At 41.8% G+C, this 125113-nt stretch overlaps 2 protein-coding genes and 3 long non-coding RNA genes across 5 annotated transcripts; 2 read left to right on the top strand and 3 right to left on the bottom strand.

Annotated features, from left to right (window-relative positions):
* The first annotated feature begins 9872 nt into the window (after positions 1-9872).
* Il22ra2 (interleukin 22 receptor subunit alpha 2) lies at positions 9873-22019 on the top strand. Its single transcript, XM_005065729.3, has 5 exons — positions 9873-10088; positions 12359-12494; positions 14696-14874; positions 19794-19963; positions 21289-22019. Exons 1-5 carry the CDS (start codon positions 9947-9949, stop codon positions 21436-21438), a joined length of 777 nt encoding a protein of 258 aa, XP_005065786.2. The 5' UTR covers positions 9873-9946; the 3' UTR covers positions 21439-22019.
* Positions 22020-33984: 11965 nt separating this feature from the next.
* Positions 33985-52173, bottom strand: LOC121132844. The gene is made up of 4 exons (XR_005869508.1): positions 51830-52173; positions 50680-50856; positions 39096-39325; positions 33985-37273 (listed from the first exon to the last, which is right to left on the bottom strand). It is a non-coding gene; the product is annotated as an uncharacterized LOC121132844 (long non-coding RNA).
* Positions 52174-53707: 1534 nt separating this feature from the next.
* Positions 53708-109943, bottom strand: LOC106022990. Its single transcript, XR_005869490.1, has 9 exons — positions 109854-109943; positions 109536-109726; positions 84865-84949; positions 76827-77368; positions 60006-60140; positions 59520-59751; positions 58257-58446; positions 57703-57867; positions 53708-55145 (listed from the first exon to the last, which is right to left on the bottom strand). It is a non-coding gene; the product is annotated as an uncharacterized LOC106022990 (long non-coding RNA).
* On the top strand, positions 77001-110921 carry Il20ra (interleukin 20 receptor subunit alpha). Its single transcript, XM_013126943.3, has 7 exons — positions 77001-77119; positions 94025-94160; positions 101434-101612; positions 102828-103003; positions 103636-103780; positions 107392-107531; positions 109733-110921. Exons 1-7 carry the CDS (start codon positions 77026-77028, stop codon positions 110495-110497), a joined length of 1635 nt encoding a protein of 544 aa, XP_012982397.2. The 5' UTR covers positions 77001-77025; the 3' UTR covers positions 110498-110921.
* On the bottom strand, positions 105138-109509 carry LOC121132837. Its single transcript, XR_005869491.1, has 3 exons — positions 109401-109509; positions 107371-107555; positions 105138-105319 (listed from the first exon to the last, which is right to left on the bottom strand). It is a non-coding gene; the product is annotated as an uncharacterized LOC121132837 (long non-coding RNA).
* Positions 110922-125113: the final 14192 nt, after the last annotated feature.

The raw sequence follows: 125113 nt of genomic DNA, 5'->3' as shown, positions 1-125113 counted from the left end.
GTGTCGTACAGTTAGAGAATACTTAAGAAATGAGTACCAACAACTGCTTTACAGGAATTATTGAAATCACTAAGACAGTAGAAATGCAACCCCTGGCTAGAAAGATTGCTGCATGGGTGTGGTGCAGGACATGCATGACTCCCTGAGTTCAGATCTGGGGTGGGTAGGGGAGAGCTTGAGGTAGGAGGATAGACGAAGAGCTGAGAACAGCATGGACCTTGGAGCAAAGCACTGGCGACACTGCAGGAGCCTGGAGGTCAGCATGTGCCCTGGTGTGCTCATAGGGACCACAGGTAGCCATTGGGACCCTTCCGCCAGTGATAAGGGAACTGGTTCTTTGGTGGAGGGGAACCGGCTTCCCAAGTTCCTGAGAAATGCCTGCTTTTGTCTAACCAGCAGAACTGGGGGAATGAAACTTCCTTTGGACTTGACAGCGGCCAAGTGCTCACACTCATGAGCTGACAGGGACGATCTCGCTCAGTTGGAATACCACAAACACACCCTGTGCAGTGATGGCGCCTGAAGTGGGCAACAAAGACAGCGAGGGCCGAGAGGGAGCAGGACGGCTACTTGGGGCGAGCGGATGGGAAGCCGCTGTTAGGGCACTACTTAAAGCAAGCAGGATAAGATGATTACGAGCGAGCGTGAGCAGCTCAGGGATACAACATTCAAGAGAGAGGGAGGGACTGTGCCTGGCATATTAAAGAAATGTCAAAAAGGTAGCAGTCAGCTCCTGCAGGGTCCAATAAGTGACTGTGAAACGTTTGGTTTTCATTCTGATAGAGATGGGAAGGTTTGCACCTTCTGAGGGTGATGCCCTAATCTCGTGCTTAAAAGGAACACTCCACGTGGTGCATAGGACAGCCGCAGTAACAGGAAGGCTAGCCAGGAGGCCATGGCCACAACCCTGCCAAAACATCATGAGAGCAGGGACCCAAGTGATTATGATGGAGGAAGGGACAACCAGTCACTCAGATTCCAGTGAAAGCTCTTTCCAGGGTCACCAAGCACTTGAAATGACCTAATGGTTGGTGATACCACATAGGGTTTAAGAACAAGCAAAATAGGCTCCCTAAACGTGACCTGAATGAAGATGGTGACAACAACCATGCTAATGTGGATATTAGAATGCACATAAAGCCTCAACCCTAGACAGAGACTAAGCATGACTGAGATGCAGAGAAATTGTCTACTCCAGGGAAGAGCGTGTCAATGGTTCATTCAATACTAAATGGTCAGCTGTGAAAACATACCTAAAAAACAAAACAAAAAACAAAGCAGTCAAAACAGAATCAATATCCTCTCTTGCCCAGAAAACAAAAAGCATTAAAAGAAAACCAGAAAATGTTAATTTCATGAAGTCTTATTAAGTTTTATGAATGGAGATCTTCAAATGTTATACAAACCAATTATTCCAGAATTCAGACCTGCTTGAAGGTCATATAGGCATTCCTTGCGTAAGTTATGAGGGTCTAGTGAGGGAGAAAGAGCACCAGGTGTCCCACTTTGTCACTATAGGCATCCACAGATCTGGTGTTCGAATTATGATGACAGAATGAGGGAAGGGTCTGGCACAGCAATAAGAGACAAACTCCATCTGACCCACCATGGATGAGCGCACCAAGGTCGCCCTGAGCATCAGTATTTAAACATCACTCTGAAGGAGAACAAGGGATACGTGTATGGCCATCTGCTTCCAGGATGAGGCCACAAAAAACTATCTTGGCTCCATCATTGCGGAATCTGCTGTCTAATTCACTTTTGCCTATTTGTGCCTAGGGAACAGTACCTGCATCTAACAGTCTAAAAAAAATGTTCTCTGAGTGTTGTATTCTTCTTTGACATTTTTTATCCCTTTACAGGATAAATACTCCAAATGAAGTATGACATTGGCAATTTATAATCACCCAGGAACTGTGAATTCAGCCAGACCTGATTTTATTCCTCATTCTAGGACTGTTTCCTACAGAACTTTGACAGAGTACTCGCAGCCTCTCCACAGCTCAGGTTTTCATCTGGAATATCAAGATAGTGAGAGTAATCTCCTGGGCTAAGAGAGTTCTAAATGAATTAACACACAGAAAACACTTAACACGGTGTCCCATTGACTATTATGTGTTCCTATTGTCTTTCCACAACCCTCTCTATTTTGAAACAGCTCTCAGATATCATGCCATTTTAATCTGTCATACTTCAATATGTACCTCTAAAAAAGAACAAAAATGATAAAACCTTATATCACATCTAAAAATAATGTTTTTCTTTAGAAGAATTGTTGATCTTCTGGAAGCCTCAGAATGAGGGGATGAAGAGGCTCAAGTCTGTCTTACCCAGGGCCTTGTGCAACTTCTCCAGACACAGAACAATGGGGACACCCGTTGTCATAGTCAAGTAGACTCTCCCTCCTGAGCTGTCGAGGGTAGGAAGGGGAGGACAGAAAATGTGTCTAAAGCTAGAATCTCATCAGTGAAGTAAGGCGAGCAGAGGACCTCCATTAGCCAATCAATGTTCTTTGTACACAAGACAACTTCAAATTTCATTCGCAACAACCCTGTACATATTATTGGGCTGCCAAGTTAATGTAGGGAAATTTAACTCATCTTTTTGCCTACCTAATGAATTGTTAGCCATGTTGGTTTTATATGGGTTGTGATATTACTCACTGGGAGAGCTCATTGAATAGTGACGAGACAGATTTGGTTTCTGAAATGTGACATGACAAAAGCTCAGGTTATTGAGAGAATTTAGTGCTTAGATACATTTTTCCCCTGTGTTTTGGATGCTAAGGATCGAAGCCAGGATGGAGAGCATGCTAGGCTAATACTCTGCCACTAAACTGTAGTTCTAGCTAGAATTGGGTTCTTATGTAACTCTCTCTTTCCCTTCCTCCTAACTTCTTATTTGTTCTACAAAGTCAGGAGCTCCATAGAAACCATAATCTCACTGTCTGATGCTCAGTGTAATACTCTGAACTGAAGTATTTCCCTTTTCTCCTTAAACTAGAACGTGGAGCCATTTAATTGCTTTGAAATATGATTCGCTGACGAAGAAGACATTAAATATTGCATGTATTCAAATTCAGATGATCACCTACCATTCAAAAATCAGGACTGGTGTAAAGTTTAAAATCCAGTGGGTAACATCAGCAAGTAAGTGAAGGATGATGCCAGGGAAATTGGAAGACAAGCTACACTGAAACCATGGAAAGAGGAAATAGCTTAGCGTATGCTTCATGATTTTTCTTCAAAGAGGTAAATACACTGGCAGCTTCACTCAGAGGAGGGGGGGCTAGATTCAGAAGTCTGGCAAGCATAGGGAGGTGACAGACCTGGAGTTATCATCACACATCTCCATATAGTGTTTTTATAAAATATGCATTGCAGCTGTCCTCAAATAGCCCTGCTGTGGCTCAGCAGAACACTATCCTGTAGTCCTCCCCCAACTGCCTAGGGCTCTGCTCTAGTTCTAGCTCATCCCTGTGCTGGAGAATAGGTGAAGGCACCTTCCAGCTGCCTTCTGAAACCTTTTCCTTCTCATTTAAGATAGAGAGAAAGAGACAGAGGAGACATGGACACAAAGTCACAGCCCAACCTTACTAGTGCTGTCTGTAACCCTGACCCCTCTAGAACTCAGCATCAGAAACTTTAAGGGTAGTTTCTGTCTTATTTACTGCCAGAACAATTACTGCTGTAAGGCAGCACGTATTTGCCAAGTATGAATGAATGAGTGGATGAATGCATGTATGAATGAGTGAATGAATGAATGAATGAATGAATACTACTCAGCAGCCATCACCAATGGAGCTCTTCTAAGAATTTGAATGAGTCTGCCTGTGTACTATTGGGTTTCCAACCTGGCACAAAAGGCTGGGGTGCCTGTTTAACATATCAAAGTGGACCAAGGCTGTCAGGTTCTCTCAGCATCCCTTAGTCCCTACCGGTTACAGGGTCTTCCTGGCTGGCACACCCTGCCCCCAGACCCTGAACTCTCCATCCCAAAGGGCTGGGCTGCCCTTTCCTATAATCCAACCATTTTGGTGATTACTCTCCTTGTATCTTTGCCCTCCTGGCTGCTGCACTTGATTCCCTCTTACCCCTCTCCCTTCCCCCTACCTCCTCCTCGAATGGCCCAGGGTCATGTTCACTCTGGACTCTCCCGATGTTTCTACCTTTGGCTATGCTCGCCCACAGATCTATAATAAACTTCCTCCTCCGGCACACCTAGGAGCAGTCATGTGTGTTGCTTTCCTTTTTATTTATTTCTTTTCATTAATTTGTGCTCGGAATGAGCTTTCTTCTGGGAAACTCTGCCCACCTGAAGCAAGCTGCTGATCCGACTTCTCGGAGATATTTATTTATGCGTCATTTGTTTCTGCTGGCTTCTGCCACTCACAAAACCTGATTCCAAATTCCAGAGTCTGATTCTTCGGCTGCTGCCTCCCCCTACCTGCTTTCTAACTGCTTCTCTGGCCTCGGGCCTGTCGCCCACACACGAGCATCTCCCCTTCCTCCTACATCTCTCTTCCCCTTCTTGCTGGATAAGTGTCACCACAAGCTGCCTGCTTCGTTTCCTGTTACTACAAAAGCCACACAGGTGTGCCAGGAAACTCCTCACATCCCCACTGGGCTCCCATCACGAGGACAAGAGATGCCTTTCTTCTGTGATTTGGAAAGCTTTTCTGACAAGTTTTCCATTCCACTTAGGGATGTCCTTGATGGGAATTACTGTCACCATGACACTTTAGCCACCTCAGCTATCTCTGGCGCCGGCTTGCTACACCTGTCTGGGTCTCTCTGCTACTGGGTCTCCTTCGCCCCTGATCTCTGCTAGCCTTCCCTAGCCTTCCCTAGCCTGCCTGCAGTCCCACTAAGCTACCTGTCAACTCCTGCCTGCAGTCCCACTAAGCTACCTGTCAACTCCTGCCTGCAGTCCCACTAAGCTACCTGTCAACTCCTGCCTGCAGTCCCACTAAGCTACCTGTCAACTCCTGCCTGCAGTCCCACTAAGCTACCTGTCAACTCCTGCCTGCAGTCCCACTAAGCTACCTGTCAACTCCTGCCTGCAGTCCCACAGCTTCAGTTCTCAGGCCCCTCTTGGAACTTACAGGGTCACCCCTCCCGGGCACACAAGGTTCCACTCTGTGACTCTGTCCCTCTCTTCCTTCACGGCCTCAGTACAGAACAGTGACTAAAAGTTGGCACACTTGTTTCTCACAGAGTGTAACAACTTCTGCTTCCACACAAGCAAATACTCCCAAAGTCTCTTATCTCTAAGGTTCTACAACTTCCTTCCCACTCTTAAAAATATTTGATCTCTGATTTTTTTGTACTCTGCTCAAACAAGCAAACAAACAGAAAGCAAACTCTTAAGACTGCTGTAAACTCTGTTTCAGGATTTATAAATTCATTGGATATGGTTTAAAATCTGTAACAGAAATTGGCTTTAAACTTACAACAAAAGGCTTATATTAAAAACTATATGTAGGAACTTTAATTTGCCACAGCATACTGTGTATGTGATTCAACTCTGGCTTAGAATGTATTGTATTTGTAACTTAGATCTGACTCTTGTTTAGAAAAAAATAGATGTTTTTACATAGTAACCAGGTGGCTCCCCTTCATCTTGGCTTTGCCATTATCAAGATGTGGGCAGCACATGACTGACAGCCATCTTTACTGAGGTTAAAAAGATACATGCAACATGACACCACCATTTTAAGATGGTATAAAACAATAATTATAAAACTTCTCAGTCCTACTGAGCCCTTACTTTGTCTCCGTATCTGCTTTTAGACTAAGGAAGCAAGCAACAACAAGTCTTTAAATATTTTTGATTGGTCTGGATTTCTTTGTATGATGATAAAATTTTAAGGTTATAAAAGTCTACTCAGATTAACAAAAGCTGGTTTAATACTTAGGTCCTTGCTAACTGTTCAACTCTAGGCTTCTAGAAAGTTTAGATAAATAACAACATGTGTTCCATAAATAAGATTTATTTGATAAATAAGATTTTTAAATTAGCAATATTTGTCTAGTTTCTTTGTCTTTGGTGACTTTGTTAAGCTACTAACTTGTTTTTTATTTTATTTATTTATTTGTTTTTTTGTTTTACGAGACAGGGTTTCTCTGTATTGTTTTGGAGGCTGTTGGTCCAGCCCGGCCTCGAACTCACAGAGATCCGCCTGCGTCTGCCTCCCGAGTGCTGGGATTAAAGGCGTGTGCCACCACCACCCGGCAAGCTACTAACTTGTAAACTGTTCATTTAGTGACAAGCATTATTTGTCCTCTTATGTGTTTTCCAAGCCAGTAAAGAAGATATGCTTAATAGCTAGATGGTCCTCAGACTCCTCATAGACCTGCTAAATATGCCATTAAGGTCACCAAGTAAGACAAATGGGACTTGACAATGAAGAACCTACCGGGATTGTGGTAACACTAACCACTGGGAGAAACTGCCTCGTGCCTTGCCTGCCATTGATGGGGGAATGTCCTTCTGTATACATTTCTCTTATTGGTTGATGAATAAAACACTGATTGGCCAGTAGCCAGGCAGAAGTATAGGCAGAGGAGGGAATTCTGGGGAGAAGAAGGCAGAGAGAAACTGCCAGAGAGATGCCATGTAGCAACTGTGAAGATGGGATGCTGGGGAATCTCTGGAAAGATAAGGCCATGTAGAAATACATAGATTAATAGTTATGGATTAATAATTAAGAGAGAGCTAGTCATTAAGAAGCCGGAGCCATTGACCAAACAATTATATAAGCCTCTGTGTGTTTATTTGGGGCTAATGGGCTGTGGGACTTGGAGGGACAGAAACTCCGTCTATATGCCACCAACATTCTGCACAAACTGGACATTTTTGGGTTGATTGCCCTACTTTGCCTGATCAAAGTAAGGTCAGCTTTCCCAAGTTCCTCTACAGGAAAAAAAAAATCTCTGAGACCTGGGTCTGGATAGACAAAGGCCTTTGCTGTCCTGTGTGACAACCAAAGTGTCTGGTTGGAACCTGCACCTCGCTCTTGCATGGTCCAGAGAGCCCTGTCCCTGCCCCCTCCAAACCCTCCCTGTTCTGGAAAGGCCCCAAAAGCTCAGTTCCAAATTCCTGGTGGCTACTGCAGCTGCCTCCCCTTAAGTTGCCAGCTGACCAAGTTCTCACCCGAGTTCTCAGCTTTTGAACCCACTTGAACACAAACCCAGCTTGTGGCAGGCATGTCATCACCCCTCACCTACAACCCATAAAATCGCCCCTCTTTCACTTGGGGGTACAACTTCTTTAGCCTTGACCTCTGGGACCAGAGAACCTGTCTGGGAGTTGCTCTGCTCAAACATACCTGTAGTTATACTTTTTCAGTTAGGCTTGATTTGACTTACTACCAGATTGGCGGAGAAACTTATTTTAATGGGGTGGGGCAGAAACCCATTACAAAGATCAACTACTTCTGCCCCCCAAAACCTTGGGAGCCTAGGGATCTCTGTTGTTTTAGTTGGTACATAGACCATTTAGATTATACTTCCAGCTACAATTTATCGTTCTCAGATCTCTGATGATACTGAATAACTGTAGCTTCATCAGTTTGACATCAGCGAGCACCCAGCTCCCTCCCCAAAGCTTCAGCTGCCTTTTCAATGCTCTTCATAATTATAAAAAGCAGGCCTTGCTTACCCAGAGCTTCTAGGCCTCCAGCTGAGAAAGACAGACAGGTTATCTTGCTACCACACTCTGAACTGAGGGAAGTTCAGAAAACAGGTTTCAAAGTAACTTTTTACTATTCCTTTCTTTAAAGGAACTTGTTACAGTGACTACTTTCAATTATCAACCACCCATGTTTCATGGTAGATAATTGAATTTTAAAAAGTTTCAAGTTTATGCAAGTTTTAAAGGTGTAAGAAAGTGATTTAAAGTATATAAGAAATGAAAATGTTCTTTCCCTAGATATGCTATTGTTAAATGAAGACATCAAGAGTTCAGAGTTTTAACATTAATCAGTGGAGTTCTGATAAGCTATTAATCTAGCTCTGGTAAACACTGACCACTATTATCATAGTCACAAGCTCAAGATTTTAAGTTTCCTTTGGTCATCTTCTAAGAATAGACTTAAGTGTTTCTTGTGCTAAAAACATCTGTTGAGCCTGCATACCTTCATGTTTTTAACCCAAATCATTTTTGTGTCCTAAGCTTCTACTAGGACTCAAAGTCTACTGTCCTTTCTACAATGCGGATTTCAATACAGATTACAATAAGTGGTGGTACTAACATATCTAAAACTTTCTGTGTCCACTTGCAAACTTCACAGAACAATTCTTGTAAGCCTCAGGGAATCTATTTGGATCCATCTCTCACAGGTCAAATGGACTCCCCTAAACTCCTTAGCTTTGCCTTCTCTCCCTAATATCCCAGAAGATTTCAAACCAACTATAGAACGCTGCAGCAACTTGCTATCCCCTGGTGGTCCAGCATCACAAACTGCTCCAAAATCCTGCCTGCATTTCCCTAGCCCCAGGAAGGTCCCACAAAGCATGGACAACAGTGAAACAGCCTGCTCTTTCCAGTTTTGGCCAGCATTCTGGTTTTCCTGCCCAACCTTCCCCCCCCACCCCCAACCGGCCCCAACAACAGGAAATGTCAACAGGAAGTACCCATAAAGAAGACTGCATCGCCCTTTATTTACTCATCAACAAAAGCCTAAATGTTAGGTTTCTAACCTGGGACACAGGACTGGGGTGCCTGCTTACGATATAAAGTGGACCTGGCTGCCAGGTTCTCCCTCAGTCCGTACAGGGCCCTCCTGGCTGGCATGGCCTGACCCCTGCTCTGAACTCTCCATCCCAGAGGGTTGAGCTGCCCTTCCCTATGTAATCCAACCATTTTGTTACCCACTATCTTGGTTACCTGGGCCTGCTGGCTGCTGCACCTGATCCCCTTCTCTCCTGCCCCCCTCTCCTCACATGGCTCAGGGTCATGTCCACTCTGGACTCTCCCAGAAGTCCCTGTCTCTGGCTATGCTCTCTTGGGTATCTGTGATAAGCCTCCTTCCCCACACCTAGCAGCAGTCAGATCCTTCCTTCTTGTTTCTGTTTTTTCCATTCATATACAATGAAAAAGAAGCCAGAGCGCATTTCCTCTTTTGACCTCCAGTGTCTTAAAAGCAGAAAAAAACCCAAACAAACAAAAAGATATGACTTTGTTGTGCTTATATACATAATTTTTAATGCCTTTAAAAAACACAGGGGAAATTTTTTGGTAGAGCAATATAATGAAGCTTTGGCAATGAGCAGATGAGCTGGTTCAATCTGATTTCACAGGAGCTAGGAACCAGATTTGACTCAGCTTATACTAATGGTCTTCCACAGTCACTCTCTTCCGGCATCATTTGGTTTGGCAACTTTGAAGATCTTCCTTGAGATTAATTGCTGGAAACTGTGAGGTGGAAATAGGAAAGGAGAGACATTTATTGAAAGGGATTCCATTTGAAAGGGACTCGAGGCCACCTTGGAGAAGAAAAAACTAAGTATATATAGCATGGGGCTCTGTGGGCAGTTGGTGTCAAGGGGCCTGGGGCATAAATACCAGGGAGAATAACTGAGAAGCTATCCATAAAGAGTTGCCTACAACTCTCTGAACAGCTGCCAGGGGCTGGGGCAGATACAACTGCCAAGCATATTACTCTGAAATCCTCCCGGTCCCCAGAAACCTTCTTGCCTCGTAGAGCCAAATTCCCTCAAGATTCATTCAACTCACCTTGCATAATTCCTGTCCCACCCTGCCCTTTGGCACACCTGCAACCTTGGGCATGATGTGTAATTTTGTTGTGCCTGTATACGTACCTGAAAATGCGGTGATATATTTGTTTGTTAAGAGATTCCTACTAGTGGTAAAATAATGCAACAAAATTAATTTCTTTTAAGGAAACATTTGCCATTGGTTGAACCCACGGAAGTGACGGTCCATGTGTGAATTTTTACAGTTCCCTCTTCTCAGCAGTCTCCACACTGAAAGGAACATTGGCTGCCAGACAGGCACACTTGCGACCATGATGCAGAAGCTTTACCTTCTAGGTTTCCTCACGTCCTTCCTGATCAGTGCAACAGGTAAGTACTTTATTACTTCTTTTTAATTGGCTAGCTTTGAGTCTGATCAAAACAAGATTAGGAATGGCTTGGATGATTTTCTGAACTCTGTTAGGTCACCAAATGGTCCCAGCAGACCCCGGGGGCAGTTGCTCTCTGTATCCTGAATGAGTAGCTCTACAGGTACTTGAGTTCAAGACAGAGACTGGCCCCTTCATTGTAGCATTGTAGAAAGCAGTTTGTAATCTCAAACTCTCTCTCTTGTTGCATCTCTTGAGATATAATATATACACATATATATATAATTATTATTATTATTAGCACAAAACAGAAGACTCTAAGCCACATGGTCAGAACCGAGATTTCACCTGCCATTTGTTAAACTAGAAAAACAGGCATTTTACCTAATACCGGAAACAAGACTTTAGCCATCTGTGGAATGAAGATTGGAGGTTACTATAGAGACTTAGAGTTAGTGTATATGCTGAGTGCTTAGAGAAGCTTCCCTGACAGAACAGAGACCACAAGCAAATAGTGTTTACAGAGAATTCTTCAAGAACAATCTATCAAGACAAATTGCTCAGAAAGGCCCCTGGAGTCCCAAGGTCAATAGATGGGGACTCCCACTTAAGTGGCTTAAGTAAGTGCCCACAACTACACAGTTGTTCTATGACTGTGCATTAAAGTGACCCCAGCCTCTACCTGACAGAAATATGGGAACTAGAGTAGGTTATTCCTCTTGTCCATGGTAGCAAGGACTCATTCAGCAGGAATTCAAGGGCTAGCAAAATGACCCTGCTTCCTTTCTTTGGCACCCCTATAACCTTGGCACAATGTGTAACTTTGTTGTGCATGTATCCATACCTGTAAATGCAGTAATAATAGTATCTCTCTTACATGGTTGTCTGGGGGTAACTTGAAAAGAGTGAGCATATTTCTGATGCGTATTTCTATCTGTTCACTAATAAGCATCAAGAAGGAAGAAATTTAAGGAGGCAAAGGTTTATTATTATCTAATTACTCTGCCTCTCCCATCAGCTTCTCTGGTCCAGGGCTTTTTCAGTAGTAAGAAGTAGGCTGTTGAGTTAGCCTGGGCACAAAATCAGCTTTTACACCTGCTCCTGGGCAGATTCGTTCACTTCTCTAGACCATAAGAGGAAGACTTCAGTGGTACCTTTAGCATGGTGGATCTGGGCGTGTTCAATGAGCAGATGATGGAAAAGCCCCTCCGTGCTTTGTGCAGTGTGAGTTGTTTCTGAGAAGGAGTGGTGACAGTGAAGCTGTTAGAAAAATCCAAGACAAGTCCAAAGACACATGAGTCGGAGGGCAAGGAGCCAACCATCCTCAGGTTAGCAAGCCAAGTCTGGGTGGGTCTTCAAGAAACTCTGCCTGCCATCTCCTGATAATGTTTATGTGCTAAGTAGGATTAAGCAGGTAGTGATTTGGGTGCACAAACTAAGTCACGGGAACGGGCCTTTTCCAAGTCCATAGCAACATTCATGCATGGCAGGAGGCCTTCAAAACATATACCAAAACCAAAACAAACAAAAAACAATGTCAACACCATCCAGTGGGTAAGAAAAAAAAATACCCAAGGAAACCATCCTTCTCTCCCTTGCCAGAAACTTTGGACCCTGATAAATCTTGTTATAGATCTCTTGCCTCTGTAAATGCAGGTAAAGAAAGGTCACCCTTGTCAGATAATTTGAAGAAGAAAACCCAAATAATCCTGCCAAGTCTTGCCCTCTCCTGCCTGACTTTGTGCACGCACCAGAGCCCACAGTGAGTTTTGGGTAATTCCCCCACTAGGGTGTGTCGGTGAATCTGAGCAACTCTTCTTGAGTACTCGTAGCAAGTAGACAGGCAATGGTTCTTTCACCACAGCCATTATATCCTATCGCTATTTGGGATTTAAACTAGAGACTATCTTCTTTTCATGTGTTTTAATTCCTTTACCCATTGGAAAGTGCTAGGGGGATGGTATTGTTACCTTTCTTTTTCTAGTATGAAACACATCCTTTTGCGATTTTACTTTAGACTTGAGTGTAGCTCAGTGGCAGAGAACATGTCCTGAGTTCATTCACTAGACCTGAAGAAGGAAGGGGACTTTCACCATGCATCCAAGTCATCACACTGAAGAGTTAAAAATGTTGATTTTAGCTCTGTCACCACTGCCTTCCCTTAGAGTGACTCCCCAGAGGCTCCTGATGCAGAGAATACATGAAGCCCTTCTGTAGCTCACAACAGTAGTGATCACAGTATGTTCAATGCTGTCCTTCTTGCCACTTTAGACACTCAACCCACCCATGGATCTCTGAAGCCTCCGAAGGTCCAATTTCAGTCCAGAAACTTCCACAACATTTTGCGCTGGCAGCCAGGAAGTGCCCTCACCGGCAATGGCAGTGTCTACTTTGTGCAGTACAAAATGTAAGTAGATTTAGTCGGCAGGGAAGGGCATGGAGTAATACATTCTGGAATACAACGGAGTGTGAGGAGCTGAAGACCTTTGGGTTTTGCTTTATTTGACTTTTTGAGGCCTTCCAGGAGGGTTGAGAAGAAGCAGGGGTAGGGACAGAAGGTTGTCCGGTGACACAAAGGGATAACGATGTGTGCAGTCTTTAAAACAGGTACTTCAGCTCTAGGGAGCTCAGGAAGCAGCCCTTGAGTTCCATACATTTCCAGCACATGATGGCTTTCAGTTTGTCATACGAATGTTGGCAGCAACTTGCTCAGCCCAGAGCAAATGCTCAATTAAGACAAAGCTACTGGTGGTTGAACTTGAGGCAAACATGGAAGTGTGTAAAACATATTTTTAACTGGTAAGTTTGTGTGTGGGTAGGTTTACGATCTAGCATAGTATTAATGACTCTGTGAGCATGTCCACACACTAGGACACGCAGCAGCATGCTCCTCTCATCGGATCTTCATTCTTGTTTCGTGGGATCAATGCCAAAACTCAGATGCTATCAACTCCATTCCTTTGTCAAGGCTGAGTGATAGTCCTGACTGGAGAGTGGCAGGTGTCCAACCTATACATTCCATAGGGGTTTTGACACTCTCCTCCTTCTAAGTAGTTTGGGAACTTGGCTAAGTAAAAGGTAGGAGCAGTTGCAGCTCAGCTGTCATGGGTCTAGAGTAGAAATCCAGGAAAGCAGGTATAGGTATGAGCCAGAATAACACCTCTTTTTATTTATTCATTTAACTGTTTATTTGTTAATTAGAATAATACCGCTTAGTCCATGAATCTATCCTTGTTCCTTCAGCTGATATGGGGGTGTCCTTGCTCAGACTTTTCTATGAATTAATTCCTGAAAAGAATATCCCAGAGGTTTTCTTTAATTTCCCCCTGTAAAATGTAGCAATCTTTTCAGCAAAGCTTTCTCTGTTTCCAAACTAGGTTTGGACCCAGCTGGAGAAGCTTGTGGCCTGTAGGAAATAGGTACTAGTGATCTACTCTCATGTCCCCCGTAAGCACTACAGATGACTCTAAAATAGCCTGTCTATGGCCAAAGCAATAAGAGGATTTGAAACTGTTCTACCATGAAGGAAAGATTCAACTTGAGGCTCCACAGAACTTTAAACTGTAACTCTTTAAGTTTACATAAAATTCAGACCTTGGAATACTTGGGACGATTCCCCTCCCTATACTATTTCAACAGCACAAGACATGTGTATAATTCTGAGAACTTTAATTTGTTTGTGTGGCTCATAATTAATTGAAATCTGCACTATTTCGAATTGAGCAAACATAAAATCTTATAGCAAAGGAAACAGGAAAACTCAGTCACAGCAAATGTGTTCCCCTAACAAAGACAATGTGTCATCAATAAATGATGGTCCAAACCCATCAAATTTCGCAGCGTTTGTGTTGTGGCTTCTGTTTTAATCCTGACACCATGAAGCTGCTGTTGCTAAGTAGACTATAGAGTATAAGGACCAGCAATATTGCTCATTATACGGCTACAAAGTAAGTTCTCCAACCAGAGACCTTCATCTACAGCCTCTGCTTGCCACATTCTATGCTCTTACTCAAATTTGTGAGTGGCAGGGAAGGAAGGTGGCAGAATTATCTCTTTGGTTGTCACACGCCCATGGGCTCAGGTTAGCCTTTTGCCTCACGCCATCTTCTCAGTGTTCTTTCTCCCAGTTCTTAGTACCAGCGCTCCCTAAGGTGCCCCCATTGTAACTTCAATTGTCAATAAAGAGTTGAGCCTTGTGTGGTCATTCGGTCAGCATCACTTGAGACGGCAGGTGGTAGCAACTTCTCAGAATAGGCCTTATAAGCCAAGGGCAAGCTGACGAGAAGCGTAAGGGGGAAGCATCACAGAGCTGAGGCTTCAGAAGATGTAAGGATGCTCATGGGTCACTTAAAACGGAAGCTGGTCCACACACCAGAAGAAGACACACTGGCACACAGAAACGGAAGTAAACCCTCGTGTTAGTGAGACAGAAGGCTTCAGAGCTCAATGTATCCTTCAGCAAGCTAACGCCCTGGTTAGCATGAAAGAGCTTCTATGCATTCTTGATAGCATAAGGTATCAGTCTGTAGAAAGATGAACACTCTGGAACAACTCGGGTCCTGAGACGGGAGAGAAGAAACTCACATGTTTGTGTTTCCCCTTCTTCAGGTACGGACAGAGAGAATGGAAAAATAAAACGGACTGCTGGGGAACCACAGAGCTCTTTTGTGACCTGACCAATGAAACCTTAGACCTGTACGAGCCATACTATGGGAGGGTGATGACAGCCTGGGCGGGGAGCTACTCTGCCTGGAGCAGGACACCCCGCTTCACCCCGTGGTGGGAAAGTGAGTTTCAGCCAGTCGCTTGCCTTTTCTTTTCTGCCTTTGAATGACCTCTGGGTGCTTGGCCAGGTCCTGTGCTGTGCTGAGATCCATGCTGTCATCTTGATGGAGTCCTCAGGACTACACAAGGCACTGGCTTTTATCATGCTTATTCCACAGCCCTGGAAATCTGGGGCAGAGGTTCAGTCAAAGCTCCAGTACCCTGCTTACATGAAAACATTTCATCTATTAACAACAGTTATTTCTCTCTTTATCCCAAAGCTTTGTGACTTTACATACCCTGTCCCTCTTACTTACAGGTCATGTAAACAGTACTTTCCCCAATATTTGTAGTTTAAAAAAAAGATTTATAGATTTATTTATTTATTTAATGTATGAGTGCTTCACCTGCTTGTACAACTTTATGCCAGAAGAGGGCGTCAGATCCCACTATAGATGGTTGTGAGCCACCGTGTGCTTGCTGGGAATAGAACTCAGGATCCCTAGCAGAGCCATCTCTCCAGCCCCATAAAAATACTCTTAGTTCTAAGTACTAATGCTGTAAGCCCAGCAGACATTTGCCAGCCTTGCTACCAGTATTTGTGAGATCATGTTCCAAGACCTGAACTTTCTTCTGGCTAACATCTGTAATGGTTTGGCTTTCCTGGTCTGAAGAGTTTAGGGACTCATCTGTCTACCTCTTCTAAGTGATGTAATGCCCAGTTAGATTTAAATTAGTGACTTGAGTTCAAAATTCTAGATACACCGGAACTCAGAAGAAAAGTTATTTATTTGCTTATTTATTATCTCGAGTTTTTACTTAGATGAACAGAAGAAATTAATGAACCATCTGTGCTCTGTAGCATCCTTTCTGGGCACGTCTTGAAACTCGAGCCCAATACACTCCATTGACAGTTCACTAACTGAGGTAAAGGAGGAGACTGCATGGCTGACTGGTTTTTAACATTGGGTCATTTGTTATATTTAAGCCTAGAAATGGGATCAAGTTCAAATATTTATCAAAGTCTGATCCATCAGATAAGAACAGCCATGGAGACTGGCTCAGAACAGTGGAGACTTCGGCTGTCCTACTTAAGTAAGGATGGTGTCAAGCTAACAAGGGGTTAGGTTATTTCTATAAGACCCCTTCTCACAAAAGAAAAAGCCTCAAGGGGCCTGTTCTTTCAAAGACCCCAGGTAGAAAAGAAACGCAGCATCTAAAACAGTTAAGTTGGAGTACCTGGAGCCCTGGGCAGGAGTCCCATCCCATCCTCTGACTGCTCATTTTCATCCTGGCCCTCTTCTCCCCCAGCTCTTGAGGGTGTGCAAATATCCTGTTTTGAAAAACAGGTTTCTAGGATCTGAGGACAGTATGTTCCTAGAGCCTGTTATGCCAGCTAATGAGCCACCTGTATGCATTGACACTCCTAAGACCTGCTCTGAGAAGCATCTTGTCACAGTTCACTGAGCTCAGACTCCTGATGCCTATCCAGAAACAACATAGTTAATAAGGAAGATGGTTATGTTAACATTGTTATCTGGTGCTTTGTAAGACTTCACTTATACAGTAACAGGATTGTATGGACTTTGGAAATGGGCTATAGTCGCATGAAAAATCAAAATGCCCCCTACATAAACTGATGATGCAACAACCACTCCGTGATGTGGTTCAGGGGAAGGCTCTTATTGTAGATATGAGAGATTGAAGAGCCAGGGGCATCTGGAAGGGTCCAGAGCAGGTGGAGAGAAAGAAGTAGACTGCACATGGCCAGCAAGGACCATGGGAAAAGCAGGAGTTGGGGTGGGAGGGAGAAAGAGAGGTGCAAATAAAGAAGAGTATGAAGAAAGGAAGGAGGAAGACAGGGAGAGTATAACAAAAAGTTATACACTAGAAAATGTGTAACAGGTATTTGTGACACCCAGGGAGCCTGAGGCAAGCATGAGCTTTGGCATGCTAATAGGCCACACAGATAACCAGTTGTCCCTTCTGCTTTTTGGCATTTGGGGAAATAGGGTTTCCTTTGGACCTGACATCTCCTTTGTTCACAGAGCAAATATTTACAATGTGCTTACAACACTTTTGTCTAGTCCAGAGGGAATATAGCAAGCAGAGCAAACAGACAAGTTTCTTCCCAGAGTTTTCTAGATAGTATGGAAGTCACATATTAATACAATAACCACGCCCCCACAAAATGGCACTCGTGGCAGATGCTGTGGAACCGAAATGAGTTCTATGAGATCCTAGCCAAGGAGAGACCTGGTCAGGGGAGTCAGGGAAAGTGACTCTGGAAAAGGACACTAGAGCCGATCTCAAGATGAAGAGGTGTCAAACAGCAGCGGGGAGGACATCCCAAGGAAAAGGCAATTGCAAAGGCCTTCTTCCAAGAGGAAGCAGGACATGTGTTAGGGACTGAAAGGCAGCTGGCACAGTGAAGCCAGACATGCGGTGCTGCAGACTGAAAGGAAGCCAGCGGTGAGCATTTTCTCTCAAGGTGTTATGACTTCCTCCAGAAGAAGAAATGCATTTTAAAACTTGTGCTTCTATGACACTGGGCGTTAAACCCAACACAGTGTATAGCACACGCACAATAGCAGTGTCCCAAGTCTCACAAGATGTCACTTTGATGGCATCCTCAGATTTCCCAGGAGACCGCAATATCAGGCTTGTGCTTTGTAAAGATCGGGTGGGCTATGTTGGCAGAAATAGATTATAAAGAGCACATACAGTATGCAGGAAAGGGAAGCGGTAGGCTGCTGTAACAGCCTACAGGATATGGGCCATGGCTTGAATTAGAATCATGAGAAGGACTGTAGAAAACATGGCATTGGATGAGCATAGTGAGAGGCTGGATATACCGGAGACAGACAGGAGCATGTTACAGATGGCCACCTCTATGTCTGTCTCTGGTACAGTTACTTAGATGGACCAGAGATTATTTTTTGATGTGATTTCATGAGAAAGGAGCAGTTTTGTGGCACGCTGGATAATTAATAATATGAGTTCAGTTTTTACTGTGTTGAATTTAAGATGCTTGGAGTCACCCACAGGAAATAGCTGTACATATCTAGTATTAAAAGCTAAGGACTACTTCTGTTAAACATGCAAATCCGTGAGTCATTTGCAAATACTGCAGTGGACATTGATAGTTTGGATAGAAAAAGTATACTGAGTGATAGGCAACTGTTTTGTGAGAGTAAGCATTACTGGTGACCAAAAGATGCCCAGCAGGGAGAATGTCAGATTTGTCAAATAGCCAAAAAGACAGGGTGAGAGCGAATGACAATCTGGTATGTCACAAACACCCTAGGGAGACAATGTTTCTAGGCCAGGAGTGTCAGGGCTGGGGAATCTAGCTGACGTAGACCATGGAAGTCCCTGCTTTCAATCCCTGCACAGTAAAAGCAAGAGGAGAGGAGAGTTGCCAGGGAGTTCTAGTAATGTCAACAGGTATTTCTAAGTCTGCGCACTCTCCCACAGAAGGTTAAGAACACTGGTGTTTAAAATTAGCAATAGCGGTAAACAATAAGAATCCAAGATGATGAATTGAGACATTCAGAAAACAGGCCTTGGATGCTCAGGATCACAAAGCTATTTCTGTAATCACTGCTTGGACCACAAGGGACAAACACTATATAAATATTCTAGTGAGGAAAAAATGCACAATAGTATTTTATAAACACAGAGTCACACTAAGGAAAGGGTATTTGGAGATGCCAAACATGATAATAATGTTACATTTTTGTCTAGGAAAAATTAAACACATATCACAATGTCTTACGAAACTAAACAGGACTACTCTCCACATATGCACAAGATAGCAAGAAGTCTCTCTGGTCAGGAGAATTTGGAGCATGAACTGCATAAGCAAGATTAAATCTCTGAACTCTTAAAGGGGTGGAGCCTAAACCCAGGGAAATTCCTTCTTCTGTAAACAATCAAATAAAAATTCAAGGTGGTTGAAAACTTATTTTACTTTTGGTCCCAAATTAGGTAGCCAGAGTGTATGTGTGTGTGGGGGGGGGGTATTAAAAACTTAGCTCTCCCAAACACATAGAAGTTTGAGTAGAAAAAATGATAACACAGTGAACTTACAAAATATAGAAATCTCTGAAACATTGTGTGTATCAGCTTCAGTCACCTACAACTGAAGAATAAACTCACAGACTGGAAGCAAGTTTGAAAAAAAATCCAATATGTTATCCTGAAGAAAAATATTTAAAATAAGAGAAGGTAAGATACATGGCAAAAAGAATAAGGAAATTTAGCATAAGAATAAGGAATACTGAATCAAAATTCTTGGAGAAAAAGTACATACAGGGCTCTGTATCTATGTGGGTAGAACATGTGTCTGTCTGTCTATCTAGCTATCTGTCTATGGTAACTTTCAAGAATTATTAAAAGATGTGAATCTATAAAGTGGAAATTGCAAAAAATTCCAAGCAAGAAAATCCCTACTGCAAAATTTTAGTGAATCTGGAATCAGTTAAAATAGCAATGCTAGTCTCTTTCTTTATTGATAATAATCTAGTTATTGGCAACAAAATGCATGAGCCAAAATTTCTTTTCTTACCTAGCCATTCCCATAATATGCAACATAATCCTGTTGAGTTAATTTAACAGATCCAAGCCTTCGGATAGTTTTAAAGCTGCTTTGAAATCTTACCACTTTAAGGAACCGGATAATCACTTTCTTGTTCCAAGATCTTACTCCATGTAACTTTTATACTTAATTTTCTAACGAAATAATAGTGTTAGCAAAATGATTGGCAATACTGAAACAGATAGAATCTTACCAGTCTTTTGAAAATGGAAGGAAAACTATCTTTGTAATGATTTTTGACAATTTCTGAACACAACAGTGATTTGTCATGACGCATAACGTCAATTTACAACATTTGACTGTTTTGGATGCTTTATCAAAATTGCTCATTCTTTCCTTCAGCAAAGCTGGACCCTCCATTTGTGACTACAATCCAAGTTAACACATCATTGCTGGTGCTTCTCCGTGCCCCAGAGTTGCCATATAGAAATCAAACTGGAAAAAATACATCTATGGAAAATTACTATGACTTGGTATACCGAGTTTTCATAACTGACAATTCACTAGGAAAGGTGAGTTCAGATGAAAAGATGTTAGTTTGTTTCCTTAACTAACATTTTATCATACACTACGACCTGTCTCTTTGATGTTATGTCTCAGGATCTTTCCCTGGATTTTTATTCTTTCATCTTCGATGAGGAGCAGTCAGTGCCTGAATCAGCATCCGAATGTACGTGTGCTTGCATTCTTGTGTATGGTGTGTGTGTAGGATATATGTAACCTTTCAGATACTCAGCTGGCTTCCTTAAACTTCCCCACATATCTAAAAGTTCATATTTCATCCCATTTGTCTGTTGTTGATGTTTATCTCTATTAGATTTGTACTCCTATTTATTTCAGGAACTTTTGAATCACATTATTATTAGCAGTCTTTGGGGGGTTTGTTTGTTTTGCATCTCTGGTCTCAGTTTCCCCTCCCTCCTCTTCTGCCAGTCTCTGCTCCTTTCCTGGCTCTCACTCTTGTTTAGAAGTCTTGCTGTGGCGGTTTATATTAGAAAGTCCACTGCCAGCACCTTTATCTAGGTCTTATGGTGAACAGAGTGTCCCTTTTCTGTATCCATCTAAGTCAGGGCTAATTTAGTTGGAAACAAACAAACAAAAAACCCTCAAACTGGTTCAAATACAAAAGAAGAGGGCTCGTTCAGCAAGAGACAAGAGGCCATCCATGACAGACAGAATCAGGAAAATGAAATGGGAGGGGAGGTCTGCCCATTCCTCCTCAGTCTTGACTCTCTCTTTACTCATCTCCTCCCCTAGCCCTCCCCTCTCCTCCCCTTTCCTGCCCTCTCTTGGGCCAAGTTTGCCTCCTTCATCACCTCCTGCAAGTTCATGTCAGTTCCTAACTCAGGGCTCACATAGGTGAATACGTGGGAGCCATGACTCCCTCCATCCTTAGCCTTGAAGAAATCGTGTAGCCTGATTATTTAACAAGTGGCTTTACCCAGTCACGGCTCAGGGCTTTGGGGAAGAAGACTTTATGGGAAGATCTACAGTGATCACATACAACTCACTGATTTTCCCATTCCACATAGATGTATACTCTCTCAGCCTAGACACACGGGGGAAGGCCTAGGCCCTGCTCCAAATGATGTGACAGACTTTGAAGATCCCCCATGGAAGGCCTCACCCATCCTGGGGAGCAAAAGGGGGATGGAATAGGGGATTATTGGGTGCAGAGGAGGAAAGGAGGGAGAGGGAACTGGGATTGACATGTAAAACAAGCTTGTTTCTAATTTAAATTTAAAAAATAGACAAAAACTCACTGATTTTAACAAAGAAAAAGTAAATCAATGACTCACTAGAAACCTTTTATTATCTGATTTCTCCCCCTGTGTAGGAGCAAACGGCCTATGAAGGGACTCAGAGAACTGTTCAAATTGAAGGTCTGACAGCTCGTTCTGGTTACTGCGTAGTGGCTGAAATATATCAGCCCATGTTAGGCAGAAAAAGCCCGAGAAGTGAGCAGAGATGTGTGCAGATTCCATGAGCTGGTCTGAGGCACCCTGCAGTGTGGAACCCAAAGGCATACTGAGGATGGAATGGCTCCTGCCTGCAACAGCTTGCTGACCTTCTGTTTCTATTTTCTCAGAGCAATGTCTATCAACACCTTCCAAGGGTTTATTTGTCAATACTTTCTTTTCTGTTTCAGTTATAAAGTAAATTTGAACAGATTCAAAAATCAGAATTTAAAGAAGAGGTAAAGAATAAAGAGCTTGTGATGGCACCCGTCTTTAATCCCAGCATTGGAGAGGCAGAGGCAGGCAGATCTCTGACTTTGAGACCAGCCTGGTCTACGTAGAGAATTCCAAGATAGCCAGGGCTACATAGTGAGACCCTGCCTCAATAAAATAATATGGTAAGATAAAGATCTTCTTTAAAACACAGAAGTTTATTTCTGAATACAACAACCCTAACAATAATTTTTTTATTTCTGTTAAAACCACAAAATAAGAATCAAGGAATATCAGGCATTTAATAAAATTTTGGAATACTTTTAAATCATTATAAACAAGCAATCCTGCATCAATATTTTGCTTTGCTTTTGTCAGAGATACACTGATTTAATATTTTATGTGAATGAATATATTTCTGTATGTCTCTATTTTTATTTCTTAAGATATATTTCTACTTAGTGAACCAACACTTTAAAAATAATCTTTCATGACTCTGAATTAATCTCTAGATTAAGATTTTCAACAATAGCATGTAGATATTGAAGGAAGTCTCCATAATACAATTTCCCCCCACTTAACACATAATCTTAGTAAAATTACCCTTTCCGGTTTTGTTTTTAATATTGCCTTAGAGTTTACCTGTATTGTCAAAATGAAGCATATATTAATCAGCAGCAAGGACAGAAGAAACTTACAGGTCACACTGATAACTCAGCCATTCAGGCAAAGGGTTCCCTTTCTGTTAGAATGACCTTTTGGTTGAGGATAGTTGGAGTCCGTGTAGGAAACTTGGCTTGAAGTTAAAGGCACACCACAGATGCTTAAATTGTGTCTGAGATTTTAAAGAACACCAAACCCCTGTGAACTCTACTGCCTATCCTAAGCAAAGATCAGGTGGCCCAAGGCTCAGAAAGCGGCCAACTTTGCCTGGGTTAAATCTTTCTGTAGCTCACTGAACTTAAGTTATCTGCTAACGAAGAGACATGTATGAGAGAACACTTGCAATATCTTAATGAAATAAAGATGCTCCAAAGTATAATGTCCAAAATACAATCAGTGATAAATGGTCAAATATCGTTCAAAATGTGGGAGAAGTATATAAAGCAAGATCTGGAGTGTTGGCCCTGCTATTCTGTATGTTCAGAAAGCATTGATTTTTCTTACTCCTATTTTGATCTGGAGTGATGGCCCTGCTATTCTGTATGTTCAGAAAGCATTGATTTTTCTTACTCCTATTTTGAATTATTCAATTTTTATTTCTTTTTGTAGATTAGTAGTTTTTTATGCTTTTGTACTTTGGGAAGGGTGATGACTTGGGAAGGATGACCCCATGATTGGGGCTCAGGAGCATGAACATGGTGGCAGAATTTAGGTTGTGAGCTCAGTTTTCTGAAGCCTCATAACACAAAAAACAATTGTTAGCACATGAATGCTGACAGATAACACAGAGTTTTGCTTTGATTTTGTTTTGCTTTGGGTTTGCCTTCATAACTGAGCACAGCCATGCTTACATGAGTATGAAATGCTTTGAGAATCATTACAATTTTCACATCTTTGATTCTGTTAAGAACATACTGTCACATTATTTCAATAAATCTTACTTTGAGCATTGAAGTACTTGTTGTTTACCATGTGTCTGTCTGATGAAATCCTACTTAGTTATCTTGGGTTTACAGTAACTACAGCTAGAAAGGAGCTCTTTGAGCAAGCCTCCTGACACTCACTGAGCATGTCCTGACATACCCTCTATCCTGTATCTGAAACCATATCGTACCCAAGGCTGATAATCCTGAAATCAACTCTATTTGATTGATTCAGACATTTGTCCTTTGTTCATGCCCATCCCACATTTTAGCAGGAAGCCCAGGACTCCTGCATGACATCCCCAGAGTCTAGCTCACATGCTATCTCCCTTTCCCTATCCCTGTTTGTCATCTTCTCAGCGGGACCATCCCACCCCCATCCTTGACATATACACAGGGTAATTACCCGGTGGGACTTGTCTTGGGTAGGACAGTCGGGGTTCTTTTTAACTCTTAGTATTGGAAGTGGGGGATAGAGTCTGTTGTCACTGCTGAAATTCAGTGCTGTTGGGATTGGATGAGCCTGAAACTGCCAAATGGTCCTAGCTTGTGGAGAAAGTCTAGAAAAGAAGGATGTCCCCAAGAACAGCAGAGCAGACTGGGTAGAGAGGATCTTTGATAACATGATCCAACTGAGTTGCCAACCCTTCCAGCTCTAAGTGGACAAATAAATCACTCGCCCCCCCCATGCTTTAATTGCACTTGAATTTCTGTCCTTTTCAATCAGAAGATCCATAAATGAGAGAACAACAAACATGTGTGTGCTATAGATTATGTACTAGGTTTACCAAAGTAACCTTTGTCCATTGTTCTTTACACGTTGCATTTTAGAAGACCATACTGGAAAGGGGCTCTTTCTGCAGTTGATACACTGGAAAGCCCCACAGGAGGGTTTGTGTTTATTCTGGTCAGGGCTCTACAGAGATGGCTCCAACCAAGGACTCGTGTTTTCCCCAAATTCTCATTTGGCTATACCACTTGATCCAAATTTCATCTTTTTTTGGCTCCAAGTAGAAGCAAGACTTCATTTCTACCCATTAGAATAGCGAGTCAAGGGCCATGTGACAGTCTCCAGAGGTCATGATGCTGTGTAAATACTATCCAAAGATAAATAGTTCTCTTTCGTTCTGTGAATATAATAAACTTCAGGAACAAAATGTCTTTTTTAATTGGAAAGAAGGTCTTGCTCTATAAAAGTCCAGGTTTAGCTTCAAATTTATGATCCTCTTTCTTCAGCCTCCCATGGACTTGCAGGCACAAACAAACAAGCCTTTTTTTCTCAATATTACAAATGTAGATGAGAAAGGGTTTTGCCATTTTAATACATGGTCAGAACAGTGTTAGCAAACAAGCTTCTATGGATCTCATCTATAGTGTCCTCAGGGCTTGGTCAAATACATACCTTGCATGTGGTCTCTGTTTGTCTCTCTGTCTCTGTATGTCTGTCTGTGTCTGTGTCTATCTGCTTCTCTCCCTCAGGGCTTGTAGTCTCTGTCTGCTTCTCTGTCTCTGTCTGTCTGTCTGTCTGTCTGTCTGCCTGTCTCTCTCTCTCTCTCTCTCTCTCTCTCTCTCTCTCTCTCTCTCTCTCTCTCTCTCTCTCTGTGTGTGTGTGTGTGTGTGTGTGTCTTTCTATATCCCCAGCAATCTCCTCTCACACTTTTAAGAATAAGACTTTGTCAAGAAGAATCTGTCTACAGACTCTAAGAGACCACAGATCAAAGACCTCAACATAAAACCAGATATACTAAATCTGACCAAAGAAAAAGCAGGGGATAGCCTTGAACTCATTCGCATAGGAAAAAAGAATTTCTGAATAGACACCATTAGCACAGGCACTAAGATCAACCATTAATGAATGTGACCTCTGACTCTTACAACTTCTCCACCCTTTTATCCTAGACAGTTATTGAGCCTTGGGGAGGAGGTGTGACATAGTTGTCCCACTTGTGGCTAAGCACCCACAGTCATTTGTTATCTGCACTTTGATGAGTTGTGAGTGCCCACAGTAACCACCATCAGTTGCACAAAGAGATTTATCTGATGGTGTCTGACATTCATTAATTGTGGTCTCTTAGAGTCTGTAGAACATCTGAGTCATAAGAAGTCAGATGTTATTATAATATGTTTGCCTTTATATATTATTTGGTCTTTGTTCTGTACATGTACTGTTTGATTATTATGTGCCAACAGGAATTTCTTTTCTGGTCTAATCTATAAGTTTGTGTGTTCCTTTATGTTGATAGACATCTCCTTCTTTAGGTCAGGAAATTTTCTTTTGTGATTTTGTTGCAAATATTTTCTGTGCCTTTGACCCAGGTTTCTTCTTTCTCTATTCCTGTTATTGTTAGATTTGGTCTCATCACAGTGTCCCAGATTTTGTGCAAGTTTTGTGTCAGGATTTCTTTGGATTTAGCATCTTCTTTGACTGAGGTATCCATGTCTTTCTATTGTTGTCTTCAGTGTCTAAGATTCTCTCTTCATCTCCTGTATCCTGGTGGTGAGGCTTGCCTCTGAGGGTTCTGTTCAACACCCTCAATTTTTCATTTCAAGATTTCTCTGTTAGGGATTTTCTTTATTGATTCTGTTTTCACTTTCAAGCCTTGAATTATTTTATTCGTTGCCTTTTATGGTTTGTTTGCATTTTCATAGATTTCTCTAGGGGATTTGTTCTTTTCCTCTTTAAGGACCTCTGTCATATTCATAAGGGCTGTTTTAAGGTCTTTTCCTTGCACTTTAGTTGTTTTGTGATACTCAGGGTTTGCTGTGGAATGGTTGCTGGGTTGTAGTGGAGACATGTTGTCCTGGCTGTTGTTGACTTTGTTTTTATTTTGGTATCTAGGCATCTGGGAAGATTATAGTTCTAAGTGCTGATATCTGGTCTTGTCTTTGTTGGGTGGGTATTTTGTTCTGCTTCTGTTGTCCTCTCTGGTTCTTAGGAGAGTGTGGTGGCTGTGTGTCCCCTGGTAGGGAATTCTTGGATCCTGATAGTTGTGGCCATTGAGAGTTCCAGGTAAAATGTGTTTCTAGGTGTAGAGTTATGAATAGGGATGTGCTGAGGTGGAGGTGTTGAGTGGGGTCCACAGGAGGGAGGAAAGCAGGCTGTTTCTCCAGCATCTACTTCATCCCCTGGTACAGGGGCAGTGAGGAGAGGCCTCGGTAGGTGGTCTACTACAGAGCTGAGGGTGAGACTCGGGATTGGACTTATGGATAGAGAAGCGAAGATGTGCATTTGGCCTAACTGCTTCCCTGGCTGGAGTAACATGTAGATTTGCAGAGATTGCCTGCTGGAGTTGGGGGACTGGGATAGAGCAAGAAGCTGGGGAGGGAGGTTAGGAAGAGGAATATCTGTGTGATCTCCTGGAGATGGGGACGAGAGGTGGAGGGAGACTGCAGTAGGCTCTCTGGTGCAGAAATGGAGATGAGACTGGGAGGTTGGATTTGGAGGACAGGAGGGATGTAAAGATCTCAAGTAGCCTACCTGCTTCCCTGGCAATGATATTCTGCAGACTTTCAGGTCACACAAAAAGCATGATATATATTGGGGTTTTTTGTTGTTGCTTTTTTTCCATTTTTTGAGAAAAGGTTTCTCTGTGTAGCTTTGGAACCAGTCCTGGAAGTAGCTCTTGTAGACAAGACTGGTCTCGAACTCACAGAGATCTACTTGCATGTCTCTCAAGTGCTGGGATTAAAGATGTGCACTACCACCACCCGGCTTGGTTTATATTGTTTTAAAATTTGGTTATGAGAGTACATTTGCTGAGGCTGCAGAGTAAGACACTTGATTCAATGGCGTCTTGTTTCTAGCATCCAGGTGTGTGAAGCATAGCCACCCTCATTAGCTTATTCACTTGCATCACTTCTTAGCAATGCTGACAAGGCTGCTCTTCTGACAAAAGGCATCCCCAAGAGATGCTCCAACACATATCTAGCAGGAAGAGGGATGAAATTCCTCCCATCCTCTTGCCTGGCTCAAGTGTCTCTACAGTATAAGGAATGCAGCCTCGTTCTGCCAGACATCTCTCCCCACCTGGCAAGTAGAGGGCCAAGTATGCTTTGACCCTAACACCACTTGGTCTGTCTGTTTCTATAAAGAGAAGAAACCTTTACTGAAAGAATTCGCAGATATCGTGGTTCTCCTCCCGCCAAATTATCTGAGGGGAATTCCAAGAGAAAGCATGTGGCATAGCAGGATGCAGGTGTCCCACTACCTCATGGGGACTCAGCAGCTGGAAGTCATCAACTTGTCACACCACTACAAAGAAACATCTGGTGAGAGCTCTCGGGAGAGCCTAGAATTCGGGATCCATGGGAGAAATCGGTGCTGTCTCTGGATTTGTGAACATGTGTACTTACACGTGCAGATGACAAGCTTCTTACGAAAAACTACGAACTCAGAAACTAGCCAAAATGACTCAGGATGGAAGCAAAAAGGGATAATGGTGTTCTCATAAGACCAGTGGGACAGCTGGGTTCCAGCTGTCCTAAAGGAAATGTAGTTAGCACTGGGGCTGATGAAACCAGAGGGCTCCAGAAAGAGTTATCCTCTAGGGAAGGCCTGGGACTTTCGGTGTGATTCTGAGATGCCTGATTCTTCAAGTCCTTGCTCCTAGGTCTTCACACTCCCATGGTACCCTTCCTTATAAAACAAAATCTAATCATTTAGCAGAGAGTATGCCACATAAAGATTGGGTCATAACAGGACAGTATGTACATTTATCCTATACTTGTCACTACTATGTATCTATCTCTGACATCTGTCCTCTGAGGGCAGCACACACTTCTTCCAAGAAGAACCCACTGGAATAATGGTTCTTCTTCCACCAAGCTATATGAGGGAACCAGAGAATGAATCTAGCACAATAGGAAGACCATCGTGCCAGCCTTACCTTCTTCACATACACTGAGCATGCCATAGATGTGCCACACCATGAACAAAGGTGTGCAGAAAGCTGTGAGCTAATAAACAGACCCCCACCCCTCAATAGCTCCTTCATCAACCCAGGGCTTCTATGTAAATCCTCTAGTCTCAGTTAAGACCTAAGATAGCCGGGCGTTGGTGGCACACGCCTTTAATCCCAGCACTCGGGAGGCAAAGGCAAGCGGATCTCTGTGAGTTCAAGGCTAGGCTGGACCGACAGCCTCCAAAACAATACAGAGAAACCCTGTCTCCTAAATACCAAAAAAAAAAAAATACCTAAGATAACTGTATCCTAATCTAAAAGCTGGACTCTCACATCCTGGGAGACTGTGGTCCCAAACCACCCAGATAATTGATTCCAGTTTTTTTCATTTTTGGCAACAGAAGGAAATGGATGCTTGTTGTCTGAAGTGGCTAAACGTTGAGATCATTTGCTGTGCAGCAGTAGAAACACTATCAGCTGTGTGGGGTGGATGAACTCTAAAGATGACAAGGAAATCACCCCACTGTGCCTTACAAATGACTTTGGATGCCTGCCAGAATGTCATGCGTGGCAGTAAACAAGGGGATAAATAGCACCAACTCAGCTAAAAGAAGCTTTGGTTTTCAGCAAATGTGGTCCAGGACTTGACTGGAGGAAGCCCAGAAGAACATAAGAAAATCTAGGAGGTAAGAGGAAAGGCAAATGAAAAGAAAATTATTCCGGCACTTTTTCTCTTTTCTTTCTTTTTATTCATTCATTTATTTGTTTATTCATTTATTTATCTATTTTGAGACAATTTCATGTTTCCCAGGCTGACCTTCAACTCCTTAGAATGACCTTGAACTTCTGACTCTCTTGTCACCACCTCCTGAGTGCTGGGATTATAGGTAGACACCACAAAGCCCTGAGTTTTGCAGTGCTTGGGGGTGGAACCTAAGGTTTTCTTTCTTTTTTTTTTCAGGCTAGAAACAATCTTGTTTCACATGTCAATCCCAGCTCCCTCTCCCTTCCCTCCTCCCCTGCCCTCCCCACCAGGTCCTCCAGTCCCCCACCCAATCTCCATTCCCATCTCCAGGGAGGGTGAGACCCTCCATGGTGGATCTCCAGTAACTGTCATTTCATCCAGGGCAGGGCCTAGGCCCTCCCCCCAAGGGTCCCATCTGAGAGACCCTCCCATATTGTGGCATGGGCACTCAAATTCTATTTGTACGCCAGGGATAAATACTACCCAAGGCCCCATAGATTACCTAGGCCTCCTCACTGACACCCACATTCAGGGAGTCTGGGTCAGTCCTATGCTTCCCACACACCCATCAATCTGGAATCCAAGAGCTCCCACTTGTTCAGGTCAGTGTTTCTGTGGGTTAAACCAGCCCAGTCTTAGCTCCTTTGCCCATCAGTTCTCCCTTTCTGACACTGGATTCCAGGAGTTCAGTTCAGTGTTTGTCTGTGGGTATCTGCCTATGTTTTCATCATTCGCTGGATGAAGGTTCTGTTTCCTAGACTCTTTGGCAGTGGGATTATATGCTGGCACTCCCCTGATTCATGTCTAAAATCCATAAATGAGTGAGTACATACCATGTTTCTCTTTTTTGTGACTGGGTTACCTCACTCAGGATTTTCAAGATTCCATTGTTTTTTTCCCGCTGAATAGTACTCCATTGTGTAAATGTACCACATTTTCTCTATCCATTCTTCAGTTGAGGGGCATCTAGGTTGCTTCCAGGCTCTGGCTATTACAAATAATGCTGCTATGAACATATTGGAACAGACATTCTTGTTGTATGAATGTGCATCATTTGGGTATATGCCTAAGAGTGGAATTGCTGGGTCATGTGGTAGACTGATTCCCATTTTCCTGAGGAATCTCCATACTGATTGCCAAAGTGGCTGTACAAATCGGCACTCCCACCAGCAGTGTAGGAGTGTTTCCCTTTCTCCACATCCTCTCCAGCATAAACTGTCATTGGAGTTTTTGATTTTAGCCATTCTGACAGGAGTGAGATGGTATCTCAGAGTTGTTTTGATTTGCATTTCCTGGATGTTGAGTACTTTCTCAAGTGTGTCTCAGCCATTTTAGTCTCCTCTACTGAGAATTCTCTATTTAGTTCTGTACCCCATTTTTTAATTGGCTTCTTTGGTATTTTGGAGACTTGCTTCTTGAGTTCTTTGTAAATTTTGAAGATGAGCCCTCTGCCAGATGTGGGGCTAGTGAATATTTTTTCCCAATCTGTGGGTTGCCTTTTTGTCTTGCTGTCTGCATCCTTTGCCTTGCAGAAGCTTCTCAGTTTCAGGAGGTCCCATTTATTAGTTGTCGATCTTAGTGTCTGTGCTACTGGAGTTATGTTCTGGAAGCTGTCTCCTGTACCAATTTGTTCAAGGATACCTCACACTTTCTCTTCTAAGAGGTTCAATGTGGCTGGATTTATGTTGAGGTCTTTGATCCATTTGGACTTAAGTTTTATGCATGGCAATAGACATGGATCTATCCGCATTCTTCTACATGCCAGCATCCAGTTATGCCACCATCATTTGCTGAAGATGCTTTCTTTTTTCCATTGCATATTTTTTGCTTCTTTGTCAAAATTCAAATGTTCATACATGTATGGGTTAATATCAGGGTGTTCAATTCGATTCCATTGGTCTAACTATCTATTTTTCTGCCAATACCAAGCTGTTTTCAGGACTTCAGCTCTATAGTAGAGTTTGAAGTCAGGGATGGTGATGCTTCCAGATGTTGCTTTGTTGAATAAGGTTGTTTTGGCTATCCTGGTTCTTTTGTTTTTCCATAAAAGGTTTATTATTGTTCTTTCAAGGTCTGTGAAGAATTGTGCTGGGATCCTAATGGGGATTGTGTTAAATCTGTATATTGTTTTAGGTAAGATTGCCATTTTTACTATGTTGATCCTACCTATCCAAGAGCATGGGAGATCTTTCCACCTTCTAGTGTCTTCTTTAATTTCTTTCTTTAAAGATTCAAAGTTCTTGCTATCCAAGTCTTTCACTTGTTTGGTTAGCATTACCCCAAGGTATTTTAAGTTGTTTGTGGCTATTGTAAAGCGCAAGGTTTCTCTGATTTCTTTCTCAGACTTTTTATCATCTGTATATGGTAGGGCTACTGATTTTCTTGAGTTGACCTTGTAGCCTGCCACCTTGCTGAAAGTATTTATCAGCTGCAGGAGTTCCCTGGTAGAGTTTTGTGGGTCACTTACGTAAACCATCATATCATCTGCAAATATTGAAAGTTTGACCCCTTCCTTTCCAATTTGTATCCCCTTGATCTCCTTTTGTTTTCGTATTGCTGTAGCTAGAACTTCAAGTACTATATTGAAGTGGTATAGAGAGATTAGACAGCCTTGTCTTGTTCCTGATCTTAGAGGAATTGCATTGAGTTTCTGTCCATTTAGTGTGATGTTGGCTGTTGTTTTGCTGTATATAGCTTTTATTATGTTGAGGTAAGTTCCTGTTATCCCAGATCTCTCCAAGACTTTTATCATGAAGGAGTGTTAGATTTTGTCAAAGGCTTTTTCAGCATCCAATGAGATGATCATGTGATTTTTGTTTCTCAGCTTGCTTATATGGTGGATTACATTGATGAATTTCGTATGTTGATCCAACCCTGCATGCCTGGGATGAAGCCTACTTGATCATGGTGGATGAGTTTTCTGATGTGTTCTTGGATCTAATTTGCCAGTATTTTATTGAGTATTTTTGTATCAATGTTCATGAGGGATATTGGTCTGAAGTTCTCTTTCTTAGTTGTGTCTTTGTGTGGCTTGGGTATTAAGGTTATTGAAGCCTAGTAGAAAGAGTTTGGCAAAGACCCTTCTGCTTCTATTGCATGGAATATTTTGAGAAGAATTTGTATAAGCTGTTCTTTGAATTTCTGGTAGAATTCTGCACTGAGGCCATCTGGACCTGGGCTTTTTTTTTTGTTGGGAGACTTTTGATGACTGCTTCTATTTCCTTAGGAGTTATAGGTCTATTTAAATTGCTTACCTGTTCTTGATTTAATTTTGGCAAATGACATCTATCCAGAAAATTGTCCATTTCCTCTGGATTCTCAAATTGTGTGGAGTACAGGTTTTCAAAGTATGACCTGATGATTCTCTGGATTTCCTCAGTGTCTGCGGTTATGTCCCCCTTTTCATTTCTGACTTTGTTAATTTGCATGTTCATACTCTGTTGTTTGGTAAGTTTGGATAAAGGTTTGTCTATCTTGTTGATTTTCTCAAAGAACCAACTCTTTGTTACATTGATTTTTTTGTATTGTTTTTCTAGTCTCTGCTAATATCTAACAAATTAGATTTTCAAATAAAATCAATCAAAAGAAATGAAGGAGGGCACTTCAGACTCATCACAGAAGAAATCCACCAGGACGAAGTTTCAATTTTGAACATCTATGTCCCAAATACAAAGGAACCCATATTCATAAAAGAAACATTACTAAAACTCAAATCACATATAAAGCCCCACACACTTATAGTGGAAGACTTCAACACCCCACTCTCACCTCTAGACAGGACTACCAGACAGAAACTTACAAAGAAGCAAAGGAACTAATAGAAGTTATAACCCAATTGGGATTAACAGACATCTATAGAACATTCCTCCCAAATAAAAAAGAATATACCTTCTTCTCAGCACCACATGGACCCTTCTCAAAAATCGACCACATACTTGGCAACATATCAAATCTCAACAGGTACAAAAAACTGGAATGAGTCCATGCACCTTATCAGACCACCATGTGTTAAAACTAGAATTCAACAACAACACAAATTGCAGAAACCCTACAAACTCATGGAAGCTGAATAATGTACAATTGCACCATTCCTGGGTCAATAAAGAAATTAAAGTCTTCCTAGAATTCAGTGAGAATGAGGACACAGCATACCCAAACTTATAGGACATGAAGAAGAAACTGGAGAGTAGTTACACTAGAGAATTAACAGCACAACTGAAAGCTCTAGAACACAAAGAAGCAAATTCACCCAGGATGAGTAGATGCCAGGAAATAATCAAATTGAGGGCTGAAATCAATAAAGCAGGAACCTAAGGTTCTTAAACACTCTATCAACTGAGCTGCATTTCCAGTCTGGAACGCAAGCCTCTTTACTGCCGTAGGTGCTTATACCACCATTCATTACAGAGTTGGGTAGGAAATAAGGTAAATAGAAGAACTTTTGATTCCAATGGCATTATGGTTGTTATTTAGCCTCATCTGGAGGATTTCGATTTTTTTATTGTGGTAAAATAAATATAACATAAAACTTATCATCATAACCATTTTAGGTATACAATACACACACACACACACACACACACACACACACACACACACTTCTATGCCACTATTGACACCTCCCATCTCCCAATCTTTCCCACATACTCTGAAATTCTAGCCCTCCAGGACAGAAACGCTGGGTTTCCTCAGTTCCACCAAGCTTCCTTTGGCCTCCATCACTGGGTTTTCTGAGGTTAGCTACCTTAGATCCTTTCTTTTAAAAAATGTGTTCAAAACTTTTCCTTCTTTAACTGGCTTAAAATAAAAAAAGCCTCCTGTAATGTTCCCAGTGTTCATCTTCATTTTAAAAGCATATGAACTTTTTAAGGGTGGAAAATTATCTATTGCATAGACATGCTACACTCTGAATAATTAACTCTTCACATGAGCCAAAGGTCCTTTAGAAATGACATTGAGTGTGTGGTTCCCATGACACTCAGACAGACAAGGCCCTGGACAAGCCATCACCTTCCATGGTCTATGTATTAAGAACTCAGAATTCTTAAAGAGTGTGTCTTCCTTTTCTGAATAATGATAATAACGTTTTTAGAAAAAAGATGACAATTTTATAATGCAAAGGCCATATGCTCCTGTTTAACAGAATTTATTTCTTTAAAACCATTGACCTTAAAAGTGCCGTTACAGGAAAATATAAGTTCCACACACTCTCATCATGCTAAGCATAGAACATAGTTTGATCCATTTTGTTGTCACTGTTTGCTTTTGTATGCTTTAATTCTTTTTTTACATTTTACAGAGGAATTTTACATTCCAATCCATGCACAGGAAGGTTCTAGTCCATTGATGTAACGTAACATGATTTTCCTTTTCATCTAGAAAATTAGATCATATAAACATTTAGGGAGGGAGACTTTCACGTATTTTAGTATTTGCTGAAACTTAAAGAGGAAATCAGACAGATCTCCCTAGAAGCAAAGACAGAAGACAATGGAGGAAACGAACACTGGCTTGTGTAGTCAGTAAGTGTATGGCATCAACTACAGACCTTGTTTGCAGGGGCTGGGCTGTATGCACTTAGTGAACTGGAGAGAAGGGAGGGACAGAAAGAAACACAGCCTTTGAGGAGGGACCAACAAAGTCTTAGAATCAAGTGGAACACCAAAGCAGAGCAGGATAATTTAATTCATTCCTCAACTCTGAGAACAATGCCATAGTAAAATCTTTAGGCTATAACTGCTTATTCCCTGGTTCCCGAGAAATTTTGGCATAGCATCATTCTTTGGGACACCTATCAGAAATGGACAAGACTGTCTGAAAAGTGTAATCCATTTAAAATGGTGCTTCTGACATTCGTCTATGTTCACAAAACTTTTCAGGTTTCAGTCGTTTTTTTGTTGTTGTTGTTGGGTTTTTTTGTTGTTGTTTTTAAGAGAATTCTTTTATTTTTGACATGCAAGAAATTCTAGTTTCTTGCCTTGACCAAAAAAATTTTTGTTTGCAGCTAGCTGTTGAAGGTAGACCAACCCAAGACTTTCTCAGAGGCCATGATGAAAGGACAAAGGGAGCTTTAGTTCTGTGTCCTGGTCCAGGAGTAGACTTGGTAAGGCTGCTTAGGGCTGGACCCAGTGCCTCCTCAAAGGAGTCAAAGTTGCAATTTCTGGGGACCCAACGTTCTCCCTGAGCCGTGGTTATCAATCCTTAGGCAGTTGTGTCCAAGGTATCCAATGTTCTCTTTGCCAACATTGCCTGACTTAGCTCTCTGCTGACCTTGGCCATCCCCCATTCCACTTTTGAATAGTATGATGCTGTACTTCTTACTAAACTAGTTTGGCATAAGTCACTAGCTTATGCAAGACCACCTAATCCCAGCTATTGCTTTTGTCATCCCTGGTCCTCCTACTTGACACCTTACTGTCTGGGATCTTTATTCCTCTTGGTCCAGCTAAGGATTCGACTCAATGAGTAGAATTCTTACCTAGCACACAAGACTCTTACCTGGATTCAGTTACTAGCATCACATGAGTCTAGCTGTGTTTATAATCTCAGGGCTTGGGATATAGAAACAGGAGGATCATGAATTCAAACTAATCCCTGGCCACAGTTCAAAGGCATCTTGGGCTACATGAGACCTGTCTCAAAAAACGTACTACCTATAATACAGTTTTACTGATACCTAGGGAATTTTTCAGAGCCTGCATAACCAGACACATCTTGGAAAGTCCCTGAGTGTTTCTCCCAAGGCTTTGGTTTTGGGGCGTCTGGATGTGGATGGAAGGGGGAAGAAATGCAGAAGAGGTGAACAGGAGCCTCTTGAGAAATGACACCTTTTTTTACTGTGCTACTAACCATGTTATGTTTCTCAGAATTTGATGAACTTGAAAAACCCGAGGCACTTTCTCAAGGCAGTATTCAAAGAAGAACTAAATATATTTATTTACAAGGAAAGGTGAAATTTTGAACATAAATCCAAACTAAAATGAGGCAGTATCTTATATTTAATAATTTGGCAAAACCTAGAAGGTTTGCTAGGACATGTTTCTGTGTGTGACACTGTAGGAAAGGAGGCACACATATTACCCCAAACAGGATTGTTGGGAGCGCCTCAGATACCTTGATCTTTTGGAGCCAAACCTGTACTTTCTGAAGTCTAAAGATTTACACAATTGGCCTTTAGCCTTAACAAAGGAACCTTCTGGGGGTACTCAGAAGAGAAACAGCATAGGTAGAACATAGGAACGCCATGACCCAGAAAGCTTGTCCAAACTCAGCCAGCCCTAACCATCACCTAGACAACGGCCATTAGCCCACCCATTCCTCTCCCCCCTGAACTTTGTACCTTACCAATATCCTGCTCTATGTGCTTAAACAATACCCTGCTACATGCACACATGGTGCACAAAGCAACCCTCTCTGCCTCCCGAGTGCTGGGATTAAAGGTGTGTGCCACTAACGCCTGGCTACATATGTTTGTTTTACTATATGTAAGATACATAGTGTGTAACAACATACTAAGAAGACTGAAAACAAGAAAAATTAGAAGCTACCTAAAATGTAAAAATAAAAGAGATTGAAAATTATAGCATATTTATTGTCACATACTGCACAGTTATTACAGAACAGAATATAGTGACATGAGACATCATTGGTTATATCCTCTCAAAATCATGCTCATCATTTTCAGGCTGAGGCTAGCCTGCCTGAAGTTTCATTGAAGCTAGGCAAACTTATATATTTTGGTTTTCACCAAACAGAAGTGGATGGAATTGGCATAGATAATCTGCCAGTTCATCCTCTGAAAGACAATTATACATTCCTGATTTTTCTGTTTCTAAAGCCATGGGACTGCCTGGTCACAATGTCTTCAGTCATATGGGTCCTGAATGATTTCATGGGACAGAACCTGCTGACCAGTTCTGTGCTGGTAAGAAATAAATGTCTGTTAGATTTAAGCCAGAGATTTTGTATTCTCTTGACAGCTCAGTACTTGCCCTAAGTAATACATAAAGGAAGTGTGGCACCACCATAACCCAACATTAGTGCAGTGGTTCTCAACCTTCCTAATGCTGCAACCCTTTAATAGAGTTCCTCATATTGTGATGGACCCCCAACCATGAAATTATTTTCATTTCTACTTCACAACTGTAGTTTTGCTATTGCTAAGAATCGAAATATAAATATCCGTGTTTTCCGATGGTCTTAGGTGAAAGGGTCGTACGACTCCTCGAGGGGTCACAACCCACAGGTTAAGAACCACTGCTCAAGAGTGTGGCATTCATACAGTGAGTGTGATGAGAAGAGACTCCCAAAGAAGGATTGTCCAGACCAGGTAGCTTGTGAATGGCTGGGGAGAGGGGCTGTCTTGACTATGTTCATTGATGTGGAAAGACCCAGGGTGACACAAGTCTCTATCTAGGTCCTGGGAGGCAAAAAAAAAAAAAAAGAAAAAAAGAAAAGGAGAAAGTAAGTTGAGTTTATGCACACAAATGTTCATTCTTTCTCTCTCTGCCTCTAACTGGGTGGAATAGCTGATCCAAGTTCCTGCCATCTTGATCTCATCACAGTGATGGAAAATACCCTGGACTTATGACTGGAACAAATGCCTTTCCCTTAATCTTGTTAGAGAGTCTATCACAGTAGTGGGAAACGAAAGTGAGAGATCAACAGTGATGGAGACTAAAAGATTTCACACTAAAAGCCTGATGCCCCTGTTGTCACTTTTGGTGAAAGTGTCATCTACATGAACTAAAAACCTAGGCCTCTTCTGCTACTTCAATGGAAGCCACTGGAATTCATGAGAATACTGAGATGTAGTGGCTGTCTTGATATTTGTAGAAAATTTCCCTTCAAAGAATGAAGACAAGACAAGGCAAGCTTGCTAGCAGGGATGAGCAAAAATAGAAAGCCAGAGGATGAGACAGGTAATGTTTGGAAGGACAACTGATAACATGTCCCAAGCTCAAAAAGAGAAACCCGTTGCACACAGGCTTTCCCTGGGGCCTGTTGATACTCCTTAGCCAAGGTGAGGAACCCTTGGGCAAGATCTGTCTTTCTACACAGCCTCATCTTTTTTTAGGTGACCTCAAGGGACCTGCCATTCAAAGAAGAAGTCTGTCAAAAGAAAAACATGTAAGTGAGGAGACGTCCTACTAAAGATCTGGGTACAGAAAAAGAGCTCCGAGAGTCCTCATTGGCTTAGATAACTGACAGGAAGCATAGCCGTACCGACAGAATAGGGGATGCTACAAAATGCCTCATCTGCCGAACACTATTGCTTTCACAAGATACAATTAAGATTGTTTATACTTAACAAAAGGTTAGAACAGTACATAAAATTACCTGGGTGGAGGAGAGAGGGAGAGGGAGACAGAGAGGCGGAGGGTCTTTTCCTACTCTGAGAGCCTTATGAATCTGTCTGCATAGAGCTGCTTGCTGCTGAACATGGATTGCTCCTACAGGCACAAGTTTCCTGGTAAGACACCATGCTAACAGTATCCTGGACACATGGCTGCAGGATGGCTGCTGCCTTTCATACACAGGTGTTACACAGTGGAGTTGGGAAGGTGCAAACTCAGCTGCACAGAGAGAGATGAAAATGAAGGGGAGATGTAAGAGATTGGGAGGAGAGGGGTGCCAGGGCCACGACTCTCAGAGACAAGGCTGGTCACCTGACCAGAGGGGTACAATGAAAACCTTGTAATGATTAGCTTCCATTTTTCTTTGTTTCATTCACTATAAAGTCTGGTACCTAGAGATGGGTATAAAACAGATCTCTAGGATGTCAATCTGCTGCCTTCTCAGTGTTTCTGAATTAGGCACAACCAAAAGATTCAATTCAGGGACTCTGTTCATTAGCTTTTGTAGTGGCAGGCAACATAGACCCTGGCATTCCAGTTATGGGAATAAGGGGACTGGATACCAGTTAAGTTTCGGTTCTTTTCTGAGAAACAGAGTTGTATGATGAAACATGAAGGCAAATGAAACATTCAGGAAGCCCACGGAGCTGTCCACACAGAAGCATAATGGGCTATGGAAGCTGAACCAAATACAGATTCATTCACTCCCCTGGGAAGTCACTGTGCCCTCCAAAGCATGCCAGCATGTCAGGTGTTTTCGAGCTGCTTATGACTGTTGGCTGATGGAGGACTAAGACCAGAAGCCCAGGCTGCTGAGTCAAAACAGCGAGGCAGGGGTGACAAAATGCCAGACAAATGCAATTTAGGGAGGACAAGTTGACTTACAATTTGAAGGTACAGGAGTGGAGACACTTGCATTCAGGACTCGGTGCTTCCCGCATGTAGAGTGGCTCTCCTTACTTTGATTAACCCAATCTGGAAACTCCCTCATAGACTTGCCCAAAGGTTTGTCTCCAGGTAACAAGCTGACTGTAGCAATCCTCACAATTACACTGGACTCAATCCCTACTGCATAGGCACTTGGTCACGAGCCCACTGAGGAAACATTGATGTGCCTGGGAAAAAGACCATATGAGTCCCATTTTCAGAGTGAACCCCCTTGCTCATGGATCAAAATAGCCTGTACTCCATTTGTGCCACAGAATTACAAACCCAGGGAACCAGGATATACCACAAGCAAAAGAACTTGTTTGAAAACAGGAATGGCCCTTTTGGCACTCAATGAAGGGCGGACCCAGGGTGTGTTTTGACAAGGGACAGGGGAGGGGATTTTTGAAAAATCAAGAAGATAGGGAGTGTAATCCTGAGTCACTTGCTTTAACACTTTGGGGTTGGTTGGTAGGAGTTGCAGATAGAAGGCTGCAGGGTAGGACTGTTCTATGGCAACTGGTTGCATGCGCTCTCATAACCAGTCAATTCTGGAAAGACAGGGAGGTGCTTAGTCATGCACATTCAGCCAATTTACATTTTAAAATGACAGTGTGAGTGTCAAGATGGGGTCCATTTGGCTTTAAATAAGTTCCAAAGGACGTGGTTGCGTCTAGTCGTGAAATGGTCCTCCTGCTTCACGGCTTGAAAGAACAAAGCACACCCATTCGTGATGGGATGCTCACATCATGTGATCTTGTAAGATCCCACATGCAGGCATCCATCATGTGATCATGTAAGATCCCACATGCAGGTGTCCATCCTGTGATCATGTAAGATCCCACATGCAGGCGTCCGTTAGTAAGTCAGTTGCATTTTCCAGACTAGACTAATTATTTACTGGCAAAGGTAGGTAAGGGTCTTCACTACTATCAAGGCTTGCCACAGACTTCCTGTCTGGTGTCATGCCTACCGTTGCCTTCTTTCTTCTAATTTTCAAATATACACCTGGAGTAACCTTTCTAAAACTTAAACTCAAACAGGGCTAAAACCTAATCCTTAATTCACTCAGTTGCAAGTCTTTAATACACATCCAATATATACCAAATGCGCCAGTTCTAAACCACAATGCTTACACAGAGAGAAAAATAGAAGACCTTTATTTATCCTTTGGTTCTGAAAAAACAGGTGTTTGCCTCCCAAAGTAATTTACAAGGCTCTAATTTCATAGTGAGAATTCAAAATTTGTCATCAGTCAGTCACTCTTTGGATAATGCTATTCATTTTTTTTTACCAAAGTACAAATACAGTTTACTCATAAATAGGATGAAAAATTCCCTTCTAGGGCAGGTGGACAATAAAACCTCAGCCCCAAACTGGTTCAGTATTGTGTATACAAATATTATGGGTTCCTTGCCTGAAAAGAAAGTGAAGATATGAAGTGGTTTTACATTAAGTTTGTAAAAATTATCACTTCAAATCCCTTACTTTTACTTGAGTTTTTAAATTCAACTAATGCATTTTTTTCTGACTCTGTTTATGAACCTGGCAGCTTTTAACAGTTACTCTTAAGAAAGCTTCTATATTTTTCTTACTTTAAATATATAGGAACTTGGGGGTTTTAGAATTCATGTTTTTTCAATGCTTCGCCAAAGAACAGAAGAGTCATTAGGAACTGTAGGGACATGAGATCTTTAATCTTCTTGGAAGCTACTAAGTTAACTGGTTAGTACTTCATAGATGCCAGCAGAAGACAAAAGACTCCTGAGTCTGACAAAGGTCTTTTGAAAGCATCAGGGAAATGCCATCTTGCAGCAGTTCATTGTGTAATACATTTAGGTCAGGACCCAAATACCGTGTGTTAAATACTTCTAATGTGTTATCCTGAATGATATCCAGGAACAACGACCAAAAAGCAGTAGGTAAAACCAAGGACATTTGTATTTGAAAACGGGAGAGTTTAACTAATAACAATGTATTGACTTTAGGTCATCAATTATGACGCTTGTTCTGCTAACATCTGATGCTTTTACTGTGGGAAGCTACATGTGCAGTATATGTGAAGGCTTTGTAGTACCTTCACAGTGATCTTGGCTAATTTGAAACTTTTCTGAATTAGTTTGTTTAAGAAGAGTCCATTTAACATTAAATGAGACACAGAACATATTTCACTTACATTAGAAAATCAGAGCCAACTGGCTGAAGATTGGGAAGGTGGGGACAGGAATGATTGAACTGTCTGCTGACCCCTGGTTCTTTCCCTCTAGTGGGACAGAAATATGTGTGATTAAGCTGCAGTAACATCTGCCCACAGGTGACAATTTCAGACACCTCTTCCGTGGCAATAATTAGAAGAAACTTACATCAAACACTCTGAGAATGAACAGCAGCTAACCACCGAAAGCAGAGCTGAAACTACTTGGAAAGTGAAACGCCTTTGTGTCTAGAGGGAAGAGGTCGCCTTGGTGGCTGGATTCTCAGGGGATTTCTCAGTGAAGTATCATTATCAACACTTGGGCTCTGGTTTACCACAGGCCATGGCTCTTCAGGAGCCTCTTTTCTTTATAGCAGCCCCCCCTCCCCATCTCTCTGAGAGACAAGAAAGGGAGCTGAGGACCATCGCCAGTGGTGTGGATCCTCAGCTCCCTTTACACCTGACTTCCCACCCTGTTCACAGCCACAGGAGAAGGATCCGGGAAGAAACAGGCTACAACACAGGAGACCGGGCCTGACTCCAGAATCCAATTCTTCCTGCAATTATTTGTATTTCTAACAAGTCCAGAGGTGAATGGCTGAAACCCCAGTTGAGTCCCACTTTAAGATCTATGGTATGGGTTCAAATGATCACAGGAGCAACTTTCTGCTTTCATTATTTGTTAAGTCCATTTGTCTTGGAATCATGATAAGAATCACCTAGAAATTTGGCCCACTCTGCAGCTCAGCCATCCCCACTTGAGATTCTCAGTGTCTCTGATGTTTATTACCACTTCATTGTACCAACATTCAGTGATGCATTGAATGTCGGTTTTGAGCAATGTTGGTATTGGTGATGTGGACACTGAGCAAGTCACGAAGGAACGATTGTGGACATTCAAAGACAATCCTGTGGGTTCCAGGAGAAAGGGAAACAGTTGAAGTAGAGCGTGAGAAAGAACCAACAGGATACTTGCTCAGTTATGTGCAAAGTGTTGCTGAAGCCATCTCAACCACTGTCAAGGGCTTTGTTAACCCACCACTAATCCCATGGATGGGAAACAAAGGACTCAACAAAATACACACAGCTGATGTGTTTCCATGTCAAGGGACAATGTTGAACGATCACCAAATGGAACTTTAAGGTCACTAAGCATTTTTAACATTAGTGTTCTCAAACACTTAATATATGTGTGAAGAAGTTCTTTGTTTATTTATTCAGCTGTTTTTGTTTCCTCTTGGGTGTGTGGTAATGTTCAAAGACAAAGCCAGTATAATGGGTACTTAGAACATGTCTTTATCAACTTAAATATCAAGAGGAAGTTCTCAAAAGAGCAGTAATATTTATTTGGGACTAGAATGATTCAGCAATGGGAATACATCAGCCATAGTCAGCTGTGAAAACATTCACAGGTTGGGGTAACCGGAAGCGGTGCTAGGAACCATGAGGAATATGTATGATATTTTGAAACAACCACCTTTGGCCCCAAGGACTAATGACCTTGCAAAAGCTGTGTGTGTGTGTGTGTGTGTGTGTGTGTGTGTGTGTGTGTGTGTGTGTGTGTGTGTGTGTGTGTGTGCGCGCGCGCGCGCACGCGCGTGCGTGTGTGTGAAGGTTGTGCTCCTGACAGAATTATTTGAGAGTTACTACTAGGAAATCATGAATGAGAATTCCTACCATGTGACCTCTCTGCTTTGTTTATTTTTTGTTGTTATCTGTGTAAGACACTCCATTTTCATTACGACTTTCACAGCTTCTAGCTCCTCTTATGGACAAGAATACCAACATATACAGGCTCTCCCTGGATTACCAGTATCCCAGTAGTCTCTAGTCTTCTCTTACTTCTCTCTCAAAAATATCCTGGTTTGAATGGTAATAACATCACCTTTTTATAAACCTAATATTCTACGTGTCCATAAAGATCAAATTGTAGCCACTAGGTCTTCCCTCCTTATTTTAATCTCTTTGAAATGCCTCCACAGATAGACTCAGAGGTTCTGTGGGTGACTCTCCATTAAACTGGCATGACAATTAACCAACAGAGAAAGTATTTCTGTTCTACAGCCTCCTCCTGTGTGTGGGCCTCGGGAAATACCAGTTGAATTCAATTAAGCAGAAACTAATGCAACTCTCACTGGAAGCAATCAGAGGTTAGTTTGGCCTAGATCTTCCTTTTATGGATTGAGAGACAAAAAGACCCTATCCAGAGATGGCAGTCCAAGGTAAAAATGTAATTTCAAAATGCTACAACTAAGAAGAAATGACCAAGCATCCAGGAAAAGAGCACAGATCTGAGTCTTCCTAATGTCCAGATACCCAGGTTCCTGGACCCTCATTTTTCCCTGGAGGCAGTCCTCCCTTCTTCCCCACAAGGGGCTGCTCCACAGACTGGAGCCTCAAGGATAAGGCTGTTAGAAAACTGGAAAGAGAGGCAGCTAGAGAGCAGATGCTCCTGCCTTATAAATTAGGAGAAGATTATGCATGGCCAGCTGTACCATATAAATGCCCAGTTTTTATACCACACCATGATCCTCTGTGTTTATCATATGGTCCAGCAGCTGGTCAATTCTGCCCCCGACTCCCATATATCTATTCCAATCAAGCATTGGCTGGGGATTTATTTGTGCATACTTTTCAGCCTCAGTCAGGAACACTGCTTGCAGTCTTAACTTGCAATGTGGTAGAGAATTAAGCCAGCAAGTCCTTTGTCTCACGATAGGATCCTCCCTCACCTGAACATAATGGTGACTGCATGGCCAAATTGGGGGAGGGGCAGGGAGGAAGAGAAGGAGGGAGAGAGAGAGACAGAGAGAGAGACAGAGAGAGAGAGAGAGAGAGAGAGAGAGAGAGAGAGAGAGAGAGAGAGAGAGAGAGAAGTTCAAAGCCTTTATGTATTGACAGAGACACTTAGTTTGCCTTGTCTAACTAAGAAAAAAGACAGGCGACTTCCCTGTGTTTTAAAAGTCTTGAGCTAAACCTGAGGCTGTGCAAGAGACTAAGTGTATCTCCTTTGTTTATTGTTTTCAAGAAGGAAATCTGCTTCTTAAATTTATTGGCTCTCATTCGCCTTAACTGTCAATTTTCCTTCATTTGCAGGGGACCTGAGTATATGGCGCATCTCTGTGATTCAGTCAAAGGAGATGCTCTCCCTCTTCTCATACTGTCCATCAAGAAAACCAAAACAAAACAAAAAAAACCTCAAGACTGACCCAAGAATCAAAGTGAAAAATACTATTGATTCAAAATAAACTTAGAAGGAAGGAAGCACTTATTTTTCTGATTTCTGGAAAGTAAGGGGATTTTGAAGCATAAAACAATGGAAGGGGTTATACTGACAAAAAATAATTTCAATATTCTGTAGCATACATAATATCATGAACAAAAAGTTAATATTCTTACTATTCTAAGACCTCTCACAAATCAATAAAAATATCAGAGCAATGTATAAGCAGAGAAGACATAGACAATTCTCAAAAGAGGAAATTGAGATTGCCATTAATTTTTATTATTCAAGTCAGTAATAATGTTCAAATCTTAACGAAAATATCATTGTAGGTCTCAACTAGAAAAATATTAAATGGTCATATTCAGTTTGGCAAAGATGAAGTAAGATCAATAAATTAGGGAAACCAATTTGCAAAGCAAATTGGCTTTAAAATGTTCACATCTTTTGACTGAGTAATAGTATTTCTGGGCTTAGTTGTTTCAAAGGCAAAAAGATTTTAATGCAGATAGAAAAGAATGAAAATATTTTCTTATTATTATCATTGTGTTATTATTAATATTAACAAAATACACAGATGTGGAATCACTGAAATGTTCTTCAACTAAAGTATATAGGTATGTCCATCAAGTTATATTCTTATCAAAAATTAATCTTAGAGCTGGAAAGATAGCTCAGTAGCTAAGAGGACTGGCTACGGTTTCGAGGACCCAGGTTCCATTCCCACCACCTATGTGGTAGCTTACCATCATCTAGAACTCTAGTCCCAAGAATCTGCTGCCCTTTTCTGACCTCTGCAGTACACACACGCAGCACACAAACATACGTGTAGGCATAACACCCATACACACAAAATAACAATAAAATGAAAACTTAAAATATATGTTCTTATAAGAACTTGCCATGACAGGAGTGAATGCCCATTGCTCGGCAGCTTTTCCAAGGACATGTCATCTGTGGGTGTGTTATCTGGTAAAGCTGTCAGCTGTGCCAGGTATGTGGTGATTCCTTTATGGATCTTAACTATTATTTTCATTCTCAACTGACTTCTGAAATAACCATGTTAATGTGGCTTAGTTTTCTGTGTTTCACTGGAGAGGAAGGCCAGACTCCCTGAATTCATGTTCAAGGGCATTCATCTGAGCTGTGGTTTAAACACAGATGGACCAAGCTTCACAATCACCCTCTTCCCAATGCATCACACTGTCAAAGGTTGGAGGGTTCAAGACTGGCTGCCACACTCAGCAAAATGCCTCTTTAAGAAGCTGTTGCCATATATACTATAGTTTTAAAATTAATACTTTTATGAAATTCTTGAGTGTGTGGGCCTCTGACTCTTGTGCCTGCTCTTAGGGCTCTTTTGTTTTTGCTCAGACAATGCTGTTCACTCTCTGCATACCTCTTCAATATTGTACTTGAAGTTCTAGGTAGAGCAATAAACAAAAGGAGATCAAAGAGATACAAATTGGAAAAGAAGAAGTCAAACTTTCACTATTTGCAGTATGATATGATAGTTTACATAAGTGACTCGAAAAACTCTACACAGGAACTCTTACAGCTGATAAACACCTTCAGCAAAGTGGCAGGATACAAGATTAACTAAAAAAAAAATCAGTAGCCTGACTATATCAGAAGACAAAAGGGCTGAAAAAGAAATCAGAGAAACATCCCTTTACAATTGCCACAAACAACATAAAATACCTTGGGGTAACGCTAACCAAACAAGAACTTTGAGTCTTTAAAGAAAGAAATTAAAGAAGATACCAGAAAATGGAAAGATCACCCATGCTCTTGGATAGGTGCTCCACAGCCTTCCCAAATAGGGCCACTAGCTGGGGAATAGCTATTCAAGCATCTGACTATGGGCAGATATTTTGGATTCAAATTTATCAGGGACCTTACAGAGACCATTAGAAAATGGAGAAGGAGCCTTCATAAATGGGATAAACACTCTTACTGGAGACACACAAGAGAAACCTTTCACCTTGCTCTGAGAACACAGCAAGAAAGTGCTACCCAGGAACATGGATTCCCAGCACATTCAAAACTTGTCCAGTCCCTAGAGCTGTGGGAAAAAATCTGTAGTTTAGAGCCACCGAGGTGTTGGTATTTTGTTTCTTAAGTCCACACTACCACAAATCCTTTTACATAGGACAAACCAGCCTTGTTCTGGATATTTTTCTCACCATTTCCTATAGAATTGCAAACTTTTTCAAACTCTCAGCCATAATATAAAAAATGGTATTTTCAGAGGGTTTTATATTAACTTTTGTATGTTCAATCAAGATAGACTGTCACTTCTATCAGGGACCTCATCATCCACATGATAGCATTTTCTTCTAAGAACATTGCACGTTTTGATTGGGCATTGCCCTGAAACCACTGGCCTACATCATAGAAAATGGAGGTAACCTCCTGCTGTGTTACCTGTAGCATGCCCCGCTGAAAGGACTCACAACGCTGTTTAGTGAAGTCTTCACTACATAAATTATATTTAGTTGTTTTTATTTTTCCTATTTTCTCCCATAGAATTCTAGCATCATAAGATTTAACTGTGCCTTCGTTGCTATTTTCAACAAAGAGAAAGGTTGAAAGACAATAATTTTGTAACAAGATGGTTAAAGCACTCACTGTCCCTTGGCCAAGTTGTCCTGGTCAATGATTCCTTTTCTAGATTCTCAGTCACTTCTGAAAACAAATGTTTTGTTGGTGGTGGTGGGAGCTGCTGCCAGGTCCTTGGAACATTACGTTTTTTGTTTTTGTTTTTGTTTTTTTTTGTTTTTTGTTTTTTATTTAAGCTGTGGAACAAGCCTGTTCACTTCAACTTTAACAGGAAGTGGACATGTTAAGATCTTTGTGCCATTTCTCATTTCTCAAAAAGAACTATCATTCTGATAGTATTTACTTGCCAGTTTAAAAAACAGAAGGATAAAGTAGAACCAGGACTTCTTTTCTCTATTTTTGTTTTTTTATGCTAAGAAATTTTCTTATACCTGAAGGTAATTATACCTGTAAACTACAGATTGGCAAATCCAAACCTGGACCCTGAATCATCACTGAGTGCAGGCTGTAAATGTGTCCCAGCTGTTAACTACACAGGCTACAAAGAGCGGGATCTCAAAATGGCTCATCAAGTGACTTACAAATATCAATCATGCAAGAAGAATTAGGTTTTTTTCCTATGACACTATAGTGCTAAATCTACCCTCTTTATTAGATTCTAGTACCTTTATCTTTCCTTTGTTTAGTTTTTAGTCAGACCCCAGTTACATGTTAGGATGGAAGTATGCATGTTAGTGTTGGTAAATAAAGGAAGAGTCTAGTATCCAGAGGAGTTGTATAAGACTGTAAAGTGAATTTGAAAATACTTAAGAGTTAAAGGAAAATACTGTTAAGCAAGACACATTATTTTGAAAGGAGGAGGTTTAAAATGCAAAGGCATTTGAGCTAATTCCTTCATTTTTTAAAGGTATTTTATTATCTCACTTTAACTTGTAGTTATTCTGTAAACACATCTATAAACATGGTAATTTGAGATCATGGGTCTCGAATCTGAAGCATCTTATTGAATGGAAAACTATAAACACAGCCACGGTTTGTTTCCTCAAACACTTTGATATAGGAGCCCCCAAATAGTCAGCCAAATGGCTTTTAAATAGTGATGACAAGAGAAAAATTATCTTGTTTGGTATAGTAGGGCACCAATGTGATCAGATTTTGTAAGGCTTTAGATCTTGCTGGTGAAAACTGTAAAGGGGTCGTCCCTTATTGCCACTCTCTTCAGCTGAGACCTACTTCTCCAGCAGAAGTAGTTGTAAGTACAATCACTTGACTTTTACAAGGCGGCTTGTCATCAACCCAGAATACAGATGGTGCAAATATCTTTTCCCACGTCCATCCACACTAGGAGACAACCTTTGTCCCAAACTGCCTCACCCCCCAGGCCAGGCCTGGGGAAGCAGGCATGATCGGGAAACGAGGCTCTTTCCAAGAACATTGTCCTGGTAGTATTACATCAAGAAATAGGATCTATTTGAAGAAGCAAATGGCAACTATTTGGGAGTTTGTTGTTTTGAGGTGGTAAGTTTAGTTTTGGTTACTGGTTTTAGTCACAGTGGGTCATTTGAAGAATTGATGACATTTAGCTTTAGAAACTGAGCAAGTGATCTCCTAATATTACCTAATATTTGCCCTCTGATGCAATGGTCAGTAGCCATGTGGGCATGTTTGGTGATTTATGCTTAGGAACCCATATTTTCATAAAGAAGCTTGTCTGTACATACACATGCATACACAATGCTCCCACTGGCCTCATCTCAGTGGATTTCAGAGGTATTTACATTTTCTGCAGTTGGAGTTTAAGGAATGAAGTCACTAGTTGAATAGGAAATACAGCTTGAGTGCAGCCTTCAAAGATGCATACACAATGCTCCCACTGGCCTCATCTCAGTGGATTTCAGAGGTATTTACATTTTCTGCAGTTGGAGTTTAAGGAATGAAGTCACTAGTTGAATAGGAAATACAGCTTGAGTGCAGCCTTCAAAGATGCATACACAATGCTCCCACTGGCTTCATCTCAGTGGATTTCAGAGGTATTTACATTTTCTGCAGTTGGAGTTTAAGGAATGAAGTCACTAGCTGAATAGGAAATACAGCTTGAGTGCAGCCTTCAAAGATGGAAGAGGAAAAAGTCAAGACCTAGTTAATGCCTCCAAGAAACGCATGGCGATGGCCACCCTAGACACCCTTCCGTTCAGTCCCCAAGGTAGGATGGCTGGATCCTTGTTCTCTCAGTCTAGGAAATACCATTACAGCCATCCTAATCTTTTTTATGTCTGATTTGTGCTTTACAATCATTATTGTATTGTGAATTAAACTTCAGGAAAAAACTCCACTTTCCATCAGCTAGAATCTTCTTTAACCTGAAATTTTCACATTTCTATCAACTTGAAGTAGAAGCTTGCATAAAACAGAACATTTCCTGACAACTATTAATAAAAACGCATTTGTTGGAAAGGTACAAGTTAGTTTTAAGAAGTTTAGAACAAACTATGCTTCCTTAGGCAGAAGCCAAGATGGGCAAAGCCCTACACCAAGCCCCTGGACTATGTTGATCTTGGGTACTTGCTCAGAGTCTCATATCTGAAGCGACTCTAAACATATCCAAGTGGCTCACATTCTCAGGCATGCACAGCCCAAATGGGAAGATCTGTTGATCACACATTGGCTGTGTGCCTATGCTCTAACAGCTCAAATGAGAGGAATATTGAGCATCCAAAAACCACAAAATTTTAGAGCCTCATGACGGACATGTGGTGGTTTTAATTGGAATGGCCTCCTTAGGTTCTTATATTTGATTGCTTGGTCTTCAGAGAGTGACTCTACTTGATAGGGATTAGGAGGTGTGACCTTTTTGGGGTATGTGTGGCTTTGTTGGAGGAAGTGTGTCACTGGAGGTGGGCCTTGGGGTTTCAGATGCTCAAGCCAGGCCCAATGTCTCTCTCTTCCTTCTGCCTGTAAATCCAGATGTAGAATTTTTAGCTTCTTCTCCAGCACTACATCTGCCTGCATGTTGCCATGCTACCCACCATTCTGATAATGAACTAAACCTCTGAAGCTGTAAGGCAGCCTCAATTAAATGTTTTCCGTTATAAGAGTTGCTGTGGTCACTGTGTCTCTTCTCAGCCACAGAACACTAAAAAGATAGGGATATTATCTGACTGACATGTGACAATAACTTTCGTATTTCTAATTTACTTGTGATCATCCTAAAGATGAAAATCCAGGCCATGAGAAAATGAGTTACTACCTGTAATTATTAGATTCAAGTTGTTGAAACACCATTCTAAACACTAAAGTGATCTTCTACTTCACTTAATATAATTCTAGTATTAGCTGTGTTTGTGTGTATTTTTATTTTAGAGTAATCCTCTAAATGTGGCATGTGTAGTGGCAATCCTAGCCATCGCATAGGTTTAATGAAAAAATCCATTTCCTCAAATGTACACTTAGCCACACAGCACATGGATCTTTATGAAGATGTTAGTGAGTATTTTGTAGATTAAAACCATATTGTCTTTAAGCTAAAATGACATTTGTCTAAAGGTTTCAAAGAAATAACATACTCCTAGCTCCGAACAGGAAATTTGTGGCTTGATGCTGTATTGAAGAGCTCAGCATTACTTCTTTGGAGAACACAGCACATGACTGACCCCCTGTGGTCATATTTTCAAGGTGCCCACCATTTTCCACTGCAAGCCAGCCTTGCAGCATCTGTAGCAGAGGTCCTCTTAGTGTGAGATCTGGATACATCATAATAGAAAATGAGACATTATGTTTACACATCGAAACAATAAACTAGTAAGCTCAATTTTGCCTTGATTCAAAACTTATAGACTTGGTCTTAATGACTTGCACAAGTCTTTGCCTATAACATACTATATATGCAGAAATATGTATGTATGTATGCATGTTGCAATATTCACAATTCATCTATTATGTCTGGAACATTTGGCAAGCACTTCACTTATGGCTCATTTGATCATTGTAATAACTATATTGTCTTTATAATTTGATAGGTGAGAAATGAACGTCAAAGATTAATAAATGATTTTGAAAGAAGAATTAAAATCTTCTCCCCTCTCCAGATCCATTCATTTTGAACGCATCCCTTGAAGGCTTCCAGGACTATTCTCTAAACATTTATTTATGTTTAGTTTATGTCTGTGTTTGCTTACCTGTATGAACATGCACTGTGTTCGTGCCTGGTCTTACACAGACCAGAAGAAGGCATCAGACACCCTAGAACTGTAATTACAGATGTTTGTAAGCTACCATGATAGTTATGGGAACAAAACCTGGTCCTTTGAAAGAGCAGCAAGTGATCCCAATCACTGAAACATCTCTCCAGCCTACCAAGACTACTTCAACAATGAGGCATCACCTCCTTAAGACTTTAATACTTAGCATATATTTCTTTATGTTATTTGTATAAGTATAAAACACCAGCTGTTGGTGAGATGGGAGGAGTGTTAACATTTAGCTATTAAACAAAAAATCTTTTTGGGAACAGTGTTTGTAGTCATGGTGGGAGACGAGAATGACGAGAATGGTGATGGCTTGTTACATGCTAGGGACATCTCAAAATGTGCTATGTGTTCTAACTGGCTAAGTCTAGCTGCCTCACCTCTGTGGCTCATGATGGTTATATGTTTCCATAAGAGAGAAAACTGAGACTTAAAGTAAGTTGCTTCTTTGGGTTGAATTATATCTTACCAAGATTCATGTAGTGAAGTCCTGAGTCTCGGTACCTCAGTGCATATCTTTTCTTTGATAAAAAGTCATTGCAAATATCATTAGTTAAGATCAGGTGTCTGCTGCTGTGAAGAGATGCCATGACCACAGCAGCTCATAGAGAAAAACATTTAATTAGGGTGGCTTACAGAGATTTAGTCCATCATCATCATGGCAAGACATGGCATCATGCAGGCAGACATGGTGCTGGAGAAGTAGCCTAGGGTGGTGGAGAGGTACAATTAACAATGAACATTTTTTAACTATTATGTTATTTTTTTATTTAGGTTAGAAACAATCTTGTTTCACATGTCAATCCCAGCTCCCTCTCCCTCCTCTCCTCCCCTGCCCTCCCCACCAGGTCCCCCAGTCCCCAATCTCCACTCTGATCCCCGGGGAAGGTGAGGCCCTCCATGGTGGATCTCCAGTGACTCTCATTTCATCCAGGGCAGGGCCTAGGCCCTCCCCCAAGAGTCCCATCTGAGAGAGCCTCCCATGTTGTGGCATGGACACTCAAAGTCTATTTGTATGCCAGGGGTAAATACTACCCAAGGCCCCATAGATTACCTAGGCCTCCTCACTAACACCCAAACAATTAACATTTTAAGAGGGTAAGAGAACAGCATTTCTATAATTACACATTTACTCTTTTTGATTTTAATATCTCTATTTCTCTTTTTTCGTTTTTTAAATTATTTCTTACGTTCCAATCCCAGTTCCCTCTCCCTCCTTTCCTCTCACTCCCTCCACTCCCCCCTCCTCCCATCTGCTTCTTGGAGAGGGTAAAGCCTCCCATAGAAGTCTATTAAGTCTGTCCTATCATCTAGTTGAGGCAGGATCAAGGCACCTCTCCACCCCCACACCCCTGCGTCTAGGCTGGGCAAGGTATCTCTCCATGTAGAATGGGCTCCGCTAAGTCAGTTTGTGCATTAGTGTTAGGCCAGTGGCCTCATATATTACCCCAGTCACACCATCGTTCTTAGGGGGCTAGAGAGACGACATGGCAGTAAGCATGCTTGTCGTTCTTGTAAAGGACACAGGTTTAGTTTCTAGCACCCACATCAGGCAACTCATGATTGCCAGTAAAAGAAGATCCATTGCCATCTTCTGGTCAGTGAGAACACCTGCAAGAATATGGTATACAGAAACTCATGTAGAGACAAAAATACATACGTAGGTGATAAATGAGCTGTTCAGAGACATCTTGATTTGGCCACAGATTGTAATCTGCTAACCTTTGCTTTAATCCTGATGAAGACACGTCAGGGAGAGAAATGAGATGAGCCATGTGGTCAAGTACTGCTAACCTCACCTGTTGCTGGGTGACAATATTCCTGGGAAGACCGGAGCAAACATAACATCTACTAACCCTAAGTAAGGAACCAGACCCTATACAAGAGCAGCAAGTTACTGAACCAGCTGTCTTGTTTATATGTATGTATGTATATATATATATATATATACAATATTTTTAAAGAAAGAAAGGGAAGAAACCCCACTGCAGAACTAATGGAAAAATCCAACCTGAGAATTAAAAGGAGAGGTGGTACACTGTGATCTGGAATGATCTAAGCCCTCTTCCCTCTCATTATTATTTGATGTTTAGACAAGGCCTGGCTATTTACAAAAGCTTTATAATAATTTATTAATCTGATGTGCTTTATGGCCAAGGGCTTTAGAGTACTCACAAAGATTAATTACAGTAGAGCTTAGCAAAAGGTAGAGGCTCAGTTCATGGTTCATTAAACTCTTAGTGTGAAGGGATTTGCCCAGCTCCCAGATGGAAAATGAGCAGAACTGTTGTGGGAGAGGCACCCTGGAGAGGCCACCCAAAACCCAGGAAAAGAACTGAACTTCGAGTAAATGGATCTACATTTCTTTATAACAATATTATAACTGAAAGCTTTTGATTTAGTAGTACTTAAAGATGGCTTTATGGGACTGGAGAGATGGCTCAATATTCAAGAATGACTGCTGTTCTTCCAGATGACCCAAGTTTGATTTTTAGCACCCATGAGAAGTAGCTCACAGTTGCCTGTAATTCCAGCTCCAGGAGATCCAACACATTCTTCTGACCTCTTTAGGAACATGCATACAGGTGTCATACACACAGGGATAAAGATACATAAGTAAAAATAAAGAAAATTTTAGTTTAAATTATAGCATGCCAGTTAAAACCTATTCCTTATAACTCTACAGTCTCAGAAATCTTTTCTCTCTCCTCTAGGGCATGAACTTGAACCCCTTTTTAATTAAAAAAGAATCCATCACTCTGAAAAACATCTCCATCTCCTAAAAATATTTTTTACTGTTTAGCCAACAAGTTAAACAGTGATGATGAAGGTAGATTTATGAACCTAGCTTCCAAAAGGAAAGTAATTAATAAAAATCTTCAGTTATCACTGTAAGAAAAAAGTATAACTACATATACCTTTAACATCTATCACAAATTATGATAAAGAAGTAGGCTAGGAATTCCAAAGTGTGTTAGCACCTGAAAAGACATTATAAAATCCCCCTGAACAAAGCAGCTAGGACCATTAGGAAAGCGATATTAAAATGGACAGAAGGAAATCTCTGCAGGTCAATTCGGACTGGTCCATGTGTTTTACAAAGCTGTGAAATCACACAGCATTCTGTCACATTCTACTTTTACTCATCTCCACCAAAACTACATCTTTACCTGGTCACCCCTTCCCTGAAAGAGAAGACTGGAAATAGTACGAGCTCACGAGAATCAAAGCAAATGAAAATTAAAGGAATTTTTTCACAGCGACTTCATAGGACAGAAAGGATGAAATTCAAACAGTTCTGTCATTACATAACTGGTCCTGAAAGAGCCTGTAGTGAATTTCTACTGCCAAATCTCATGGTATGTACAAAAACTTCACCAGAGCACTGGGTATGTAGATCGGTTAGGATATGTTTACTTAGCATGTGACACTCTCTCCATTCCATCAACAAACTCTGGTCATAGTGGTGCATACCTGCAATCCTAGCACTAGGAAGTGGAGGCAGGAGGATCAGGATTCAAGGTCATTCTTTGTCTCACAAGAAGCCATCTTCACCATGCTGTGTGAAATCATAGTGACCGACAACTCTCAATGACTTTGTCCTTGTGAACTTACCTATCTGTGGCTGATGGTGACATCTTAATCACTGACCACTATTTCTTCTGCCATGCTACATGTAAAGGAAGATTTTGCTGCTCTCCATTGATACACGAGAATAAACTTGGTGAGCCAGTGTTCTGTCTTTCCCAAAACTGCTTTCCAAGAAATACCAGTTCTATGCGAGTCTATAATAATAAAAAAAGAAGATTCATTTTCAAATAAACTTAAGTAAACCGCCATGATTCTTGCCTTGGTGATTCATATTGGGCTGGATTTTAAATTTGTTGAGTGGTCTGTTGGTAAAGAAATTTATTTGTTTATAGGTTTTAGGGGGCTATTTTGTTTATATATAACATTTGTTAACATCCCATGGAATTAGTTTTATAGAGACCTTCTACAAATAAACTCAGAGGAAGAGAAATCAGTTGAAAGTATTTTTTTAATATTTCAAATCCATAGCTATGTGTCAAAGCCAAACTTCAGAACAACAGAACCACTGACACAATGCTGTATACCAATCTGTTCGCTATTTCAGAGCCCTGCCCCAGAATATTAATACTGTTTTCCTCCTCTGTAGCCTAGCTAAAGTCACCCATGTGACAGTTAGTTAGTATTGATTGTCAACAGGATTCAGAGGCGCTTAGGAGACAGCACATCTGCAAGGGATTATCTAGGTTAGACTAACCTGTGGGTTTTTTGTTTGTTTGTTTTGGTTTATTGAGGCAGAGTTTCTCTGTTTGCTTTGGAGGCTGTCCTGGAATTCTCTTTGAAGACCAGGCTGGCCTTGAACTCACAGAGATCCGCCTGCCTCTGCCTCCCAAGTGCTGAGATTAAAGGCGTGTGCCATCACCACCCCACTCAGATGTTTTAAAAGACTTTGTTGAAGTTCTTTAACCATAAGCGAAGATTGGACTTGTGACCTTACAAGTTAGCAGTACATAAGAATAAGACAAGTCTAAGGAAAAATATAATAAAATTTGAGAATTATAAAAGTATCATAACTATAACTATTCTTCTCATAGCATTGTATTTATTCCAACACCAATAGGCAATTGTTGAAAACAGCCAGAAGTGGATAGAGAGAAGAGAGAGCAGGGGAGAGTAGAGAGGGGTGAAGGGAAGAGGTGAGGAAGGAAGGGAACGGAGAGGAGGGGATGGGAGACATTGAATTCCACATTTTTTTCTGACAGTGGTGAAACGGTGAAAACTGTTTCATTTAAGGAATTCCTGAAGCAAACTGGCTTTTTTCCATTTCCCTTCCTCATCTTCCTGTCATTAGGAGGCTTACTTCCGTCACAGGCTCGCCACCATGGCAGTCTCAAGTTCCTGAGTAAAATTGGTGCCTCTTGTTCATGAGTTTCGTCTCATGAGACAAAGTCCTGTATCGGCTTGTTCGTTCCCTTGTACCTGAGACTAGCATCTGACCAGCACTTAATGGATGCCAATAAAAATTTGACAAAGAAAAGAAGGAATTGATTTGGGGCTTTGGCATCATGATGGATTTATACTCGTTCGCCTTGTCTTTCAGGGACCCACGGCTTAAGGTTATAAACTATGGCCATGAAACAGGATTAACCCAATTGACCTTACCCAGTCCCAGTGTTATTTTCATTTTCGCTGTAGTCTAATACCTTTTTGAAATAGCACACTCTTTTTTTTTTTTTGGTTTTTTGAGACAGGGTTTCTCTGTATTGTTTTGGAGGCTGTCAAGGACGTCAACCTGGAGCAACTGGCCTAAGAACCCGGCAGGGGGTGAAGGAGTGAGGGGGTTGCTTTGCACACCATGTGTGCATGTAGCAGGGTATTGTTTAAGCACATAGAGCAGGATATTGGCAAGGTAAAAAGTTCAGGGGGGAGAAGAATGGGTGGGCTAACGGCCGTTGTCTAGGTGATGGTTAGGGCTGGCTAAGTTTGGACAAGCTTTCTAGGTCATGACATTCCTATGTTCTACCTATGCTGTTTCTCTTCTGAGTACCCCCAGAAGTCTCCTTTGTTAAGGCTAAAGGCCAATTACGTAAATATTTAGACTTTAGAAAGTACAGGTTTGGCTCCAAAAGATCAAGGTACCTCACCCCCCGCCCGTTCTCCTGCTCTAGCAAATATATTAACTGCCCTGAGAAAAATAAAATTTGCCACATGATCAGCTGCTTGTCGTGTGGTCATTCCTTCATGTCTTCTTGTCCCCATCCCCGGTCCTTAGGTCAGTTGCTTCAGGTTGAAGTCCTTGACAGCCTCCAAAACAATACAGAGAAACCCTGTCTCAAAAAACCAAAAAAAAAAAAAAGTGTGCTATTTCAAAAAGATATTAGACTACAGCGAAAATGAAAATAACACTGGGACTACCTGCTCTTCAGTCACAAGTTCAAGGTTTTCAGATCTATTTTTGATGTCATCTAAATATAAACTTAAAGATATTTTCATCAGGCCAAAGGCATCTCTGTCCAATCTACACCTGACTCTCTGGACAGAAGAAAAATGTACAAGTTTCCTACTCAAACCTGTAGCTTTTACTAGAACTCAAAGATATGAGTCTGTTCCTGCTGTCTTACAGATACCTGATGTCTGCTTTTTCTACAATGTAGATTTTGATACAGATTGATAATACTAATATGCCTAAAACTTTTAAGACCTTTTATATAATAAAGTCCATATAGGTTTCAGAGAATCAAAAGTCATAAAGCTTGGATCCACTTCTCATAGGTCCAAAGGACTCCAGATAAGTACAACTTTGTGTTATCCCACCTGTCTGTTTCTGAGAATGGGATTTATCTGAAGCATCTTGTTGGCAGACTCTGTTGAAGAAACAGGGAGCGTTCACTTGGGCTGGACTGGTTTATATCCACAGCAAGTCTAGAGCTCTTAGTCTTTAGGATCAGTCTGTAGTCAGCAACCGATGCTCCAATGCATCTGCCAAAAGTGGAAATCTGTTTGAGACATGTTTAAATTGGGAACAGAAGTTAAAACGTATATACTTTACTAGAACTCTTAGGTTCATAGTTTTAGTGATCAGGAAGGGCAGGAGTTCCAAGACAAGCTCTATCAGCTTATCAGAACTTTATTAAATGAGCTGTTAAGCTGGTTACAGTTTAACCATTAATACTATCAGAGATCTGAAAAGGAAGAATTTTATACAGTTTCTGAATCTATTAAAAATGACAGGGTCCAGTCCACATACAGTTAGTCATACCCAAGTCTCCATTAGCAGGTAGGAATATCAAGGAACAGCATCAATCTTTGCCAGGCCTACAAAGTGAGAGTTTTTCTCTCTGCGGAAGAGGGAAATGGAGAAGACTGACCTTATTTTGTCTAGGCAAAAGGGGTACAATCAGTTCCCCAATGTCCTGTCACTTGTGCACAGTCTGGGCCAGGTCCTGGCAGCAGGTGTCCATTGGGGCATTCTGCCCCCTGGTCAGCGTTGTATAGACATCGAGGTGTCCTGTAATCTTCTTTTGGAGATTTTGGGTCACTGTCAGGATCTGGAATTCTCTGATATTATAAACGTTTTAATTAACATTTTAAATGCCACATTTTGTAGATCTCTGGAAGCATCCAGAGTGTTGTCTAGGTAAATATGGATATGCAACTTTGTTTTTAGTTTTTTGTTTTAAGCTTAACCTTTGAAAACATATACAGGGGACTGAGTAAGGTTTATCCCTGAATATATATATATATATATATATATATATATATATATATATACTTAGTGTGACTACAACGATAGTATAGGATCTGTCTGGAGAACTGAATTCAAACTGAGAGGCTGAGGAAGGATGTTTTACTCAGAGCCCTCCAGTCTGACTGTAACTGGTTTTAACTTAGCAAACAGACAAGACATTTAGAGATAGAGTAACTTAAAACTATCAGTGACAAGAATGTAGATCTCCTGCAGACGGGACAGGCAGGATTTTTTTCATGTAATGTGTGCCCTACCGGGCCCTGGAAAGGCACAACATTCTGCAAACAAGCCATGTATAACAGAGCCAGTGAAAGAAGAAAACTGTCCAGTGACCAAAATAAAAGGCAAAAAAAGTAAATGAATTATGTCCAGCAGCAGAATTTGTTGGGAGAAACTGAGTAGATTGTCCCTCTGTCTAGGCTGAGGGAACGGATTAACTCATAGCAAAAATAAAATGCCCTTATGTTCTTAAAACCATTATCACCTGGGTGATTGTTAAATTACACAGTTTACATATATTTTTAGAGCAGAAAACTCTAATTAACAGAGTAGATTCCATTGCTCCTTAAAAGGGGGAAGGCACAAGTTAGAAATAGGAGTCTCTTGCTCCACAGACTGAGGTACACTCCCAGCCCCACATCTCTTTGTCAGTGATTGACCATGCATGAAAGACTGGTAAAACGTACTGACTTTTTTTTTTTTTTTTGGTACAAGTTATGTGAAAAAGTTTAAGCAACCACACGTCTGATAGAGAACTTCTACGAAACTTAACAGTGGCATAAACAAATGATCCAAGCAGAAAATGGGCAAAAGACATGAACAGACATTTCATTACTAAGTACATACAGATGGCAATATCATATTAACCCTTTGAAACCTGTACCTTGGCCATTTTGTTTGAGTTGGCTGCTAGCCGTCCAAGGTGAGGCAAACCGCAGAAAGACTGCATCCAGGCATCAGTGGAGTCTGGCCTGCAGTCAGGGTGATCCATCTTTCATGGGAGTCGCTGTGTGCACCCACCATAAACGACTTTGGCCCATAAGGGAAGGGGGAGCAGGCTTAGAATAGCAGGCAGCCTCCTCCTCGAGGGTGGCGGTGTCTCTGGGGTCGAGGAGCTTGGGGTTGTTAAGAACGGGATAGAGGGAGGGTTTTAGGGGGGCTGAATCAGGATTTGGCATAGGTATCTTTGTTTCAGGACAGGAAGGGGGGGAGGGGGACTTCCTGAGCAAACCAAGGACAAATCTCCCCTACAAAAGTAAAGAATTTCTGTAACTGCTTTTTCTTGACTCTAATTCCCCGTGTCTTGAGGGATTCTTTGATCCCGGAAAGATACAAATCCTCTTTGCTAAATTCTTGTCCCATTACTCACCTCTCCCGAGGTGGTGTTCATGAATCCTGGAGTCAACCACAGGCAGAGTCAGGCAATCGGCACTCCTTTGAGGGTCACTTTCACCTGTGTCGCTGACTCCTCTAAGCGTGGATGGGCCCGTCCCTCTGATGAACACTGAAACCCCCAGAACAAAGGTCTATCGAGCCTTGAACTCACAGAGATCTGCCTGCCTCTGCCTCTCGAGTGCTGGGAATAAAGGCATGCGCCACCAACGGCCGGCTTAGTACACTCTTTTTTTGAGAGAGTGAAATCCATCTAAATTTTGTGCCTGCATAGAGTCGTGTGGTCATAGGAAACTGTTTTGGGAATAGAATGAGGTGAGACAAGTTAAAAATGTGTTGTTGACATGCAACTGGAAGGTTCATATTTGAACATCAGGAAAGAAGGCCTATAAGGGGAATTTGGTCATTTTGCCTGTGAGTGTCCCTTTCTACCAATAAAGCCACACCATTACCAGGTGATCTAACAGAGTTGTTACGTACCACTCCTTGTGCCTCGAGTTTGCTAAATCTGGAAATTGAAACAAAGCAGAGACGATAACAAGACACAAGGCGGCAAGCATCTCAGTGTGGTTAACTTCCTGGCATGCACTGAGACCAGTCACACTGTTCACAGAACAAGGCGATGAAGGACACCCCGATCAGTAGGAAGCCAACAAAGTCAGTGAATTATTTTTATTATACTAGGAGGGTATAAAAAAATTAGTGCTGTTTCAACAAAATGGAAGAGGATTCAGGTACTGTTGTATTTCTCTTCCGAGCCTAGATTTGAGCAGAGCCATTACATGTGATTGTAATTCCTGCAGTTAAGCAGATGGGCAAGCAGTACAGCAGGAATGATAATAATCTACACGGAGTGTTCCTAAGACATGACTTAGTGCTTTCAGACCCATAAAGCTTGCAGTTTTATGGAGATGAACCTTATTATAGGCCCACGTGCAAGCACATGCTCATCAAATGACCTCAGCCGCATCAACAGCTCAGATCCTTTGTACCTCCTAGCCTTCTGGAATCAGCCTGGGGAAACGTGGCCTCAAATCCATTTCTTCTCTGTTAAGGATTCAAACCAGATATAGAAAACAGTGGTCCTATGCTTCAGACTCCTTACTTTAAACGTGAGACACTGATAACACTGTGCTGCTATTGGCAAGTGGTTATAAACTGCAACCATTGTTCCCTGCTTACAGCTTCAGGGATGCTGCCAATGGTAATTCTCAAAGGCAAGGGGAGAATAGGTAGACAAATTCACCATAGAAAATCTCTGACCATTAAAAAAAGGAAGAAAGCCGGGTATCGGCGGTGCCTGCCTTTGATCCCAGCACTCAGGAGGCAGAGTCAGATGGAGCTCTGTGAGTTCAAGGCCAGCCTGGTCTACAGACTGAGTTCTAGGACAGCCAGAGCTACATAGAAAAACCCTTGAAAAAAGCAAAAAAACAAAACAAAGCAAAAAATACAAACAAAAACCAAGAGAGAGAGGGAAGGAGGGAGGGAGGGAGAAAGGGAGGAAGGGAGGGAGGGATAGAGAGAGAACTTCTGATTAACCTCAATTAGCTGAGAGTCAGAGAGAGTTTGGGTACAACAGAAAGAAGGTAGGGCTTATTATCTAAAGCGCTAGGTATGAGTTGTGACTGGGACAGTATTCATATTAATCATATAACCCTGACATTCTGTGGAAATAATGGTACAGCTGCTTATGAAGTCAGGAGAGATCAAGCGTGGCATCTGACAGGCCCATTCGTTTTGGCCTCTGGTGAGTAACACATTGTCACAGAAGCAGCCCTTGGAGCTAGAGCTCACATCTCAATCCAGGAAGTTTACAGACACTGAGAAGTGTCATCCCACAGTCCCCCTTGGAGAGCATGCCTCCAGTCACCAAAAGACCTCCTACTTGGCAACACCCAATGCTGCCACTCTAGAGACCAATCCTTTAAAAACGGATGCTTAGGTTCGGGAACACTAGCCCTAACCCAACAACAGTTAATGGCATCAAGAAATTGTTCAACCTCTCCACCCTCGGAGTCCTTATCCTTAAAATGTGAGAAACGCTGCCTACCTGCTGCATAGCATGGCTGCAAACAACCCAAATGAAACGCTAGGCATCATACAGCCAACAAACACCATTTGCTTTTCTTGGTTAGTAACTGACCTTTGGAGGGGAACATCTTCCACTTTCAAAGCTGATTAACATGGAGTCTCTTGACTGATCTGACAAACCACATGACATGAATCATCTTTCACTCAGAAAACTGAAGGTCATACTAGACCCCAGGCTCTACCTGTAGTCTTGTGTTGATCCTAGACCCCAAGTTCCTCTACCTATAGTTCTGCACTGACACCAGTAGTCTGACTACTGTGACAGCTGGAGTCATAGGAGGAAATAAGTGAAAAATGTAAGACACTGAGTTTCTCAAGATGGCACTTAGCTAAAGAGACACAAGAGTATTATAGTAACCTAGGCGACATCATTCCATGGTACACTGCAGAAACTACAAATAAATACATTGTTAACAAGTGTTGCTCGTTTGTCCTTCTGAAAAAAATAATAAAAATTTGATTCTTGGTAGCAATTAACATTGGCAGAAACCTGCCACTGACATATGCATAAACAGGTAAGATTTTTATTTACAGTTCCTTCCACTGAAAAGCTATTGCTAAGCAGGAAGTGAACACCGGTTAGAAATACCACTTAAAGCATAGTAAAGCAGTTCATGGTGTAGTTAAATACTACTAGGAAAACATGTTTCTTTGTTTTTAGTCTAATTTTTTTAATTTCCCTTCAACATGCATATTTACAGTATGGATTCTGGGAGAAAGAGACGTTTAGAACATTTAAAAAATGTTTTTAGAAATGAAAAGTTGGGGCAAAGAGATAAAATGAAGGATTTCAACACATTTCTGAAGAGGTTAAGAATAAAGGATAATGTTTGGAAAGAAGGCAAGCTTAAAGCACCCAGCACCTGTGTGGTAGACTTCCTGCTGGATGAAGATGTCTACAATTATAAACACAGCAATTATCAGTAAACCAAGATTACATGTGAGAACAGAAGGCCAACAGGGTGACAGGGTCTTGTTTTACAGAACTAAAGATCACATCAATCATTTGTTTGAGACCTCGAAATATGGAAGGAGGTCTGGCTGTGTGGCTGAAGCAACACTCACAGCAACCACGCCCTCCCCACACACACCCCCTCCCCCATGCCATCCCCCCATGCCCTCCCCCCACACACACCCCCTCCCCCGAGCTCCACTTCACACCCAAAATCCTTGTTTTCCAGGGCCATTGTCTTGACTGTTACTGGATACATCCTTCCAAGCCTCTGCCTGTGACTGCCCCTACTCAGAGCTGTGTTCTCAGTGACTGGGGATACCAGGTCATCCCCTCAGTAGTCTCTGACATCAATCGGAATGACTCAGAAAGGACCAATCCTGACCCAGATCCACCAGAACCTGTGTGGGATCGTCAGCCTTCCGACTAAAGTTGTTCCCTCGTCCTGTTGCTGGTGTTGCCTGCATAGAGCGCCTACCAACAAACAGAATCATTGCCCATAAGTCTCCATGTCAGAATTGTTCCAGGGGGTCCAGACAAAGACACTTGGCTTCAGAAATGGTCCTACAGGTAATCTTTGGTGGAATTCTACAAATGAGATTGTTTGCTGACTAGCTGTTTGGCAATGAAGACCCCCTCAAAGAAGGGACATGAGAACTGAGAGCGGCATGGCATGTTCCAGGGGTCAGGTGTCACTCCTTTAGCCATGGGACAGCAACAAAAAGGAATGTGCGGGTGGGGGCATCTGAGAGGTGTCGTGGGCACAAGTGTCCTAAGAACTGTAGAGCCGGGGAAACCTGGTTAACTCGAGGCTCTGGCTCCATTGTAGAAGTGACTAGAGTTCAGACTGGTACTTCAGTGCGCATGTGGCGAAGAGGAAGTGAGAGAGGTTACAAAAGAACTTTCCAGTCAGAGGAAGCTTCACTTACCAAAGCCCTGATGCAGAAAACTGCCTGGCAGCAAGAGGAAGTGCGAACGGGCTAGTGAAATCTCCTGAGAGTAGACACAGAGTACATGGTGCCTAACGGTGCTGCGGAAGGGGTAGTGTCCAAGTCTTGGCTATGATAGGACTGGGGGGAGGGGAGGAGCAACCCGAAGAGCAACCCTACAGCACTGGAAAGCGCCTAGCAAAGACGCTCTCAAGAGAGATGTGTCTATACAAAACTCTGTTTGTTTGTTTGTTTGTTTGTTTGTTCGTTTGTGTGAACAGCCTTCACCCAACTTCCTCAAGGCTGTCGCAGGATTTAATTCAGAGGCATGCCAATCTCACAAAGCCGCCTCTGGAGACAGAGTGGCTAAGTAAGCCGCTCTCTTGGTGATGGGAAAGTCAAGTCGTCCCCACACACTGAGATCTACAAAGCCGTCTATGCCCTTTGGTTTGAGATCTTAACACGGAAGTACGTCAATTCTGCTGTTACAGATACTGCATGCAGTGTGTCCCTGCTCAAGCCCAGCCCTACCAGTGCCTGGAACTCAGAAAACAGAATCCAATAAATGCATGTTGTCATGTTGAGTAACTGAGTAAATACACTCTCAAGAAGGTGCCCCCGAAGGGACAGTAGCAAGCTGCTACAGGTTTATTCAGGCCTCGAAGTAAATGATGAGTTGGCACAGAAGCTCAAAGACAATGGGATAAGGCCGGAAATGAAGACACCAAACAACTTGTGTCATTACGGATGGTAGGAAGGGGGCACTCTCAGGCTGCGCCTGTAGGTGGAAACGTTCATGGAACTGGTACTGGGGCCCCTTCTGGTTCAAGCTGTGGCATTTGCTACTAAAAGGTTCTCCCCAAGGAAAGCAGCTGTCCCATTTTCACACTGGCCACTGACTCCCGTTTTGTACTTCCTGGTCTGTTTTGGAGTGAAAGGGCTTAGGCGTTTTGTTTACATGCAAGCCATACCAGGTGTGAAACTAAAATGAGTTGCAGTCCTTGGTTCTAGCCTTAAACCTGTAGGTGAGTCTGCCACCTCCTGACTGACAGGTGTCCTAGCAGCCATGATCCTATGAGCATCACCTAAGTGCTGAGCCTGAATTCTAAAGCCCTCCTTGAGCCCACTCATCTCTTCTCGACCCCTCTGTGCTCCCGGGAGTCAAATGTCAATCTTATGTAGGAACTGTGAGTGCCGCCCCCCCCCCTTGCTGGGGAACTGCCCAGGTGAGCTTGCTCCTTCTGTCACCGTTTCCCACAAGGACTTTGCATATTCAAATGCAGAAACCTGGGAGGACAACTAGACTTGGGAGCATGAGAGAAGAGTGACATCCAGTGGCCAGTGGGTCACATTTCTGCTAGGCACTCAGTTTCTGAGAATGGAGAGAGTAATGCTTTCCAAACCCCGGAAAGAGATGTTCCAGGAAGACTATGATTTCAGAGATTTGGCCAATGACGCTTCCCGGCCCGTATTCCCTTAGCAGGCCTTTCGCTGCCAGTGAAACACTCTGTTCTCTCTAGAGTCATCATGTTTTGGAGCGCATCACATAATAAATGGAGGCTACAGATGACTCAGTGATTAAGAGCACTTGCTGCTTCTACCAGGGATCTGAGCACCACATTCAAAGCCCCTTTCTGACCCCTTCAGGCACCGGGCACGCATGTGGTCCACATATGCAATGCAACAATCTACACACGAAGTAATTTTATGGGACTAGAGATGGTTCAGTGACCCACACTGCGTGAACAGCGGTTCCTAATTCCAGTTCCAGGGGATCCAGCGCCCTCTTCTGGCCTTTGTGGACAATGTAGACGCACAGTGACCACACATAAATGCAGGCAAAATACCTATACCCTTAAAATAAAAATAAATGAATATTCTTAAATAAAAATAAACTCAAATGTAATGAAGGTCGATGTTCGGCAGTTAAGAAGTGTAAAACTCAAAATTATATTTCCGTATAGCTTTCAAAATAAGGGCTATCATTAAACAAATGTTTAAGGAGTGCCTATGAAAAATGTAGGAATACTTACAGTATCACAGGCTGTACACACACACACACACACACACACACACACACACACACACATGCATGCAATGACAAGCTGCGGCAAATGCTAAAAGTCTGAGCAGAGGACCGTTTGGCTTCACGTGACCAGGCAAACTCTCTTTAAGGATACTTGAGCAGAAATCATGATCAAGCGAGGGTCAGCAGAAGGGAAGCCCATCCAAAGCAAACAATAAAGATGACTTCGGTGCAGAGTGGACATCCTGGAGGAAACTGAAAGTCAGACCATCAGTGTTGAAATTAATAATTGCACCTGACAATAATTTTAATTCTGCTTTAAGTTGAAGGGGAAACCTGTGACAGGAATTGTGGTCATTAGGGATGGTCAGTCTTCGAATTAGGAATTACTCAAGAGTCAAACATTATGCTCTAATAACCAAGCAACTGGCCACAGTGACCAGTTTACTTCATTCATGGGCTTTGGGGTTGTTTCTTATTTGGAATCATGGAAAATATGTTACCAACATCTTTACAATGTCATGATAAAAATAAACACTTACATTTATTGAGTATATACCCATGATTAAAAATACTGATTTATAAACTGAACCAGACACATAATTGTAAGGCTCAATGCAAACTAAAAATCCAAAGGTTAAAAAAAGTAATACTAAATATGAAGATACAATTCGCTTTGTTATCTCTCTCCCTCCCTCCCTCCCTCCCTCCCTCCCTCCCTCCCTCCCTCCCTCCCTTCCTCTCTCCCTCCCTCCCTCCCTCCATTTCTCTGCCTTATGCTTGCTTGCTTGCCTCAAGATGTGAGGTCTCAGCTACCAGGCCATGCCTGCCTGCCTGCTGCCATGCTCCTCACCATAATGGTCATGGACTCCAACCCTCTGGGACTGTAAGCCCCAAATTAAACACGTTCTTTCCTAAGCTGTCTTTGTTGTGTTGTTTTGTCACAGCAATAAAAAGTTGATAAGTCAGCTGGTTCTCTTTTCCTGGATCATTTATAGCCGAATCACGTCCTCTGCATTCTTCTGGCACACGTGTTGCAAATTTGTTCTCCTGACCTTCTAGAATTATGTCAGTTTTTAATTCTAATGAAATCTAATTTGTCAACCTGTAGCTTTATAGTAAGCTGTGATAGCCTGATGTTATCTGACCAATTTTATTCTTCTTCAATGTTATTTTGGAGATTGTAGGTTTCTTTTGAAATCAAAAGCTCCAAAATTATTTCTGTACCAACCATTTTCAAAACTCTCCCAATAGTAACTCTTTAAATTCCTAAGATGAAAGGGTGGTGGGGCATCCAGCCTAGCTACACCTGGATTTGAACCAAACTAGATAGTTAATGCTGTTCTCGTTTTGCCAAAGCAGAATAGAAAAATCTTTAAAGGTCCCCTCTCCTGACACACACACTTGCGCGAGCGAGTGCGCGCGCGCACACACACACACTCTGGCTCACTGGCAAATTAGCATGTTTGGCAAACAGAGGCACCAGCTGAATTACTACCAACAGTTGTTATATTGAAGGATTCTCTCTCTCTTCTATCCTTCCTTCCTTCCTTTCATCTTTCCTCTTCTTTCTTTCTTTCTTTCTGCACCGTGATTGGTGGTGACTCAAGTGACTCCCATGGCCATTTACAAACCCTTTCCGAGTCTTCATTGATTGAACAGCATGGAAAAGAAATGACTAAAACAGTGAAAAAAACATAAAAATATGTGTTGAAAATGTCTTTGTAGCTAAGTGAATAACATTTCTCAATGTTTAGGACATTAAGAATCTTTGCATGTGCTTATTCTCCATTTATTTTTCTTCCTTATTTTTTAAACTGTCCTCACACTCTGTGCTATTTCTGTTGATTTGTCTTTTTATTATTGAGCTAAGAGTTAGTGCTATATTTTCGATACAAGTTTGCAAATATTTTCTTCCATTCTCATAGTGTCTCTCCACTGATTTGATGTTGAACTCTGAAGCAAAGCTCAAATTTAAATTTGATAATATGTACTTTATTCATCCTTTCCTCTGTTGTTCATGCTTTGTCATATGAAGACACCATTCTTAAATCCAAAATTGTAAGATTTATCATATTTCTTTATCAATGTTCTATGTCAGTGCTCAGAGATTGAATGTGTGCTAAGGCAGAACACAGTTTCATAGCTTGACTTCTAGATTTACAGTGGTCCAACACTATTTGTCAAAAAGACTCTTTCAACATTGAAATGTTAGAAGCAATGGGCTGTTTGACTCTCATATATATGTCACATATATATGTGTACACATCATGGAATCCAATACCGTCTCGACTACTGCCACTTTTCAGTGTGTGTTAAAATCAGAAACTGTACATTCTCTTTATGTCAGAAGCCGTGAGAAAGGAACAGCAAGCAGCTTTGGATTGGAACTCATGGAAAATGGCTCACCGGGTAGCATAATCACATTGGGTGTGCCTCAGAGAGGCAGAGGCCCTGTGACTGTGTTTCCTGAGAACATCATGCTGTTACTGAGCATAGCTCTCCTTATTGCCCTCGACATCACTGCATCCCCCATAATCTATGAGTTGTATGAAAAATCTAAGGGGGTTTCCAGACCCTCCTTGGACAGTGTCACTGGTACTTATAGTAATAGTGATTGACTTTTTCCAGGCATTACTGCTGGAGCAGATTAACGATTCAGCTACCACAATTAGAAATAATTTAGAGATGTGGATTGCTAATAAAGTTAGGTTAAGATATTTTTGTTATTGGCTTGTTTAGAAAGGCACACTTTTAATAGTTGAGCGAAGGACTCATTGAGGTCAAGGAACAAGAACAAAGGCAACATGGTTATCACTAGCTGATGTGTCTTGTTTGCTAGAGATGGGTCGGTGACCAAAGATGATGATTCATTTCTTATACCCATTTTTGCCCTTAGCTTCCTGGTATGAGGGAGGCGCTGAGTTGCAGTCTGCACTCTATTTCCATTTGTTCATTGTACAAAGACAGCCCATCATTCACTTCTGCCTCCTGTCGCAACTTTTTTTCTCTAACTAAAAGTAGAATTGAGATTGTAAGGTAGGCAAGAAACATTGTACTGCCTTCCCAACTTTTCTAAACACAAGGGACAAAATAATAATAATAATAATAATAATAATAATAATAATAATAATAATCACAACTGAAGGCCATATGTACAGCTCATTAGCAGTGTCTCCAAGTTTCATCCCCAGCACCATAGACAGTGAAAAGTTTTCTTTAAAATAAAAGTGGTATTGGTGCAAAAATACAAAAATAGACCAGTAAGAAGAACACAAGCCCAAAACTTTCAGTTTTCATGTGGCATTAGTAGATATGTATCGGTTCATGAATTACCAGTACACGATGAAGCCCTAAATGATGAGCAAATTTGGTGGGAAATCTAGAAGTTACATACTGCTTAGTTATTACTCTTTTTCTGAGAAAGGGAAGGAAACCTTCTTTCATGTGAACAAATTCTTTAGAAACTGAATAAATTCTCCCAGGAGGGAGAAGGGGAAGGCACCTCATTGTACTAAAAATGGCTAAAGTAATTAAATGTGGAAAAGTCTTTTTAACAAAGAAACAGAAACAACAAGATGTATGTTCAAAATTTTAATCTCTTTCTTCACATATATTCACAATAGCTCACCAAATATTATAGATCAAATTTGTAAGAGCTAAAAATAATGCAGGACAAAAGAATCTTGAGCTATTCAAAACTTCCTCAGATGGGACACCAAAACACAATGATAAAGTAACAAAAATGAACATGACTTAAATGAAAAACCGTTGCTCTTGCAGATGTCAGTGTAAAATGAAGACGAACCATAAACCGGGAAAACCACTGGGAGATGCACCTGGCAGAGGATTTGAGGGTGGAATATACGCAGATGGATGATGAGAAAGAAGCCAGGCGCTGGCTAGCAGGAAATGGATACACCAGGGCACACTAAAATAGTGTCAGGGAATCAATGCTCCATGTTTTCATGATCCCGCATGGTCTGTCTCTCTGAACCAAAGACACCAACCTGCCACAGATGGTCTGCTTTGTAACAGACTCATTTCCTCCTCACGTCCTAAGGGTGTCAGACAACTGTTTGCATTGTGAGGGTGATAAAAATTATCTCCTCTACAGCCAACTGTTTGCATTCCAGGGAGATAACTTTACCCTTCACCTTCTGGGGAGAATTTATCGAATTTCTAAAGAATTCATTCACATTGAACGGGGAGGTGTCTTTCCTTCCCTGAGAAGGAAAGAGTAGCAGGTAAGCAGTGTGTAGCTTCTAGAGTCCCCCTATTCCTCCTCCCCAGCTTTCTCATCTTTTGTGGTTTCTTCTCCCATGCAGTGTGCACGTGACTCCCCCAGCTCATCTCATTATCTCAGCAGAGGAAGAACTGAATGGGTCTGAGAATGAACATCGTCAGTGCTGTTAAAGCCACTCTGAAGCCTACACTGAAAACTCACATTTGCCTGTAGGCTAAAAGAAGAATGAATATAGGCATTATGTTTTATGGAACGCTGGGTATGGTAGCACACACTTGGAATCCCAGCATTTGGGGAGCTGAGGTAAAACATCCAGAGTTTGAGACAAGCTTAGAACGCTGTGAGTTCAAGGCTAGCCTGGGTAGACAGTGAGACCCTGACTCAGAAAAGAAAAGAAAAGAAAAGAAAAGAAAAGAAAAGAAAAGAAAAGAAAAGAAAAGGAAAGAAAAGGAAAGAAAAGAAAAGAGAAGAGAAGAAAGTTGTGGAAGCTGGAAAGGGAGGTACAGCTCTGTGATCCTAGCACTTAAGAAGCTGAGACAGGAGGACCATACATTGAGATACTCTGGGAGCCATTGTAAGACATACTCTGTTATAAAAAGAAAATAAAAGCTCATGAAACACTAACAATAAAAAGAAGATAAAAGTGTGAATGAATCACAAAGACATTCTAATTAATGTACAGGTTTATTTATGAACAATATTCTGTCCCGTTAATCTATTTAGCTATTATTATGTTAATATACAACACTTTGTCTTTTTGTCAACAGAACAATTACTTCCACCTTGTTCCCATTTAAGTACTTTAGTTATTTCTCACTCTCTATTTTCATATAAATTTTAGGATCCTTTATCAGTTCCTACAAAACAACCAGCTGAAATTAGGATTTTTATTTTAAATTGACATAAGATAGATAATGAAATTATCTATCTTAAAGCATACTAATTTCAGTATTTTCGTACACATGAATACATGTTACCAATCTTAGGTTAAAATACAAGCTGTTTCCAGAATTCCAGAAGAATCCTCATACTTCATATAGTGCCATCACACCAGAAGTCACTGTTTTAACTTCTATTATCACTTGATTTGTTTTGACTGTTCTTGACTATCCTATTAGCAGGACCATTGGTGGTCAGTGTTCTTTCGTGTCTGCCTTCTCCATTCAATAGAATGTCTTTGCATTTAAACACACATGCATCAACACAGACATACACTTCCCTGTCGCCACATCCATACATCCAATAATTCAATAAGACAGAAATTCAATAAGACAACCTAATTGGAAAAAGAAATCCAAACAAAACCGTCATGAAAAAGTATTTCCATCTAATCATTACTTTTTCACTTTCTTGTGGCAAAATATCTGACAAAGGTGACTTAAAGGAGGAGGAGTTTGCTTTAGCTCAGGGTTTGATGTCACAGGGTCTTAAGGCAGCTGGTCGCACTGTCTGCTGATGCTCTGCTTACTCTTTCTATGATTACTCATTCGGGGACCCTGTCACACAGGATACTACCCACATTTAGTGTAGGTCTTCCTCTTCCACTTAAACATCTCTGCAAATCCCCTCACTGACATGTTCTCAGAGGTCAGTGACCTGGGGATCCAGTTGGGATGGCAAGCAGCATTCACTATCACACTCCAAATGGCTAATAGATGTGTTCAACAGTTTCTATGCTTCTTTTAGCACCCTACTAGAACTAGACAGTAAGACCCTATTGAGGATGGCATTATGCGATTTGAATATATGTGTTTCTCTGTGAAACCAAAGAGGAACTGGACTGGGAGCTTCCTCCCTTTTAGCTGGCATTTGGAGTTCCAGAAGGTTCTGTGCAAGATGTTGGTGGGGATAAGCCTGCATCAATAATCACACTCAGCTGTATTCTCCAATACCATTCTGCCATGTAAGGTATATGTGTTGCTGTAGTAGCGGCATTATGGTTCCAGTGGGTAACCAACCACCTGCAAACTGAATCTGAGATCTGCCCCCACATGCTTGGTAACAATCACCCTGGTCAAAAACCTATGGCCAGAGAGGATACCAGCCCTATGGGAGCAATCTACTATTGATGCATCAATAAATGGTCATAGAGTTAAATAACCTTCTAAATATTTCTAATTACATCCTTAGACTAATGCAACAATCTGCCCTGGTCAGAGAAACCTCTTCTGTCAATGAGTGATGGTCAAACCAGAGACTCACAGCTAGTCAAAGCCCTAAACAAGGTGTCTATATTACCCACTGTAGGCCCAGTGAACATCGCAGAAAAGCGGGTGGAAGACTGTGAGAGCCAGAGGGTAGGAAAGAATGTGGTAAAATTCTGTCTTCTAGACACCACATGGCCACTGTAACCACAAACACACAGCAGCTATGAACACCTGTGTGTGTGTGTGTGTGTGTGTGTGTGTGTGTGTGTATGAGAGAGACAGAGAGAGAGAAAGAGAGGGAGGGAGGGAGGGAGGGAGAGAGAGAGAGAGAGAGAGAGAGAGAGAGAGAGAGAGAGAGGAAAAAGAGAGAGGTTAGTAGTAAAGGAAGAATAAAATCTGGAAAATACAATCACAATGCATTGTATTCAAGTATGATGCTGTGCAAAGTAAAAATTTTAAAACACTCTCAGTGATATTCATCATCAGAAAAATGCAAATGAAACCCACAATGGATACCATTACCTGCCTTCTAAAATAGCCACAGTTATGAAGTAAATAGGATGTCCTGGCAAAACTGTAGATGAAATTGTCTGCCGTAGCTAATAAGAATGCAAACTGGTACAATTTCCTTGGAACCCTAGTTTGGCACAAATTAAGTTAAAATCACATTTAGCCTATAGCCCTAAAATTGTGTCCCTAATTATATAGATGACAGAAATAACACATACATAAGCAAGTGGCATTTGCAAGAATGCTCGAAGGAGTACAATGGCCAAAAGACTCAAACTAGAAAAACGTCCTTAAAAACAGAATGGGTATGTAATGAGGGAAAGTCATAAAATGGATAATTCTACAGTGATAAGCAACAACATGGATGCTTTTTAAAAGAATTGTAAGATTTATTTATTTTATTTGCTTTTATTTTATGCATGTGTTTACTTGCCTGTATGTACGTGCACCACATGCCTTCCTGGTGCCCGTGGCAGCTAGAAAAGGGTGCCAGATGCCCTAGAACTGGAGACACGGCAGCTGTGGGCTGCCGTGGTGCTGCTGCTGGGAACTAAAGCTGCATCATCTGAAAGAGCAGCAAGTGCGCTTAACCAGTGAGCCTTCTCTCAAGATCTAACATAGATCACATCTGCAAGTGCAGGGTTACGTGAAAGAAGCCAGATATGAGAGAATACAGTGAATTATTCTAAGATGAAAGCTGCTAACTGGGCATCTGGCGTGGGAACGTTATTCGGCTCCTGGGCCTTCCCTGCATGGTGTTTACCAGCACGTTCACTTTATGAGGACCCAGAGATCTTTCTCTTTGTGTATTATGCTTCAGGTTACAACTGATTTTCAGGGCTGGAGGTTGAACACAAGACCTTGTAAAAGCGAATCAAGTGCTCTGCTGCTGAGGGTATCCAAGAATTACTGTTTTAAAAGCATAATCTATTTCTAAAAGATTAAATAAAATGGTTTTGTGGAAGAGTTGGTGGGATGGGATTCCATTGGATTTTAGGTATTAGATAAAATTAGCATTTAAACTGATGGTGTAATGTGAAAAATTGCTAAGACTCTCTAAATACCCACACAGGATGACAAGATAACTAAAGCACCCTAGGGAACACATAAGGCCCAGACGTATATTGCACTCCCTCCCCAGGACTTTCTTTTCTGCATTTGCATCCCACCCTCAACCTGTTACAAAGAGCATTATCTCACCAGGTTTCTCCTGTAACTGCCACCAGTTCAAGTGTACTTTAAAAGTCGTTGTATTTATACAGCCCTGACTCTGGCCTGATTTCAGGAATGAGCATTTTCCCCTCATTCACAAGGTAGTTTTCCATCTAGAAACCACAAATTAACAAGTACACATTTCAACTGACCTGTTAATCTGTAGTTCACACCTCAAAGACATTCGCTTCTTTTTCTTAATGTAAGAGACATACAAGGAAACTATTAAAGGAACAGACTTTGGAATGAGAGCAGCCAGAACTCCAGTTTTACCTCTATTGCTCTAAAAGAACAACCAGTCCAAGCCTGTCTCCTTTCTTCTATGCTTAAGTAATATGACTAATCCCCAGGATTGCTGGCATTAAAGGAGTCAGCACATGTCAAAATCTTAGTGTAGTATCTATGTGAAGAATTCACTAACTTTGTAGTATCCGTGTTATATATCATACCTGGTTTCTAGTTTCATTTCGGTTGCTGTGATAAAACACCCTGGAAAAAAACAGCTGGGAGAGGGCATTATCCTAGCTTGAAATTCAAGGTCAAGGGCCATCACTGTGGGTAAGGCAGGAACTTCTGTTGGCTACTTATACCACATCCACAATCAAGAGAGGTCAGAAATAAGTGTATGTATGTTCACTTACTTCTACCCTTTTGCACGGGGTAGAACCTCCTGCCTAGGAAGTAGTGTTGCCCATAATGGGTTCGGTCCTTCACATCAATTAACTTAAGACAATCCCACCTAGATACATCCACAGGTCAACCCAATGTGGGCAATTCCCAACAGAGACTCTCTTCCCAGTTTGCAAGATGCTAGCTTGTGTCAAGCCGGTAAAGCGGAGCATCATGCCTGGAAAATATTTAGGATTTAAAAAGGTGTGATTTGGGGTGTGTGTGTGTGTGTGTGTGTTGTAGTGCTTGAAGGTGGGAGTAGTGGGGTGCTGCTTTTCTGTTTACTAGAAAACCCAAAAACTCCTAGTCCAATGGGCTCCATAAGCTAAGATTTCAACATGATTAATGGTGACAGCGGCCCTGTAATGTAGACAAGTAAAATAAAATACCTGTGTGATTATGTTGTTTCACAGATCTTCGGAGGATACACTGAGGTTTGTTTAGCTTGGGAAGGACAAGGACTGCACTGGCTGGAATTAACAGATGTGGTAGGAGGTGAGAATGTAAAAGTACTAAGGTCCAGCACCATGAAAATACAGAAAGATGCCAAGGAAGTGCCCTAAGGTGAAAACAAGAAGTGAAACTCTTCTTCAGTTCTTAGGAAACATCACCGAGTCCCAACCTAGTAAATCCTAGAGCTACACTCAGCCTTCCCGAGGATGCAGTAAGGAATCCCTGCTGCGGAAAGGGCATTTCTTACAAGTGAACCCTGGGTTAGTCACCCACAAGAATCAGAGGATCTCCAGAGAGGGCAGGATCTAGCTGTCTCCCAAGAAATACCGATGTTTAAGTTAAGGAAGCGCCAGGTATACGTCCGCTCGAGCAAGCCCCTTTTAGGCTATGGATGAGTCATATTGAAGCAGAGAAGTTTACAAGTCCTAACACTTATAAAAATAGTGTATTACTAGCTTAGAGTTTTTCTTACGGTTTTCAGGAATTGCGTATGAATTAGTAAGAGCCCAGTTTTGGAGGAAGGACGAGAAACAGAATGATTTCCTTAACAGGAAGATGTCAGAGAGCTAGTCGCTGAAAAGGAACGCTGAGATTGAAACTGACTGAGTAGCTGATTGCACTGCGACTTCCACGCTTAATGCTATAGAAACAAAAGGACCTAAGGTCCATACACGGTAAAGGAACTTCACAAAAAAAAAAAAAAAAAAAAAGGAGATTCGGACCCATGAGAATTGAGTCTGACCAATGAGGCCGATTCTTCGAGAACACGAAGAAGCTGGAAACTGGGACCAAAGGCTGCTGGAACCGTTTCTGCCAGGGTAAAGACCAAAAGAGATCTACTAAGAAAACAGAAAATGAACAGTGAAAAAGGTCTGTCCTTCCTTCTCTAGCGCCCCTACCGGCGGGAACTAGAGGCGCAGCCGACACACCGGACCGGCTTTAACACTCAGAGACAACCCAACCTGGACTCTTGTCCTTTGAAACCGAAGAGAACAGGAATTTAAGACACTCCGAAAACTCTTGCGTTTCCAACTGCCTTCGCCACCAAAAAGGGGTTTGTTTGTTTTGTTTTGTTTCGGTTATAGAGACTCCTTTCTTCCTAAGGGCAGTTGATGCAAGTTTAGGGTCATTTCTCTTTATTTGTGCATTTACAACAGGAATCTAGGGAAGAGAGAGAGAGAGACCATGCCTGAGCCACATGGTTAATTTGTTTTCCGTTGCGCTTAATATTTACAACTACCTAGAAGGGACCGCTGGAGAGATCTGCTTGCAGATTTTTCTCACACTGTTTTCTTACTTTCTCTCTTAGTTAGGGGACCACCTCTCACAGGCTTGGGAGGCTTCAGGCCATTTGTTGGGTTTTGAGGTTGCCTCTGCCCCTCTGTAAAATGCAGAGACTCCTGACTTCAGGTGGCGAGGTGGAAGGACATCCTGAACAAGGTAAAGCAGGATGCCCAATAGTACCTTGAGAAATGTCTGTTTCACTCTTCCAGCATCTACCGGGATAACATCTGACATTTCAAGTGAGGGAGAAGACTATGCTGGGCCGGGATGAGCCATTACCTGCTTCGATCTCCATCAGTCCTTGAAGCCTGCGGATTCGGAACTGAAACCCAGGAAGTTGTCCTTGCGTACAGGGACACCTTGCGGGGAAGCCGTGTGTGATCGGCTGCCTCTGGACCCATCGCCCTCAATCCCGCTGGAGAGGAGCGCTGCAGAGGTCACGCCGCGTTCCCCGAGATGTGACCGGAGCTGATTGCCCATGCGCGCTCCCGGGACCCTGGCGCCCAGCTGCCCCTCGCTGCCGGGGCTGCTGCCCCCGCTGATACTTCTGCTGGTCGCTTCGGGACAGGCAGGTAGGAGGATCACGCCGCCAGGGCGGGGGCGACGGCCGCAGCGGAAGCATGGAGGGATCCTTGCCTGGAGACTAGCTCCGCCACCCGTGCTTCGGGACTGGGCTCTGGCTTGCTGGATCCGAGCTGGGGCTGGGGGTGGAGGGGTAGCAGTAGCACTTCTGAGTGGTCCATGAAGTCTGTGACCGTGACGTCGAGGGGCGGCTCGCACTACAGCTGTGCCAGGTCCAAGACTCCTAGAGTGTGCAGCTCCTGGAAGGTCAGGAAAAAGCCGGAGATCGGTTCCAAAGGGGAAAGCCGTAATCTGCTCTTCTGGGCACATTCTTCCCTCCGCGTTTGCGACATATACAGATATGTGCTCTTGATTTTTCAAAAATAACAAAACCCAACTATGACATAAAGCACTAGAGGGATTTTCTTTGTTGTTTTAAAGTTTAAAGTGTACCGCTTTGATTCAGAAAGACAGTATGATTCTCTAAAGAAAACATATATATATATATTTCTTCCATTTAAAAACATACTTTTTAAAAACGCAAGATATCTTACACGCCTCCCCTTAAGTTTTTAAAGACAACAGCCATAGGGCTTCTCAAAGTATCGATTGGCGTTTATATAACATTGACGCAGGCTCCTGTGCCATTCCATGTAGCCTGGAACTGAACAGCGAGGGAAAGAAAGATATCCATGAGGCTGCAATCTGAGAAAACACGAAGCTCAGCATGCTTTCCGAGGCAAGAATCGTGCACGCTGCCCTCAGAGCGACTGCTAAGCAGTATACTCTACACAAAAAGTTTCTTTGCTAACCTCTAAATTTATGAAAATGTATGATTGTATTTTAATAATCCCAGAGAACTCAAATGTGATGAGACTTATTCAAACACCACTGACATAAATTTGTTTTTTGGTTTTTGAAGCACAGTTAAAGTTTATTAGAAAAGGTTTTAGCAGAGTTTTAAATACAGACATCAAGGGAAATGAGAGACATATATAAATATGTATATATGCACATATGTGTGTGTAAACATTATGAGTGTATATATGTATATATGTGTGTGTGCACATATAAATGTATATATGTATATATGTGTGTGTGAGTGATTAAGGGAAGATCTCCAAATGTAATGTATGCAATAGAGTCAGCATACTGAATTTGTTTGGTTTCAATCAGAGAAATAAAACTTGCTCACTAACTGGACAAAGACAATGACATTAGAAAGCAATAATATTCCTAACTTCAAAGCAAAATTTGTAAGCAAACACACACACAGTGCTTTTTGATCCATGGGACAAAGAAATTTTCTTGGCATTTAACATGGAACTGTCTTCCATAGACACTCTGAGGGCTACTAGGAAAACCAGTTAGAAGGTGGGTTGGATGCACAGACACCATTCCTAAACTTAATTGCTTAACTGTCAGATAAGCCCCCCCTGGTCAACCAGAACACGGGCTTTAAGAGTTGAATGACAAGCCACTCATGGGCAGACAATACTTTAACTTTTGAACTTTTTCTTTTGCACACAAATTCAGAGCGACACAACAGGATCAGGGCATATAATGCCAAAACACCCAAAGAGAAATTAACATGGCATGCAGCACCAACATTTTATACAGATCTTGATGTTTCGTTTAAGGTAAACCATTAAAGGAGTTGTGCGTGTCTCCATAGTTCCCTCAGGCTGGTGTAAACCCGTTATTGACTCTCTGGACAGAGGTTTTTCCAGTTTATCCCTTTGGCCAAACAAAGTGGGTCCTATAAATAACCTGTATTTTCATTGCTGTCTACACTTCTCTATCTCCATGAGGATAAGGAGCTCCATGATGATGCTTTAACAGAGTTTACAATACAATGGCCAACATTGTACTAACATATCTTAAACCTATAAGAGACTGAAAAACAACGATTTCCAAGGACAGCATGTCTCTGTTCAGAATCCCTCAAGGGCTTCCATTGCAGTGTTCTGTGTGACCTGCTCCCTCTTCTCTCTCCAGCCTTACTTTAATTGCTCCTCCTCTGTTCTTTTTCCAGTTCCCAGAGCAAGGCAAATGCCCAGGATCCATTCTTGCTGTTCCTTCAGCTAGAATGCCCCTCCCCCACCGGCACTGGCTAACCCTGCTTATAGCCTGCATCTCACCTCAATGTCACTCTCACGGAGAGACCATTCGTTAATTTCCAACGTGGAAATAGACTCCACAGGACTTACTGGCCATCCTACCCAATTGATGCTTCTTTGAGTCACCCTCCTGCAACGTTGGTACAGGATGATTAATTCCCTGCCCCCTGCTTGAGCGCCTCTCCCACAGGAAACTCACTACCAGCACCCAGATAGGCAAGATGCCCTGCCAACTAACTACTAAGAAGTCCTTCCATAAGCTAGCACAACACTTGCTCCCTGCTATTTCCATCCGTCATTTGTATTTCTTTTGAGCTGATGAAGTCCCTCAGGATAAGGAAAACGTGTTCTCGTTGGGGCTGTAGCCACTTCTGTACTCTTGGCTCACAGCCTCTTATGTGACATTTGTGCCGTGTCCCCTCTCTGTGTTATTTTTCATGATGTCTTCCAACGCATTTGTGGCTTTTGGGGCTCTCTCTACAGAGCTTAATGGAATGGCTACCTTACTAAACAAGGACCCCAGGCAGACTGTGCTCATATTATCTTAATTTCTAAGACCTACAAGGCTTTCTTCTCATCTCTCTTGTCATCTATGAGACAAACTATGACCAGACTCAGAATTTCATATCAGTACAATTTCACTTGTCTGGCAGAGGTGGCTTCCTGCTTGCCTCTTGGAGTATAGAGAAAGCGTGGCTTAGTGTTTTATCTAGAATTCCTGATGTCTGTGATGGTGGGCTGTTAGTACAACCAAGACACTCTCCAGGAAAGAAAAATTTAATTGATTTTACACATTATCTATACCCAATTCTTCCTGCTCTCTGAGGGTGGTAATCACATTCCATCTTGAGCCCACCAAGGTGGTGAATTTCATCACTCTCTGCCCACTGCCTAGTCTGATGCCAGTTCTGAGGATGGAAATAAACAGTCCGTCTTGTCCACACTTGTCCAGTCACACTTCATTTCCTCGTGGGTACATTCCAACTTCCTCTTGAATGGGAGTCAGAGTCTCCTTCCACGTAGCTAAAGAATAAGAATGCTTTGCTGACAATGGATATTTTCGGCAGTTTGTATATATGTTTCCACCATTTAAATTTCTCCTTTCCCTACTTTGTTCCCCCCACATCAGGCTCTGCCTTCTTCCAGGTGAGCTAGTAGTTCTTGCAGAATTCTCTGAAATAAACCACGTGCTCTTTCTGAGGGAATAGAAAAGTACATCAATTTTTTTAGGGCTGCCACAACACACTGTCACAAGCTGGGGGACTTAAAACCACATAACTTTATGGCTCACAGTGGTGGAATCAGGAAGCTCAGGTGCTAGGTGCCGGCAGGGCTACTCTTCCTAAGCACGGGGGTGGGGTGGGCTCCACTGCATGGCTCTCCCTCTGCTTTCAGCTGCTAACAGCATCTGGTGTTCCTAGACTTGAGGGCACACTGCTCCATCGCTGCCCTGTCTGATCTCGTCTCCAAGTGGCCACCTCTCAATGTCCCTTCACGTGGTCTTCTTGAAGACTGTGTGTGCCTTCCTCTTTGTTCAAGTTTTCCCTTTTTGTATAAAGATTTCAGCCCAGCCAATTGACCATAAAGGCCATGTTTACAAATAAGGGCAGATTTGCAGTACGTGTGTGTGTGTGTGTGTGTGTGTGTGTGTGTGTGTGTGTGTGTGTAGGGGCATTAGAATTTCAGTTATTTCTCTTGGGCAGTACAGTTCAAAGTCACAACACCTACCATATACTCCAAGGTGACAAAATCCATAGGCTTGGCTTCTCCAGTGAGGAAAACAAGGTACTTTCAGCTGCGTACACAGTATCCCTTCCTCGTTAGCGCCATTAGTGGTCTGTGTCCACTACTGAAAGGAAGTTTTGTGGATGTGTCACACCTGGAAGGCTGCACTGAGAGGGTTGAGAGTAGACACAGGGTCTTCTCTTGTGCTTTCTGTATCATAAGCTTGAAGGACTGCTACCTCGGCCTTTCAACAAAGACTCGTGGTGTCCAGCTCCCTGCCTCAGGGAAGCTCTGTTCTCACACCTCTGCCGCCCATCTCTGCAGTTAACTGCTCCAAATATGTGTGACGCAAAAATACCCACTTTATTGCAGACCAGCTCTCCCTCCATTTTATATTAAAATATATGTGTTGCAGAGTGTCTGCTAAATTACTCCCTAAGTGCTCAATGTGTTATTTAAGGAGAAATAGTTCATAGACTTTAGGTGTCAAACAGAACTGCATGTACAGAGAAATGAGGAATCTGAGGCAGTCAGATTACACAAAATGAAATCAGTGCAATGTCCTAAGCATGCATTCTGAGTTCTCCCGAAATTTAAATATATCCTCACTCAATGTGATTTTTAAATAATCTCATTTACCCACTTATTCAGCGTCATTCATTCATACATGTAGGAACTATTCTAGGCTCCTAACTGAACAAGAAATAGACCTTCTCTTTATGTACTCTCCAGAGAAAGCCAGAAAAGTTAGGGTGCAAACATCAGAACTGAAGGGGAGAGTCTCACAGACATACAGAACAAGACACCTGATCTAGTCTGAGGGCAAGGTTGGCGTCCTGCAGGAAAAGCCTTACCTAACACGGGGATGTGGCAGCTTGAATCTGAAACGTGTCTCAAATGTTCTCCCCTGCTTGTAGGCCTGTTCTAAAGGCCTTAGAGCTTGACGACCTGCGTAGGCTAGCAGAAGTAGATCAGTAGTGGTGGGCCTCATTACTGACCCTGGTTCCGGCCTGCAGTTTCCACATCCTGGTCCATGCCAGGTAGACAGCTCTTGTTTCATGTTTCTGCCTCTACAGCAGAGCTACGACCGACCCCCTCCCCGAACTCCAGCTTTCCTCATTATCCTAAACAGAAACCTCCCCAAAACCCTGATCTAAAATAATGCCTTTCTCTCCTAAGTCCTTCTGTCACCACGATGCAAATGTAACTCAAAGAACTAACATCACATTCTCCCTGCCTCAGAAGGAAAGATGCAACAGAAGAAAAATGTATCTCAATAGCAAAAGAAACATTAAATGCTTTTAGGAAAATGCATATAAATTCAGCAAATAACCAAAACAGTTTCCTATATATTACATCAGATACTTACAACTCAATATACATCTAATCTTTTTTAACTTAAATATTTGCAAAAGGGATGGGCTGGGGCTAAGTCCCACAATAAATGAATCCTATCTCTAAATTACCAAGTACTAATATTCTTTTTCCCATACATTTCTTACTTACAAAACACATCTGAACAAAGAAAAAGCAACAACATAGAGAGAGGGTGCTCTTTCTGAAACTGGTGGTTACAGAGTGGGTAGGAGTCAGGAGCTCTGTGGGTAGAGACTGACCTCGAGGTCATTGACAGACTCCACAAGTCACTGTGTCTGCAGCCCACTGCAGCACTGAATCAAACCACAGACAGTTATGAAAGGCACACGTGCTAAGATGTGGTTTTTAATAAAGGTGCCGTTTCCCACTTCCTGCTCCAACACAGTTTTTGAAAGGCCCTGCTAATTTTAATGAAGCCGTGTGCAGTGGGTGGCTTATTGATCCAGTTTCCACCCTGTTTCTGGAAAGTTCTAACACTGTCAGTGAAGCAGCAGGTTGGCTGAAATTAACATCTGAAAACTCAGGTCACCCCTGGCCCCAGAATATATTTGGAAATGGGATCTTTGTGGATATAACTTGAAGATCTCATGACTCAGTCATTTTGGAACCAGGCTGGACTGGGGTACCTACAGGAAGACAAGAGAACTCTGACAGGCCCCATGGAAGCAGAGATATGCAAAGCTTGAAGTTATAGCCACCATAAGTCCAGAAACCCCGTGAGCCCCAGGAACTGGAAGAGATGGGAAGCAGGCTTCAAAGAACCTTCAAAGACTGCATAGCAGAAGACGCCTTGATTTGAGACATCAAGCCTCCAGAATTGTGATAGACACATCTTTATATCTCAGAGTCACCCCTATGTGGTACCTTACCTTGGAAGTGCTAGGAGACTGCCCCTGGCCTTGGATATTGTCTGTGAAGTTCATTTTGCTAATTGCTTCTATGGTAATATTCTCATTTTTGGGTTATGACAAAATAATATAAGTACCTCAATTAGCCAGCCCTCTTCAAGGCTTATGCAGCAAATGAACCCTCCACCCATTCATTTTATTGCATGAACTATACAGCTTCCCTAATGTATAATTTAAGTCCAAAAAGGTCTGCCCCTCATCACATACACTCTCAAAAACACCAATGGTCTAGCTTGACACTATAGAGGAGAGCTAGTCTAGAGACAAACCATCCTCCTTTCTAATGGTACATGGGATGGTAGTGTTATGGTTAAGTCTAGTGGTGGTTAACCTTCCTAATGCTGACCCTCTAATACAGTACACAACATTACAGTAACCCAGTCACAACATCATTTTTGTTGATACTTCATAACCATAAGTTTGCTACTATTATGAATCTTAATGTAAATGTCTGATATGCAAATGGTCTTAAGTGAAAGGGTCATTTGACCCCACAAGTTGAGAACCCCTGAGTTAGTCTGAGATCTATCTATTAGCCTCATTTCCTTCAAAATCTAAGCCAACAGTGAACAGAAGTAGATTCTATTGATGAACTTCTGGAGAGTTAAAACAAAATGGAAAGGGCTTGGACTGTGTCGCATTTCAGCTGTCAAGGACTTTTGTGCATCCACTGAGATGGTTGTGTGATTCTTTGAGTCCATTCATATGGCTCATGATATTTATTTACTTGCATAAGCTGAACCACCGACTAAGCAGACTCAGTGTGAGTGTGTGTGTGTGTGTGTGTGTGTGTATGCATCTGTGTGTGTTTTAAAGTCACACAGGACAATCTTTATTATAATTCATTGTTACAAATAGGGGTGGGAAGGAATCTGCTTTCTTCCTTCTCTCTCCCCCTACTCCTCCTTTGTCCATCTTTTCCTTTTTTAATTACCTCATATTTTATTTCCAAGTATCAATATGTTATCACGTTAAAGCTACCTTACTTTCTGGGCTGTTCCCCCGCCCCCCCCCCCGGCATTTTATTTTGACTTTCTGAAATTCTTAACAATGGTGACGTCAGTGAAGAGCTGTGCTGTCTCTAGGAGGGAGGATTGAAAGAAGGACAAGTTGTAAAAGGGAGGCAAACGTAAAATGGGAGATGGGTGCTGATATTGAGATGTCCAGCGATTGAACTTTGTGTTTGCGATCATGGTTCATTCCAATACGTTAGTGATCCTGGATGCTTTGACCGTATTCATTGTCGGACTTTTCTTTCTGAGGCTTATAACCAAGGATTAGAGACACAGGCCCACATTCCCATCTCCGGCTCCACAAGTGCTAGGAAAAGTTAACATCCTAAAGTGTGGAAGAATTGGGTGCTTGTCCTAAAAGTCTCTTTCTCTAAAGGAGAAGGGAGGGGAAATAGAAGGGGAAGGTGACCCCAGAGATGCTGTGACAGTGGGCCTGGGTCTGTAACAGAGAGTCGGCTGGACTATTCAAATGAACCATGCCTTCTTCCAAGTAGGCACCTGGGACAGGCTGGGCACCATATCTCACAATGGAGAGTTTCTTAAGTCCCTTTTCTTCAGAGTCACAGGCAGGACCTCCCATACATGAGTCAGGAAATCCCATTCAGTAACTGACCTGTGTCTTTGGGGAGCCAACAGCAGTTCCAAAACATTCACCACACTTTGAAGAACCTTGGGCAACCCAGCTGTGAAATGCTACACTAAACAAAAACAAAGCATGATTAGTGAAGAGCCGTGCTCGATTGTTTTTCTTGTTTGGAAGCTGCCTATGAAGACACTGTTGCTAAAAGGAAGCATGTTCCAAATGCCCCAAGCTAGTCAGTACTGTGGGGCCAATCATAAACCTCTTAAACTGGTTTGAAAACACACCACCTTCGATGGGTAGACTCCAATATATTCATTAAACTAAAAAGCCTCTATTTGAAATCCCACTTGCTTTGAGCACAAACAGCAAAATGCAAGAAAACATGTTTAAGCACATCGATTTACATAGTGAGGTGTGATTAGAAAGGAAAAATACTGAGGATTTGCTTTGTTTTGTCTTCCTCCACATGACTTACCCTTCACCCTCCCATGTAAGCACACACAGCAGGAGAAGGATATGTTGTTGCGTTGTGTTTTCTGGGGAAAACATGAGCAGTCATCCCAGATTTGGAACTACTGACAAACTGTAGAAATGATTCCTCCCGTGTCCAACTGGGTGAGCCAGTGTGTGTCTTGGGTTTACTTACAGGAGAGTAGGTGACTGGGAACCAAGAGCATCACTCAGCAGTCCCGTCCCGACATAGGTGACAACCTGAAGGAAGCTTCCAGTGGAGCTTCAGGTCACCCCCCACCTCTTCTTGGTTGTTTTGCTTTGTTTATTTATTTTTCCATTCTTACATCCTGACCAAAGTTTCCCCTCCCTCCGCCCCTCCAAGTGCCTCCACCAACCCCACCCCACCCGACCCCTACCCACTCCCCCTCTTCTGTTTCTCTTCAGAAAAGGGCAGGCCTCCCAGAGATAACAGCCAGTCACTGCATGTCAAGTTGCAGTGAGACCAGGCACCTCCTCATCTATTAATGCCAGACAAGGCAATTTGGGAGGAGGAATGGGTCCCCAAAGCAGGTAACAGTCAGAGACAGCCCCTGTCCCCACTGTTAAGAGTCTTACAAGAAGGCCAAGTTACACAACCATAATATATATGTAGAAGGCCTAGGTAGGTCCCACGCAGGTTTTGGATTCAGTCCCTATGAGCCCCTTATGAGCCTAGGTTAGTTGGTTCTGTTTGTTTTCTTGTGGTGCACTGGACCCCACTGGATCTTACAATCCCTCCTCCCCCTCTTCCACTGGATTCCCTGAGCTCCACCTAATGCTTGGCTATGGGTCTCTTCATCTGTTTCCATCAGTGTCTGGGTGAGGCCTCTCTGATGACAATTGTGCTAGGTACCAATCGGAGTATAGCAGAATGTCATTAGGAATCAACTCAGTGCCTTTTTTTTTTTTTTTTTTTTTTTTTTTTTTTTTGCACACCGGTTGTGCTTGGTTCTATCCTGTGTCTCTGGGCTATCTGGTCTTTGGGACCTGGCCCTTGAGGGTTGAGCTTCCTTTCATGGTATGGGTATCAAGCTGGGCCAGTTGTTGATTGGCCACTCCCATAATTTCTGTACTATCTTTACCTTAATACATCTTGTAGGCAGGGCAAATTGTAGGCCGAAGTGCTTGTGACTGGGTTGGTGCCCCAATTCCTTCACTGGAAGTCTTGCCTGCTTACAGGAGATGGCCAGTTCAGTTCCATATTCCCAATTGCTAGGAGTCTTAGCTAGGGTCACCCTCATAGGTTCCTGTGAGTTTCCATGGCACTAAGTTTCTAGCTCATCTCAGAGATGTCCCTAGAATCCAATTGTCTTTCCCAGTACTCTCTCTCTCTTCCCCAGACCTGATCCCTCCTGTTCCCATCCCCAGCCCCTCCTAAACCCCTCCCAATATAGGTGACAACCTGAAGGAAGCTGCATCAGTGGTGCTTCTGGTCACCCCCCATCTCTTATATACTCATTTTTTCTAACAGCTCCAAGACCAGGAGCAGCCGGAAGGGAGGGATTGGTGAACACCCCATTGCCCTGCTCTAGCTTTCTACGGAGGAATGTTGATAGTCTGTTATCATTGTCATAAATGTAGCTATCACTTAATTGTTCTGATCACTTTTGTCATTATTTAGGGTCCAAGCATTCTATAGGTCATCACAATAATCTCTGCTCCATGATTGCTGATGGTCATGTTAGAGTCAGAGAAAAGTCACTCTCGGATCATATATAGTGATGGGTGATAGCCCAAATTCAGAATCTTAGCTCTGTGAGAGGGGAACCTTATGTGTATTTCTGTTCCCAGTCATGCCTCAGTGCCTATCACAATTTCTATTTGTAGCCCATCCTAGTTGCCTCATTAAAAGGATTATATGATTGTGTTTTTCCAAGAAGCAGCATCCTGCATTGACTTTTTCTGCCCTTAGAAACTACCTTCTATAACATGCAAAACACAGTGATCCCATAGTCTTTTCTTCCACAACACTGTTCTCCGGAGCATTTTCTGAAGGCAGTGGGAGAGTATCCTAGCAGAGAGAGCCGTGCCAATGACACTTGGGCTATGCATCTGCCAAATAACTGAACTACTCTAAGCAACTCGTCCAGCCCCAGCGCCAGCCCCAGGCTTCCATTTAGCCAGCTATAAAAATGAGAATAGTTACTCTGTGGAGAATAATGCCAAGCTAGCAATTATTTTATTCAGCTCTTTCTTCGTACCATGCTCTGCCAAGAGCTTTACATTAACACTACTGTTTGACCATTGCAACAAGCCTAGAAGGCAGCTTGATTGTTCCATTGCTGCAAGTGAAGAAATTGAGACAAAAAGTTAAGTATTTTACTTAGATGCACAGTTAATAAGCAGCAAAATAGGTGTAGGCGCCAGTGTATGTGTCTAGAACCTCTCTGACCTGTTCATATAAACTATTCTCAGAGGCCAATGAGATACAGCAAGTGGCAGTGCCCTATATAATGGACAATTCAGAGAAACTGAGACATATACAAGTACAACAGAGATTATACAAATGTGATCCAGTTGCCCTCCCAGGTTTTTTGTTGTTCTGTTTTGTTTGTTTTTGTTTTTGTTGTTTGTTTTTTTGTTGTTGGTTTTTTTTCAAGACAGCATTCCTCTGTGTAACCCTGGCTGTCTTGGAAATCTCTCTGTAGACCAGGCTGATCTCTAACTCACAGAGATCCAGAACCTCTGCCTCCTGAGTGCTGGGATTGAAGGCATGGCCCCACCATCTCTGGGCTCTGGGTTTTTAGAGACTGGAAGGATTTAACCTCTACATACTCTTCCATCATTATCTTGGCCAGGCTCCTTGCATCATGTTTTTAGCAACATATATGTTATTGACGGTGGCAAGAGCCCTATCTTCTCAGACGGGTTTTCCCATCCCAGAGTCTCCTGAGAACGCTGCTCTCCCAAGCCCAGGTTTCTTCCTAAATCCCTATCCAGCTGTGTTCTGTGACTCACATTGGTAGCATACATCCTTTTCCAGTCTGACCACCATTGGGTAAGAATGTGCCTGTTTAATTAAATAACTAGCTTTTTAGTGCTGTACTTATTTTCCATGGCCAGAGGCTCTATAAGGGCAGAAACCAATCCGATTAGTCACTATTAGATGTCCACAGAGTAATCCCAGGCTTTAGTTCCACAATATGGCTGACTTGAAATGACAGAATTTATTCCTTCATCTCTTGGAAGCCATAAGTTAAAATCAAAGTGTTGGCTACCTTGAGCTCCTGCCGGAAGCCTCCAGAATAAGTTATGCCTACCCTTTCCCTAACTTATGGAAGTCCTAGGGACGTGCATGCAGATACATCATCCTAACTTTGGTCATCATTGTTACATGATTCCCTCTCTGTGTTTGTGTCTTTTCACATGGTTGTATTTTTATAAAGACACAAGTAATATTGAATTAAGAGCCCATGCTGCTCCAGTGTGACCTCAAACTAATGGAGTTTCTGCACCAAGCCTATTTCCAAATAAGATCACATCCAGAGACATTGAAGATTAGGGTTTCAACATATATAGGGAGGGGAAGAACACAATTCAACTTGTAGTACAAAAAATTTAAATGAATAAATAAAATGATGAACAAGTATTTCACATTCATACAGGTGGAATTGACTATAGTGTGTTCAATATGAAAGTCAATGAGCTAAAGTCAAAAGCTAAAGTGATTCTTTTTTTAGAAATACATAATTTTTTTGTGATTCCAAATTAATAGAGATTCTATAGTTATCAACTTAAAAGAAATTAGAATAAACTTCAGCACATTAGTCTGGGAACCCCTATCTTGGTCATCACCTCATTGTTGGGAATGTGTTTCACAAGTATAGCTCCTACTTGGATTCTTTAGGGTCAGATACAGAAAGAAAGAAATGACAGTATTTCTGACAGGAAAAAGGAAAGCCTTCCTTCTATTACAGGATGTGGTGGGTTTTTTATATGTGTTGATCAGGTCAATATCAAATAATAGTAACACTTAAATTATCTTACATTTCAACATCATAGAATATACATGTTTTTCCATAGGCTCTGGCGTCTCTTTGTATAACTGCTTTGCAATGGTGGTAGGTGAGTGATGCTAAGAGGGTATTGTGTGTTCTCAAGTCCATTTCTCTCCAGATTATATACATGAACTTGTGCAATTAACTTCTCTGTGCGTCAGTTGCTTTATCTATATAATTAGGATGATAACATACCTACCACAGGGCTTCTGTGGAGACTGAGTTGGTTTTGTAAAACATATAGACTTATACTATCACAGCAAGGATTCTAAACCATAGCAACTATTTTTATTACACGCTTGCCTGTCAACAACTAAATACTATAAAATATGAAGATTTTCATAATTTGTATGTCTTAGACAGTCTTCTGTAAGTTGAGTTTTATGTTCATACTGTATCCACTATTAAAACAGTCTCTTAGCTTACCATTTTCAGTTGTTCTAAAGAACCCTTATCTATTGAAATGAGAACTGAACCAAGAGGGCAAGCAGCTATGAGAATACTCATAACCCTTCACTGTAGTAGGAACCATTTATTGTCATTGACCAAAGACAGATCATTAAAATTCTATAGTTAACCAAGGATATGAATGATACAGATAGACAAATTACTACCAAGTCACAGCAACTGGTCAGCACCCATTTCTGGAAATAGACTGTCTGTGAGCAGAGAAACACAATGTACTATGCTTGAGTGAAGATGATTAACATGGCTTAATGTGCTCTGATACAAAACAGTTTGGAAACCAGCAAGCCATGTCACAACAAGGAATAGATTCTGTACCCCAGAGAGATGGAGAGATAAGATGTGACCTACTTTGCTCATAATGGGGCCACCCCTTGGATAATACTTTGATTATTTGACAAGAAGATGATCCGAAACTGATATATTTTCTGCCTAAGCAATAAAACAAATCATGTTGGTCCCAGTGATGGATCTGCAGGACTGGAGACACCAGTGTTCTTTTGAGAAACAGTAAGCGTGATAGTGACATCTACTTTAAATGTGTTGCTACAAAAGCTGTGCACACTCTGAAAACTATCATCACCAGTATTTGATAACCTTTTGATAATTAGCCCAGCATTTGTGACTAAAGTCCTTAAACAAAGACAAAATATTAATCAAGATCCCTGTTGAGAGGCTTGGGATATGGCTCAATAGATAAAGTGCTTGCGGCAAAACATGAGTACCCAAGTTCAGATCCCCAGCACGTGTAAAAAAGGTAAAAATCCAAGCATGCCAGCACACATTTGTAGCTGCAGTATAAAGAAGGGTGGATCCCAGGGACATACTGGCCAGCCACTCTAGCCCAAACAACGAGTTCCAAGTTCAGAGTAGGACCCTTTCTCAAAATGAATGAATGAATTAATGAATGAATGAGTAAGAGATGCCGAGTGGCAAAGAAAACACCTTTGTCAACTTCTGGCTAACACAAATTAATTCAGGGGCAAACATAACCATGAACACACATGCTTATATAAGGGAAGGAGGGATGGAGGGAAGGAAGAAGGGGGGGAGGGAGAGAGAGAGAGAGAGAGATGTCTACCAACCAGTGAGCATAATGGTTGACAGTGTATTCCAGAGCCTAATTCATTTTTATTTCAGAAGAGTACAACTGCTTTGTTCCCTTGTAACAACCACCAAATTTAATTTAAATGAGCAATCCATTCTTTTTAATCCAAAGTGTTTCTTAAATCTTTTGGGGGCATATTTTAGGGATCTTTAGTTTGTGGATTGTTTACTACTTTAAAAAGGCAAATTGAGACTAGTTGTTACAGAAGACAATACTTATGCATATAAACTTTGAGGCAATATGCCTGGATGACAAGATCTGAGATTACTTGGGATTTGTATCTCCAGATCATGTTGCAACACATCAGAATATTCCATTTCTTATCAATTATGTCTATAAAGCCATGTTTTGGCAATTTCTTTCACCGGTGATATCATAATGCAGCCTATTTTAGTTTTATTTCCCATAAGATACCTCCCACTCCACACATGCCAAGGCCTTTTAACAATGTGGGACCACAGTATTTTAGACCTAAGAGGATCTAAGAGGTTTCCTCTTCTTAAAGCAGCTCTTCTGTCTTGAGGGATTGGGATTTATTTCAGTCACTGTACTGCCTCTCTGCTTTCCTCTTCAAAAATCGGATTAAAGCTTAGGACCTCCTAACTCATCACCACTTACTGCTCACTGTACATTATCTATACTCTACAGAAACTGCCAGCATCAGTTTTCACAACGTGTTTCCAGAGCGAAGTGTGAAAAGCAAAGGTGTGAGGACATGCTGGCCCTTCAGACAGTCTCCCGCTACACACATCGCCCCACTAGCCCTGTGCGCAGAGATCGGCTGAAGCTGACCGCGCTTCTTTTCCAGTGTTTAACTTTCTTCTTAAAGATAATACTGAGGTATTTTTTAAAAAAAGTAATCAAGGTACAAAGTAGCAGGCATGGTAATCACTGCGTATGCTCACACATAGCTACACACACTCAGTCGTCCAGCTGTTAAAGAGCTTATCTTGCTCAGAATCGAAGTCAAATTGCGACGTTTAATTCCAGAGCAAACAATTTTTTCTTTTTCTTATTAGTTTGTGGTATTATAACTCATCAAATAGAGTTAATCGGAGCTAAGGATTGCCCAAAGTATTAAGCTAATTCCTTTCCTTGACATTAGTTCCAGCTAATTCACACCAGTATTGAGGGACCCCATGTCAGTGACTGAGCTAAATTTCATTTCCTGAGCCTCATTTGCAAATATCGAATCTTATGTTCTCCAGTTTCACAGACTAGAATGTGTATGTTTACAAAAGGATAAGTTCCTCACAAAATCTGGTGGACTATTTATTACTCGATATCTTGTGATTTCTCCAGTATTGAGCTAATGCTTTGATGCCTACATGTTAACACTAAACTTTTTCTTTTATTTTAACTCATGGCTCATCCCTGATTGTGGAGGTAGCTCAGGGATACAGAACATGCTCAGCATATTCAAGACCCAGAGTTCCATCCTCAACCCTGCCACACACTCAAAAAAAGGATCAGTCTATTCCATTTTTATAACAATTTATTTATTTTAGGGGGCAAGGGCACATAAGTGTAGGGAACAACCTTAGGAGTTGGTTCTCTCCCTCTACCCTGTGGGTCTCAGGAATCAAACCCAGGTCCTCAGGCTTGGCTGCAAGAGCCTTTTCCCAGCGAACCGTCTCACTGGCAGAGGCAGTCCTAGTTCAGAAAAATGTGCTCTCTCTATTGTTTTGGCAGCACCTCAATCCTTCATTATTTCTTTCAGAGGATTTCTATAAATCAATCCTCTAAGACAGAGTTTGACTTACAGAACAATTGTGTGTGCTAGTGTTTAAAAAATAAAAACTTGGGGCTGGAGAGGTGGCTAGGTGGTTAAGAGGACTTACTGCTCTTGCAATGGACCAGAGTTTAGTTCCCAGACCCCACATAGTGTGGCTCACATCTTTCTGTAACTGAAAATTCAAAGCATCCAGTGCCTTCTCTGCCCTCCTTGGCTCTGAGTACCTGCATACATGAGCACACGCGTGCACACACACACACACACACATACACAGACTCACTCACATGTACACATACATATGCATGGGCTCACATGTGCACCCACTAATATGTGCACACACACACGCTTACATGTGCACTTACATACATACACATACTTAGTCACATGTGCACACACATAATAAATGAATAACTTCACTTTGCACTAGCCGGTTTCCTTTCTGTTGCTTGATTATACGCTTTAATGAATCCAATCAAAGCTTCAACTTCCACAATGCGCCAGCCTTTCAATAATATCCACAAGAAATTTTCTCATCTTTAATACCATAACTGTGCATTTTAAAATGATTCATGCTCAAATAAAACTTTGGGTGTATAACCATAAAGAAAAAATTTTCCAGACTTCTTAATTAACTTTAAGATCTGAGTAATACCAATATGAGAGTCTCAAAATTTAAAGGCCAGTTTAAAACAGACCAGCAGCCTGCACTGGGTGGGTCAGCAATTGTCACCCTACTTTAGAGAAAAAAGGCAGGCAGGTTGGCAGGGTAGGGCCAGGCTCTGTGCTTTGACACTCACAAGGGCTTTAGCAGAGCACGTGCTGAGTCGTGGGGAGCAGTGGGGAGTGGCTGGCTGTGTAGTGAATATGGCTTCCAGATGGATTGTTCCTTTTCCTGCTGGTGCATAACAAACTGCCCAAACCAACTGCTGGTGACCTCTGTGGTGTTACTACTCATGGTTCTCAGGCTGTCTAGGGCTCAGATGCATGGGTTGCTGGTTTCGTTTGAGATCCTTCCTGCAGCTTCAGTCTATGGCAGGTGGAGTTGGAATGGGCACAACTACTTCATGCAGAAGGCTGAGCTCAACTGGGACGTTGGGATAGCCAATCCTCTCCCTCAAATGACCTCTCAGCTGGTCTCCCCATCGCTCTGGCTGTAGTCTTGCATGGCACTCAGGAGGTTAAAAGGTGGGAGCTACAAGACCACCTTATGCCTTAACTCCAGAGTCACATTTGCTCCATGCTCTTGGATGGCAACACCTGCTCAGGTTCAGTCTGAAAAGAAATGCAAAATCTGAGGCACTGGGGCCATCTTCAAAAGTCAACCACTTACTATAAGGGTTAAGCTTTTCTTCCTTCCATTAAAACGCCAAATTCTCTCCACTCCTTTTCTAGTTCCTTGTGTCTCTGGTGGTTTGCCTAAACCTACAAATATCACCTTCTTATCTATCAACATGAAGAATGTCCTGCATTGGAATCCACCAGAGGGTCTACGTGGAGTTGAAGTCACATACACTGTGCAGTATTTCATGTAAGTTGCTTCTTTTCCTTGTAAGTTGTTTATAAACACAAGACTCAGACTCCTGTTAATTGTGCAAAAGTAAACTTTCTATGGCATTAAGTTCTTTGGAAAAAATGTTTGGATAATTCCCATTTCTTTGATGTTATAATAAATTATAAAGTTTTTATTTTGTGGAGCCAGGAGCATTGAACATTCAGGCAAGAGACTAGGGCATACTTACAAAAATTGAAAAGGGGGCCAGCAAGATAGTTCAGCAGGTTAACGTACTTGCCAACAAGCCTGAGGGATGTGAATTCCATTCTTGGGATCCACACGCTGGAAGGAGAGAATTAATTCCATCCAGTTATCCTCTTCCACCCACGTGTGCACTGTGGTTCGTGCATGGGCATGTGTGCACACCCTAGTGCACGTGCATATGCACACAGAATAGGTAACAAGTGAGATGAGTGGAGAAAAGAAGGCAAAGAAGTAGTCTCTGGCTAGGCAAACAGGGAAACCCACAAACTCGGAGACATCTAAGTGTGGAAATGATCTTAGTTCAAACGAGGCAGAATTCTATGCGATGGTTTGTTTCTGTTAAACCTAGCAGCAAATGAACACTTTTTACTTGTGCTTCAAGACCCTTCCCAAGCAAGAAAGAATGCAAAATGAACAAGACAGTATCCATCTCCAGAGAGTAAAGGAAAGGGGCAGTAACTGTGAAACAAGCAAACCAAATACTATAGAACCCGGAGTGAGACAACCGCAGATCTCAACAGCAAACCAGTGCTTTAAAAAGAACAAACTGCTTTCTATTTATTTTAAGATTGGCTTTTCTTTACTTATATGTATCTTACATGTGTGTGTGTGTGCGTGTGAGTGTATGCCCAATGTGTGTGCCCATGAAAGCCAGCAGAGGGTCCAGATCATCAGAGCTGGAGTCTTCCAGCCCCTGGTGTGAGGGCTCGAAACTTCTGGAAGAATAGCAAATGCTCTTAACCACTGAGCAGATCTCTCCAGATCCCATCTGTACTGTTTGAGTTTTATGAGTGAAAATAACTCCTCACTAGTAAGCGTTGAAGTGTTAAAAAGTGCTAGCGCTCTAAGAAGAGGTAAGTTACTGTCTTCACTGTCAGTAACCAATGAGACAGCCCCAAGGAGCCACAATTTGGTGCCACAGAATGTCATAGGAAGGGGATCTGAAGTGACACACTCATCATGGAGGCCCAGTCACAGTGCAGTGACAACTCTAGAGTAAGAGAAGCTTCTATCCTCTTCTAGAAGGAAGAAAGAAGTGACAGAGGATAGCTGGCAGCCCAAGCAGATCATGACCTTACAGGAGTGCCAGTAGCTACATCAGCCCCCAGGAGTCCACCAGAGAAAGGCAGGCAGGAGTTCCAGCAGAGTATTCTTTTTTTTTTTTTTTTTTTTTTTTGGTTTTTTCAAGACAGGGTTTCTCTGTATTGTTTTGGAGGCTGTCCTGGAACTCGCTCAGTAGACCAGGCTGGCCTGGAACTCACAGAGATCCGCCTGCCTCTGCCTCCCGAGTGCTGAGATTAAAGACGTGCGCCACCAACACCCAGCCTTCCAGCAGAGTATTCTACAGAAGCAGAACTTTAAAATATCCACAGAACAAGCTCATTGCCTGACCCCCACTCCTATACCTCAGACATTTAGACATTATTTTACTCTTATCTCAGTATGGTGTGTTCATCTCCACTTTACTTTGTGTCTTCTGGCAACTCCTCAAACTCCCGTGACTCCACCCTTCCTCCTGCCAGCATCCGATATACCTGAAAATTCTGTCTAGCTATAGGCTGTTAGCTCTTTATTAGCAAATGAGAGTAATACACATTCATAGTGTACAAAATGACTGTTCCACAGCAGGTAGGTGATATCCTAATTTCTTACCAATGCTTTGGATATGGCTGCCTGTTAGCTAATTAGACAAGCCTCATCTGTCACAGACTGAAAACTGTTTAAAAGATCCCAAAAAGAAACCAGCAAAAGAACCATCATCCAAGCCCAGGAGACCTTGAGAATGTTAGGATTCTAGGCAGTGAGACACAACTGCTCCTGGGAACACCAATTATGTCTAAGTGGAAGATGGATATTGAAGAAACTTGTTATGGAGTTTGCTTTCAATATGGTAACACTAGCCATTTGGGCAAGAAATCGTTCTTGCCTGGTCTGTTTGATAGACTGGACATGCAGGACCCACATGAAAGTGATTGCTGTAAAACAAGACAGTCCTGAGAGGTTCCTGCTTCATGGAAGAGTCTGCCAGACATTCTACAGGACACACACACAAAAAAAATGACTGACAAACTGTCAATACAGGTGGGACAGTTTCAAATTTTCTACTTTGCTGAGAAGTCTGCAAGACACACTATGGCCTATGGGCCAAAGATGGATGTTCCAATGTTACAGAGGAACATCCGGTAACTATCCAGGCAGTGAAATGTCTCTGTCAGTTCTATAGTGTATAAATTATCCTTCTGTGGTCTTTGATGGAGTTGAAGACAGATAGTTATAGTTATGGTTTTCCATAGTTATTATAAAAGATAAGTTACATGTAAGACTTTACACTCCCAAAGGATAGGTGATACAATATTTTCTTTAAGTCCTACTAAATGTTAACGGATGAAATATTGTATTTACATTTCTTGCTTAATAACTGTTTTGTTATATATTTTACTATGTTAATGTTAAACCCCTTCTTTTTATTTAGACATAAAAGAGGAGATGATGGGAAATGTTCTTCTGTGTATATGTTTCTCTTATTGGTTAATGAATAAAGCACTGTTGGCCAATAGGGGAGCAAGACAGGTGGGACTAGGAGAGGTGGAGGATTCGGGGGAACATAGGCAGATGTAAGACATAAGAGGAGTAGCAGGTCCAGACTTGTTCTCTGGTAAGAGAAGACCATGTAGATATGCATATATTAGTAGCTATGGGTTAATAATTAAGACAGAACTAGCCAATAAGAAGCTGTAGTCACCTACCAACAGTATTCATAACTAAAATAGAGTTTGAGTATTTATTTTGGAGTCTGAGATGGTTGCAGAACTGAGCAGGAAATCCTGTAACAAATATGGGTTAGCTAAAGTTGTAGGAGCTAGTTAGTAACAAGCCTAAGCTATTGACTGAGCATTTATAATTAATAATATTAAGTCTCCATGTGGTTATTTGAGAGCCTACTGCCGGGGCACAGAGAAATTCCTCATATACCTACCCATGATTATTGAGAGTGAAAGAGAAAAGGATTTGAATAAAAAGCTCCTACTAGACATTTCCATGGGAGTAAGAGAAGAATTCATAGAATAATGGTCTGTGTTGTTTTATTAAAGTAGATAAACAGCAAAATCTTTCCTTTTGTTCATTATTGTTTTTGAGATGGGGGTCTCATGTAACCCAGGCAAGCCTCTGACTTTCAATATAGCTGAAGGCGACTTTGAACTCCTAATTTATCTGTCTAGCTCCCAAGAGCCAGAATGACAGGCATGTACTGAAAACCATATTGTATATAGATTTTTCTAGACCAAATGGTGACAGGAAGTATGACTAGAACTTCCTTGTTTTATTGGCATCCATGAGGAATTGTTTCTGGACCATCCACAGATGCACCGAACATTGCCTACAATCTGCAACACCCTCCTATACCCTTTAAGCCACCCTAGGTCACTATGATACATGCTACCAGCATAAATGTTATCAAAGTAATGTCATACTATAAATGTTCAGTAAAGATACTGTTCCTCTTCCAACATTTTCTGCTTACAGTTGGCCGAGTCTACAGAGGTGGAACCTGTGGATACCAAGAATTGACTTCATATCATCATTTTAATAACTAACTTTTCAGTAGTCTTCAAAAGCATCTTCTTCACTTAGGTCATAAGGAACTAAAATTTCTCACAGTGACAGAACACTTGAACTTCAGCACTTCTTTTCATTTTACCTCATTTCTTTTGATCAAGATTCAAATCAAGTAAAAATTACTGTTTTATTGGAAACGTGCTTCAGGTACCACCTGATTTCTGTCTATGAGGTTGACTAATCACCCTTCTTCCTAAAAGTAGGATAACATGCCCAGCATCATTTACACCAAATATTTCTGGTTAATGAGCTGTAGGGTAACTTATTTCTCCCTTGGTTATACTTCCTGAATTGTATGAGTTTGAACATTTAAAAACATGCACCACATTTGTAAAAGAGAATGCCCGTGTTTGTCCTTGGAAAATGACTTCTGGCCTGATGGGGGAAATCCTGTGTATATGTCAATAAAGCACTGTTGTCCAATAGGGAAGCAAGATAGGTGGGACTAGGAGTTTAGGAGTACTCTGGGAAGGAGAAACACAGGGAGTCATCATGTAGCCCACCAGAGAAGTAAGATGTCTGTCCGGTAAGAGAAATACTTAGAAGGGTTAAATACTTAAGTCAGAGCTAGCCAGTAAGAAACAAGCGAGGCCAACAGCTTCATAATTAATACAGCATCTTGTGTGTTATTTGGGGACTACAATGCAGGAAAGCCCAGGCGACTGGTGGAGAAAAATCAAAGCGGTAGACAAGAAAAAGGCTTCTCTCTACACTGGTCATTAAAGCCTCAGGAAATACTCCTGGTGGACTTTGTCTAGAACTCCATTCTCATTTCCAAGGATGGACTCAGGAGCTGGTGTTTAAAAAGAGACTTCAGCTTGGCATAGAGCCATAGCTCACAAGCATGTCCTCACTCCTCCTTCCATTAGGTGGGGCAAAGAGCTCGCTCGGTCCTTCAGACTTCCCAGTGCTTCTGAAAGAACTTTAAAAAATAACCAAGACCGTCACGGCTGTATGGAAATGAATACGTTTTGCTGTGCAACTTTTTTAAATGAGTACTTAAAAGATACTTGGCCCATGGGAGTTCTGACATGCCAGGTGAACAGGAACACAGGGTGCAGTGCTAGGGTCAGACAGTCCTGGGTTCAAGGCCAGGCTGTGAACCTAGCTGAGTGACCTTGAGCGGGTTACACACTGTCATACTGTTTAGTGAGGTTTGTTTCCAGAGTGAAATGTTCAAAGTTTCAATTATACCCACAAAATAACCAGCTTTGCCCTGGAGAAAGTGATTCCAATTTCAGATAAACCTTTTTCCACTTCTGCAAACTTGACTGGATCTCTTAATCTTACTGAGTTTCAGTTTCCTGCTCTGTAAAACTGGGACAAAAACAATGAAGCCCACTTCCTGGGCTTGCTACACAGGTAGAATGTATAAGCCTAGAAGACTAGCCTCAGCTCATCACAGATACTCACAGGCATTTGTAGTTCTTACTAGAAATAAACTAGCAAGGCCCCCACAAGATTTATCCTGTAGGAGGTTACTGGAATATTTGTCAGATCTCCCATTCAGATATCAGTGACAGGCATTTTCTTCTTGATCAGCATCTGCATAGTAAGAAGATGCCCTGCCTTTGGTGGAGGGAGGCAGTTTACAATAGGGAACATAAAGGAAGCAATGACAGTATTTTTCCGACTTCAAGTCAAGACCTGTTGACGGGTCAGGAAATCAACATGAACCCACATTCCTAATCCTAACACCTGGAAGGTAGAAAGAAGGAGGATCAGGAGTTCAAGGTCATTATTGTCAGCTACACAGTGAGTTCAAGACAAGGCCATCTCAAAAGACCAAACACAAAACAACAAAATGAACTTGAAAAGCAGATCAGTTTGAGTAACATAGTAGTATCTTTTATGGAGAGAAATTGAATAGTGTGCAGTGGTAAACAACCAAATGCACAAGCGGAGAAGTTTGGGGATAATCTGGTAAAACCTGTGAACTGAATCAGAATATAATGATATATTTCTTTTCATCACGGATAAGAAAGTCCCCAGGCACTGTTGATAACCTGCAAGGAGAAGCTGATTAAGATCTGGCTGTATTCCTAACATCTTTTGGCAGATGTGGCATTTATGAAATGAAAGAGATTTGCTCCGGGACTCTATTGCCACACCTTTTGCCGACTTTGGCACTACGAAATACCGTTGCCAAACCCTCCTTGCCAAGACATCCTCTTCCCGAGATTTTCATGATGAATGTTTCTCCACTCCCCCTTTTGTTGCCATTCCCAAGTCTGTTTTGTGTTAACCCACACTTTGCCGGACCCCTGCCTAAGCCATCTGTGTACTGATTCCCAGGTCATTACCTCCCACTCATGCTTCGCTCTTGGACCCCGAGCTCCCGCATTCGGAGAACTCTGACGTACCTCAAACGCAAACCTGGCACTGCTGAATCTATTAGCTTTTCCCTCCTCCTATCCTTCCCCTCCCCAATTTCCCAAACCCACTCTTATCTGATGAACTGTGTGTCTTGCAAATCATATTCCATGCTCTTGACCTAGACAGAAAGAGACGTTTCATCCTCTTTACTGTGCGGTCTCTTGCATGTACTCCGTCACCCGGTCTTGGCTTCCAATCCTTGCTGTTTAGTCATGACCTCATTCATTCCACTGCCATCCTTGTCCACACTGCTTCCATCTTCCACCTGGACCACAGCAGTGTCCTCCAAGCAGCTCTCTAGATTGCTACCACCAGCACACTGGAGACAACCGCTGGGCCTTCTAAACCATGCCTTTCATGTGATTCCTGGAAGCCCTGCTCTAATCCCTTCAGTGACCTCCAGTACAACCCTGCTTCCTCAGCTGACCTGTCACTTGACTGAAACTTTTATGCCACAGTCTCTCTTACCTGAGAAGTGCTGAAAGTATCTCCTCCTCCCCATTTTCTTTGGATGTTGTATTTTAACAAGAACAAAAAACTTGCTCAATTCAATAGCAATTCGGTATAGTACTCTCACATGCTGCATCCTAGTAAAATTGCCCCAGACCCTTAATACCTAGGAAAGTTGTGAATTTTATGAGGTTATCAAAGTAATTTCTCTTCCAATAAAAAAGGTTAATTTTCCTTTAACCCATCCATCAAACTAACTGCATATACGTGTAGAGTAGACTAAAAACTTAATTACTAGAGATTGATCCCACAGTGCATAAAAATTTTACTGTCACTGAAACTGTAACATGCTTTCCGAATGCACCATCCACATTATAATTCACAGGAAAGCAAGGTGTTTATAGAAACTCTGACTCATGTACCTGACAGCTAATAAAAAAAAATATTGACAACAGCCAAAGGGGATTTGATTATATCAGAGTGACAGGCCTCTGTGTTTTGCTGAAGAGAAGGACCTCCATTCACTTTTATATAACGACTTTTTAAGGTTGTAAAGCATGTAAGGGGCCACATTATTAATTCATGGTTCCTTTCTTAGCAGATATGGGCAGAAGCAGTGGCTGGGTGCTTCTGAATGTAGAAGCATCAGCAGGACCTACTGTGATCTTTCTGCTGAGACCTCAGACTATGAGCATCAGTACTACGCCAAGGTGAAGGCCATTTGGGAAACCAAATGTTCTGAATGGGCTGAAACCAGACGGTTCTATCCATTCTTAGAAAGTGAGTAATGCCACTGTCTACTAAGCATGTACTAATCTGGATTCCTGTCGTGATACTCTGGCCTCATAGGTAACTCTGCTTGACTCTGGTCTGTAGAGCAGGTGGAGTACCCAGCCCTGGTGTTTCGTGTGGGTGAACCCCAGAGCCAAATCTAAAGATCCATAGGTTTGGCCAAACCATTTTGAAGGTCTCTCTCAGATTCAGAATTAAAGACAGTTGTCAATAATACCAAACTTTGATTTTGTTTTATCATAGCGGAGGCTCTGCATTAAAAAATATATTGTGGGTTAGTCAATCACTGATATGTGCCTGGAAAATTATAGGGTGCCCTGATTGCACAACCAAATCTCTTTTACTAAACTTTGTAGTGTACCGTTGTTTCTAGGTGTAACTCAGAATTCAGGCAAGAATATTCCTACTATTTGCTTTTTTTTTTCTATTTTTTTTTCCTTCCCTTGAGTGACTGACCCAACCATGCAGGATGCAGGCAGGGCCACCATAACGAAACACCCAAGGGCTTCAAAGGCCCCAGGAGGTGGTTCCTTTTCCAAGGGTCTGCCAGGGCAGAAGCTGGTAACCTGTGCCCTCAAATCAGAACCAGCTCCTCTGTTTTTCAACAGGCATGAGCTATTTGTATTTTTTAAATCACTTAAAAACATATTTGAGGTGTGAAAATGCTATGAGATTTAGCTTTCACTGCGGGGCTGCGATGATGGCTCAGCAGTAAAGAGCGTACTGTTGCTCTTTGCAGAGGACTTGGATTTAGTTGCCAGCAGCCACATGGCTTACAACCACATCTAACTCCAGTTCCACAGGATCAGACACCCTCTTCTGGCCTCCACTGGTAATGCATGCAATGTGGAACACAGACATACATGCAGGCAAAACACCCATACACATAAAGTAAAAATAAATAAATTTAAAGAATAAATTATCTAGAAAACATTTTGTAAATTTCAGTGCGGGCATATGAAGCTTTTCAGAACACCAGCCCCGTTCATACTTGTTTATACTGCTGCCAATGTCTGCTTTCAAACCACAAACTGAGTGGAGCCCTTGCAGCAGAGATCCTGTGGCCTGCAAAAGGCCTCTGGGCTTTCATATCAAAAGGATCTCCCATAAGAGCGCACTGTTAGGCCTTTGATCCAAGTAGGACTGTACTGTAGTAGGTTTTTCCCACACCTGAAGATGCTAACACCCTCTTTTCCTCTTAAGCACAAGTTGGTCCACCAAAGGTTGCCCTGACAGCTGGTGAGAAGTCCATCTCTATTGTCCTGACAGCACCAAAGAAGTGGCAAAGGCATCCCAACGACGACACTGTTTCTATGCAGCAAATATACTCCAGTCTGAAGTACAACGTGTTCCTGTACAACACTAAGTCAAGAAGAATGGTGAGCCCGGCCTGAGGTGGGGTCTGTCCTCTGGGTCTCACTTTCTGTGCTGCCTCGGGCAAGGGCAGTGCTGGTGTTCGGTTTTCTTCAGAGAATGTGGGAGCTGACAATATTCAAAAGAGATATTGTACAAAATAAAATGAGAGCTAAGGAGACTTCCGGCCTTTCCCTGCCGAAGCACACTGCTAACAGTGAAATAAAGTCACAACTGGAGTGTCGAACAATCTGGCACTTCACCTGATGACGCTTTCTTTACTTACCCACCATCTGTCAGTGGCTTTCCGGGATCTCATATATATATACATATATATTATACTATACAAGTTAGAACATATAATGTTATATATATAAGAATAGAGTATATATGTATACACACATACATGCCTATGAGCAAGAACACCGGACAAAGTTAAGCAAGAACTTGACCTTGAGTTATTACTTAGAAGTGTTCCTAGAATTGATCCATGCCTATACTTTGCTCAGCTAAATGAAAATATATTTTGGGTACTATGCTGAAAAAAAAAGCTGCCAATGACAGGAAGGATCCAGTGGTATCTTGGTCCTTCACTTCTTCCTCGAGCTGTCCTGGGGAGATCCTGGGATCTAATCTCTGTTTGCACTCCCCTGCCCAGTGGTCCCAATGCATCGCCAACAGCACACTTGAGCTCAGCTGGCTGGAACCGAACACTCTGTATTGTGTCCATGTGGAGTCGTTTGTCCCAGGGCCCCCCCGCCTCACTCTGCCATCTCAGAAGCAATGCATCAGTACTTTGGAAGGTAAGCTGGATGAGATTCTAGCTAGTTTCGGGAAAGAAAGCTGATAAAATAAAAATGCAACAGTTTAGGTAGAGTCTGCTTCTCTAAATGCATTGAACTATCTGAGACTTGGACATTGAGCTTGGTCAGTATTAAGGAGGGTTATCACAGCATCTGGAAACTGTCTGCAAGGCCCAGGAGGAGTTCACTGGCAACAATCCTCCCCCAATTAACATAGCTTCCTACCTTGGGAAACAGAATTAAGACTTTTCACACATGTCACTGTTCTTCTATTCAGGCATACTCACTCTAACTAAGGCTTCGAGAATACCCAAGAACGATGCAGTAAGGAAGCAAAGCATTGTTCTGCAAACACTTTCAAACACCACTGCTTTGATTTCCCCATGGGATGCAAGTTACGGGCTTCTTAAGTGGCCTTCAGACATCACCTGTCCTTTGTCAGCCACAGGTGGATGTAGGATTGTGAGAATCACTCTCCTATGGCTGCTTCTCTCTGCCTCCTTCTTATGTTTTCTGAGCAAGGCTCCCATGGGACTGTAGTTTTGGATGCTTCTTTTAAAAGAGCTGGAGTTATGAGCCTTGCGTTTGTTTAATGTGTGCCCTACAGAGAGAACAACTCAATCCCTGAAAATGGAAGAAAAATAGACCCTCAAGTTCCCCTGCATATTAGATGGTCTTCACCCATCATCATTCTGGCCCTCCCTTCTAACAAATGCTCACAACCTCTTGCCTTAAGTGCTGGTTCTTTCCCCATCCCTGACTAAGAACCCACAGCCCTTACCAGGTCAGTGTTGACACACACCTTTAATCCCAGCACTTAGGAGGCAGAGATACGTAAATCTCTGAGGTTGAGGCCAGTCTGGTCAATAAAGCAAGTTCCAGGACAGCCAAGACTATGCAGAGAAACACTGCTCAAAAAATAGGAAAAGAAGAACCCCCCCCAGCCCTAGCCCGACCCCTGCCTCGCTTGTACCCCCATTGCTTTCCTCTTCTCTTTCAAGGTGAAATGGTCCCCAGGAAAAGGAAGAGTGTTGAAAATTCATATGAACAGTAAATAGCTTTACTTCTGAGTCTCAGTTTATCACCTCATCTCTTTGACAAGAAAGGACTCTCTACCCTAATAAAAATAAAATTCAAATGCCAAACAAGCAGGAAAGGGACACAAAACAGGCTGGGGGAATCAATTTTGTGTCTGGAATAAGTGCTGTGTTTCCTAACCGTTTGATCAGTGCCAAATGGTAGAGTGCATTTCCAATGGAGCTCATTCACTCAGCTGGGGGTGTTAAGGCAATGAAGAGCAGCAGCTCAACCAGCTTTTCCCAGTGAGAACATGGAGCCCATTTCCTCTCCAGTGCAGTCAAGGGAACAGATACAGGCACACCACTTCTTGTATTGAAGTTTCCCATAATATTCCACCCAATCAATCACCAGAGATATCCTCCAAGACACAGCTTTATTTATTTAAAAAAATCAACTTTATCTCCTCAGGGATTATGCCTTGAAAAAAATCTCTGCTCCTGAAGTTTCTCAACTAAATCCCTAAATGAAAATGAAATGTATTAGGTTTATTGTAGCAAATGTGCTGATACACACTTAGTACTTAATCAGAAATTGTCATGATCTTCTTAGGCAGGATAAGTCTGCCCTAGTGGTGTGATCAGGGCTATCCTGAGGACTGAAATGCCATCCAAAGCAGAACAGACCCTATCCCCAACAATCCCAACATTTGCTTCACAGCCTTGGCACATTTCTGTATAGGCAGATGAGCACTCTCTCTGGAGACTGTGGAGTGGGTAGAAGAGTCTCCAAGGGATGCCCATGATGGATTTTCCCACTGGTGTGGTTGATCACTATCATAATACATCTGTTTCTCATCTATAGATGGTAGTTAGCAGGATAGATGCTATGTTGTTTTCTCTCCACCAGACAACTAGCGCACCCAACAGCCACAATGATTAGAATGCTCCTGTGACACACTGGCTGACTTTATTTTTTTTTCGTTTTTGTTTTTTGAGACAGGGTTTCTCTGTATTGTTTTGGAGGCTGTTCTGGAACTTACTCTGTAGACCAGGCTGGCCTCAAACTCACAGAGATCCAACTGCCTCTGTCTCCCAAGGGTTGGGATTAAAGGTGTGCACCACTAACGCCAGCGTGGCTGACTTTATTAGTGTATAAGGAATGTTCTAGGATTTTGTGGTTGGTGCTAAATGTGTATGTTTTGAGTGAGTGTGTGTGTACGTGTGTGTGTGTGTGTGTGTGTGTGTGTGTTTCTACAGCACTTAGAATTCTCCTGTGAAACAGAACCAATGGGATAGATAGATACAAAAGAAATTTTTAAGTTCTTGTCATAAGCTGGAAAGCACAAAATCTGTAGGGTAGGCATCAAGTTGGGGACCTTAGGAACACCTGGCATTTAAGTTCATCCCCAAATGCGTGTGGTACCAGAATTCCCTCTTCCTCGGCTTCATCAGTCTCTTTTTCTTAAGAGCATCAGTTGAGTAGTTGAGAACCATCTACATTACACAGAGCAATTTCTTTCTCACAATCTACTCTTTAAAATGTTAAATCTCATCTAAAAACTATACATCTAAAGAAGCATCTATAGTGGCGTTTAGCAAATATCTATAGCCTACACATGTTGACATATAAAATTAACCAGCCCAACTTCCAAGTAGTTCCCACAAGCTGTGCTGTAGGCCTGTGATGAGTGAAATATCTATCCAATAATGAAAAGGCTTAGTGAAGAGACTTAAGAAGAATACCCTGGAACTGACAACAGAGCTGATGCAGGTTCCATCCTGTCAGACAAATTCGAGTTCTGGGAAGCAACCAAGGGCAATGGCAATTCTCTGTAATATTTGAGGAGTTTTCTTAGACTATTCTGACTAACTCAAAGGGAGGTTTCCCATCCCTGGCACTAGGCATTCCATTAAAGAGGGTGTTGCTGTTTGGTTTGAAGAGTTGTGAGTTCCTAGGCTTACAGACCCATTGCTTTTCACATACACGAGCCAGGATGAGTGGCAGAGAATGACATAAGATTTTGAAATGCCCAGTAATATGTTATTAATGTAGCCTTACTGCAAACATGGGAGTAGTTTAGACAGTGTTGTAACTTAAGAAAAGTGGAGTGTGAGACAAAGATGACATGTGACAGGGTTCAAGCGGGTTTTTTTTTTTTAGTAGGGAAAGGGATCATGTAAAGAGGAAAAGGAAGGGGGAGACTGGATCTCCAGAGACAGGAACAGAAGGAGAGAAGAAAGGAAAAAAGGGGAGAGTAAAGAGGAGGAGGATGGGGAGAGAGGGGGAACAGAGAGAGAGAGAGAGGAGGGGGAGAGAGGGAGGCATGGGAGGTGGGCAGAGCCCTTTTAAAAGGGAACATAGTGAATGTGCACAGGTGGTGCTCTTAGTGGCTACAGCTGAGGGCGTATCCTGTCAGAACCCCAAGGACAGGCCAGTACAGATGCTTGAATACTAACAGACAGTGCCTTGAGAACTTCATTGTCAGCATGATGACAAATTCTGAGACCCCTGACAACATTAGCTGAAGCTTCTCAGTGTATAGATGAGAAACACAACTGTCCAGTCCTCACCCATGATTTTTTCTTTAACAGATCAAATGTCAGCATTGAAGGTTAAGGTCATCCTCTGGTATGTCTTGCCTACATCTGTTATCGTCTTTCTTTTTTCTGTGATGGGCTACTCAGTTTATCGTTACATCCGCGTTGGCAAAGAAAAACAACCATCGAATTTGGTGAGTGCTTGGCATGGTGGAAGACTGTGATGACAACAGGGAGAGAGAGGAAGAGGGGTAGACCAGACACAGTTTAACATCAGAGCAGGGTGCCCTTAAGCCATTGATAAATCTAAAACGTATTCTGAGCTGAGAGTAGCTGAGTAAGACAGTCCTTACATATCATGTGTGCCATCCTGGGTGTGACCTACCCCTGCACCTCAAAACCAAACAAAAAGCAGCTTTGTACTGAATTCACTCACAACTATACCAACACCAAAGTTTGAAACACTTTTATAAAACTAATGAGTGCTTAAGGTTGTGGAATAAACACAATTTAAGTCATGATCACTCTGTCTTTCTCAAAATCCAAGCCTCATTAGAGACAAGCTGTGAAGGCTAAACGAAACAAAACAAGTTTTTGAGGGCTCATGGGGCACAAGGAAACGCTGCAACTTTTAATATGGGGGCATCAGTTCTCTTTTTCAAGGGTATGAAAGTAAGAACTAGTAGCCTACGTGTCCCCCATGAAGAGTTACACTGGAGAGCAAGCACCAGGCTGTGTAGTGGGAATATGTGGGGCTTTATTTAGTCTTGAAGAGAATTTTCAGTAAGGTTCTAAATTGCAATGCTATGATCACCATCATGTTTTAGATCTTCTTCTAGAAAATAAATACAGCTGGTTCTAGTAAAGCAAATGCAGCTAAGATGCCATCCAGGGGAGAAAAGATGGCATTCTCAAAGAGGAGAATGGGACATGGGGATAGGGATTTGGAACATGAAATCTAAACACACTTAGGAGGCACACGGCCAGGACTTGAGCATGCACTGCAAGAGGAAGCATGTCGAAGAAACAAATGAGATGTTATGGGACTATCTGGTGAAAAGATCCAATGGGCTCAGCACTTAAATGGAAGCATGTCATGGGGTGACAGGAAGATTGTACCTTGTCGCTGCTTCCCTCAATAACAGGCACCTTCCACATACCCCAAAGCAGAACAAAAATTATGTCTGTGTCACTCAGGATGGAGCCCAGGGCCTTGCACATGCAGACGGTGTTCCACCCCTTAGCTGTATCTCCAAACAATTCTTTATCTTTTCTTCTGAGACAAGGTCTGGCTAAATTGCTTTGGATGGCCTTTCCTCTCTTAGCCTCCAGACTACCTGGGGTTATCAGGGCCTTATTGATTTTCCTTATTCTCATGTATCCCTGACGTGGTTTAGACTTTTAAAAATCTCTCCACACTGGCAGATGAATTGTCCTCCTTCCCCCCTTTTTTTCTTTTTTTGAGCACAATTTGAACATTATATCCCTGTATTCATTCCCTTTCTGGTGCTGTAATAGAGTCCTTTGACTGAATCAAGTTTTGGGAGAAGGGGGTTGTTTCAGCTCATAGTTCCAGGTTACAGCCCATCACTGGGAGCGGGGGTAGGAGCTTGAAGCAGAGTATCACAGAGAACAATGACTGAATGCCTCCAAGGCCCAACCTAGGAAAAGATGCTGTCCATGTTCAGGGTGTGTCCTCCCACCTCCCTTAGCTTAATTAAGAAAATCCCCCACAGGCACGTTCACAGGTCAACCTAGTCCAAACATAGACCTTTCCTCATTGAATTTCTCCTCAGGTGGCTCTGTGCTGCGTCAAGGTGACAATAGAAACCAAACGTCATACTCCCTTTCTATATTCTATTTTTATGTCTGTGGACATTTCATATTCATAGTATATCCAGGAAAGGGCTATTAGTCTGGGCAGCCCCAGCTGGTACTAACTACACACAGAATTACTAACTACACACAGAATTACTAACTACACACAGAATGTACTAACTACATACACACAGAATTACTAACTACACACAGAATTACTAACTACACACAGAATGTACTTTCACCTGTCTTACTCATCAGTCTTCATCTAGCGGAGTTGCCAGGCTTACGGAACTGAGAAGATTCTAGAATGTCATTGTCTCCCAGCAGCCCTCCTTTCGGTCACACCCCTGAACACCTCACACCGGAAAAACACTCACAGTGACGCAGTTCACTTCCGGTTGCATTTTGAGTTATAGGATGAACATAATTCCCTCTCCTGAGTTGGTCAGAAAGGGTCTCACACTGGCTGGCGACCCCGGAAGTTCTAGCTGGTAACCCCGGAAGTTCTAGTGGGCAGCTCTTTGCAATGTCTCTCTGAAGTGAAAAGATGAACTCCACCTTCTTCTCTCTGCAGATTTTGATTTATGGAGATGAAATTAAAAGATTCTTCGAGCCTACCGAAACAATTACACTTAATTTTATCACCCTCAATATGTTGGATGATTCTGAAATTTCTCAAAAAGATATGAGCTTACTGGAAAAAAGCAGCGACAGCTCCTGCCTTAATGACCCTGAGCTCAGTGGGAGCCGGCATCCCCCTCTGGAGGAGGTGGAGGGGCCATGCTTAGGATACTCTTCGCCTTTGATGGACACTGTCAGTGATACTGAGCAAAGCAACCACAATGCTTGCCTAAGCTGGCAAGAATGGCTCAGAAACACCACGCCCACGGGGGCGTCAGACAATGACCCTGAGTACAGTGTCCCAGCTGATCTCTACGGGGAGGCTGAAGACCACCAGCTCTGTGGGCAGGAAGAGGCATCCAGAACAGGGACATTATCTGAGCCACAGGAAGCTTTAGCAAACTTAGGCCTACCTCTTGAAGGCCTACATCACCTGGGACAGGGGCATCCTGGCTCAGAAGAGGGGCCAGAGGAAGAGCCATCCACAACACTAGTGGATTGGGATCCTCAAACCGGCAGGCTGTGCATCCCTTCCTTCCCTAGCTTTGGCCAGGATCCTGTGGACTACGGGCATTATGAGAGAGACCAACTCTCAGGGGATGGCCTTTTGTCTACACTCTATAAGAACCAGGCCCCTGACAAGTCAGAGGATGAAAATGAAAACTATCTCGTGCAATTTATGGAGGAATGGGGGTTACATGTACAAATGGAATGCTAACCCCAGACTTTCTGTTGACTGACTTCTCCTGTGATGGGCCATGTGTCTGTCAACAAATGAATGTACAATTCCAGTGAGTGAACCATGGAAATGAGTAGGTCAACCTGTGTTCCGGTTCCCCAGAGTCAGAAATGACTTTCTTGTCTCTGCTAGTGTACTTGGTTGGCCCTGCTTCCTCCAGGTGATTGGCTTCTACTGGATCATCTTCCTGATCCACAGTGAATTCTGAAACAGAAACTTTCTGGAATACAGAGCTCTGAGCTTTGTTGTAGACAGAGTAAGCATTTCCAGATTAAATGGGGACTTTCTACACGAATGTGAACCATGCTCATGGTTTATTATTTTCTAACAAGTATGTCTGTGCAGTTATTTTCTTGATTTTTACTGTACGTATATAACACTATAAAATGTTTCATAAAAGTCATTTATTTTATAAACACTCCTTTTCTAGAATTTCTTGACTATGACAATGTTAGAACACTTCAACATTGCTACTAAGTGAATGGTGAATGGTTTCCACATAAAGAGCCCACTGTTAAATCATGATAACCCATGTTCAGGCCAGCCTCCATGCTTCTGTCTTCTGTAAGAGGGAGTGTTTATCGGTCTTGAGCACTTTTGGTGTGTGAGCTTAAGTGGCTATTCTTTTGTAGTCAGGAAAATGTCCTCTCAATAATTTAGTAGGGGACCTTTGTTACCCAAAAGACCTGCCACATTTATAATAGAATACCATGCTCATTTTGGAAGATGTATTGTTAAAAATATATTTAAGTAGCTGTAAACTAGGGAATGTCCCTCACTGAAGTGCTGAATCACCAACCAGTCGACAGGGACAGACAATACAGCAAAGTGTCTTAGGAAAATGTATGAATGAATACTTCCTTGCCACATAATGGTAAAATCAGTAGTAAGTAAACACAGGGCATAGAAAAGCAAGTTAAATGAATATGTGAGGAAGGATCTATTAAAGGTTGACACCGCTCACTGTGGAAACTGAAGTACATCATAAAATACCTTCCTGGTGATTCCAGTAACTACTCCCATCGTCTTCACAATTTAATTAAATTCTACATCATGCTACATTAAACAGGACAGAATCTATAACGTTGAGCCATGTAACACGATTGATGTTTCAATGTTTTAGACCTACAGAAACATCGTTTTATGTCTTTGTTTAATTATGAACTCAGTCCACTGAGTATCTTTCAGGAAGACAGATATCATCCTATTTCCTTAGTCATATGTTTGGCAGAAGCAGACAGGTCTGGTAGGAGAGATGGATTCTGGGGTCATGGTCTCTTGCAATTATCCACAAATCCGAACAGTTTCTGATTTAATGGTTTAATTTAGAGCATAATCATATTAATCAGAGTGTTCTGTTCTTCTTGGTCTTTGTAGAAATGACTCTGGTGACTTGGAAGAACAAATTTATGATACAAACTGGAAATGAGGTTCAGGAATAGGAGAGAATAGATTGTTTTTAAGAGCAAAAAGGAAAACCATGATGGTTTGGCTTATTAATTTCACTCACAAAATATTTATTTATTGTTTATGAAGTGCCTACCTACTATATCCTTCAATGTTCTCATCTGTGAAATACAAATCAAAACTTCCTTACCATGATGAAAAGGGCTAGACAGCAGGGGCACCTCAAACAGGGCAGTGCCTAGAACGGGAGCTAGGAAATATCATCTTTGTTCTCTGCTGATTCGTGTGCTCAACGTCAGAGCCAGGAGCCATCTTGCCAAGAGAGTGATGCAAATGTGTGCCTTGTCTAACTTTGTTTTTCTCACCTGAAAGCACAATAATAATTAGCTTCCTACTCTGTTCCTTCACTGAAATCATCTGTGTTGAGCCACATTTTCTGCTTTTAAGAGAGGAATCTAATTCTGGGTTGTCTTTCTGTCTCTTGTCATTCTAAGCACATCAGACGTATTCAGCATTTCAGTAGCTTGCAACATGTGAGCATACACACAGAGGAAGACAGAGAGACAGAGACAGGAAGACTACCTGGTTTAGGATTCAACTTAGGTTTTTTACCTTGCTCATTGGATCAAAGGTATGTGCATTCTATAGAAACGGCATACTTCCAAGTTTGCGAGTTGCTCTTTTGTCTCGTGGTATTCCATTGTTTCTGTTAATACTGAGGAGTCAGAGCTCCCAGTCAGCACTGTGGTCACAAAGGAGAAACAGCTCAACAGTAGACTGAGTTGCCATGGTAGCTGGGCTAGCAGTGGTAAAATTTGAGAATCTCTGTGTTAAAAAGTGGGTCCCCATGTTTGTGCTTTTAAAAGAGACCATGGGCCTCAGTGGGGTGGGGCTTAGTAGGAGGGAATTAAGTCATTGGGAATACACCCTTGAAGGGAATTGTGACACCTGGTCTTCCAGGCTTTGTCCCCTGTTTTGTGCTGGGAACACTAGTTTCCTTGTGGGCTCCTGACCTATGCCACACTCAAAGAGCCCAAATCCAAGAGGCTGTTTATTTGCTAGCTCAAACCCTTCAGAATTGTGAGCCAAAGATCAGCATTTCTTTACTTTGTGCCTATTCCAGGTAAATTATTATGACTACGTGAAACTAACACAACATATTAAATCCATTTCCAAGGTACATTTTCAATCTATGATGAATTATCATGTACATACATTCAAATAAGCCTATGACCTATTTCTTGTGGGGAGAAGGTCATACTTTTCAAATGTGGGAGGCAAATGTCATATATCCTTTCTTCTGTGGTCAGGCCCCAATACTTTCTCTGCATCTTCATGGAGTCTATCCCTGGGGAACACGTGTAGCTGCGGAGTGTCAGGGTTCTTGACCAACGCTATTCAACTAATCACTCAAGTCCAGGGTTTCTGCATACTGTTTCCACCTTATACTTCTTTACTCATGAAAACATTCGTCACTGAATCTATACCCAGGCAATGTACCCATACACATAAAAAATAAAATTAAGTAAATATTTTTAACAAAAGGAAGGAAATTCCACCACTGGGAAGCAAATGATGCCAAATGTCATATCTTGCCCATGGGATGAGAGTGGGTAAGGGGAATTTGTCTCCCAGCAACAGGAGAAATGTTTTAGTCTGTGCTCAGCCCCAAGGAAACCAGTACCGCAAGGATTGTACAGCCCAGAGCGCAAGCCTGCCCAGTGTGATAAACATAATGAGAACATTAAACAGAGAGTTGATCATCACAGCTGGGTGCACTGGATCATAAATCATATTCTCTCCGGCCCACACATTACCTCCCCCACATCTTCCTGATGAATTCAAGCTAGATTATCTTAGGATTGTTTTTCTCTTTTTCCCTCTTTGGTTCCTCACATTATATCAACCACAATCCACAACTGTTTTTCAAAGCCTTTATTTTTTAAAAAGTGCCTATAGTTTATAATAATAGTATGACTGTAAGTATTTTAATAATTTTATTTTACTATAGAAAATACATTAAGATATATACATACGTAAATTGATCGTAGACCAATGAGAAATGAAAAGTTTTAATTATTTGTAATTAAATCCCACTCAGATTTAACCTGTGTTAAGTGTATTAGGGCAGAGAAATTGTTCTCAGTTGGGGACCATTTTGTCCCCCAGGGGACATTGGCAATGTCTGAAGACTTATATTGTTTTGTTTTTGTTTTTTGAGACCAGAATCTCACAATGCAGCCCAAGTTTACCTAGAACTAGGTTTAGAACCAAAGATGCTGTTAGACCTGTGGGCTCAAGTGGTCCTCCTGCCAGGCTCCATGAGAGACTGACCTGAGAGGTATGCATCATCACACCTGACTTGGAAACATGCTTTTTTTATTGCCATGCCTCAGAGATAGTCATCTAAGGGCTCTTATGGAGATAGGATCTGGGAATATTCTAAATATCCTACTCTGCATACAGAAACCCCTATAATTAAGAATTACCCAGCCCAAATTAGTTCTTCTGTAGAATTTTCCAGATGCTTTCATGCATATACACTCCCAAATGGAGATCATGTTGAATTATTCTGTAACTTGAGTCTTACACACACACATACACACACACGCATACACGCACACATGCACCACAAAAAATGTCTAATGAACTATTTTATTTTAACTATTTTAATAGTCTGAGGTACCAGTCTTATTTATGGCAGAATTTAGCGGCATAATGGGAATTACTTTCTCTGAGCATCATACTTTAGTTTTGTAACAGCAAAAACAATAATCAAAAATTATAGACATTAAGAGTCCTTCATTAGCCAAGCATGGTGGCTATATCTCCAATTCCAGCACTTGGGAGGTGGACATGAGAGAATTGGGAGTTCAGGGTTAGCCTGAGCTATGTGACTTTAAAGCCAGCCTTGACTATATGAGACCTTTTCTCAAAAAGACGAATGAAGGAGGGGTCCATTTTATATTCCGTAAGGATTCAGTTTGACCTGGCTGTGGAAATTCTGGGGGGTAACTGCCATTACCACCTGGAGTATCCCTGGTTGGGTTTACCATGGAGTTTCCCAATATATCATAAAGAAGGAAGCCAACAATGTATCTGATACTTTTCACTGGGACAAAAACAACTTACAAAGAAGAATTTGTCTTAGCTTACAGTTCATGACAGAGGAGACATGGCACTGTGGCTCTAACTGTGGTGTGACCTGTTACAGCTCCATTGATCAGGAAGCCCGTGCAGGTAGCAATCCTTTAGCTCACTCCTACAACCCATGTCTGTCTGCCTACCAGGGCTCATGTTCAAAAGTTTCCCCAAACTGCACCATATCCAGCAACTAACTGTTCACATGCATGAGCATCCTGGGGCATTTCACATTCAAATCAGAACAAGCAGTGTGTGGAACTTAATGACTATACCCTGGTGCAGCCTATAGTCGTGTACCTCATGTCCTTGATTCTAGCTTAAGCTAAACCAGATATATCTCAGCTTGGATGAAGTTACCTTTGTCTCTGCCACTTTATAAGCCTATTACTTCTCATCCTAACACCAAGATCCACTGTTCTTGATGCTACCCAGGACTATGCTTCTGTCAGTAAGTCCCTTGTCAATTACAATGTCAATCCTGAATCTGCCTGCCTCATTCTCCATGCTTTCAGAACCTTGGATACATTCTCATACACTGGGAACTGGTCATTCTACAACATATCTAGAATGTGCTTTCAATATGGCTACGTCTCCAAAAGCATTGTTTTTTGGTAGTTATTACCTCTCCCAAGTGACCTGATGACTGTGAGATGGTGTCTTCACCTATGGGTACTGGCTTTGGTCCTCTAGGTCTTCTTAAGCACTGCCGACCCTCATCACAGACAGGTGATTGAAGGCAGCCATCTATGTACAGCCATTTCCTCCCTGGGCAGCTACAGCATTCTGATACCACTTTCCTCATTTTAATATCTAGCAAATTCGCCCATTGTTTTTCATTCTGATTTTAATTCCAAGAAAATCCAGATGAAGGTTTTTACTGAATGGTTATCCACCTAATATCAGCTGCATTTTTGAATCCTATGACAGTTGCACGTTAATATTTGCATCTTTGGGGTGAGGTCCCTTCTAGCATAAGGAGATACATCTGCCTTTTGCTGCCTAAGGAAGCATAGGAGTCATGTTCTGCCTCATGCTGCTCAATAGATGTCTTTTTGTTGCTGGATCTGTACCTCTGGGGAAGACAGTACTCACCGGCTTCACCTCACATCAGGCGTAGACATCTGGCTCATGTTCATGTTTCTGTGCACAGTCCACCATGACAGATGAACACTGAAGGGGAGGCGTATGATCAACTCATGGGGGATGTCCTTCTGTATATATGCTTCTCTTATTGGTTGATGAATAAATCACTGCCTGGCCAAAGAGGCAGGAAAATAGGTGAGACTAAGTCAAGGAGAATTCTGGAAAAGTTAGGCAGACAGAGCCCACCAAAGACAATTGTCATGTAGTTGACAAAGGAATAGAAGATCTGGACATTCTCCAGTAAGCCAAGACCACGTGGAAATAGAGTAATAGAAATGGGTTAATAATTAAGACAGAGCTAGCCAGTAAGAAGTCCTAGTCACTGACTAACAATTTATAATTAATGTAAGTCTCTGTGTGCTTATTTGGGGCTGAGAAGTGTGGTGGGACCTGGTGGGACAAGGAAACACAGCAACAACCAACCATTTGCATCTCTGCAACTGGTTTCCATGGGAAATAAGAACTAGACACGGCTCTGCAGGCCTTATATAATTGTGATGGATTACATATTCTGCTTTCTCCTCGTATCTTCCCCAGTCTTTGGATGGGGATTGATGGATGTATTTAAATCTACTTATGCTGATTTAATATGTAGACATTTCAGGATATTTGATGTGAGAGGGAAAACATGAAGATTTCCCTCTCAACCCCACAAAAAGGAGGTGTGAGGCTGACTCTCTAATTCACTGTTTTGCTTTTCAAAGAACATAGTGGCGAAACTATAAAGAAAGTTGGACAAATGAGCAATGTGAAGTGCAGAATCACAGTTTCCCCTTTGGAATCAAAGGACAGAGAAGGGAAGGGGGTGGTCATTATAATTATAATATTCTTCTTATGGACGTATAGACAGAGTGTTCCTTTTATTATTTTTCCTCAAATTTAGGATGCTATATGAACCTGTATATGTATATTTACTTTAGTAAGAATAGAAACCCAAAGCCCCTGATATACGTTAAGGGCATTCTCAGAGGTTCCATTACTACTTACTAGCTTCATGATGTTGGCCAAGCATTTGGAATGACAAGGCTATTCTTTTCCCTCATAAATCAGAAACAAGTATGTTTATGGTCATATGGTATTTTCCAAGCCTTTGACTACGTCTAAGAGTTGTAGATGAGTTGATTTATAGAGTTTCTGTATCTAAGCTCTCCTAAAAACTATAATTACCTGTAGGGGGAAACTTAGGACTCTGCCATTAGCCGCATGGCGGTCTAAAGGCGCATACGGATGTGGTAACTGGTAACAACAGTGTGGAACCATGCTGCTAACCACGCCCACTTTGGGCATGACTAGAGACAGACAGGTCGGTGGAACTACACCACTAGCCAGGCCCACTTTTGGGCGTGGCTAGGGGCATGTATGAAGGAAGGAATAAAAGATTGAGCAGCAGAGTGCTAGCTCTCGTTAGGCTTCCAGTTCAGTGGCGGAAAACTACTTGACTCATCTGGGTTGCCTATTTTCTCTTGTGAGTATTTTCTACAATAAACAGTTACCTATACCCTCAACAAGTGTGCCGTTTATCGTTGCAGCGTCAATTACCCAAGAAAGGAACACCTGAACCCCTTCAGAGACCCATGATTCACACAAACTTGAAATGCAGACACCTTTTCACTACTCACAGGCCTTGATAAGTTAATAAGTAAAAAGGCATGGAAGCAGGCAGTCCCTCTGGCCAACGTGACCATCCCTCCTTTCTGAAGGATCCAGGAGTTGGGCTCTGATAACAGACTTTAGTGTGCAGAGAGGAAAGATGTCTTTACCTTCAGGGAACTGTCCTTTCCTGTGCTTGGTTGGCCTTGGTTACAAATGCTTAGTGATCATTATTAAATAGAATGACCTTGCTTTTTCTGTGTTTCACATTTCCTGGTAGCTTATTGTCACTGACTTCCAAAATGAAAGATTGCATAATTACAGATTTTAAACAGCACTTTCAAGTGAGCACATTTGTAATCCACATATAATAAAAAAAATTTAGGAGTTTTACCTTTGCAAAACAAAAGGAGAGAATAAAAATATAAACAGAAGTATAATTAAGACATTTGTATAATCAGAAGTACAATTAAGTGTAAGTGAGATATTTATTGGCATTCAACTACACCCTAATCTAAAAACTGGGAGTCCTGAGCATCACGCTTTGGCAATATTGTGAACCAACCAAAAAGCTATTTTAAAGGGCTCTGGAGTCTAAGATGCACAGAGAAGCAAGAATGCAATCCAGGACTTAGTGATTCTCCGAAGGTGCCACAGACAGACTCTGCAGTGAAGAAGACATTAGACAGTCTGGTGTGTTACAGAATGGAATTAGGACACATAGTTAGCAGTTGCTAAAAGACAAAGTTCAGTTCCAAGTCAGGAGGGACTTTCAACAATTAAGTGGCAGTTTTTGATTCTTGACCACACAAGGCTGAGTTTTCCATCGCTGGACAGATGAAGCATAGACTGATTTATCCTAAACTTTTGAAGAGAGAAGACCCCTCTCCCTCTCCGCCCCCATGGGGTAAAGGGTTGAAACAGATGGTCTCCAAAATGTCTCCACCTCCAAACATCTAATATAAAATGTAAAAATAAAATTACATTCTGATGATTGGAATGATCTTTATTTCCTCTTTTTCTTCCAAGCAATTCATAGCTTGAAAGTGTGTTTCCCACAAACTACCATGAACTTGTCCTTGGCCACATACCTACAAAGAGCTACATAGTGCTTCTCCTTGCGTGCAACTCATGGAAGTTCAGAAGTTTTCACTCAGAAGCTGGCACTGGGCAGGCAGCCCTGAGCTCAGCCTTCCAAGAACTAAGGTTGACTCTTTAACCTCATCATTTCCTCCCTGCCCCTTCACTTCTCATGCCCAAGCATATTGCTTTTTTTCTCTTAAAGAAAAATTTGTGTTATTGAAGAAGGAAAAACTATGCAGATAGGCAAAGAAGTCATCATGGGCCCATCTCCAAACTCTATACCAAGTCTAGACATCGCAGGCATAATGCCACAATTCAAGGGTATAAATAAGTCATAGACTTAGAGCTGCCGAAAACTGCCTGTGTACCCCTCTGTAGGGGTGAGCCCCACAAAGCTATCTGCCCTAAGGGCGGGGATAATCAGTGAAGGCAAACCTTTCTCTGTCTTTTTCTTGCAATGGTATAGTGAAGAAGCAATCTTTTAAATCTATAACTATAATTGTCCAATCCTTGGGAATTAGAGAAGGTAGTGGCATCTCAGGTTGTAGAGAGCCCATAAGCTGAATTACCTTGTTAATGGCTCTGAGATCAGTAACCATTATCCCAAAACAGAGAGCATCAAATTCATGAAGAAAACAATTTTGATCCTTCCGCATATTGTAAGAAAAATGCCTATTTCTGGAGTTCTTACCTTCGACACGGATGCAAACAAATCAGGTAAGGCAGGGTATAAATCAGGAAATACAAGTAAAGTAGTTCAAAGCCCTTACAACTCTGTACAAAAGGCAGAGTTGTATGCCATTCTCATGGTACTTAAAGACTTTACAGAGCCTCTCAATATAGTCACGGATTCTCAGTATGCAGAGAAGAGTTGTCTTGCACATTGAGACAGCAGAATTTTTCATGATGGCACTGAATTAACCTCATTGTTTTTATAATTACAGGAAACCATCAGAAACAGAATTCATCCTATATATATAACACATATTAGATCCCATATGGGTCTGCCAGGTCCTTTAGCACAAGACAATGATGAAATTGATCGTTTATTAATAGGAAATGTGTTGGAAGCTTCAAAATTTCATAAGAAACACCATGTTAGCAGCAAAGGTTTAAAGAAGGATTTTTCTATCACCTGGCAACAAGCCAAGGAAATAGTAAGAAATTGCCCACTTGCTTGTTCTGCAGTCAAACTCCGTTACCAGCAGGTTATAATCCCAAAGGTATTCACAGAAATGCACTTTGGCAAATGGGTGTTTTTCACTTCCCAGAATTTGGCAGTTTGAAATATGTACACCATACCATAGACACATTCTCAGGCTACTACCCTCAGCTCTGAAAAAGCTGACTCTGTTATTACACACCACTTAGAGGTGATGGCTGTTATGGGTATACCTGAACAAATAAAAACTGACAATGCTCCAGATTATGTCTCCAGCAAATTGGAACAGGTTTTCAAATATTACAATATAAAACATGTAACTGGTATACCTTACAATCACACAGGACAAGCAGTGGTTGAAAGATCTAACCAAACCTTAAAAGAAATGCTTCATAAATAGCCAGGGGAAACAAAGACCCCCAAACACAGATTACATAATGCTTTACTAACGTTGAATTTTCTTAATACTAATGAAAAAGGGCAAACTGCTGCAGAAAGACACTGGACTATAGAGAAAACTTCTAAGCTGAACCAACTGGTGTATTTTAAAGATGTTATGACCTCAGTCTGGAAACCAGGATATGTGTTATGCTGGGGAAGAGGTTTTGCTTTTGTTTCCACAGGAGAAGAAAAACTTCGGATTCCATCAAGATTCGATCTGAACAGAAGAAACCTCAGGAGGAAGAAAGATGACAGTTCATCTACAAGGTCATATTCTGCTATATGCTACTATGTGTAAGCAGACCTCATAAAACGAAAGAGAAGTGTTTTCTTTTCGTCTTCACAGGAAAACTCAGCTCCAAATAGTGAAAAAATACTAGACGTATGGATACCTGAAGAAGAAAGGTATGAGGTAGTAAACCTAAAAGGTTTGTTGAGCCAATAAAAATGATTAGGGAGATTAATATAATACCCAGAGGACCATCAAACATGCAATAATACAATGTGTGGTATCAATATCTGAATTTATCTTGTTATTAAAATTTCCATTTCTCTTTGCTTCTTAATATGCTTTATTCCTAATTCATTTTATTGAAGCTGGCTTTGGAGTTTTATTGACTCTCCTACTTTAAACCCAAGCGTATTGTTAAAAATAAAATTCAGAATTTCTGTGTTATATCAAAGATCCATTGATATAAGACAGAAGAAAACAAAATTAGGGACTGTCATCTGTATATGGTTCCGTTTCTGAAAGTCTAATCTCCTTCATGTTTATTATCTTCCTTAAGATTACCTTTCCCAGTATGCATACATATAAAAGTTGAAAATTTCTTTGCTAACATTAATGTTTGAGTTTTCCAGAGAACAAGGAAGCTCTTGACAGCAATCTTCAAACACTTCGGAAAGAAAATGGGATCCCACATCATCAACCTCACCTGACAAGCACCATCCTGAAACTGGTTCAGCACTACATCACTCGACACAACTCCAGAACAAGGAACTGATACAGTGCATCTTCTACAATTTGACCAGAGCTTCAGGTAAGAGTTTCTATCAAAATTAGAACTCCAATCAAGAACTTCAATCAAGCATCTCCTGCCAAACAGAGACTAATTAACCTACTTAAGACTCTTGTTACACTAACATTTTTCTTCCCACAGGTCCCCATGAGATTGTCATCGTCCCATTTCAGCAGGAAGTAAATTTGAGAATCCCACGCCCCCTCTCCCTACTATTGATATTGCAGGATGGTTTACACCTGTTAGTGTTAGTTTTCAATTATTTTAGGGTTGGGATTGGAAGGAGGTGTTCAGACTTGGGCATCCCTTTCAGATAAGTTTAGAATTTAGATGAGATAGATATGTTTAGCTTAGGATATAAGTAGATTATAACTTACTTATCACCCTCTATGTATATATGTTGTATATGTTTGAATTTGTATCAAATTTAAATCTTCTATTTAGACTACAAGGGGAATTGTAGGGGTGAGCCCCACAAGGCTATCTGCCCTAAGGGCAGGGATAAGGAAATTTAGGACAGGTGGAGATGAAAGGAAGTGAAAGAAAATGAATCCCTCTTCTCCTCTCTTCCTCTGGAAGCCTGCCACGCTTCTGACTCCCCAGCCTTTTGTGTGTAATTTCATAATTCTGGTAAGTAAATATATTATATTCCATATTGCATTGACCTTCCACATCACCCCTCAATCGTAATAACATTGTCTTTTCTTGACTCAGTTGTCCAGAATACCCCAAAGGCAGGTATTGTGGGCTTGGTATGAAATGTTTCCCCAAAATGCTCATGTGTTAAAGGTTTGGTCCCCCAGATAACAGCAATACTGAGAGGCAATTGGATCGTAAGGGTACTAGCATCATCTATGAGTCAATGCACTGAGTTCAAACCAAAAGGGCTACTGAGGAGGAGGAAGAGGAGCCTGGGTGGAACACGTAGGCCATTGGTAGCATGCCTTTCAACAGTGTATCTGATCCTGCCCTCTTGTCTCTGTCCCTGATTCCACTTGGCATAAGGTGAGCAGATTTTCCTCACCATGTTTCTGCCTCTTGTCAGACCCCTAGCAATGCAGCCAGCCAATCACAAACTAACATCTCTGAAAACACAAGCCAAAAGAAACCATTCCTTATTTATATTCTTTTTCTTTGTTATTTGTCACAGGCACATTGTAGGTAACACTAGAATGAAGGTTTCTTTGCTGGAGCATGACTAGATTGTTAAATATAGCTTGACTCTTATACCCATTTCCTACTATACTCAGTGTCTCAAGTCTGCATAATCATACTACTGGGCTTTCTCAACAGGCTAAAAAACCATGAAAGCAGAGTGAGAGGGGATGGAAGGGGAAGGGGGTGTGTTCATATCGCCATACCTTACACAGCATACAGCAGCCACCCCAAATCTGTGGCGTACAAGCAGGTGCACTGGAAGCATGGGCAATGCTTAGCTGGGCAACAGTTATAAGTAACCCTAAAATTATCCCAGTAAGTAATATGTCATGTGATTTCTGCGATGTCAACTTTATCAAGACAAGAAAGTGTTTTTATTTATGTGTGTCTCTTAAGATAACGTAGTATTTTCAATATGAAAAATGGTGAAGATTTTAATTATTTTCCCACTATTATGTCTCCAGCACCTAAAATAATATGTATCGCATTGTAGCTGCTCAGTTAAACATCTGAAGATGGGATGTATGAATAGATAAATCTTGAAATTACATCAACTGATTTCATGAAATAAAGTCACACAAATGTATTCAGTTGAGCTTTGATAAAGACCCAATCATTCAACAGAAAAGGACAGTGTCTATTCGTTAGATAGTTATGGACCAACTGGACTTCTACTGCCAAGAAAGTTAAGAAGAATTTAAACAAAAAGCCTCTCACTTTCTCATCATATTTAATTTTATATGGGAAGATTTCTCAAAAGAAAAATCTAACTTACCTTGTGTTTCAACATGGTTTTGAGTTACAATACACAAATCACAATCCAGATAGGGGTTCATGGACAAGGGAAGGGTCAGGAGACATGTTCTGTTCCTGAACTATATATGTGTGCTTGAGAGAGAAGCAACTAGTCCTCATGAAGCAAGAGCAGTTGCTGAGATATGAGGACGGGGACAGAGAGAGCGACTGTGGAGTTACCCAGGGCTATACTCTCATACGCGTAGGAAGCCACTGGAGAGCTAAACACAAAAGACTGACACAGTGTGATAAAGTTGGTAAGGTCTATTCAACTTAAGTTTGACTGTGGAAATGGATAAGTAAACACCTTCAATTTTAAAAAAAAGATAACATGGGACAGTCAGATGGCCAGAGAGGCCACCTGAGTGCCACCCATGGCTCCCTGGGTAGAAGGAAAGAACTGATTTCTACATGTTGTTCTCTGACCTGCACATGAGCATGTGCTGGCAGGCACTCCCACGCGTATCTCGCATATCACACATGCACCAACAATAAATGAATAAGACACAGTAAAACATTCTGAACGATTACACAAAAAGAGCAAAATGAGTTTTTCCCCTTGGGAAATGGATTCTTTTCATTTTTCTGCATTTGCTTCAGTTTTGCTGGAATTGTAGAATAAAGTATGGTTTGCATCTGGGACAGTTAAACTTTGAGATGTATAGAGGGAGGACAAAGACGGGCAATGCTGACAGATGGCAGGGAGCAGGAGATTATCAAGGTGAGCCTGGCCTACTCCAGACAGCCTCTAACCAGAAAACCCAGAGTGAGAGATAGCAGCTGAAATCAAGAGCCCGCACTAGAGGAACTAATATGAAGAATCCAATAAGAGCAATATTACTGTCTGCATCACCGAAGTCAATTCCCATTGAAGCAGACAGGTTGAGGCCACACGCAGAGCTGTGGTCAAAAGAAACTGGGTCTCACGAGTTAATGTTATAAAACAGATTGGGAAATGCACAGGGACAAAACTCTAAGATGCCGTCCTGCTATCCCCAGTAGCAAAGACCTGAAAGGAATTTGCATCTCCAATACAAAGATCAATTAAATCAATTCCATTACATCTCCACAAAGCAAAATTAGGCCACCATTTGAATTAATGAAAATAATCACAATATGTTAGATAGGAAAGGTTTCAAAGCAATGGGGCATATCATACTTTATAAATATAGATGCATATTTTAAGAACACTTATTTCTAAACATATACACACAAGCACATGGGCTTTTCTTTTTGCCTTCCTGTTTTAAATTTTAACCACAGGTATGCATCCCTTGTGACAACTGAAAGACTGTTATTTCTCACGTGTGGGAGTGTATGTGTGTACGTGTATGAGTCAGAGGAGGATGTTGGTGCCCAGTTCTAGCACACTCCATTTTATTCTCTTGAGGAAGTCTCTCACATAGACTTGGAGCTGGCAGCCAACAAGCTCACTGGTCCCCTTGTCTCTGCCCTCCTCACAATAGTGGCAGTGTTACAGACACACAAGATCACACCTGGATTTTCACATGGGTACTGGAGATTTGGGTTCAAGGCTTCATGTCTGTATATCAAGCATTCTTACCCACTGTGGTGGCTTGAAAGAAAATGGCCCCCAAAGGGAGTGGCATGATTAGGAGGTGTGGCCTTGTTGGAGGAAGTGTGTCACTGTGA

This window comes from Mesocricetus auratus, unplaced genomic scaffold (genome assembly GCF_017639785.1).
Source record: "Mesocricetus auratus isolate SY011 unplaced genomic scaffold, BCM_Maur_2.0 Super-Scaffold_100018, whole genome shotgun sequence".
Classification (NCBI taxonomy): Eukaryota; Metazoa; Chordata; class Mammalia; order Rodentia; family Cricetidae; genus Mesocricetus; species Mesocricetus auratus.
This window is presented reverse-complemented; position numbering and strand designations above follow the sequence as displayed.

Coding starts and splice junctions, on each gene's coding strand:
- Il22ra2 (XM_005065729.3), top strand. CDS start 9,947: ATGTGTGAATTTTTACAGTTCCCTCTTCTCAGCAGTCTCCACACTGAA. Junction 12,495..14,695: donor TACTTTGTGCAGTACAAAAT/GTAAGTAGATTT, acceptor CCCCTTCTTCAG/GTACGGACAGAGAGAATGGA. Junction 19,964..21,288: donor CTGACAATTCACTAGGAAAG/GTGAGTTCAGAT, acceptor CCCCCTGTGTAG/GAGCAAACGGCCTATGAAGG.
- Il20ra (XM_013126943.3), top strand. CDS start 77,026: ATGCGCGCTCCCGGGACCCTGGCGCCCAGCTGCCCCTCGCTGCCGGGG. Junction 77,120..94,024: donor GGTCGCTTCGGGACAGGCAG/GTAGGAGGATCA, acceptor CTCCTTTTCTAG/TTCCTTGTGTCTCTGGTGGT. Junction 94,161..101,433: donor TACACTGTGCAGTATTTCAT/GTAAGTTGCTTC, acceptor CTTTCTTAGCAG/ATATGGGCAGAAGCAGTGGC.